Source organism: Ranitomeya variabilis, chromosome 6 (assembly GCF_051348905.1).
Source record: "Ranitomeya variabilis isolate aRanVar5 chromosome 6, aRanVar5.hap1, whole genome shotgun sequence".
NCBI lineage: Eukaryota > Metazoa > Chordata > Amphibia > Anura > Dendrobatidae > Ranitomeya > Ranitomeya variabilis.
Window position 1 is genome coordinate 363,583,702 of NC_135237.1, and position 144,179 is coordinate 363,727,880.

General features: G+C 44.7%; 1 long non-coding RNA gene across 1 annotated transcript; it reads left to right on the top strand.

Moving 5' to 3' along the window:
* Positions 1-118,019: 118,019 nt before the first annotated feature.
* On the top strand, positions 118,020-119,052 carry LOC143781180 (uncharacterized). Its single transcript, XR_013216606.1, has 4 exons — positions 118,020-118,146; positions 118,256-118,334; positions 118,658-118,738; positions 118,986-119,052. It is a non-coding gene; the product is annotated as an uncharacterized LOC143781180 (long non-coding RNA).
* The last annotated feature ends 25,127 nt before the right edge of the window (positions 119,053-144,179 follow it).

Here is a 144,179-nt window from a genome sequence, read left to right on the forward strand (position 1 = left end):
CTAAGATTGCTTACACCACTCCCTTACCAGTGTGCGTCTCATGATAAATGGTGTCCATGTGCATACTTTTCTAAAAAAAAAACCTGTCATCTGCAGTGAGAAATTATGACATTAGTAACAGGGAGCTCTTAGCTCCAGAGTGGCATAATTTTCTGGAGGGGGCAGTTTAATCTGGATGTGGTAATCATGGATCATAAGAATCTTATATATCTAGAGTCTGTGAAACATCTAACGCCTAGACAGGCAAGATGGGCATTGTTCTTCACCTGGTTTAACTTTTTTGTTACAAATAAGGCCGGAGAACAAGAACATTAAGGGGGATGCCTTATTTCGTTGTTTTCCTGAGGGTGGAGGAGATCATTGTGAACTGGTTCCTATACTACAAAAAGGGGTGGTTATTGTGCCTATATGTTCCAATCTTGAGAACGAGGTTGTTGAGGCTTGGGGGTGGCGACCCTGCTGTCTGTCTATCAGGTAAACTGTTTGTACCTATGAATCTCCATATTATCCGAATTCTTGTTGAACATCATGATTTGGTCTTGGCCAGACATCCTTGTAATAAAGCCACCACAGATCTTCTTACTTGGCGTTTTTTATGGTCAGGGGTACCTCAGGATGTCCAGGAGTATGTAGCCACCTCCAGTGTCTGTGGAAATCCATGGACTACGTCAGAAAATGCGTAGGAGTTTTTAATTTTTTTAAAATAAATTGATGAACCAGGGAAAGAGGTTTTTTTTTTCAAATAAAGACTTTTTTGTGTTTATTTCTTTTTACTACTGGGTTAGTAATAGGGGGTCTGATAGATGCCTCTCCATTACTTACACCTGGGCTTGATGCCAGCAGACATAACGCAGCTGACATTAACCCTAAAAAATATTATCGCCACTGCACCAGGGCAAATGGGAAGAGCCGCCCAAAGTGCCAGAATTGGCACATATGCTGGATATAAAAATTCTGGGGCAACTGCGGGCCGATATGATCAGGCTGGAAAGGGGCCAATATCCATGGACCTTCCCAGCCTAGTAATATCAGCACCTAGATCTCTGCTTTTCCTTAGCTGGTTATTAAAAATGGGAGACCCACGCATTTCTTTTTTCAATTATCTTATGTACAACATGGATCATATAGAGGGTACGGAAAGTATTCAAACCCCTTTGAATTTTTCTCTCTTTGTTTCATTGCAGCCATTTGGTAAATGCAAAACAGTTCATTGTTTTCTCATTAGTGTAAACTCTGCACCTCATCTTGATTGAAAAAAACAGAAATGTAGAAATTTTTGCAAATTTATTTAAAAAAAAAATATCACATGGTCATAAGTATTCAGACCCTTTGCTCAACACTCATATTTAAGTCACATGCTGTCAATTTCCTTGTAAACCTCTTTGAGACTGTTCTACTCCTTAATTGGAGTCCAGCTGTGTTTAATTAAACTGATAGGACTTGATTTGGAAAAGCACACACCTGTCTATATAAGACCTCACAGCTCACAGTGCATGTCAGACCAAATGAGAATCATGAGGTCAAAGGAACTGACCAAAGAGCTCAGAGACAGAATTGTGGCAAGACACAGATCTGCCCAAAGTTACAAAATAATTTCTGTGATACTCAAGGCTCCTAAGAGCACAGTGGCCTCCATAATTCTTAAATGGAAGAAGTTTGGGACCACCAGAAGTCTTCCTAGACCTGACCATCCTGCCAAACTGAGCAATCATTGGAGAAAGCCTTGGTGAGAGAGGTAAAGCACAACCCTAAGATCACTGTGACTGAGCTCCAGAGATGCAGTTGGGATATGGGAGAAAGTTCCACTTCGGGCCTTTATGGCAGAGTGGCCAGATGGAAGCCTCTCCTCAGTACAAGACATATGAAAACCCAGATAGAGTTTGCTTAGAAACACATGAAGGACTCACAGACTATGAGAAATAAGATTCTCTGGTCTGATGAGTCGAAGTAAGACCTTTTTGCTGATAATTCTAAGCAGTATGTGTGGAGAAAACCAGGCACTGTTCATCATCTGCCCAATACAAACTCAACAGTGAAACATGGTGGTGGCAGCATCATGCTATTTGGATGTTGTTGTTTTTTAATCAATAAATTTTTACTGAAAATTACAAATATGGTACAGAGAAAAAAAAACTGGTATATTCGTATGTTGCAGTATACAACAGAGAAAAGGGAAATATACCCAGTTAACATACTAACAAACAAACAAAAAACATAGTGGGGGACGGGGAAAAGGGGGGGGAGGAAAGACCCGAGAGAAATTGTATTGCATCCATTCCCAGTTGGATAGTTCAATGGGAGATCTGAGAATCAGAGTTTGTCATCTGAGATACCAGTATGGCGAAAGGGGTATAGTTTGCATATTCTGCCCATGGAACCCAAATAAGTTGAAATTTGCTCACTTTGTCTGTGAGTATGGCTGATAGTTTTTCGTTTATCATGTACCAAGAGAGATTTAACCCCAGATAGTTCTAAGTTTGTTTTTTTCCATGCCGATGCTATAGTTTGTTTAGCCGCTAAGAATATAAATGTGATGAGGGCTCGGGAATATTTAGGAATATTGGGGACACTCTTGTTTAATAGGGCTTCCCAAGGGTTTTTCTTGAGTTTGAAATTTGTTATAGAGAGGATAAGGTGGTATATCCTGGTACAAAACCTGCGTACAGTTGGGCATAGCCACCAGATATGAAGCATATTTCCTGTAGAGTTACATCCTCTATAACAATTTGGGGAGTAGTTAGCGACTGCCTTTGTTACTCTGGCTGGAGTCAAGTACCATCTAGTCAGCACTTTGTAATTAGTTTCCAACATGAGGGTATTTAGCATTCCTCTAGTGGAGGAGGACCAAATTTGGGTCCATTCTGAGTCTGTCAGGGTAGAACCAATATCAGACTGCCAGCGAGATGTATAGCCTAGGCATCGCCTGTGGAAGGGTGAGTTAATATGTGAATAAAGAAGAGTTATAATGCCCGGAGCATGTGGGTTTTGGCGGCATCTCTGTTCAAAGGGGGTGAAGGAATAAGGAGGGGTAGAGTTTTTTTAATAAAGATTGGACAAAATGTTTAAGTTGTAAATAGCGGAATATTTCTCCAGGAGGGAGATGATGTTTTTCGCTCAGGACTGAAAATGGAACAATTCCATCTATGTTGAAAAGGTGGTGAACTCTTGATATTCCCACTGCGACCCATAAGTGAAAGTTCCTGAGAGAATCTATGCCCGGGAGAAACTGGGTATTACCCCAGAGGGGGGCCAAGGGCAGAAATGGTGATATTAGCTGGGAACAATATTTCAATGAGTCCCAAATTTTATGTGAGTGAACTAGAATAGGATTTGGAATATTTCTACGTTGCGTTGGGAGAATCCACAATATTGTATCAAGAGTGTTCAAGTGGAACTCAGAGGCCTCTAGAGCAAGCCACAAAGGGGGTTCAGAATAAGCATGGTATAGGCTCAGTTGACCCAGTTGGGCTGCTTGATAATATTTAGAGAGGTTTGGGACCCCCAAACCTCCCTTTAGGCGGTGGCGGTAAAGGGTGGCTCTATTTACTCTGGGGAGGCCGCCCCTCCAAACAAAGGTATTAACTAGGGTTGAGCGACTTTTATTTTTATAGGATCGGGTCGGGTTTCACGAAACCCGACTTTCTCAAAAGTCGGGTCGAGTGAAATCGGCCGATCCTATAAAAAAGTCGGGGTCGGGGTCGGCCGAAACACGAAACCCAATGCAGTGCAATGGGATACTATGGTTCCCAGGGTCTGAAGGAGAGGAAACTCTCCTTCAGGCCCTGGGATCCATATTTAAGTGTAAAATAAAGAATTAAAATAAAAAATATTGATATACTCACCCTCTGACGCGCCCTGGTAGTAATTGGCATCTTCCGTTCCTAAGAATGGCGCTTGAAAGACCTTTCGATGACGTCACGGCTTGTGATTGGTCGCGGCGGCCCACGTGACCGCTCAGCGACCAATCACAAGCCGTGAAGTAATTCTCTCAGGTCCTGAATTCCTCATTCTAGGAATTTAGGCCATGAGAATTACGTCACGGCTTGTGATTGGTCGCTGAGCGGTCACGTGGGCCGCCGCGACCAATCAAAAGCCGTGACGTCATCGAAAGGTCCTTCACGCGCTCATTCTTAAGAAGGAAGGCTGCCGGAAAGAAGCCGAGGGTAAGTATATTCCTATTAGGTATATACTCACCCTCGGACGTGCCCTGCTTCTTTCCGGTAGCCTTCCTTCTTAAGAATGAGCGCATGAAGGACCTTTCGATGACGTCACGGCTTTTGATTGGTCACGGCGGCCCACGTGACCGCTCAGCGACCAATCACAAACCGTGATGTAATTCTCATGGCCTAAATTCCTAGAATGAGGAATTTAGGACCTGAGAGAATTACGTCACGGCTTGTGATTGGTCGCTGAGCGGTCACGTGGGCCGCCGCGACCAATCACAAGCCGTGATGTCATCAAAAGGTCTTTCAAGCGCCATTCTTAGGAACTGAAGATGCCGGTTACCAGCGGCGATGTCCAGGCTGCGTCGGAGAGGTGAGTATATCAATATTTTTTATTATAATTCTTTATTGTACACTTAAATGTGGATTCCGATACCGATTTCCGATATCGCAAACATATCGGAACTCGGTATCGGAATTCTGATCCCAGATTCAGAAGATCGCCAACCTCATGGCCGACCCCACACAGGGGTCGGGTCGGGTTTCATGAAACCCGACTTTGCCAAAAGTCGGCGACTTCTGAAAATGGCCGACCCGTTTCGCTCAACCCTAGTATTAACTACTCATTGAGCTATTTTAAGATATTGGGAAGGGACCGAGACTGGCAGAACTCGAAATAGGTAAAGCAGTTTAGGGAGGATGGTCATCTTTAATGCACGTACTCGGCCAAGCCAGGAGAGATGCAGTTTACCAAATGACTGAAGTATTAAATGGATTTTAAAAGCATGTGAGGGTAAGTAGCAGTATATAAGGAGTTATAGTCTGGGGTAAGTTTCACTCCCAAGTAGTCCAAATGATTGGTGGTCTATTGGAACGGAAAGTCGTGTTTTAGTTGTGCGATAGTAAAAGAGGGAAGAGATATATCCATAGCATAAGATTTAGAGGGATTGATTTGTAGGCCAGAAATATGTTCAAAGTTGTTAAGAGTTTGAAATAGGGCTGTCAGGGATGACTGGGGTGTCATTAGAAGAAGCAGTATATCGTTGGCGAACAAAAAAAGTTTATGGGGGACTGATGCTATATTGACTCCTTGTATGTTTGAGTTGAGTCGAAGATGTATCACTAGGGGCTCAAACGCCAGAAGAAACAATAGAGGTGATAAGGAACAGCCTTGGCGAGTGCCTCTATGAATGGAGAAGCGTGTAGAGGATAAGCCATTATATCGTACATATGCCGAAGGGGAACTATAGAGAGCATGATTCCAGGAGAGGAAGTGATCAGGGAATCCCCATCTTTGTAGGACCACAAACAGAAAAGACCAAGAAATAGAGTCGAAGGCTTTTTTGATGTCAAGCGATAATAACATGCTTGGTATATTACGTTGTTTGCAGTGGTGCAACAGATGAGAGACCCTTCTTATATTATCCGATGCTTGTCTATTAGGAACAAAACCCACCTGATCTCTATGTATCAAGGCTCCCAGGCCCGAATTTAGATGTTGAGATAAAATTTTAGCTAATATTTTAAGATCAACATTGATTAGGGATATTGGTCTATAGTTGGACCATAGTAATTGATCGGAATTGGGCTTTGGTATCATAGATACAGCTGCTATCAAAGAGGCTCCTCCTGGTTTATTACCATCTCTCAGGGAATTAAAATAGTTGGTAAGATGGGGGATTAAGAGTGAGGCATATTTTTTATAGTATAAGGCCGTAAATCCATCTGGACCAGGTTTTTTATTAACTTTCAATTGCTGGATGGCCAATTCTATGTCGTTAGGGGAGATAGCTTGGTTTAATAATTCAATCATATTCGAACCAAGAGCTGGGAGAGGAATAGAATCTAGGAAGGCGTCCAGTTCCTCTGAATTTACAGTGGTAGTGGCGCTATATAATTGTTTTAGCTTCTGCTGAAACAGTTGAATAATCTGTTGTGGGTAGGATGTAATTCCTGAAGTTGTATGTAAGCGTATTGGGGGGTGGGGTTGGGGTAGACATTTTAACCGACATGCTACATTGGAATTGTTTTTATTATTGAGGGCATAGAACCATTGTTGAGACCAGCGTATGGCTCGGTCTGCATTTTTGGATAGGCATAAATCGAGTTCTGTTCGAGCATGAGAGAGGTCTTTGCATGTGGAAAGTGAGGGTGAGCTCTTCATATGGGTCTCCAGCACTGATACCCTGTCCTCCAATTCAGCTATCCTCGCACCTCGGTCTTTTTTCTTACAAGAGGCCTCTTGAATACAGAAACCTCTCAACACTGCCTTATGAGCTTCCCATAAGGAAATTGGTGAAGAAGCCGATTGGAGGTTCAAATAGAAATATTCTTTGAGGTGGTTTTTGAGTTTTTGAGCGGTTTCAGGGTAGGAGAGCAGGGAATTATTCAAAGTCCAGTTAAATGAGCGAGGTTTAGGATGTAGTGTAGAACATGTGATTTGAATTGGGGAATGATCAGACCATGGGGTAGAGAGAATGGAAATTTTTGAGACATTTGGAATAAAGGATGGATGGACAAATATATGGTAGGTTTGAGCAAAACGGTCATTTTCATAAGTCTCTGACTTTTGGCAAAGTCGGGTTTCATGAAACCCGACCCAATCCCAGCGTGTGATCGGCCATGCGGTACACGATCTTCACTCCAAAGTCGCATTTTATATGATGCTTAAAGCGCCATTTCTCAGCCAATGAAGGTGCACGCAGAGTGTGGGCAGCGTGATGACATAGGTCCTGGTCCCCACCATCTTAGAGAAGGGCATGGCAGTGATTGGCTTGCTTTCTGCGGCGTCACAGGGGCTATAAAGGGGCGTTCCCGCTGACCACCATCTTACTGCTGCTGATCTGAGCATAGGGAGAGGATGCTGCCGCTTCGTCAGAAGCAGGGATAGCGTTAGGCAGGGTAAATTAACCCCCAAACTGCTTGTGCTGTAGCGATTTCCACTGTCCAACACCACCTTTTCTTTGCAGGGACAGTGCAGGCAAGATTTCTGTGCAACAGCTCTGGAGCTTATAAGGCTCCCTGATCGCTGCGTTGCTGTGTGTACGCCGCTGTGCAAACCAACTGCTCTTTTAAAAGCAAAAATCCTGTTGCTCCTTCCTTTCTGCACAGCTATCTTGTTTGTTTGTCCTCATTTTTTGTGTGCAGCAGTCCTTTTTATTGCTGCTTGCTAGTGTTGAGCGATACCTTCCGATACTCAAAGGTATCGGTATCGGATAGGATCGGCCGATATCCAAAAAATATCGGATATCGCCGATACCGATACCCAATACCAATGCAAGTCAATGGGACACAAGTATCGGAAGCTATCCTGGATGGTTCCCAGGGTCTGAAGGAGAGGAAACTCTCCTTCAGGCCCTGGGATCCATATTCATGTAAAAAAATAAAGAATTAAAATAAAAAATATGGATATACTCACCCCTCCGGCGGCCCCTGGACCTTACCGATGTAACCGGCAGCCTCCTTTCCTAAGAATGAGGAGTTTAGGACCTTCGATGATGTCGCGGCTTGTGATTGGTCACGTGACCGCTCATGTGACCGCTCACGCGACCAATCACAAGCCGCAACATCATCGCAGGTCCTAAACTCCTCATTCTTAGGAATGGAGGCTGCCGGTTACATCGGTAAGGTTCAGGGGCCGCCGGAGGGGTGAGTATATCCATATTTTTTATTTTAATTCTTTATTTTTTACATGAATATGGATCCCAGGGCCTGAAGGAGAGTCTCCTCTCCTCCAGACCCTGGGAACCATACACTGGGAACTTCCGATTCCGATTTCCGATATCACAAAAATATCGGAACTCGGTATTGCAATTCCGATACAGCAAATATCGGCCGATACCCGATACTTGCGGTATCGGAATGCTCAACACTACTGCCTGCCATACTTTTCAGAGACTATTGTAGGGAGATAGTAATTGTAGTACAGTCCCCTTTTTTTTTAATATCTTCCAGCCACTTCAAGCCCCTGAAACTGTGTAGTGTAACAGTGGGCCTGTATTTTTCTGCACTGTCCCACACCTAAGAAGGGAGATTTATATTGCCAATCAGTACATCTGTGCCAGTGCTGTCTGTGGTATCTGTCATTCATTTTGTGCCACAGAAACTATACTGTGATATAGTGGGCCTGATTAAATCACTTGTCTCCCATATCACAAAAAAAAAATTACAATAAAGGGAGAATAATATTTCCAAATCTGTGCATCTGTGCCAGTGCTGTCTGTGGTATCTGTCATTCATTTTGTGCCACAGAAAATATACTGTGATGTAGTGGGTCTGATTAAATCACTTGTCTCCCATATCACAAAAAAAAAATTAAAATAAAGGGAGAATAATATTTCCAAATCTGTGCATCTGTGCCAGTGCTGTCTGTGGTATCTGTCATTCATTTTGTGCCACAGAAAATATACTGTGATGTAGTGGGCCTGATTAAATCACTTGTCTCCCATATCACAAAAAAATAAATAAAATAAAGGGAGAATAATATTTCCAAATCTGTACATCTGTGCCAGTGCTGTCTGTGGTATCTGTCATTCATTTTGTGCCACAGAAAATATACTGTGATGTAGTGGGCCTGATTAAATCACTTGTCTCCCATATCACAAAAAAATAAATAAAATAAAGGGAGAATAATATTTCCAAATCTGTGCATCTGTGCCAGTGCTGTCTGTGGTATCTGTCATTAATTTTGTGCCACAGAAACTATACTGTGATATAGTGGGCCTGATTAAATCACTTGTCTCCCATAAAAAAAAAATAAAGGGAGAATAATCTTGCAAATCTGTGCATCTGTGACAGTGCTGTCTGTGGTATCTGTCATTCATTTTGTGCCACAGAAACTATACTAAAGAAGAACCTAGCACTCAACTTGATGCCTTTGAAGTGAGATTTATTGTAGTGGTACACAGTAAACGTTTCGGTCCTACACCTGGACCTTCGTCAGTAACTTGTAGCTTATAGCTGAACCATACAGGAGCTGAGCTGTAAAGACTGTGGCTGGTTGTGGCAGGAGCTGACGCGGAATCCACCGCTGGTCTGACCAGCGGTGGATTCCGCGTCAGCTCCTGCCACAACCAGCCACAGTCTTTACAGCTCAGCTCCTGTATGGTTCAGCTATAAGCTACAAGTTACTGACGAAGGTCCAGGTGTAGGACCGAAACGTTTACTGTGTACCACTACAATAAATCTCACTTCAAAGGCATCAAGTTGAGTGCTAGGTTCTTCTTTGTTATGGCTTAAAAAGGTGTGGGAACCTAACCTTAGCACCACCCCTTCCAGTAGTGCACACGGCTATTTTGTACAGAAACTATACTGTGATGTAGTGGGCCTGATTAATTCACTTGTCTCAAATATCACAAAAAAAATTAAAATAAAGGGAGAATAATCTTGCTAAATCTGTGCATCTGTGCCAGTGCTGTCTGTGGTATCTGGCAGTCATTTTGTGCCACAGAAACTATACTGTGATATAGTGGGCCTGACTTTTCCCTGCATTCTCCCACACATAAGGAGGGAGATTTCTATTGCCAGTGTGTGCATCTGCGTCACTCCTGTTAGTGGCATATCTGCCAGCCTCTTTCTGCCAATCAAACTGTGTAGTGTAATACAGTGTGCCTGATTTTTCCCTGCATTCTCCCACACATAAAGAGGGAGATTTCTATTGCCAGTGTGTGCATCTGCGTGCGTCCTGTTGTGAATTCCGCTCTTGGGCTCCCTCCGGTGGTTGTAAGTGGCACTTTTGTGAGTTCTGCTCTTGGGCTCCCTCCGGTGGTTTTAAGTGGAACTGCTGCTCCTTGGATTTAGTAGTCAGCAGCTGCTTCCACTGATCGTCTTTCTGGCTCGGCTATTTATCCTGGCTCTATCCTTCAGCCAGTGCCAGTTGTCAATGTTTCCTGGTTGGATTCACATCTCTCTTGGATTTCCCTGATATTCTGTCCAGTTCAGCAAAGATAAGTCCTTGCTTTGTTATTTTGCAGTCCACTTGTTGTGGACTTAATCTTTCTGCACTTTCTATATTTTTTCTAGTCCAGCTTGTCAGTATGGATTTATTCAGTTAAGCTGGAAGCTCTGGGAAGCAGATTTACCCTCCACACCTTTAGTCAGGTGTGGAGATTTTTGTAAACTCTGAGGTGGATTTTTCTAGTTTTTTAATACTGACCGCACAGTATTCTGTCCTGTTCTATCTATCTAGCTAGAGTGGCCTCCTTTTGCTACATCCTGGTTTCATTCTGTGTATGTCATTTCCCTCTCCACTCACAGTCAATATTTGTGGGGGGCTGTCTGTCCTTTGGGAATTTTCTCTGAGGCAAGATAGCTTTCCAGTTTCTATCTTTAGGGATAGTTAGTCCTCCGGCTGTGATGAGGTGTCTAGGGAGTGACAGGAACATCCCACGGCTACATCTAGTGTTGTGTTAAGCTCAGGAATTGCGGTCAGTACAGGTACCACCTCCTCCAGAGCACATCCCATGTTGCTCCTAAACCACCAGTTCCTAACAGCATCTGTCCTGTTAGTGGCATATCTGCCAGCCTCTTTCTGCCAATCAAACTGTGTAGTGTAATCCAGTGGGCCTGATTTTTCCCTGCATTCTCCCACACATAAAGAGGGAGATTTCTATTGCCAGTGTGTGCATCTGTGTGTGTCAGTCCTGTTAGTGGCATATCTGCCAGCCTCTTTCTGCTAATCAAACTGTGTAGTGTAATCCAGTGGGCCTGATTTTTCCCTGCATTCTCCCACACATAAAGAGGGAGATTTCTATTGCCATTGTGTGCATCTGCATGCGTCAGTCCTGTTCGTGGCATATCTGCCAGCCTCTTTCTGCCAATTAAGCTGTGTAGTGTAATCCAGTGGGCCTGATTTTTCCCTGCATTCTCCCACACATAAAGAGGGAGATTTCTATTGCCAGTGTGTGCATCTGCGTGCATCAGTCCTGTTCGTGGCATATCTGCCAGCCTCTTTCTGCCAATCAAACTGTGTAGTGTAATCCAGTGGGCCTGATTTTTCCCTGCATTCTCCCACACATAAAGAGGGAGATTTCTATTGCCAGTGAGTGCATCTGCGTCACTCCTGTTAGTGGCATATCTGCCAGCCTCTTTCTGCCAATCAAACTGTGTAGTGTAAAACAGTGTGCCTGATTTATCCCTGCATTCTCCCACACGTAAAGAAGGAGATTTCTATTGCCAGTGTGTGCATCTGCGTCAGTCCTGTTAGTGGCATATCTGCCAGCCTCTTTCTGCCAATCAAACTGTGTTAGTGTAATCCAGTGGGCCTGATTTTTCCCTGCATTCTCCCACACATAAAGAGGGAGATTTCTATTGCCAGTGTGTGCATCTGCGTGCGTCAGTCCTGTTCGTGGCATATCTGCCAGCCTCTTTCTGCCAATCAAACTGTGCAGTGTAATAAAGTGGGCCTGATTTTTCCCTGCATTCTCCCACACATAAAGAGGGAGATTTCTATTGCCAGTGTGTGCATCTGCGTCACTCCTGTTAGTGGCATATCTGCCAGCCTCTTTCTGCCAATCAAACTGTGTAGTGTAATCCAGTGGGCCTGATTTTTCCCTGCATTCTCCCACACATAAAGAGGGAGATTTCTATTGCTAGTGTGTGCATCTGCGTGCATCAGTCCTGTTCGTGGCATATCTGCCAGCCTCTTTCTGCCAATCAAACTGTGTAGTGTAATCCAGTGGGCCTGATTTTTTCCTGCATTCTCCCACACATAAAGAGGGAGATTTCTATTGACAGTGTGTGCATCTGCGTGCGTCAGTCCTGTTAGTGGCATATCTGCCAGCCTCTTTCTGCCAATCAAACTGTGTAGTGTAATACAATGGGCCTGATTTTTTCCTGCATTCTTCCACACATAAAAAAGGGAGATGTAAATTCCCAACAAGTTTACGTACACCTTCTACCTGGTTGTACAGGACCACATAACGGTTGTTAGTTTGGTTTCATTTTTCCAAGAATGAGGAAGTCTGGTGGAAGAGGTCGTGGCCGTGGGCGGTCATTGCCAGCTGGTAATGATGGTAGTGGTGGTGGTCGTGGAGCATCAGGTGGTCATGGGAAAAGCAATATAGACCCTAAGTCTCGAGTTGTTGAGCCCGCATCATTGTCTGGCTACACAAGGCCTCGAACGCTCCCTTTTCTGGGAGTAGGAAAACCGCTTTTAAAGCCGGAGCAGCAGGAACAAGTTTTGTCTTTCCTTGCTGACTCTGCCTCTAGCTCTTTCGCCTCCTCCTCGGAAAGTGCAAAATGTAAAAGCAGCGCGTCATCAGTGGATGTTCCCGGTCAGGGACAAGTCGCTTCCTTGTGTTCTTCACCCAGAGCAACAGAGAAGGATGCGTCAGGCGACACAACAGGTTACTCCATGGAGCTCTTTACACATACTGTTCCTGGGTTAGAAAGGGAAATTGTTAACAGGCCATGCCCATTACAAGATGAATCGGACATGGAGTGCACAGATGCACAGCCACAGCCAGATTATTTTGCTGTTTCTTTGACTCAGATCAGAACATTGCCCTCACAGTGTACTGATCCAGAATCTGACCCTGATGAGACTATTAAGCCCCGTCACGAACGCTATAGCATCGGCTTACACGGTGACCCAGAGGAAGGTGCAAAGGACATAGAAGAGGAGGTCATAGATGACACAGTTGTTGACCCCGATTGGCAGCCATTGGGGGAACAGGGTGCAGGCGGCAGTAGCTCTGAAGCGGAGGAGGAGGAGCCGTAGCAGGCATCAACATCGCAACAGGTTCCATCTGGCAGGCCCGTATCTGGTCAAAAACATGTGGCAAAACAAAACCAGTTGTAGGACAGCATGGCCATCCAGTTAAAGTAGCTCAGTGTGCAATGCCTGAAAAGGTATCCAATAGTATGAAGAGTGCAGTCTGGCATTTTTTTAACCAAGACCCAAATGATCAGTGCAAAGTCATCTGTAAGAAATGCTCAAGGACCTTCAGCAAAGGTCAGAATGTTAAAAATCTAAATACAAGTTGCATGCGTAGACATTTAACCACCATGCACTTGCAAGCCTGGACTAACTACCAAACCTCCCTTAACGTTGTAGCACCCTCTCACAATGAAGCTAGTCAGCAATGCTACATCCCTTCCCTCACTGTAAGCCCACCGTTTACCACACCACCTGCAGTAAATGTGGCGGTTTCGTCGCAAGGCCAAAACAGTCAGGGAATCACCAGGTTCGTGGTAGGAAACACTTTATGTAGGGCAACAGCAAGAATACCATCACCAACCCTCTCTCAGTCTGCCATGCCCACCGACACCCCCGCTAGTTCCACCCTATGCAGCTCTCCAGTCCAGCTCACCCTACATGAGACTCTTGTTAGGAAAAGGAATTACTCATCCTCGCATCCAGTTTGAACGCCCACATTGCTAGACTAATCTCGTTAGAGATGATGCCCTACCAGTTAGTTGAAACCAAAGCTTTCAAAGCCCTGATGGACAACGCTGTACCACGCTACGAGCTACCCAGTCAACACTTCTTTTCGAGAAAAGCCATCCCAGCCCTCCACCAGCATGTAAAAGACCGCTTTGTCCATGCTCTCAGGTAATCTGTGAGTAGAAAGGTGCACCTGACAACAGATGCATGGACCAGTAGGCATGGCCAGGGGCGTTACGTCTCCATCACGGCACACTGGGTTAATGTGGTGGATGCAGGGTCCACAGGGGACAGCAATATTGGGACAGTTCTTCCTAGCCCACGGTCTAGGAAACAGTTGGCTGTAGGTGTTCGTCCCCCATCCTCCTCCTCATCCTCCAGCAGAAGCGAGAGCTCATCCACAGACCGCAGTCGCACGACCACTCCATCCGCAGCTGGCACTGTTGCACATGAGGTGTCCCATTATGGAACAGCTAGTGGCAAGCGTCAGCAGGCTGTATTGGCAATGAAGTGTTTGGGCGACAACAGACACACCGCAGAAGTTCTGTCCGATTTCTTGCAGCAAGAAACTCAGTCATGGCTGGTCACTATACATCTTGAGGCAGGCAAGGTAGTGAGTGATAATGGAAGGAACTTTATGGCTGCCATAGCCCTTTCACAACTGAAACACATTCCTTGCCTGGCTCGCACCTGGTGGTGCAGTGCTTTCTGAAAAGTTATCCGGGGTTACAAGACCTGCACCTGAAAGTGCGCAGACTTTGCTCGCACATCCGTCATTCGCCCATACACTCCAGCTGTATGCAGAACCATCAGCGGTCTTTGAAACTTCCCCAGCATCGCCTAATCATTGACGTTGCAACAAGGTGGAACTCCACACTGCACATGCTTCAGAGACTGTGCGAACAGAGGCATGCTGTTATGTATTTGTGGGAGGATACACATACACGGGTAGGCAGTTGGATGGCAGACATGGAGTTGTCAGGAGTGCAGTGGTCGAAGCTACAAGACCTGTGTCAAGTCCTTCAGTGTTTTGAGGAATGCACACGGCTGGTTAGTGCAGACAACGCCATAATAAGCATGAGCATCCCCCTAATGCGCCTGCTGATGCAAAGTTTGACGCACATAAAGGAGCAGGCGTCTGCAGCCAAGGACGAGGGAAGCCTAGATGCCAGTCAGCCATTGTCAGCTCAGGGAAGTCTACAGGATGAGGTGGGGCGAAGAGGAGGAGGACGAGGAGGATGATGGGGATGAGTATTTTTTGGATGAGGAAGCTTCTCAGGGGCAATAGAAACTGCTGTCATTGCAAGGCCGGGTTCAGGTTTTTGAGGGAGACAAGTGACGTTGATTTGCCCGAAAGTGCTCCTCAACCCTGCACATGCACTGATTTGACAACTGGAACATTGGCCCACATGGCGGATTATGCCTTGCTTATCCTCAAAAGGGACCCACGCATTATAAAAATGATGACCGATGACGATTACTGGTTGGCCTGCCTCCTTGATCCTCGTTATAAAGGCAAATTGCAAAATATCATGCCACATGAGAACCTCGAACAAATATTGGCAACTAAACAAGCTACTCTTGTAGACCGTTTGATTCAGGCATTCCCAGCACACAGCGCCGGTGATGGTTCTCACACGAGCTGCAGGGGGCAACAGGGCAGAGGTGTTAGAGGTGCACAAATCAGAAGTGATGTTGGACAGAGGGGTTTTCTGACCAGGTTGTGGAGTGATTTTGCAATGACCGCAGACACGACAGGTACTGCAGCATCAATTCAAAGTGACAGGAGACAACATTTGTCCAGTATGGTTACTAACTATTTTTCCTCCATTTTCGACGTTCTCCCTCAACCGTCATTCCCCTTTGATTACTGGGCATCCAAAATAGACACCTGGCCTGAATTGGCCAAATATGCATTGCAGGAGCTTGCTTGCCCAGCAGCTAGTGTGCTATCAGAAAGAGTATTCAGTGCTGCTGGTTCACTACTGACCGAAAAAAGGACTTGTCTGGCGACCCAAAATGTTGATGATCTAACCTTCATTAAAATGAACCACTCATGGATTTCTAATTATTTTGCCCCACCTTTCCCGGCTGACACCTAGCTTTTCTGAAAAAAGGGCTTGCTTTGGTACTGGTGTTACTGACTGTTCCAATCTCTTAATTTGCAGCTGCTGTTTGTACAGCATATGACATGTTTACACCTTCCTAAATGGCCTAACTCCCCCCACGGGGCCGTGGTCTCGCCACTTGGCGCAAGCACCCATCAGAGTGCCGTTTGTCTGAAGAGGTGGGTGTGCCCATTTTTGGTCGACGGCACTGCCACTGGGTCCCTCATATTACAATGAAGTGTCTCTGGCGGTGGTGGCACGCACCCAACGTGAGACACACCGTTGTAACATGAGGGGCCCTGGGCCTGTACCGCCGGCCACGAGAAAGTGTCCCCCCCAGGTCAAACAGTGCTCTACCTCTTGCAAAATTATCTCTCGCTGCTCCACCACTGTTTAGTCTATGCGCTGAAATCCTTCAATGCCTGGCACTGACAATAACCATTTTTTTGACATGTATGATGCTATTTAAAATAGGCAGGGGCCCTGTCCTACATTTACACCAGTAAATACTTTGTGCCAAATTACAATGTCTGAAAGTCAGCATAGGAGCCCACCCCTGTACCTAAGTATGGCACTTTTTTTTTGCGAGACATTAACATCTATTTAGTTTTTTGGAGTACTTACTGTCTGAGGTCCCTCCTTCCAATTGTCCTCCGCCGAGCACACCAATGCTGCCTGTGTACCCCTGCCACATAATGGAAGCTGCATAGAGCCTATTTTGTTATTTTAGGCCTACTAAGTCTGTCTGCGGTCCCTCCTTCCAATTGTCCTCCACTCAGCACACCAATGCTGCCTGTGTACCCCTGCCACATAATGGAAGCTGCATAGAGCCTATTTTGTTATTTTAGGCCTACTAAGTCTGTCTGCGGTCCCTCCTTCCAATTGTCCTCCACTCAGCACACCAATGCTGCCTGTGTACCCCTGCCACATAATGGAAGCTGCATAGAGCCTATTTTGTTATTTTAGGCCTACTAAGTCTGTCTGCGGTCCCTCCTTCCAATTGTCCTCCACTCAGCACACCAATGCTGCATGTGTACCCCTGCCACATAATGGAAGCTGCATAGAGCCTATTTTGTTATTTTAGGCCTACTTAAGTCTGTCTGCGGTCCCTCCTTCCAATTGTCCTCCGCTGAGCACACCAATGCTGCCTGTGTACCCCTGTTGCCTAATTTAAACCGCATCAAGCCTGCTTTATTATTTTATGCCTAGGAAGTCTGTCTGCGGTCCCTCCTTGAAATCGTCCTCCGCTGACCTCAACAATGCTGCCTTTGTACCCCTGTAGCCTACTTTAAACTGCATAGAGCCTACTTTCTATTGTAGGCCTACTACCTGTGTCTGTCTCGGCCAGTCCACTCCTTGCAGTTGTCCTCCACTGAACAAAGCTATGCCGCCTGTGTACTCCTGTGACCAATTGTGAACTGCATGTATCCTACTTACTTTTTTGTGCCTAGTAACTGTGTAAGCCTGTCATAACAGTTGTCCTCCACCACAGAACCCAGCTATGCCACTTGTGTACTCCTTTTACCAATTTTGAACTTAATATAGCCTTCATTTTTATTTTAGGCCTACTTCCTGTGTCAGAGCCACTAATTACACATGCCCTCCTCCGCTGAACCACGCTATGCTGCAAGTGTACTCCACTTACCAATTTTGAACTGCATTTTGCCTAATTACTTATTTAGGCCTACTTATTGTGTCTGTCTCTCATTACAGTTGTCCTCCACTCTACAAAGCTGAGCTTCAATCTTCAGGCTCTCATTAAGTAGTTGTTGTTAAGATAACAGTGCAGTTGGCCTACTCTTTCGGTTGGGGCCTACTAACGGTGTCTGCCGCTGCCTGTTGTTGTCCTTCACTGTACACAGCTGAGCTTCAATCTTCAGGCTCTCATTAAGTAGTTGTTGTTAATATGTGTGATTGGGGCCTAATAACGGTGTCTGCCGCTCCCTTGTGTTGTCCTTCAATGTACAAAGCTGAGCTTCAATCTTCAGGCTCTCATTAAGTAGTTGTTGTTAATATGTGTGGTTGGGGCCTACTAACGGTGTCCACCGCTCCCTTGTGTTGTCCATCAATGTACAAAGCTGAGCTTTAATCTTCAGGCTCTCATTAAGTAGTTGTTGTTAATATGTGTGGTTGGGGCCTACTAACGGTGTCTGCCGCTCCCTGTTGTTGTCCTTCACTGTACACAGCTGAGCTTCAATCTTCAGGCTCTCATTAAGTAGTTGTTGTTAATATGTGTGATTGGGGCCTAATAACGGTGTCTGCCGCTCCATGGTGTTGTTCTCCACTGTACAAAGCTGAGCTTCAATCTTCAGGCTCTCATTAAGTAGTTGTTGTTAATATGTGTGGTTGGGGCCTACTAACAGTGTCTGCCGCTCCACCAAGGTATTCTCCAGGTTTACTTGCCTGAGCTTCAATCTTCAAGCTCTCATTAAGTAGTTGTTGTTAATATGTGTGGTTGGGGCCTACTAACGGTGTCTGCCGCTCCCTTGTGTTGTCCTTCACTGTACAACGCTGAGCTTTAATCTTCAGGCTCTCATTAAGTAGTTGTTGTTAATATGTGTTGTTGGGGCCTACTAATGGTGTCTTCCGCTCCCTTGTGTTGCCCTTCACTGTACAAAGCTGACCTTCAATCTTCAGGCTCTCATTAAGTAGTTGTTGTTAATATGTGTGGATGGGGCCTACTAACATTGTCTGCCACTCCCTGGTGTTGTCCTCCAATGTAGAAAGCTGAGCTTCGTTCTTCAGGCTCTCATTAAGTAGTTGTTGTTAATATGTGTGGTTGGGGCCTACTAACGGTGTCTGCCGCTCCCTGGTGTTGTTCTCCACTGTACTAAGCTGAGCTTCAATCTTCAGGCTCTCATTAAGTAGTTGTTGTTAATATGTGTTGTTCGGGCCTACTAACGGTGTCTGCCGTTCCCTGGTGTTGTTCTCCACTGTACAAAGCTGAGCTTCACTCTTCAGGCTCTCATTAAGTAGTTGTTGTTAATATGTGTGGTTGGGGCCTACTAACGGTGTCTGCCGCTCCAAGGTGTTCTCCAGGTTTACTTGCCTGAGCTTCAATCTTCAGGCTCTCATTAAGTAGTTGTTGTTAATATGTGTGGTTGGGGCCTACTAACGTTGTCTGCCGCTCCCTGGTGTTGTCCTCCAATGTACAAAGCTGAGCTTCGATCTTCAGGCTCTCATTAAGTAGTTGTTGTTAATATGTGTGGTTGGGGCCTACTAACGGTGTCTGCCGCTCCCTGGTGTTGTTCTCCACTGTACCAAGCTAAGCTTCAATCTTCAGGCTCTCATTAAGTAGTTGTTGTTGTTAAGATAACAGTGCAGTTGGCCTACTATTTTGTTTGGGGCCTACTAATGGTGTCTGCCGCTCCAAGGTGTTCTCCAGGTTTACTTGCCTGAGCTTCAATCTTCAGGCTCTCATTAAGTAGTTGTTGTTAATATAACACTGCAGTTGGCCTACTAGTGTGGTAGGGGCCTGCTAATGGTGTCTGCCACTGTTTTCTGTTCTCCACTGAACAGAGCTGAGCTTCAATCTTCAGGCTCTCATGAAGTTGTTGTTTATATAACACTGCAGTTAGCCTACTATTTTGGTTGGGCCTAGTAGCGGTGTCTGCCACACCTTGGTGTTGTCCTGTGTTATTTTCCAGAGCTTCAATCTTCAGGCTTTCGGGCTAGATTTGTAATATTAAACTGCATTGGGCCTACTAGTGTGGTTGGGCCCTTAAAACGGTGTCTGCCGCTTCTGGGTTTTCTCCTGTTTTGTTTTTCCGAGCTTCAATCTTCAGGCTTTCGGCCTTTATTTGTAATATTAAACTGCATTGGGCCTACTACTGTGGTTGGGCCCTTACAATGGTGTCTGCCGCTCCTGGGTTTTCTACTCCACTGAACAAAGCAATGCCGCCTGGTTAGTCCTGTTACCAATTTTGAACTGCATTTAGCCCACTTTATTATTTGGGCCTATATCTGTGTTTCCTCCTCATCCTGCCCATTGCCCAGCCAGTGCTAGATGAGACTTGTGGTACATGTGGTCACAATCTGACCCTGATGAAAGTCAGGTTCCCCTTCCCGCATACTATACCACTAGTGTTGAGCGATACCTTCCGATATTCGAAAGCATCGGTATCGGATTGGATCGGCCGATACCGGCAAAATATCGGATCTCGCCGATAACGATACCCGATACCAATACAAGTCAATGGGACACAAATATCGGAAGGTATCCTGGATGGTTCCCAGGGTCTGAAGGAGAGGAAACTCTCCTTCAGGCCCTGGGATCCATATTCATGTAAAAAATAAAGAATAAAAATAAAAAATATGGATATGCTCACCCTCGGACGAGCCCTGGACCTTAGCGATGTAACCGGCAGCCTCCGTTCCTAAGAATGCAGAGTGAAGGACCTTCGATGACGTCGCGGCTTGTGATTGGTCGCGTGACCGCTCATGTGACCGCTCATGCGACCAATCACAAGCCACGACTTCATTGCAGGTCCTACACTCACTGCATTCTTAGGAACGGAGGCTGACGGTTACATCGCTAAGGTCCAGAGTCCGCCGGAGGGGTGAGTATATCCATATTTTTTATTTTTATTCTTTATTTTTTACATGAATATGGATCCCAGGGCCTGAAGGAGAGTCTCCTCTCCTCCAGACCCTGGGAACCATACACTGGGAACTTCCAATTCCGATTTCCGATATCACAAAAATATTGGAACTCGGTATCGGAATTCCGATACAGCAAATATTGGCCGATACCCGATACTTGCGGTATCGGAATGCTCAACACTATATACCACCTTACACAGGGACAAAGAGGAAGGTGCAGATGAAAGTGCAGGTTCCTTCATCAGGTGGGGGGGCATACTCGTTGGCGACGTCACAGGCACAGGGCCCCTCAGAGTGCGCAGAAGTGTTGCTGCCGGTGGGAGACACCCCCGCCATGCAAACACACCGCCGTACTTTGAGGGGCCCTGTGCCAGTGCCAATGCGAACGAGTGGGCCCCCCCTGCTTGCTCAGGATCACAGCACTTGCAAAGTGGAAATACTTACGTCTCACTGCTCCACCGCCGTGACGTAGTCCACGTTTCCTGGGCCCACTAAAAACTTGAACCAGCCCTACCCCCCACAACTTTAGCCAAATGACCCCCACTTTCCAATGCCCAACTATTATTATAAAGTTAATTAAGATTGACAAGCTTCAGAAACAAGAATGGATGTTTTTGTCATTTAAATGGGCATTGTAGGTGTTTTCCTGGTCCCCACTCACTGCCGACTATGCTTCCCCATTGACTTGCATTGGGTTTCGTGTTTCGGTCAATCCCCGACTTTTCGCGATAATCGGCAGATTGCACTCGACTCGACTTTTGAGATAGTCGGGTTTTGCAAAACCCGACTCGACCCCCAAAAAGTAAAAGTCGCTCAACCCTAATATATGGTCTATTCTATTATAGACAAAATGACGTGGGGAAAAATACGTATAATCCTTATCTGAAGGATGCAAGTCCCTCCATAGGTCTACCCAGTGATATTGAGAAAGGAGTTTGTTGAGAGAGGTCGAGTCTACCAAGGGATATGACGGTGGGGGAGTATGAGATCGTGTACTGGTAGACCTATCAAGGCTAGATTTAAGTATGCAGTTGGAATCGCCACATAGTATCATGGTTCCTTGGGCATGTTCGGAGACTAATTTGCATATTCTAGAGAAAAAGCAGTTTGGTGGGTGTTTGGGGCATAGTATGAGACAATAGTTACTAGTTCGTCTGAAATGGAACCTGTTATCATTAAGTAACGACCTTCTTTGTCAGCAACTGATGATTTAAAGATGAAAGGGACAGACCTTTTAAAACAAATGACAACGCCTTTAGTTTTATTCAGAGCGTTTGCTAAGTAAAATAACGGGTAGGAGGCAGACAGAAATTTTGGATAGGAGATGGCTGAGAAGTGTGTCTCCTGGAGGCAGACCACATCGGCCTGTTGGGACCTATAATAACGAAAGGCCTTGGTACGTTTATGCAGGGAATTAAGGCCACGCACATTGTGAGAAATGATTGTTAGCGGCATGGTAAAAAAAACTTTAGGTTCGCTTATGATAACTATCAGTCATGGTTTGGGGCAGGAAATGAAAGAAACTTTTTGGCGTGGTAAGATAGAAGCTTTTCACTCGGGTGGATAATGGGGAAAAAATATTGGGTGGTTGAGGCTTCATATGTAGGGTGGGTCGGGTACAACAGGGATGTAGGGATAAAAAGGGTAACTTCAATATTGGCTAAGCATGATGTGCTGAGCAGCAGTGTGTAGAGACACTGTAGGGACATATGGATTTGTCAGGGACAACGCGGTTTAGAGTATAGCTAGTAGATTTGGGCATATAGGTAGAGTGGGGTGGGTTAGGGAGAGCTGGGTATGTGGAATGCTAGTATAGCTTAACATAGTACTGGATCAATATCAGAGCTGCGAACTGAGCTAACCTCATGTAGGTAGCCATAAGGAGAGATAATTCAACCATTATAAGAATACTATATTCATTGCATAACGTATATTCAACAGCGATAACGTGAGGTTAGGAATAAATCATTGATGCATAGTAGGGAAAATATACTTTGACAAATACTTGTGGTAAATATGGTAACCTATCAAGTCTTGATTTCGAATAAGAGTCTAATTGAGGTTGTGCGCTCTGGAAAGTCCTAAGAAATAGGAAAGTCAATCATAAATCATAGTATGTAAAGACAATAGTATGCATCAGTAATTTAGGCACGTACGTTCTGTCAAACTTTAAGACAATAGAAAGTAATAGGTTAACAGTTTCACCAAAGGCCCTTAAGACAACATGCAAAATAACCTAGGTACGGTTCCGAGCTCCAGGTAAAGCTAAAATAAATATGATGTCTCAAGGGGGGCCCACTGAGGCTTGTGGTTCAGGACGACTACCCCTAGACCATGACGATGAGATGATGATGGAGGTGAGGTGAGCGAGAGGGGATTCATGAGTTGCAATATGGTGAGTACTTACTTTGAGCGGTACTTAATATTTTTAGAGCAAAGAACTTCTACATAGGGCCTCATTGCTTGTCTTTTAGCGATAGTAGTAGGAGCCAAGTCTGGGAACAGTTCGTAGGGGTGGCCCTGGAAGACCAATGATGCTGATTTTCTTGCCGCCTGTGGAAGTTGGTCTTTAATTTTGTAATAGTGCAGCTTTAATATTGTGTCTCTCGGAGGGCAATCAGGTTTCCGTTTACTTAAGGCTCTGTGGATGCGGTCCATCTCAAGGCGTTCAATAGAAATGCCAGGTAGAAGTTCTTGGAACAGAGCTGTCGCCGTAGACTGGAGATCTGCAATGGACTCAGGCAAACCTCTGATTCTAATATTGCTTCTGCGGGCTCGATTTTCGAAGTCCTCTAGTTTGTTATTGAGGGTATAAATCTCGTCATGGAGCGACTCAATATCTTTTTCATGAGTGGCAAGATTTGCGTGAGTAGAGTCCATTTTGTCCTCTAAGTCAGAGGTATGAGGGCCCAGTTCCCTAATCTCTTTCGTTAAATCCTTAGTCAATTTATCGGACATTTTGGACAATTCCGTATGTAAAATAGACTGAAACTGTGAGAGTAGGGCAGCATGATCCTGGGTCGGAGTGTTTGGGATCCTGGTACTAGAAGCTGGAATCATTTCTGACTCTGTTCCATCTAGTATGGAGGAATTAGAGGATTCAGATTGGGAATGTGGCCCAGAAGACATATTGTCCTCTAGGTCTGTTAGTGCCTGGAACCTATTGCTAGCGTGCTTGGAATTGGTTCTGTGCTGTTTAGTCATGAGGGTGGTGGAATTAGATAGAGAAACACAGTATTTTAAGACCATCTTAAAGGGATAGAGTCAAGGGGATTGCATGCTGTATGTTGTCCCTTACAGGGATTTGGGAGGTGTTGGGTTTAAACCATTAGTAAAGTCTCGGCGTACAGCAGGGACTGGGGTCTAGCAGGCCGGACCGTGTAGATGTATAGCTATAAAGGTGATCTGGAAGCTAGCGATACAAGAGTAAATGGGCCCCTGGGGTTGCTTTATAGTCACAGGCACTCTGCTGTCCTTGCCTCTATTGCCTCCACAGAACACCTCCAAGGGACTCCCTCCTGACCGGAACCAGCCGCCGCCACACCGGAGGAGCTCAACCCCTCTTTCCCCTATGGCTGCACGGGTAGTGAAGGGACTGCGCACCCAAGCCACAGGCCAGGGGATCGAGTGGGAGCACCCTCACTCCGGTGGTCTCCTACTCACCGGGGACGTGGTGCCAATGAGCAACCCTCGGCAGCCATCTTGAGTCTGGATCGTGGAGCGGCCCCCGAGCATGCAGCGGCAGGCAAGATGCTCCTCGTGTCTCCTGCTGCATTCACCATCTCACTCCGAGGCCGGCGGCCACCCGGCGATGACGTCTCTCTCTGATAGAAGGGGAGGGCATCTCGCGATGTCAGAGGCATCCTCACCAAGATGGTCACGCCAGTCAGCACTCCAGCCGCCCGACGGCACTGCCCGGCCACACAGGCAGCGCCGGACAGACGGACCCCGACGGCAGTGAACAGGGTGAGGAGTAGAGCAGGGGACCAAGCCGGCAAAACCTCCACAGGGGCCTTCGGGTCCTCGTCCTCTCCAGCATGCAGTCCCAAGATGGCGGTCCGCGTTCACGCCTTCTTCTTCACCAGGCCAACTTCTAGGGCTAGGGTCAGTGCAACTGGGTGCTTTGCTCAGGGGAACTTTTTCCTGGGACCGGGGTCTCAGATGTGTCCTCTCGGCTTGATAAAATGCCTTCTGAGGGGTCTATTCTCTTGTACAGTCTGGGTGGTAAGCGGGAGCTCCCCGGCTACATGTCTGCTCTCCAGCTCAGTCAGGCCATGACCCCCCTATTGGGGTGTTTTTCAGCTGCAGGGACAGGATGACTGGTTGCCATTGAAGGAAACATGAATGCGGCCAAGCACAGAGATATCCTGTATGAAAACCTCTTCCAGAGCTCTGGACCTCAGACTTGGCTGAAGGTTCACCTTCCAACAAGACAATTACCCTAAGTACACAGCTAAAATAACAAAGCAGTGGCTTCAGGACAACTCTGTGACCATTCTTGGATGGCCAAGCCAGAACCCTGACCTAAACCCAATTGAGCATCTCTGGAGAGACCTGAAAATGGTTGTCCACTAACGTTCACCATCTGACCTGATGGAACTGGAGAGGATCTGCAAGGAAGAATGACAGAGGATCCCCAAATCCAGGTGTGAAAACCTTGTTGCATCATTCCCAAGAAGACTCATGCATCAAAAGGGTGCTTCTACTCAATACTGAGCAAATGGTCTGAATACGTATGACCATGTAATATGTAAGTTTTTCTTTTTTAATACACTTGCAAAAATGTCTACATTTCTCTTTTTTCAGTCAAGAGGGCATGCAGAGTGTACATTAATGAGAAAAAAAATGAACTTTTTGGAATTTACCAAATGGCTGCAATGAAATAAAGAGTGAGAAATTTAAAGGGGTCTGAATACTTTCCGTACTCACTGTACATATGTACAATGGATAGCAGAACAATGCTTATCTTTTTCATATGTACAATATGACAGTGGTTCAATCTTGATGGTTGCGGATGACTGCACATACCTTGTGCAGAACGTTTCAAATGAATAAAAGGTTACATTAAGAGCCTCCATCTTCACAGCACATGGCCACACAGGTTTATGTGTTGAACTGTGACCACTGCACCAAACTGCAGGCTGTGAAGTGTCTAAGGGATTCCTTCCAGCTACCACCTTTACAGACATGCCACAGGCTGACTGATCTTGTATTTATCCTAAAAGACCTCCAGGTCTGGATAACACTGAGTCTTGCTTAAAATTCACTTCCAGTAGGTGCTCTATTTTGCCTGCTATGAGGAAAGACTGCTGCCACTGTTACTTGCTTACTAAAAACATGCTACCTTGCAAGTCTGCTCTTCGCACATAACCGACTTAGGGTGTCCTTTTCTCTCTCAGGCTCAGCCAAGACTACCCATAAAAACAGGTATCAACCCCTAGTGTCCATCTACTACTTACCAACTATGAGCAGGCCTTACAATGAACTCTATCCACCCATCTAAAAGGAAACTGCAGCCTACAAAATGATTGAGCACACAATAACAAACAAGTCACATTTAATATGACAGGAGTTTTCAGAGATGGTTTTCAGCCATCTTATCCTCCTTTACATGCCATACCATTTAGCTTGCCTTAGCCTTAGCTGCACAGAACTCAGAAACTCCTGTTAACTGCCTGGCATAGGCATATTACACAAGTTTATTTCTAATTTTATGATTTACTATAGACTGTAGATTTAAGTTAATTCTTGGTCCTGAAAATAAAGACAGAGAAATACTTGCAGATATACAGGTTATATACTAAACGATGGCAAATTTAATAACTATACAGTGAACAATGTAAATTTCATTAATGTCTTTGAAAGGAGTTAGATTTTATGGCTGATCCAAAGAGGTTTTGTTTAAAGAATGCTTTTAAAGAACTGTTGTCAATTGCTCTGACAATAAAACATTATAACAAAGATCCTGTATGTCTATAAAATTACATCTTTCAAACTGTCTGAGTCGCGTGTCACTTGAACATAAAAGAACACTTAGATGAAAAATCAGTAGCTATACAATGGGTGTCATATTTGTTGGTAGTCAAAAATTGATTAGATTTAAAATGTCCTTTACTTATTATAATTAATTAAATAATATGGTATTATCCAAATGAAAAATTCTCTTGTTTTCATTTTACATAGAAGGAAACTACCGAATTTTCTGCTAACAATACTAATCATACTTTCAATGTCTAAAAAATTGGAGTATCGTTAATAAAAATAGTCATTCGGAATTTAGCTAAAATATCAAACATCATATCAAAGTATTACTATGACTTTAATTTCTAAATGTTCATTTGAATAAGAAATTAAAGGAAAATTACAATAAATGCAAATGAGTCTTACAATCGCATTCACATACAGACATATACCAATAATTTGTCTACATCCTTAAGCACCAAGTAAAAGCACTAATAGGAGGGTCAGACTGTCCCACCAGAGAACCACAGGACCCAGGTTCTGCCATAACAATGGACTCTTAGGACAATACGACACAAAGGACCAGCTTTAGAAAATCCATTAAGAGCTGACAATAGCCAAGCGCTTTAAGTCCACATTCACATGTTTAGTATTTGGTCAGTATTTTACATCCATTTTTCAAAGACAAAATGAGAAGTGGAAAAGTATAATTAAAACATGTGCAGCATTTCTGCATTTTTAACACACTCCTGGTTTGGCTTACAATCACTGATGTAAAATGCTGACCAAATACTGAACATATGAACGTGACCTAACAATTACTTTAACCCCTTCACCCTCATTAATCTTCATGACCAGGCCAAATTTTACAATTCTAACCAGTGTCACTTTATAATAACTCTTTAAGGCTTCAATGGATCCCACTGATTCTGAAACTGTTTTTTTCGCGACATATTGAACTTCATTATAGCGGTAAAATTTGTTTGCTTTGAATTGCATTTATTTGTGAAAAAATCTGAAATTGGCAAAAACTTTGAACATTTGGCAATTTTCAAAGTTGTAATTTTGTGCCCTTAAACCAGAGAGTTATGTCACACAAAATAGTTTATAAAATCAATTTCTGACCTCTACTGTACATCAGCACAATTTTTGAAACATAATTTTATTTAGGAAGTCAGAAGGGTTAAAGGTTGACCAGCGCTTCAAACAAAATTCACAAAACTCAGTGACTTCACAGCAGATCACCGTGAGAATTTCTCATCGTGATCTGCTGTGAAGTCACTGAGCTTGAACTGCGATGACCTCATGACTGACTTTTTCCCACGGTGCTGAGCTCACTGCAGTTCAGCCCAGCTGGGAATGCAGCCTCACTGACCAATAGTATCCTAGATGATGTCACCACTGGCCAATGATGCTGCGTTCACAGCAGCTCATTCACCAGTGGTTCTCAGTCTGGACAGTCGAATCTCGGCACCGTCCAGGTTGAAAACTATTCCGCAAACATGAATTACTGCGTGGGACAGAACGACGGACAGGTGAGGGATATAGTTGCTTTTTTTGGGGGGGTTTATTACAGGAGATGGGGGATTCAGTGGAATTAGGCATTAGGTGAGTATAACTGCGTTTGTTATTTTTAAATAAAAATGGGAAAGTGTGTTTTGTTTTATTTCTAATAAAGGCCTTTATATTTTCTGTGTCTTTATTTACAGTACCTTCTAAAGCCCCCGTCACACTAAGCGAGGTCGCTAGCGAGATCGCTGCTGAGTCACAAGTTTTGTGATGCAACAGCGACCTCAGTAGCGATCTCGCTATGTTTGACACGTAGCAACGACCAGGCCCCTGCTGTGAGATCGCTGGTCGTGTCGGAATGGCCTGGACCTTTTTTTGATCGTTTAGGTCCCGCTGGGTAGCACACATTGCTGTGTTTGACACCTTACCAACGACCTCGTTGACTACAACGTCACACAGGACGTCCCTCATCGAGGTCTGAATCGTCATAATAGCTGCCATGTGACAGGGTCACAACAACCAACGACATCGTTGTACAGGTCGCTACAGGTCGCCGCATCGCTGCTGCGTCATTGGGAAGATCTCACTGTTTGACATCTCACCAGCGACCACATAGCGACGCAGCAACAATCCCTGACAGGTCGTATCATTGTCGTTTCTTTAGCGTCGCTAAGTGTGACGGGGCCTTAACTCTAGTCCATGTGTAGGAGGATGTAAGAGGGTAAAGAAGTACCCACACATTTTTGCATAACATTCAAGCATTTGTGCAAAACACCTTCCTTATTTACACTGAATTGTGTTGTATTTTCTGCTAGCAGGAGATCTTATGCTTCTAAATAAGGAAAATATAGTCTATTGCACTATCAAGGGCATAGTTCACACACTGCACAAAAGGGAAGAGTGAATGCTTAGTTAGCATGCAGAAAGTTCTCAAAAGGGGGAGTTGTTTAGTATTTATATAGTTTGTTAGTTTGCAGTTTTAATTGTTGGCTGTATTTGAGAGACGGAAGAGATAGCAAGTTGCTCTAGAAAAAAAGAGGAACCCTGAGATGTGATATCAGAAACTGTTGAGAGGAAAATTGAAAGATCTGAAAAAGAGACCTGTAAAACCTCATAAAGAAGCAAGAGGAACAGATGAGTAGGGAGGATAAAGTATTGGTTTCTTCACTCCTGAGACTCAAAAGGAGCTTCTGGGGCAATGAGGCCTGAGGACGGCTGGTGTTGAAATCCTCTAAGCGACAATGACTGACTGAATATTCTGTCTCACCCTCCAACATGGTTCTGAGCATCTGACCACATCAATGCACTATTATGAACACAACTGTTCAGAGCGCCTTTGACGAGTTGCTTCTGGAAGACAAGTTGGATCAACAATGATGCATTTCTGCTCTCGTTCATACCATTGTTCCACAAGCTTCTCCCCTGAATCTCCACTTCATCTTCCTATAATGGACCAGGCTGCAATTCATGCTATTTCTCATTTTCACCTACCACAATAGGATGGCCTTCCACTGCAGTATACTATTTCCTGCATAGCAAGCAGGGCCAAAATATAGTGTAAGTTACTAGAAGGCTGAAAATTACCAAAACACTAATGATATAGACATTTGCATAAATGTAGAGGGCTTCCCCATATTCTTACTGTTTCACTGATGGCCAGTTACATTTGTAGGGAGTGGGCAGGCAGCTGGTTTGGGCCCTGCATTCCTGTGCATGCCTGCCTAATGAAACCGGGTACGTGTTATGTGTTTATTATAGCTGACAATGTTTTAATGTGAACTGATGTACCTGTGTTTATGTTTGTATATGTTAGGGACAGGAATAGGGACAGTCAGTGTTAGAGTTAGGTCACCATTGGTGGAGGGAATTACAGTGTAGTGCCGGGTTAGTGTTAAGAGGGGAACTATAGAGTTAAATGTAGATGTCAGATTAAGATAAGAATTGTTTTTAGCCAGAGTAGTAACAGTTAAACAGTTAAGCCAATAGGAGGACTAGTGGAAGGAGCTAGAGCAGTGTGAGGAGAATTGTTCTAGAAGGAGTTATAGTAGTCCAGTGTGAAATGCAGTTGAGAGAGACAGAAGAAGCACTGAAAGAAGCAGGTCTGGAGATGATAGATCTTGGAGCACATGGGAAGCGAGGCAGTCTGGATGGGTCAGAGGCTTGTCTGTGGGTTACCTCCCGTGACATCCTGGACTTACGATTCGAACTGGAATTGCAGAGGCAAACTGATTTTTCACCCAGGATGGGGAAAGTGGAGGGGGAGCACCTAGTATCAGAAAACTGGAATTCCCAGGAGACTGCGGGTCTGGAAACCACGGTGCTAGAAGATAAGCTGAAGGAAAAGACCAGGGAAATTTCAGGAGACAGAGTTCTCATGTCTTTTGGAAATAACTGGACTGTAACTGTTATGAAGGAGCAGGAGTTGAGTAAAGTTTTATTGGAAAAGAACAAGGACTCTGACTATATTTGTGTGTGTCTGAAAAGGACTGCAGCTCAGCTTGCTGAAGAGATCCCTGACCCACAGGTGGGTGAAATATGTGACACACACAGCACACCACAAAATGGACACGATATTTCTGTAGCAGAGTGTCGGGGTGTGATGAGGAAGCAGCAGCAATCTCTCGGTTTGGCTACCACCCTGGCCCCCGTTGCATATTCATGATGTAACTCTTGGAACACATTATTTTCAGAATAATATGGAGAGAATCAGGTTCTCATAAATAGCTTCCAACTTGAGCATAGATAACTGATTGACAGTTGCAGAGGGTGGTACAAGACTTAATAGGTGCAGTTCGGTTACATAGCACAATAGCTTTGGCACACACATCTTTCTTTTCTGTGCTTCAAAAATCCAGGTTCAGCAGCTTCTTCATTGCATCCCTGAAAGGCAAGCTCCGGATTTTTTTTTTTAACTACAGACTTCCTATAGTAGGTCAATGCTTTGCTACGGGGGTGTAACTGTTTAAGGTGACCAGTGACACAACTAGAGTTTTATGGGCCCCCAACCTGTAATAATGTCCTGCCAGCCTGTAAAAATGTCCCCACTCCATGTGATATTTACCCCCATCCTGTAATAATGTCCCCCGTCTTGGCTCCCGTCCAGTAATTATGTCCCTTATTTTGTACCCTTACTGTAATAATGTCCCCATCCTGTAATAATGTCCCCATTCTTACGTTGGTCCCATAATAATGTCCCCAATCTTGTAATACTATTTCCTATCTTGTCCTCAGTTTAAGAATGTCCCTTGTCCTGTTCTCCAACACATAAAAAAAAACATGATTCCTCTTACCTGTCCTCGCTGTCATGGCAGGCAGTATCCTCTTCATCATCCGTAGTCTCATGGCAGGCAGCATCCTCTTTATCATCCGTAGTCTCATGGCAGGCAGCATCCTATTCATCATCCCTAGTCTCATGGCAGGCACATCCTCTTCATCATCCATAGTCAGCACAAATTGGCGAGAAGTGCATGAAAGTGCCATCACGTTTCGCTGACAATAGGCATGGTGGCATTAGTTGCCAGCCTCTGATTAGTGGGTGGACTGTATAGTCATTGTTGTGCATGCAGCCAGTGTTTTTTTGCGCCACAGTACATTTCAGCTGAATGTACGTCTAAGGATGCATATTAAGTAGAAAACATTACTGGTCTCAAAAGAACTACAGGCCTGGTCACAGTCACAGATCATTACAACTCTGTCTTATTAATGCCCCCCTTTCTGTTCTTCAAAACATTTAAAAAAATAATTCAATCAGTTTTGCCTAAAAACATATCTGGCATTGGCAAGCCCCCTTACATTACAAGGCCGGTCATCGTTGCAGATTGTTACGCCCTTGTGGATCACATTATTACATCCCTATGAGTCACACACTGTTTGAGGAGACTCACACTGAACCCCCAGTGACTCCAGGACTCTCTCAGCTCTTCTAATAATCATCTCTTTAATAGTTTTTGCTTCCTGATTTCATTGTTCTTATTTCTTTCTGCAGTAACTAGTTATCTCTGCTGTCTCTCAACTATGTAAAGTAGCAAATTGCATATTAGATGCAAAATGGGTTAATGAACCCTTATATATCTATCCAAATTCCCATGAGTACCACTAAATCATACATTAAGCAGCAAGGTGAGAACAATTAAAATATAACTTTCAATTGTAACCACTTAATAAAACACCTACACACAAAATCTTAAAACACCAAACATTTCTTGGTGACAGTATTTGATGTCAAATATGTCAAAAACTGTAATAAACAAATGTTGGTGGTTCTAAATTTTTTAAATAGTTATAATTAAAAGTAATATTTTAGTAATAATGTAATAATTGTATTCACCTTGCTACTTAATGTCTCTCAACTATGATCAAAAACTAGAACAGCAAACTAATAAACTACAAATAGACTAAGCAGTTTATTATTGCAGCAAAGAAAGTTGGTACTCTGACAGCTGAGCCTTCATGGGTCAGGTTCAAGCATCTTAGCCTAAAACTTATTTTTTTTCTTTTAAATGGAAGGTTAATGTTCATGTTAGTTCCTGACTTCCTTTCTTAAACAATTAGTCCGGGGTCACACTTCTGAGTTCAATGCGAGAAACTTGCGCGAGTCTCTCACATCAATTCCCAGCATTGCCGCCGGCACTTGGGATCGGAGCGTTCAGCTGCATAGAAATACATGCAACCACACACTCTGGACCCGAGTGCCAGCTGAAGTGCCGGGACTTGATGTGAGAGACTCGCGCAAGTTTCTTGCATTGAACTTGCAAGTGTGACCCTGGCCCTAAAGAGAATGTGCCATAAGAAAATAATTTTGTATTGAATATATTTAATAAAAATGTGGCAATGTTTTTTTTTTCTTTACATGTCAAAACCTGTATTAAAAATTAAGAAAAAATAAATTGAATATGAGATCATTTACATAAATTGATAAAAGGGTATTTATCAAAAACAAGGCATGTGATATGAGGTATATAGGTAGGTCATTTTTCAGCAGTCTATAATCTGTCTGTCCATATTAATTGCTCAAATATGGTCAAAGATTTTCTTTAATGACTAGACCTAAAACAGCCTTAATAACTTGGCAATGCTTTTTTGCTTTTGCCTCTCCGCTTTTCAGCAGCCATAACTTATTTATTTTTTTCTGACACTGCAGAATGAGACTTTGTTTTATGCAGTACACATATTATTTTCACAACTGCTTTGGGGTACATACTGTATGAATAAATGTGTAAGATATATTATTTTTTTATACATGCATTGAAAAAAGTTACATTGAGTATTCTATAGCTAAACAAAAGTCTGGAAAACAATGTGTCATAATAGATAATGTAATATAAAAAATATGGAAGATCTACTTACAATATCAAATCTTATTTTTTACCATCATCACACCTCCATCAGAGGTGAAGCCTCTCTTCATTATGCCTGTTTAAGGTCATGAGACAACGAACTAATAAGGTCATCCCCATAATTGTTTTTTTGATTTTTCATATCTTATTGGCTGACTCTGTTAGGGCTAGTGGAACGCACCGAGTAAATAGATGAAGTTATTGGTGCATTCGCAGCCCGGGGTCCACCGTACAGGAGGAACCTGCTGCTAGCAAATGGCACTATATGGCGGTATAAGTGAGCTCTGTTACTTCACAGAGTCGCCGACAAAAGAAAGCATTATGCCCTGTTAGACTCACAGGAGTACACAACTAACTGCTGAGCTGATAGCAGTCAGTGGTCTTGCACAAACACAAACTCCTCACCGGAGGTGCCGGTATACTAGGGGCTTAATTCAGCCGGGGCCCTAAATACATACACACAAGACCACACTGGTGCAAAGCACATAACATAGATTGATACTAGCGCATGGCCATGCGGTCATGCAAACCTTTTATAGCTGCAGCAACTTCAGGACCTTCCCAGAAGGACCAATGGGAGGCTGCCACAGAGCTTGAGCAACTTCAGGACCTTCCTAGAGGACCAACGGGAGTTGCTGCTGTACCTGAGCATGTGACCTTTAATCTCCAATGAGAGATCTTACCCTGGGCATGCTAAGAAGGTGAAAAGTAGGACTTAGTCCTAAAGACATCTGCTCGCCGCTGACCAGTACTGGCTACAATGGCAGAAGCTGGAAAAGCAGCAGTAACCCTTTGCACAGTATCAGACTGAGCGAGTTGCTGGGACTGACACCTCCGCTGAGCAGGCTCCACTGCAGCAGGAGAAGAATGGTAGACCCCAGCAGAAATGGCTCGAGATTCCCCCTGTGCAGAGGCGGGAACTCGACCCCTAACAGACTCTGCCATACTTATGCCTACAAAACCTACAAGAAACAAAATGAGCAAAAACCCTGCTGTAACTAAATAAGTAAAAAGCAAAAGTGCATTTAAATAACACAGGGTTCTTAGTAATACTGTTTTTAATCAAAAATAGCATAAATGCCATCTCAACTCAACAAGCTGACTCTGATCGGGACAGTCCTACACTGTCTAATATTAAAATTCTTACCATGTTTCAGAGTTAACCTCAGTGTGTGAATAAGGGCAGACAAACAGACCGGGTCCTTTAAATGTAATTTCCAGCTCAGGAGAGGGAGGCCACACCACGGTTTGCACAGAATAAAAAATACAAAGAAGAAACATAAAATTGAGCTTGGTTTAAGTTGGTATACATGCAGCACATAAATGCATATTCACACTGGCCATAAAGCATACAGAACCTACAAGAAATAAAATGAGCAAACACTTATGTCTATTATATAGTATACACCTCTTCTAAGTGATACACAGGTACAGAAAGGTGATGATTCATTAATACAGAAAAAGTTAGCTACCCCATAGTTTGTTATTTATGATGGATTAATTTGAGGGCCTAGATGTAAAAATGATATCATGATGAGACACTTTAACATTTATGAGTACTTACTAGTATACAGTGCCTTGCAAAAGTATTTGGCTCCCTGGAACTTTTCAACCTTTTCCCACATATCATGCTTCAAACATAAAGATACCAAATGTAAATTCTTGGTGAAGAATCAACAACAAATGGAACACAAATGTGAAGTTGAACGAAATTTGTTGGTTATTTTAAATTTTTGTGGAAATTCAAAAACTGAAAAGTGGGGCGTGCAATATTATTCGGCCCCTTTAACTTATTTATTGCGCCACCTTTTGTTGCAATTACAGCTACAATTTGCTTGGGGTATGTCATTCACCGAGAGACTGAAATTCTTGCCCATTCTTCCTTGGCAAACAGCTCAAGCTCAGTGAAGTTTGATGGAGATCGTTTGTGAACAGCAGTTTTCAGCTCTTTCCACAGATTCTCGATTGGATTGAGGTCTGGACTTTGACTTGGCCATTCTAACACCTGGATCCGTTTATTTATGAACCATTCCATTGTGGATTTTGCTTTTTGCTTGGAATCATTGTCTTGTTGGAAGACAAATCTCCGTCCCAGTCTCAGGTCTTTTGCAGACTCCAACAGATTGAAAAGTGGTGGCAGCATCATGGTTTGGGCCTGCTTTTCTTCAGCAGGGACAGGGAAGATGGTTAAAATTGATGGAAAGATGGATGGAGCCAAATATAAGACCATTCCTGAAGAAAACCTGTTGGAGTCTGCAAAAGACCTGAGACTGGGACGGAGATTTGTCTTACAACAAGACAATGATCCCAAACATAAAACAAAATCTACAATGGAATGGTTCACAAATAAACGTATCCAGGTTTTAGAATGGCCAAGTCAAAGTCTAAACCTCAATCCAATTGAGAATCTGTGGAAAGATCACAAATGATGTCCATCAAACTTCACTGAGCTCAAGCTGTTTGGCAAGGAGGAATGGGCAAGAATTTCAGTCTCTCGATGTACAAAACTGATAGAGACATACCCCAAGCGAATTGCAACTGTAATCACAGCAAACGGTGGTGCAACAAAGTAACAAGTTAAAGGGGCCGAATAATATTGTGCGCCCCACTTTCCAGTTTTTTAATTTCCACAAAAATGTAAAATAACCAATACATTTTGTACAACTTCACAATTGTGTTCCACTTGTTGATTCTTCACCAAAAATTTACATTTGCTATCTTTATGTTTGAAGCATGATATGTGGTAAAAGGTTGAAAAGTTTCAGGGAGCCGAAAACTTTAGCAAGGCACTGTATGCCTTATAATGTTCATGTAAAAAATTCTTAATAGTAAATCTATGTGATAGCAAAATTATTATTTTTGATTGTCATTTTCACTTTAAGGATAGCTGAGCTAATAAGGGGCACAATTTCATAATATCTGCAAAAGCTGTCTGGTAAAGGTATAATGTAATATTTCCAGAATTGTGAGTAAGTTTGAGGTGTTTCTATCTGACTACTTATTTTTATGAACCATTCATACCACAAGTGCAGCTACATTTCCTTGCGGTTTACTGTATATTTTTTCCTCATAAAAATAAATTACGATAATAACACAATAAGACTTTACTATGACAGCAAACTACATGTTACCCACCATACAGCAGATTGCACTTTTTACCTTCAAAAAGACTTAACATCACATTTTTCAATACGTAAAGAAGTACCAGATGCTAAAATACAATGAAGCAATTAGGATTCAAAAATAAGAAGACTTACGCATTTCTGGATAAAAGTAGCCATTTAATGGCTGCAGGTGCTGATTTTCTACCCTTTACAATATCTTCTATTTTTCTGACTGATTGAACTGGTTATTGTAATTTCAACTGAATGCAACCTGAATTTACTGTTGGCTTTCAATCACTTTATGCAGGTCCAATATTATTATGCAAATGAAATTTAAACCAGGGAAAGAATCTGGAAAAAATACAATCCATTACTAGATATCTATACCATAGAGTTCAATTTTCTATTCTTGCTCCCTTTTATTCCTCTCTAGTGATTCTTTAAAGAAAGTTGACAGACATGTTGCAAATTTACATTTAAAATGATCAGATGTGTCACGTCCGTCAGGTAGGGGAGATGCTATGCAAGAAAGACAACCATGTCCTTAAGCTCATGTTTTAAATCCCTCTTGTTACCATCCACATCTAGTGAAGAACGCAGGGGGATATATCCAGGCATCTGACAGAGCAAGATATAAAATAAAGAACACATTGGCACTAGTTCATTAATATAGATCTGCTTAAATTGATAAGCTGACTATTGCAGGAAAATGTAACAAACAAATCAGCCGAGTAAATGTCAGTTCTCATTAATATTTTATAGCTTTAAGTCAGTTTTTGGAGGGGAAAATTTAGATCCCTGGTGTGAGCTGAAAATATTTTACATTTCATTGTAGCTGAGATTTGTTCGGAAAGGTGGATTTTATTACAGTGGTCTTGGCTTAGAGGAGTTATTATGTTGTCTTTTGTAACATATGTAATGTTACACAACAGATTCGAAAACTAGGAGCTTAATAATTGGGGTAAATATTAGCATATTGCATGGATAACAATTATACAGTTTACCATTGGGTCACTCATGCATAAATCATTCATAGCACAACAATAAATGAAAATTGTACTGCACCGTAGCACAGATTCCAATGGACCAGAGGTAATAACACATATATTAATATTAATTTAAATATATATAGATGAACTCCGGCACTCATGTGTTCTTTAGACAAAAACTATATTCCTCAGACAAAAGAAGTATTTTTGAGCCAAAAATAATTTATTTAAAGTTCCAAAATAATGTATTAATCAGAATAGGACGGTAAGTACAGACATCAATATTTACAACGTTTCGGCTAGCATGCCTTTCTCAAGTTAAGTCTGTTTCTGCAAGACAAAATGCAACTATTATCATAATATAGATAATTTGTCAAAGAAAATCAATCAGACCATCTGGTCAACATTTACTATAACACAATATATTGTGACAAGAGCATAGTGCAAGTGGCATGGAAGGAAGACATCCCTAATAGAAGGAAGTCTGAACAAAGCAAGAGGAACACCAGTATGGTATTGGACGTGTAATTAATGGGTTAATTAATGCAAAAGGAAAAAATATATATATAGAAAAATACGGAAAAATTAATAGAAAAAAAGGAAAAAGGAAAAAAAGAAAAAATGAAACAAAAGAAAAAAGGAAAAAAGCAAAAAATGGTACTTTACTGTGGTCTTCAAAAGGTAAGTAATCCCACTAAATCAAGGGAAGATATATTGCTGAGACAGAGAGCGCAATACAATGAGTAGTGTTGAGCGATACCTTCCGATATAGAAAAGTATCGGTATCGGATTGGATCGGCCGATATTCAAAAAATATCGGATATCGCCGATACCGATACCCGATACCAATGCAAGCCAATGGGACAAAAATATCGGAATTAAAATAAACCCTTTCTTTCCTTGTAGGTTTATTCTACATGAAGGAAAACAACTAAGAATAATGTAGGATGTATTGGGGGATGTGGAGGAGACATTAATGGCATAGAGGTTTAAAAGCCCAATCAAATGGAATAGCAGGAATTCATTTTTTTTTTTTAAGACGTTCGGAGTTACAAAGATATTGACTATGTTAAGATTTTTTATATTTTGTCAGATATTGATGTTTCACTAATTCCATGCTCTTCACCTTCTTTTTTACTTCTCCGACACTTTCTTCTTCATCATCCTCAGCAGCAGCATCTTTTACATCAACTTCTTCTTCACCTTATTCATCTTCTTCTTCACCTTCTTCCTATTATTATTTTTTGTTACATTCATCATATTCTTTTTATTAAACTATTATTCTTCTTCATATTCTACTTCTTCATCATATTCTTATTTGTGACAGGCATTCCTGTAGTTGTTATCTATAAAAGTTTATAGATTACACCTTCCATTCTGCCTGTCACAAAAGAGTTACAACAGGATTTGTCCGCATTCAGTTTGGCCTGCTGCAGCAGGCTTTTTCCAGGGGCAAGGGGCACCACGAGGAGGAATGGACTCACCCCCATACACTGCTTAGTCTTCTTCTGCTTATAATTTAGATAATATCTTTTGCTCTGATTTTTAGTCTTATGCTTAATGTTCTTCTGCTCTTTGTTCTGCAGCTTCTTGCTCTTCTGCTTCTCGGTCTTCAGGGTCGTCATCTCCAGGGTTGTCGTCTCCGGGGTCGTCGTCGTCATCTTCGGAGTGGTCTTCAGGGTTGTCATCTCCAGGGTCGTCATCTCAGGGGTCGTCGTCTCTGGGGTCATCATCGTCTTAGGGGTGGTCTTCAAGGTCGTCGTCTTTAGGGTCTTGAACTTGTAAATGTAGCAGAAGGTACAAGAAGGCTGAGGAAATGCCGAGAACCAGCTGACGGTACTGGAACCCAGATGGCTACCCAAAGGTCCAAGAGCCAATGGAACTACCGAGGACCAGCTGACGGTACTGGAACCCGGTTACTAAGCAGGAGGTACCCGTGCCAGAAAGCACTACCAAGGACCACCTGACATTGGTGGAACTCAGATACCCAGTAGAAGGCACCTAAGCCAAAGGCTCTGCCCGGAACCAGCTGACGGTACTGGAACCAGGATGGAGAGCAGAAGGTACAAGAGTAAAAGACACTGTTGAGAACCAGCTGATGGTACTGGAACCCGGATGGGTAGCAGAAGGTACAAGAGCCAATGGAACAACCTAGGACCAGCTGACGTTACTGGAACCCGGTTACTAAGCAGGAGGTACCCGTGCCAGAAAACACTACCAAGGACCACCTGACATTGGTGGAACTCGGATACCCAGAAGGAGGCACCTAAGCCAAAGGCTCTGCCCAGAACCAGCTGACGGTACTGGAACCAGGGGGACCTATTTAATATTGTCTTCCTAAGAACCAACTAATGGTGCTGGAACTCTGATAGGCAGCAGAACGTCCACAGTAAAAACAAAAGTTGCTAGGCTGCGAGCCGGCCATAGTTCCCGAAAATCCACAGTCCTACAGAGGGAGCTTGTGCTATTGGCACTACGGAACCAGCCTTGATTGCCAGTTCCCGCAGCCCACATAGGAAGCACCTAAACTGCAGGCACCATAGAGTTGGCTAACCCGACCGCAACACAACAGGACAATGTATTGGAGGCAAAGTGACCTTGACAAACTACCCGGAAACAGCTGGCATGCTGGAACCGGGCTGGGCAGGAGGGAGTACCCGTGCCAAAGACACTTCTAAGCAGCAACTGATGGTGTTAGAGCCCAGGGAATAAAGGAGAAGCAGAGTGTAGGCTGAGGCCTAATTGGAGCAAGTTGAAAGGGAACCTTTAACCCCCCCCCAGGCGTTAGCAACTAGAAGAGCCACCTTGTGCAGCAGTAATGCTGTACAAGGAAAAGGTGGCTCTTTTTTTTATGCTCCTTGCACACGATGAAATAAACACTTAGAAAATTAGGCCCCTCATACCGTGAAACTATCCCGGAGGCAGGACTTTTTTTCTTAATGAGATGCAGCACAGCTGTCATTCATACCCCCTTGGCGCGGGGCGCAGCCTCCTGAGCATTGTTTGTGTACCGTTATCCATTGGCCATGCGCAGTTAGCGCTGCCCGTCTTCTGACATCATTTGATGTCAGCCTGACTGTGCCTGTACGGTCGTGCTGCCCGAGATCATGCCCCGCAGTGTCTTCTGATTTATTCACACTGCGTGGCTGGGATTCATGGCCTTGTGCAGTGCATATCTTCGCCTCTCTAATTCATCTCCTTCTGCCTTCTTCAGACTGTGTGGCGTCAGCTGATCCCTAATCACATGCCACTGCCGTGACGCCGCACAGTCTGAAGAAGGCAGAAGGAGATGAGTGAGAGGCGAAGATATGCACTGCGCATGCCCATAAATCCAAGCCCCACAGTGTGAATACATAAGACACTGTGGGGCGTGATCTCGTGCAGGGCGGCCTCACAGGCGCAGCCAGCCTGACACCAAATGATGTCAGAAGATGGGCAGCGCTAACTGCGCATGGCCAAGGGATAACATAACAGCGCAGGCTCCAGGACAGATTCAAACAACGCTGAGGAGGCGGCTCATGGCACCAAGGGGGTAGGAATGATGGCTGTGTTGCGTCTCTTTACGAAGGAAAGTCCCACCTCTGGGACGGTTTAACGGTATGAGGGGACACATTTTATAAGTTTTAAGTTCAGCGGGTGCAAGGAGTATAACTAAAAGAGCCAGCTTTTCCTTGTGCAGCATTACTAAGGTTCCCTTAAATTTCTGTTGTAGTGTCAGCGTGGAGGTAACAGGACACATTGCCGGATACACAGCTGGGGATCAGCTGACGTTACTGAAACCCAGTAACACTGGGTCATGTGTTGACTGTGCAGATGGCACTTCTGAGCAGCAACTGGCGGTGTTGCAGCCCAGGGATTACAGTTCAGGTGGTTGAAACATGAACACAACAGGAGACCTGGATACAGTAGCCAACCAATTATTTAATCTGGAAGAGGACTGGCAAGTTCCTTCGAGATCCAGGCCTTGTTCATTTTCAGAAAAATGAGCCGGTCAACGTTATTGGAGGATAGTCGCATGCGACAGTCTGTTAGTACACCACCTGCGGCACTAAAGATGCGTTCCGATAATTCACTAGCAGCAGGGCAAGCCAGCACCTCCAATGCATACTGGCTAAGCTCTGGCCATGTATCCAGCTTAGAGACCAAAAACTTGAAGGGGGAAGAGCCGTCTGTGAGTACACTGAGAGGGCAAGACATGTAGTCTGTCACCATCTGATGGAAACATTGCCTCCTGCTGACTGGAGCCATCTGTGATGGTGTAGACATTTGTGGCGGGCACACAAAACTGTGACACAGTTGGGCCATACTGGTCTTGCCTTGTGCTGAGGCACTGCTTCTGCTCCCTCTTTGTGCAGAGCTTCCTCCACTGCCTCGACACACTGAGCTGCTTTGTAAAACACTAGCAGCACTGCTCTCAGTTGGACTGGAGAAGATGATGAAATTCACTAGTGTGTCTTGGTACTCCCGCATTTTACGCTCCTGGTTCAACGGTGGTATGAGGCTTTGTAAGTTGTCCCGGTAGCGAGGATCTAGGAGGGTGTACACCCAATAATCAGCCGTGTTGAGAATGTGGGCACTGTGGCAGTCGTTTCTCAGGCACTGCAGCATGAAATCAACCATGTGCTGCAGACTGCCAACTGGCCAAGAAACAATGTCCCCTGCTTGAGGCATGATCTCTGCCTGCTCTGCATCACCCCACCCTTGCTCTACACACTGACTACTGGAGAATTGTGTAACTCCCTCCTCTGGACAAATGTCATCCTCCTCCATTGACAACTCCTCATCCTCCTCATAAAGTGTCCCCTGCCTAGGCCTTTGTGAGGAACCACGTTGCGCTGACTGTCCAGAAGCAGATGGAATTGGTGACTCTTCATCCTCCACCTCTTCCACAACATCATCCCTTAGCGCTTACAGTGTTCTTTAAAGCAGGCAGATAAGGAGGACTGTCACGCTGACTAGTGCATCATCTGCACTCGCCATCCATGTGGAATCATCGAAGGCACGCAAAACCTGGCAGACGTCCTTCATAGTGGCAAACTCAGTGGTTGTGAAGTCTGAATGGCGCGGTGTGCGACTTCTTTGCGCCTGATGCAGCTGGTACTCCATTACTGCTGGCTGCTGCTCACACAACCGCTCCAACATATGTAAAGTGGAATTCCACCTGGTGGGTAGGTCACATATGATGCGATGTTCCGGAAGGCGGTATTGGCGCTGGAGAGCTGCAATGCGCGATCTTGCCATGCTGGAGTGACGCAAGTGAGCACACTCTAGGCGGACCTTATGCAGCAGTGCGTCAAGGTCCGGATAGTCCCTCAAAAAACTCTGAACGACCAAGTTGAGCACATGTGCCAGACATGGGATGGGAGTGAGTTTGCCTAGGGCCAGAGCTGCCACCAGAATTCGGCCATTGTCACACACTACCATGCCTGGCTGGAGATTCGCTGGAACAAACCACACGTCGCTCTCCTGCTTGATGGCATTCCAGAGCTCCTGCGCTGTGTGGCTTCGATTCCCCAAAGAAATTAATTTCAATATGGCCTGTTGACATTTGGATACAGCTGTGCTCATATCGGTCGTAACAGGTAAGCGTTCACGGGTCCGTGTGGAGGTGGACTGTGACGGCTCCTGCAGCGCTGATTCTGAGCAACTGGAGTATAAGGAGGAGTCAATGTGTACAGACTGGATTCCTGCAATCCTTGGAGTTGGCAGAACATGTACAGTGCCACTCTCACGATCTGTACCCGGCTCCACAACATTTACCCAATGGGCATTGAGGGAAAGTTATCGTCCCTGTCCATGGTGACTGGTCCACGCATCGGTGGTGAGGTGGACCTTGCTACTGATGGTGTTTAGTAGCGTATGTTTAATGTTTTCCTCCACATGCTTTTGCAGGGCAGGGACGGCTTGCCTGCTGAAATAAAAGTGGCTGGGCACGTTGTATTGTGGGACTGCCAAAGCCATCAAGTTACAGAAGCTGTCAGTCTCCACCAGCCTGAATGACAGCATTTCAAGGGACAGTAGTTTTGCAATGCCAGCATTAAGAGCCTGTGCTCGGGGGTGGTTTTCTGAGAATGGCCTCCTTTTCTCCCATGCCTGTGCTACCGATGGCTGTAGACTGGGCTGGGAGTGTGAGGATGACTGGGAATGTGGTGCTGTGGGTGGAATTACAGTGGGTCTCTGGACAACAGTGCCAGAGGTTCTTCCATGGCGATCCTGTGAGGAAACCGAACCAGCTGTGTGTGAGCTGGAGGAAGAGGCAACAACACGAGCTGAAGAGGTGGTAGGTGCCACTGTAGGTTGGCCTAGGTCTTCAGTGTGTTTTTGTAACTCCATCGCGTGCTTGGTCCGCACATGTTTCCACATATTTGTGGTATTGAGGTTGCTGACACTTTTCCCTCTTTTGACTTTCTGATGACACACCTTGCATTTGACAAAGCAAATTTCATCTACAACTGTGTCAAAAAAGGACCAGGCACTGCAAGTCTTGGGAGCACCCATTTTGGCTTTTGGAAGAGGCATGCTCCTAACGGGTGCCGAAGTGGAGGCTACAGGCACCGCAGTCTTCCCCCTCCCTCTCCCTCTTTGGCCCGTTCAGGGAATCTCTTCCTCAGAGCTGCTCCCACCATCTTCCTGTACCTCATGCCATGATGGGTCAAGGACCTCATCATCTACACTACCCTCTTCTACCAACTGCTTCTCCTGGGTAGTCTCGGCAGAACAGTACACACCGGAAAGTGGCACCTGAGTCTCATCATCAGATGCGTACTGAGGTGTGCTGACCGGAGGCACTGGCCCACCCGTCTCTTCAGAGTCAGAGAGAAAAAGCTGTTGGGCATCACTGCATACTGCCTCTTCTTCCATTTCTCCAATGCTGCTTGGCTGGCCCCCTCTTTCCAAGCCAAGAGATTCAGAGAACAGAAGTAGAGATGACTCCTGTCCTGGGCTATCTGACTGCCTGGGCAATTTGGCAGGTGGTGAAGAGACAGATGGGTGCTCTTCAGTGCTCTGTGCCTGAGAGGATGTGGCACTAATTGAAGTCGATGTGTTAGCTGCCATCTATCCAATAACAGCTTCAATTTGCTCGTCCCACAGCAGCGGGGCACGGTGAGCTCCTACAAAGCTGCGCATGAAGGACTGTTCCCTGCTAAAACTGGGGGATGATGAGTCACCTTTGCCCGCAGCAGCCACAGAATCCCCACATCCTCTCCCTGATCCACCTCCACACCCACATGCCTTACTCCCTGCCTTCTTCATCTTGGTAGACTGATAAATATAGGCAGAAAAGTACTAAGGGCTTAGTGTGCTTATTCCTGAACAGCTGCTAACAGGTATAAGGAACACTAATTTTATCAAGACTTTAATATGAGCTAATGTGGCCTACACAACTCTAAAGTGGAGTGTTTGGTGAACTTCATAAACTGTTTTTTTTTTTCCACAGAACAAACTACAGAGTGAGCTGCACTCACTCAGAGACCGTGCAGACAGCCGTAAACGTCGCTGCAAGGGCAAAAAAAGCTCCTCTATGTAATCCTATATAGTGTTTTCCCACAACCTAGCAGGATATGGATGGAAAGCCACTAATAGGATAAATTTGAAAAAATGTGCAGCAGGCTGCACTAATTGAGAAACGTACAATGCAACGGTATGAGGCAGTGGCGCACCCTGAGCTGACTACAACCGCCTGTGGCGGCAGAACAGACTACAGAGTGAGCTGCACTCACACAGAGACCGTGCAGACAGCCGTAAACGGCGCTGCAAGGCCAAAAAAACCTCCTCTATGTAATCCTATATAGTGTTTTTCCACAATCTAGCAGGATACGGATGGAAAGCTACTAATAGGATAAATTTGAAAAAATGTGCAGCAGGCTGCACTATTTGAAAAACGGACAATGGAACGGTATGAGGCAGTGACGCACCGTGAGCTGACTACATCCAGCGGTGGCTGCAGACCAGACTACAGAGTGATCTGCACTCACATGGACACCTTGCAGACAGCCGTGAATGGCGCTGCAAGGCAAAAAAAAGGTTCTCACACAGCGGTTGCTATATTACCCTGGGTAAAGCACAATGAAGCAAATCGCTATCTCTAAACTGGCCCTCAGTCAGAACACAGCATCCTGTCCCTAACTGAATTCACAGCAGAGTGAACCCAAAATGGTGGCGGCGACTTTTATAGTGCATCATGACATCATTTCAGCAGCCAATCACAGCCATGCCAGTAGTTACATGCCTACCATGCAGAACAGGATGTGCCCACACTTCTAATTAGTCCTCATTGGCTGAATTCTGGCTCTGTGAATTATGGGAACTTCCAATTCCGGTATCCGATATACTGAAAGTATCGGAACTCGGTATCGGAATTCCGATACCGCAAATATCGGCCGATACCCAATACTTGCGGTATCGGAATGCTCAACACTAACAATGAGCATAATACATGTAGCTGCAGCCTTAGTGTGCCAGATAGAAAAGCCATAAGATACCTATAATAGTCCAGGTAAGGTTGTCCGGCAAGGAGCCTCCGGGCGGCGATACCCAAAGCATGATGCGGATAGCAGTGCTGGTCGGTGCTCACAGGTAAAGCAAATGGAGCGCGCGTGCTCTTTATGTGCATGGTGGCCGTGTTAAGCGAAGGACTTCTGTGTTATGGTCCATCAGGAAAAGGGAGATGTGTGCTTGCGTGAGCCGACGGCAGCCGAATACTGTCGGAAAAAGCAGACTAGAGGTAAAAGAAAAGTGCGCCTGCGTCATGGCTCTGTGAAGATAGATAGGCTTTTATCTCGCTTCTGCACCTGTGTGCTGCTGAAAAAGAGAGAAACACATTATGAATGAGGAAAAAAAGTGTGGGAGACCATAATAGTATATATAAGAGAAGTGCCAAGAAGAATAAAATGTATGAAGCTATATAATGTAATAATAATAATAATAGTGATAATCATTATCGGCAGAACCATTTAGACATAGAGACAAAAAGACAAATCTCTATGTGCTTGCATATATCCATAGACACAAAATTTACCAATATACTCCTGTAGTTGGAACCCAAGGAAAGAGGTATTATGGAATATCAGAATTTTTAATATAAGCTTTTAATATGACATTTTAATATAAAACCTTTAATACAAAATTTTTAATATGAAATTTCATACTCCCTATTAAGACCTAGTGGGGTGAGGGTCTGGAGGGTGTAGATCCAAAAGGACTCCCGTTTCTTTAGTCTATTGACCCGATCTCCACCTCTTCTCATGACTGGCACGTATTCAATAACTTGATTTTTTAATTGGTCAATATTATGATTATTCTGTTGAAAATGTGGTGGAATGGGGAGAAAAGTGCGTCCACATCTAATGGTGGATTTGTGTAGAGAAATGCGATCTCGGATATGCTGGGTGGTCTCACCCACATATCCGAAACTGCATGGACACTTTATGAGATAAATCACGTAGGAATAGTCACACGTGAAATGTCCTTTGATTGGATACCTACGTCCTGAGCGGGATGTGTAAACGAATCACCCTATAAAATATTTGAACATTGTAGGCAATTCATGCATGGGAAAATCCCATTACGGGGAGTAGACAGAAACTTTTGTTGTAGTTCCTTATTGGACAGGCCCACATCTGCTCTCACCAAGTGATTTCTGATATTTTGACACCTTTTATTGCAAAGAATTTGTTTGTTATGAAATTCCGGAACTGAAGGATATGCACTCTATAGGATATTCCAGTGTCTCAAAATGCATTGTTTAATCTGGAAATTAAAAGGATGAAACGTATTGACAAAAGCCAACCGAGGTACTTTTTTTCTAGATGTATCCTGTGTTTGACTTCTAGAGCACAAAACCTTATTTGGGTATGCCCTATTGCGGAATTTAGTGTCCATCTCAGCATGCCTTTTATGGTGGGTGTCAAAGTCAGAGACAATTCGGTTAATTCTATCATGTTGTGATTTTGGGAGCGCTTTTTTATATGCTGTGGATGACAGCTGGTATATAACATAAAGCTGTTTCTGTCCGTAGGTTTGGTGTATATATCAGTCTCAATGTTGCCATTTTTAATCATAATGGTGGTATCAAAAAAATTGATGGAATGATAATCATGTTGGATTGAAAATGAAAATCCAGGTATATAGGAATTGAGATAATTAAAGAAGGGTAGGAGATTCTCATCATTCCCTGTCCGGATGAAAAAGACATCGTCAATATAACGCCTCCAGTACATAACATGCGAGATAAACATGGGATGTGGATATAAATATGAGGTTTCAAAATGATCCATGTAGATGTTGGCATATGGGGGTGCTACATTGGACCACATAGCCGTAACTTTGATCGGTAAAAAGAACTTATCCTCAAAAAGAAAAACATTTTTGGTCAATATCAGTGTAAGTAGGTCTCTACAGAAATTTAGTTGATCGATAGAGAAACTGGTTTGTTTAGAGAGAAACAAAATCACTGATTCGAGTCCTTCCTGGTGTCCAATGCTCGTGTAAAGTCTGTTTACATCAATAGTCACTAGTTTACAACCAATTGGAAGGACCCCAATGATCAACTAAATATCTGTAGAGACCTACTTACACTGATATTGACCAAATTTATCAAGCACAAACTTGATATACTGTGAGCAACCCATAATTTATTGTTAATATTAATTTAAAGCATAACTACATTGCTGGGAGGTTTTTAATGTAGAAAGTAAACTATTTTTATGTTGCTCATTATGTAGGACTACTGCCTGCTGAGCACTACTGTTTTATTGGGATGGCCTAGAGATCCTCTGCAGGAGGTTTGTGATATGTGGTGGATGTTGGCCGATATGCAAAAGATACAGACATATTTGTGTGCAGGCGGAGTTTACACTTTTTTTGACAGTAGATGGTGAAGTTGTTACTGTTATTTGCTTTGTTGAAGGTAACGCATATACTTGTTGTACTTTGGTCTCACTTTCTCTCTGGTAAAAGGTCCTTTAGAGTTCTTGTTATGCTGTATTAAGAAGCTGATGTATGTACCTCATGTTCTGTGTAGATAAAAGTTGAATAACCCCATACAATGTACTCTGACAAGTTTCTTCTGTGACCAAACTATGCATTAGGTTATGGGCCCAGCATAGAAGACAAAAACGATTTTGTGATTGCATAAGAATACTTCAGAGCAATTCTCTCCAAACAAGTAAGAGAAATAAGTTAAAGATGAGCAGCAGTTCAGACCTGAGACTCACAGTGGCTAAGCTGAACAATGAGAACTATCAGTTATGGAAGTTCAAAGTGGAGATGTTATTGTCTAAAGATGATTTGTGGGAGGTAATCACTACAGACAGACCCAGTGATAATGATTAGACATGGGATAAGAAAAACAGAGAAGCAAGAGCTACTATCAGCTTATTAGTGGAGGATGATGAGAATACAGCAAAGGGAATGTGAGAAGCATTGAGAAAGTTACATGAAAGATCCAGCTTAAATCACAAACTATTCCTGCTAAGAAAACTTTACAAGATGAGATTAAATGCAAAGAAAGACATGCAGGAGCATATAAACTCCATGATGGAGGTGGTAACACAGCTGAGATCAGACGGTGAAGACATTAAGGAAAGCCATATAGCAGCAATATTATTGTGCAGTATACCAGATTCATACACTGCTCTGATAAATGCACTTAAGACAAGACCTGAAGCAAACATTACACTAGAGTTTGTAAAGACCAGACTTATATGAATGTCATAGAAGTAAAGCGCAAACAAACAATTCCACTGAAAGGAATAGTGAAAATGCTCTTAAAGCGACTGTCAAGAAGCCCCATAATACAGAGACAAGAGAATGTTTCAGATGTAAGAAAAAGGGACGTTTAAAGGAAGACTGTACTATATGGAAAGCAGAACAATAGAAATTATACCAAAAGGAGAATAAACAAAGGAAAAAGCACAATTTCTAACCCACATGCAGATCACTGGAATGGTACATGTAACCCCTTTCTGTCATTGGACGTACTATTCCGTCCATGTGGGGTGGGCCCTACTTCCCAAGGACGGAATAGTACGTCCAGCGCGCGATCAGCCACGCTCACGGGGGGAGCGTGGCCGATTGCGGCCGGGTGTCAGCTGACTATCGCAGCTGACATCCGGCACTATGTGCCAGGAGCGGTCACGGACCGCCCCCGGCACATTAACCCCTGGCACACTGCGATCAAACATGATTGCAGTGTTACGGAGGTATAGGGAAGCATCGCGCTGGAAGGGGGCTCCCTGCGTGCTTCCCTGAGACGATCGGTACAAGGCGATGTGCTCACCTTGTACCGAGCATCTCCTCCTTTCCAAAATGGCCATTGGGCTGCATCCTGGTCCTGCAGGGAGGTGGCTTCACAGTGCTTGCTCAGAGCAGGAGCTGTGCACGTCAGATCGCCGATCTGTCACTTTACTGTGATGCCCCCCCCCCCCCCCCCGGGCAAAGTGAAAAGGTAAAAAAAAATAATTTACATGTGTAAAAAAAAAAAAATCCTAAATAAATAATAATAATAAAAAATATATTGTTCCAATAAATACATTCCCTTAGCTAAATAAAAAAAAACAATAAAAGTACACATATTTAGTATCGCCGCATCCGTAACGACCAGACCTATAAAACTGTCCCACTAGTTAACCTCTTCAGTGAACACCGTAAAAAAAAAAAAAAATGAGGCAAAAAACAATGCTTTATTATCATAACGCCGAACAAAAAGTGGAATAACATGCGATCAAAAAGACAGAAATTAATAACCATGGTACCGCTGAAAACGTCATCTTGTCCCGCAAAAAACAAGCCGCCATACAGTGTCATCAGCAAAAATATAAGAAAAGTTTTAGTCCTCAGAATAAAGCGATGCAAAAATAATTATTTTTTCTATAAAATAGTTTTTATCGTATAAAAGCGCCAAAACATAAAAAATGATATAAATGAGGTATCGCTGTAATCATACTGACCCGAAGAATAAAACTGTTTTATCCATTTTACCAAATGCAGAACGGTATAAACGCCCCCCCCCCCCAAAAGAAATTCATGAATAGCTGGTTTTTGGTCATTCTGCCTCACAAAATTCGGAATAAAAAGCGATCAAAAAATGTCACGTGCCCGAAAATGGTAACAATAAAAACGTAAACTCGTCCCGCAAAAAACAAGACCTCAGACTCTGTGGACCAAAATCTGGAAAAATTATAGCACTCAAAATGTGTAACGCAAAAAACATTTTTTGCAATAAAAAGCGTATTTTAGTGTGTGACGGCTGCCAATCAAAAGTCCGCTAGAAAACTATAAATAGTAAATCAACCCCCTTAGTTACAAAAAATTAAAAAATTAAACAAATGTATTTATTTCCATTTTCCCATTAGGGTTAGGGTTAGGGTTAGGGCTAGGGTTAGGGCTAAGGTTAGGGCTAGGGCTAGGGTTAGGGCTAGGGTTAGGGCTAGGGTTAGGGTTAGGGCTAGGGTTATGGTTAGGATTAGGGCTAGGGCTAGGGTTAGGGTTAGGGCTAGGGTTAAGGATAGGGCTAGGGTTAGGGCTACAGTTAGGTTTAGGGTTGGGGCTAAAGTTAGGGTTGGGGCTAAAGTTAGGGTTAGGGTTTGGATTACATTTACGGTTGGGATTAGGGGTAGGGGTGTGTCAGGGTTAGGGGTGGGGTTAGGGTTACAGTAGAGATTAGGGTTAGGGGTGTGTTTGGATTAGGGTTTCAGTTATAATTGGGGGGTTTCCACTGTTTAGGCACATCAGGGGCTCTCCAAATGCGACCTTGCATCCAATCTTAATTCCAGCCAATTCTGCGTTGAAAAAGTAAAACAGTGCTCCTTTCCTTCCGAGCTCTCCCGTGCACACAAACAGAGGTTTACCCCAACATATGGTGTATCAGCGTACTCAGGACACATTGGACAACAACTTTTGGGGTCCAATTTCTCCTCTTACCCTTGGGAAAATACAAAACTGGGGGCTAAAAAATAATTTTTGTGTAAAAAAAAATATTTTTTATTTTCACGGCTCTGCATTATAAACTGTAGTGAAACACTTGGGGTTCAAAGTTCTCACAACACATCTAGATAAGTTCCTTGGGGGGTCTAGTTTCCAATATGGGGTCACTTATGGGGGGTATCTACTGTTTAGTTACATCAGGGGCTCTGCAAATGCAACATGACGCCTGCAGACCAATCCACCTAAGTCTGCATTCCAAATGGCGCTCCTTCCCTTCCAAGCTCTGCCATGTGCCCAAACGGTGGTTCCCCCCCACATATTGGGTATCAGCGTACTCAGGACAAATTGGCCAACAACCTTTGGGGTTCAATTTACACTGTTTCCCTTGGAAAAATACAAAACTAGGGGCTAAATAATAATTTTTGTGGAAAAAAAAGGATTTTTTATTTTCACGGCTCTGCATTATAAACTGTAGTGAAACACTTGGGGGTTCAAAGTTCTCACAACACATCTAGATACCTTGGGGGGTCTAGTTCCCAATATGGGGTCACTTGTGGGGGGTTTCTATGGTTTAGGTACATTAGGGGCTCTGCAAATGCAATGTGACGCCTGCAGACCATTCCATCTAATTCTGCATTCCAAATGGCGCTCCTTCCCTTCCGAGCTCTCCCATGCACCCAAATGGTGGTTCCTCCCACATATGGGGTATCAGAGTACTCAGGACAAATTGCACAACAACTTTTGGGGTCCAATTTGTCCTGTTACCCTTGGGAAAATACAAAACTTGGGGCTAAAAATAATTTTTGTGGGGAAAAAAAATAATTTTTATTTTCACGGCTCTGCATTATAAACTGTAGTGAAACATTTGGGGGTTCAAAGCTCTCACAACACATCTAGATGAGTTCCTTAGGGGGTCTACATTCCAAAATGGTGTCACTTGTGGGGGGTTTCAATGTTTAGGCACATCAGTGGCTCTCCAAATGCAACATGGCATCCCATCTCAATTCCAGTCAATTTTGCATTGAAAAGTCAAATGGCGCTCCTTCCTTTCCGAGCTCTGCCATGCACCCAAACAGTGGTTTACCCTGACATATGAGGTATCAGCGTACTCAGGACAAATTGGACAACAACTTTTGGGGTCCAATTTCTTCTTTTACCCTTGGGAAAACAAAAAATTGGGGGCGAAAAGTTCATTTTTGTGAAAAAATATGATTTTTTATTTTTACGGCTCTGCATTATAAACTTCTGTGAATCACTTAATGGGTCAAAGTGCTCACCACACATCTAGATAAGTTCCTTAGGGGGTCTACATTCCAAAATTGTGTCACTTGTGGGGGGTTTCAATGTTTAGGCACATCAGGGGCTCTCCAAACGCAACATGGCGTCCCATCTGAATTCCAGTCAATTTTGCATTGAAAAGTCAAATGGCGCTCCTTCAATTGCAAAACTCTGCCATGCGCCCAAACAGTGGTTTACTCCCACATATGGGGTATCAGCGTACTCAGGACAAATTGTACAATGACTTTTGGCGTCCATTTTCTCCTGTTACCCTTGGTAAAACAAAACAAATTGGAGCTGAAGTAAATTTTTTGTGTAAAAAAGTTAAATGTTCATTTTTATTTAAACATTCCAAAAATTCCTGTGAAACACCTGAAGGGTTAATAAACTTCTTGAATGTGGTTTTGAGCACCTTGAGGTGTGCAGTTTTTAGAATGGTGTCACACTTGGGTATTTTCCATCATATAGACCACTCAAAATGACTTCAAATGAGATTGCTGGTCAACTTTTAACCCTTATAACTCCCTAACAAAAAAAAATTTGGTTCCAAAATTGGGCTGATGTAAATTAGACATGTGGTAAATGTTACTTATTAAGTATTTTGTGTGACATATCTCTGTGATTTAATTGTATAAAAATTCAAATTTGGAAAATTGCGAAATTTTCAAAATTTTCGCCAAATTTCCATTTTTTTCACAAATAAACGCAGGTAATATCAAAGAAATTTTACCACTATCATGAAGTACAATATGTCACAAGAAAACATTGTCAGAATCACCAGGATCTGTTGAAGCGTTCCAGAGTTATAACCTCATAAAGGTACAGTGGTCAGAATTGTAAAAATTGGCCCGGTCATTAACGTGCAAACCACCCTTGGGGGTAAAGGGGTTAAAGTAACTGATAAAGAGTCATCGCCAGGCTGGTTTATTGACTCAGGAGCAACAAGTCACATGACTAGTGATAAAAGTTTTTTTATTAAACTTGATGAAAATAAGAAGGAAGCAATTTATCTTGCAGATGGGAGTAAAATAACCGCAGAAGGTATTGGACAAGGAATGCTAATCTGTACTGATAGATTTGGGCATAATTCAAAATTACTAGTAAAGGATGTGTTATATGTTCCAGGACTAGAAGAAGGATTGTTATCCGTAAAGTGTCTGACAACCAAAGGACTTACTGTAAAATTCAAAGATGATAATTGTACAATTCTAGTGAGAGATAAGGTAATAATTAATGTCAAAGCATGTGAATAATTGTATAATCTAGACACATTAAAGGAACAGATGAAGTTATGTACACATGATCAAAACAATTGTATTCACATGTGGCATAGACGTCTAGGACACAGACATCCTGAGAGTATAATGGCATTACAAAAGAAGAATTTGACAAAAGACCTATTGATATCTGATTGCTCAATTACCGTAAAATGTGTATGCTGTATAAAATCTTAAGCTACAAGTGTATATATACCTAAAGAGAATGAGACAAAAAGCACAAGACTTGGTACACAGGGATGTATGTGGACCCATGAAAGTGACCACATCAGGTGGTAATAGATATATGGTGACCTTATTAGATGACTACTCAAGATACAGTCACGTACTTGCTAAAGAACAAAAGTGAAGTGTTTGAAAAAAGTAGAAGACTATGTGACAAAGTCAAATAACAAATTTCAGAGGAAGCCAATCATCATCAGAAGTGATAAAGGAGGTGAATTTACAGGACACCAAATAGAAGACTACTTAGGGCAGAATGGAATAGAGCATCAAAAGACTGTCCAATACACACCTGAACAGAATGGGGTAGCAGAAAGTAAAAACAGAACTCTGACTGAAATGCCTCTGACTGTGGCAAGGTAAGAAACCAAGTGTGAATCATTTAAGAGTTTTTGGTTGCAAAGTTTTTGTGTTTATTCCAGAAGAAAAGCGTGCCAAACTTCAAAACAGAGCCATTGAAGGAATATTTGTCGGATATAGTGACAATTGCAAAGGATACAGAATCCTAGATATTAGACAGACATAATCACAGTGAGTAACAGTGTAACATTCATTGAAGATCTAAATGATGACATAATGACATCACTGGAAACGAAAAATGAGAGAAACGACAGTGATATAACTGCAAGAACATCTGATGAGAAAGAAGTGGAAATCGATGAAAATCAAAAAACTGAAAGTCAAGAGAAACAGCTCCATACAGACACAGAACCAAGATGTTCAATAAGAGAAAACAAGGGAAGACCACCTCAACGTCTTTCATACAAGGCAAGTAAAAATAACATTTATGAACCTACATCTTGGGAAGACATATCTCAACTTTCAAAAGAAGAGGCCAACAAATGGATAAAGGCTGCAGAAACAGAAAGAAAATCCATGCATGATTCAAAGACATGGACACTGACAGAACTACCAAAAGAAAAAAAGGCTATAGGTTCTAAATGTTTTTTTAAAGTAAAAACCAAGCAAACTGCATAGCTATTCGATACTGAGCAAGACTAAAGGCTTTTCTCAGAAATATGGAGAAGACTATGATGAGACATTTGCAACAGTTGTCAAACACACCACAGTCAGAAATTTGTTTGGAGTTGCAGCAATGAAAGAAATGCAGTTGAAACATCTAGATTTAAAGGCAGCATTTCTGAATGGAGAATTAACAGAAGACATTTACATGGAACAGCCCCCAGGATTCAAGGATAAAAGGAAACAAAACATGGTTTGTAAGCTACAGAAAAGTATCTATGGTTTAAAACAAGCCACTAAAGCATGAAATGATAAAATCACAGAAGTACTCTTAAATGAACATATTCAAAGAAGCAAAGCGGATCCTTGTCTATATACAAAGAGACTGACAGACAGATGGATCTATGTGCTGATATATGTGGATGATATCTTAGTTTGTTTTGAAAACGAAAGGGATAAAATGGAGATAGTGAAAACTTTGGATCAACACTTCGAGATCAAAGATCTGGGAAATGTGAAACAGTACCTAGGAACACAGGTAGAAAGAGAAGATGACGGGCGTTTCCTTCTTAATCAAAATTACATGATTCAAGACATAATCGAAACATTTAGATTGAAAGATGCAAAACCAGTAAAGTGTCCAATGGAAACCAACTATCTGAAGGAAATAAATAGTGAACAGAATCTGTTACTAAACAATGAACAATACAGAAAGGCAATGGAAAAATTATTATAATTTATGACTGTTACAAGGCCAGACACTGCAGCAGCAGTGGGAATTTTGAGCAGGAAGGTGTCAAAGCCAAACAAAATGGATTGTAATGCAGTGAAGATAGTAATCCGTTATTTGAAAGGAACTAGCAGGGTTAAACTGAAACTACCTGCAAGTGAGAAATGCATTTTAACCAGCTACATTGATGAAGACTGGGCTGGAGATCCAATTGACAGGAAATCTACCAGTGGCTATCTTTTCTTGCTCTCAGGCAGACCAATTAGTTGGATTAGTAAGAAACAATCTATAGTAAGACCGCCGCCGACAGTAGCAGAATATGAGGTCAATCAAGGATGTCTAGTTCTTGCTCAGATGGAATGAGTTGATCCAAGAACTAAACACATTGATGTAAAGTTTCACTTCTTGAGAGATCACCAGGAACAAGTAATCCTAAATTTAGAGTACTGCCCAACTGAAGATATGGCAGCAGATATTTTCACAAAGGCATTGAATGCTGAAAGATATCAGAGAGTGATGAAGAAATTAGGCTTAACTGAATAAGTCTTTACTGTTGAGAAAGAGGTTGGCAGATATGCAACAGATACATACTTATTTGTTTGCAGGAGGAGTTTACACTTTTCTGACAGTAGATGGCGATGTTGTTACTGTTATATTCTTAGTTGAATGTAATGCATATACTTGTACTTTGGTTTCACTTTCTCTCTGGTAAAAGGTCCTTTAGACATCCTGTTATGCTGTATTAAGAAGCTGATGCAAGTAGCTCATGTTCTGTGTAGATAAAAGTTGAATTACCCCATATAAACTACTCTCACAAGTTTCTTCTGCAACCAAACTATGAAACATGGAAAGCTCCACATGATTGTCTCCTAACTTACCTTATGTTAGGGGTCGAGTTCCCACCTCTGCACAGGGGGAATCTCGGGCCATCTCCACTGCGGTCTCCAATTCTTCTCCTGCCGCAGTGGAGCCTGCTCAGTGGAGACGTCAGTCCAAGCATCTCGCTCAGTCTGACTCTGTGCAAAGGATACCTGCTGCTTTTCCAGCTTCTGCCATTGAAGCCAGTGCTGAGCAGCGGCAAGCAGATGCTTTTGGGACTAAGTCCTGCTTTTCCCCTTCTGAGCATGCCCAAGGTAAGATCTCTCATTGGAGATCGAGGGTCACATGCTTAGATACTGCAGCAAAATCCATTGGTTCTCCAGGTAGGTCCTGAAGGTGCTCAGGCTCTGTGGCAGCCTCTCATTGGTCCTTCTAGGAAGGTCCTGTACTGTATCTGCTGAGCAGTCGCTGTGTACTCCTGTGAGGTTAACAGGACACAGTGGTTTCTTTAGGCAACTCTGTGAAGTAACAGAGTTTGCTTCTACCGCCATATAGCGCCGCCATTTGCCAGCAGCAGGTTCTCTCCTGCACGGTGGACCCAGGGCTGCAAACACACCAAATAACATCTCTCTATTTACTCGGTGCGTTCCGCCAGCCCTAACAGAATACTAGCGCCAGGGTCTGGCTAGTAAATGGTGGACGATCAGGACTGGGGTCTACGGGGTAGTGTTTCTCCTTATGGAGAGTGACATACCAGCTGGCTTGTTGTGACTTGTAGGATCGCTACTTCCAACAGGTGGCGCTATAGAGTTTAAGTCCTCTTTTTCTCAGAAGAGGCAATTTGAATATTTAATTTCCCAGAGGAGCATTGCACGGCGAATAAGCCTCCTTACCTTGACAAGCCAGATGGTATGTCACTCTACATAAGGAGAAACGCTACCCCTTAGACGCCAGTCCAGAGCCTCTCACCTAGCCAAATCAGGTCTCATGCTTCGCACTGATGAGGGCCAACAGCCCGAAACACCGTGTCTGCGAATAGAGATACTGATTTGGCTTTTATCCTTAGTCATATTGCACGACTCGTTAAAGGGTTGATTGTGACTTGTAGGATCGCTACTTCCAGCAGGTGGCGCTATAGAGTTTAAGTCCTCTTTTTCTCAGAAGAGGCAATTTGAATATTTAATTTCCCAGAGGAGCATTGCATGGCGAATAAGCCTCCTTACCTTGACAAGCCAGCTGGTATGTTACTCTCCATAAGGAGAAACGCTACCCCTTAGACCCCAGTCCAGAGCCTCTCACCTAGCCAAATCAGTTCTCATGCTTCGCACTGATGAGGGCCAACAGCCAGAAACACCGTGTCTGCGAATAGAGATACTGATTTGGCTTTTATCCTTAGTCATATTGCACGACTCGTTAAAGGGTTGATTGTGACTTGTAGGATCGCTACTTCCAACAGGTGGCGCTATAGAGTTTAAGTCCTCTTTTTCTCAGAAGAGGCAATTTGAATATTTAATTTCCCAGAGGAGCATTGCACGGCGAATAAGCCTCCTTACCTTGACAAGCCAGCTGGTATGTCACTCTCCATAGGGAGAAACACTACCACTTAGACCCCAGTCCAGAGCCTCTCACCTAGCCAAATCAGTTCTCATGCTTTGCACTGATGAGGGCCAATGTTATGAGCCTTAGTGGCTGAGGATCACAGAATGGACTAGCTAAGTCACTGAACATAGAACAAGCTCTAGGGAGGTGGTAACTGGACTGACCGCAACCTCATCCTAACAAACACACTAAAGGTAGCCGGTGAACGTGCCTAAATTCCTGGACGTCTCGACGCAGCCTGAGAAACTTGCTACCCCTATAGAGAAAATAAGGCCTCACTTGCCTCAGAGAAATGACCCCAAAGATATAGGAAGCCCCCAACAAATAATAACGGTGAGGTAAGGGGAAAATACAAAACGTAGAAATGAAAACAGATTCAGCAAATGAGGCCCACTAATACTAGATAGCAGAAGACAGGCAGGGAACTGTGCGGTCAGTAAAAAACCCTATACAAAATATCCACGCTGAGAATTCAAGAACCCCCACACCAACTAACGGTGTGAGGGGAGAAACTCAGCCCCCTAGAGCTACCAGCAAGCAAGGAAATCACATATTAGCAAGCTGGACAAGGACAAGTAAATAACCAAAAAACATATTGAACACTGATGAGCAAAAAATAACCAAACAGAAAACTTAGCTTCTCTTGGAGAGACTGATAGCAAAGGAATTCAGGAGAGATCAAAATAGCACTGAATACATCGACAGCAGGCAAACACTGAAAGTCCAGGTGAGCTAAATAGGAAACCAGCTAACAGATAACGAGACAGCTGATCCAGCCTCAGACCTGCAGAATGACACAAAGAGCCACCAGAGGGAGCCCAAAGACAGCACTCACACAGTACCACTTGTGACCACAAGAGGGAGCCCAAAAACAGAGTTCACAACAGTACCCCCCCTTGAGGAGGGGTCACTGAACCCTCATCAAAACCCCCAGGGCGATCAGGATGAGCCACATGGAAGGCATGAACCAAATCGGCCGCATGAACATCAGAGGCGACAACCCAGGAATTATCCTCCTGACCATAGCCCTTCCACTTAACCAAATACTGAAGCCTCCATCTAGAAATATGAGAATCCAAGATCTTCTCCACCACGTACTCCAATTCGCCCTCAACCAGCACCGGGGCAGGGGGCTCAACAGAAGGAACCACAGGCACCACATACCTCCGCAACAAAGACCTATGGAACACATTATGAATGGCAAACGATGCTGGGAGGTCCAAACGAAATGACACCGGGTTAAGGATTTCCAAAATCTTATAAGGACCGATGAAGCGAGGCTTGAATTTAGGAGAGGAGACCTTCATAGGAACATACCGAGAAGACAGCCATACCAAATCCCCAACACGAAGTCGAGGACCCACACCGCGACGGCGGTTGGCAAAGCGCTGAGCCTTCTCCTGTGACAACTTAAAATTGTCCACCACATGGTTCCAAATCTGCTGCAACCTATCCACCACAGAATCCACCCCAGGACAGTCAGAAGGCTCAACCTGACCCGAGGAAAAACGAGGATGAAAACCAGAATTGCAGAAAAACGGCGAAACCAAAGTAGCAGAACTAGCCCGATTATTAAGGGCAAACTCAGCCAATGGCAAAAAAGTCATCCAATCATCCTGATCAGCAGAAACAAAACATCTTAAATAAGTTTCCAAGGTCTGATTAGTTCGCTCGGTTTGGCCATTCGTCTGAGGATGGAAGGCTGACGAAAAAGACGAATCAATGCCCATCTTAGCACAAAAGATCCGCCAAAATCTGGACACAAACTGGGATCCTCTGGGAAGGCAACTTAGGCAAGGGCACCAAATGGACCATTTTGGAAAAACGATCACACACCACCCAGATGACAGACATTCTCTGAGAGACTGGAAGATCCGAAATAAAATCCATGGAAATGTGCGTCCAAGGCCTCTTCGGGACAGGCAAAGGCAAAAGCAAACCGCTGGCACGAGAACAGCAAGGCTTAGCCCGAGCACAAATCCCACAGGACTGCACAAAGGAACGCACATCCCGCGACAAGGAAGGCCACCAGAAGGACCTAGCCACCAAATCTCTGGTACCAAAAATCCCAGGATGGCCTGCCAACACCGAAGAATGAACCTCGGAAATAACTCTGCTGGTCCATCTATCTGGGACAAACAGTCTCTCTGGTGGGCAACGGTCGGGTCTATCCGCCTGAAATTTCTGCAGCACTTGTCGCAAATCTGGGGAAATGGCAGACAAAATCACTCCCTCTCTGAGGATATCAGCCGGCTCTGAAACTCCCGGAGAGTCAGGCACAAAACTCCTAGAAAGAGCATCAGCCTTCACGTTCTTCGAACCAGGCAGGTACGAGACCACGAAATCGAAACGGGAGAAAAACAACGACCAACGAGCCTGTCTAGGATTTAGACGCTTGGCAGACTCGAGATAAATCAGATTTTTGTGATCAGTCAAGACCACCACACGATGCTTATCTCCCTCGAGCCAATGTCGCCACTCCTCAAATGCCCACTTCATAGCCAACAACTCCCGATTACCAACATCATAATTCCGCTCGGCAGACGAGAACTTTCTTGAAAAGAAAGCACAAGGTTTCATCACAGAGCAATCAGAGCTTCTCTGCAACAAAACAGCCCCTGCTCCAATCTCAGAAGCATCAACCTCGACCTGAAAAGGAAGAGAGACATCAGGCTGACACAAAACTGGAGCCGAAGAAAACCGGCGCTTCAGCTCCCGAAAGGCTTCCACGGCGGCAGGAGACCAATAAGTCACATCAGAACCCTTCTTCGTCAAATCCGTCAAGGGTTTAACCACGCCAGAAAAATTAGCAATGAAGCGACGGTAAAAATTAGCAAAACCCAAGAACTTCTGAAGACTCTGAACAGATGTAGGCTGAGTCCAGTCATGAATAGCCTGGACCTTGACTGGGTCCATCTCAATAGTAGAAGGAGAAAAAATAAAACCCAAAAAGGAAACCTGTACTCCGAAGAGACATTTTGAGCCCTTCACAAATAAGGCATTAGCACGCAGGACCTGAAATACCATCCTGACCTGCTTCAAATGGGACTCCCAGTCCTCAGAAAAGACCAAAATGTCATCCAGATAAACAATCATAAATTTATCCAGATATTCTCGGAAGATGTCATGCATGAAGGACTGGAACAAAGAAGGAGCATTAGAGAGTCCAAAAGGCATCACCAAGTACTCAAAATGGCATTCGGGCGTATTAAATGCTGTTTTCCATTCATCCCCCTGCTTAATATGCACAAGGCTATACGCACCACGAAGATCTATCTTGGTGAACCAACTGGACCCCTTAATCCGAGCAAACAGATCAGATAATAATGGCAAAGGATACTGAAATTTGACCGTGATTTTATTTAGAAGACGATAATCTATACAAGGTCTCAGAGAACCATCCAATTTGGCCACAAAAAAGAATCCTGCACCAAGAGGGGAGGAGGACGGGCGAATATGTCCCTTCTCCAAAGACTCCTTTATATAACTCCGCATCGCGGCATGTTCTGGTACAGACAAATTAAAAAGTCGTCCCTTAGGGAACTTACTACCAGGAATCAAATTTATAGCACAATCACAATCCCTGTGAGGAGGCAGGGCACCGGATCTGGGCTCATCAAATACATCCTGGTAGTCTGACAGAAACTCAGGGACCTCAGAAGGAGTGGAAGAAGCAATTGACACCAAAGGAGCATCGCCATGAATCCCCTGGCAACCCCAACTTGAAACAGACATAGCTTTCCAATCCAGAACTGGATTATGGGCCTGCAGCCATGGCAGACCCAAAACGACAACATCATGCAAATTATGCAGCACAAGAAAGCGAATCACCTCCTGATGTACAGGAGTCATGCACATGGTCACTTGAGTCCAATACTGAGGCTTATTCTCAGCCAATGGTGTAGCATCAATTCCCCTCAGTGGAATAGGGAATTCCAAAGGCTCCAGAACAAAACCACAGCGCCTGGCAAACGACAAATCCATCAGGTTCAGGGCAGCACCTGAATCCACAAAAGCCATAACCGAGTAGGATGACAAAGAACAAATTAAAGTAACAGACAAAATGAATTTAGGCTGTATAGTACCAACGGTGACAGATTTAGCGATTTTTTTTACGCGCTTAGAGCATGCTGAGATAACATGAGTTGAATCACCACTAGGGTTGAGCGACCTTTACTTTTATAGGATCGGGTCGGGTTTCACCAAACCCGACTTTTTCAAAAGTCGGGTCGAGTGAAATCGGCCGATCCTATAAAAAAGTCGGGGTCGGGGTCGGCCGAAACTCGAAACCCAATGCAGTGCATTGGGTTTCCAATGGTTCCCAGGGTCTGAAGGAGCGGAAACTCTCCTTCAGGCCCTGGGATCCATATTTAAGTGTAAAATAAAGAATTAAAATAAAAAATATCGCTATACTTATCCTCTGACGGGCCCTGGTACTAACCGGGAACCTTCCTTCCTTAGAATCAGCCTTCCAGGACCTTGCGGTGACGTCGCGGTGACGTCGCGGCTTGTGATTGGTGCGCGGCCGCCCATGTGACCGCTCGCGCGACCAATCACAAGCCGCGACGTCACCGTGACGTCACCGAAGGTCCTGGAAGGGCTGATTCTTAGGAAGGAAGGCTGCCGGAAAGAAGCAGGGCATGTCCGAGAGTGAGTATATACCTAATAGGAATATACTCACCCTCGGCTTCGTTCCGGCAGCCTTCCTTCCTAAGAATCAGCCCTTCCAGGACCTTCGGTGATGTCACGGTGACGTCGCGGCTTGTGATTGGTCGCGCGAGCGGTCACATGGGCGGCCGCGCACCAATCACAAGCCGCGATGTCACCGCGACGTCACCGCAAGGTCCTGGAAGGCTGATTCTAAGGAAGGAAGGTTCCCGGTTAGTACCAGGGCCCGTCAGAGGATAAGTATAGCGATATTTTTTATTTTAATTCTTTATTTTACACTTAAATCTGAATTCCGATACCAATTCCCGATATCTTAAACATATCGGGAATCGGTATCGGAATTCCGATTCCAGATTCAGAAGATCGCCGACTTCATGGCCGACCCCACACAGGGGTCGGGTCGGGTTTCATGAAACCCGACTTTGCCAAAAGTCGGCGACTTCTGAAAATTGCCGACCCGTTTCTCTCAACCCTAATCACCACAGTAAAAGCACAACCCATTTTGACATCTATGATTTTGCCGCTCAATTCTGGTCAGAATTCGGTCACATTGCATAGACTCAGGTCTCTGTTCAGAAAACACCGCCAGATGGTGCGCAGATTTGCGCTCCCGCAAACGCCGATCAATCTGAATGGCCAAAGCCATTGAGTCATTCAGACTTGCAGGCGTGGGGAACCATAACATTCTTAATGGCTTCAGAAAGACCTCTGAAATTTGCAGCCAGGGCACACTCATTCCATTGAGTAAGCACCGACCATTTCCGAAATTTTTGACAATACACCTCAGCTTCATCCTGGCCCTGAGAGAGAGCCATCAAGGTCTTTTCTGCCTGGTTCTCAAGATTAGGTTCCTCATAAAGCAATCCAAGCGCCAGAAAAAACGCATCCACATTCAGCAATGCAGGATCTCCTGGCGCCAGGGAGAAAGCCCAATCTTGAGGGTCGCCACGTAACAGGGAGATAACAATTCTAACTTGCTGAGCGGAATCACCAGAGGAACGAGGTCTCAATGAAAGAAATAATTTACAATTATTCTTAAAATTCAGAAACCTAGATCTATCTCCAGAAAACAACTCAGGAATAGGTACTTTTGGTTCAGACATAGGACTGTGAACAACAAAATCCTGAATGCTTTGCACCCTTGCAGCAAGATGATCCACACTAGAAGTCAGACTCTGAATATCCATGTCTGCAGCTGAACTCAAAGCCACCCAGAGATTAAGGGGATGAGAGAAGCTGGACAGACTGCAGCAAAGGGAGAGGAAAAAAAAAATTGTACTCAGGACTTCTCTTATCCCACTTCTGTGATGCATTAAACACTTTTTTGCCTGCTGTACTGTTATGATCCTTAGTGGCTGAGGATCACAGAATGGACTAGCTAAGTTACTGAACATAGAACAAGCTCTAGGGAGGTGGTAACTGGACTGACCGCAGCCTGATCCTAACAAACACACTAAAGGTAGCCGGTGAACGTGCCTAAATTCCTGGACGTCTCGACGCAGCCTGAGAAACTTGCTACCCCTATAGAGAAAATAAGACCTCACTTGCCTCAGAGAAATGACCCCAAAGATATAGGAAGCCCCTAACAAATAATAACGGTGAGGTAAGGGGAAAATACAAAACATAGAAATGAAAACAGATTCAGCAAATGAGGCCCACTAATACTAGATAGCAGAAGACAGGCAGGGAACTGTGCGGTCAGTAAAAAACCCTATACAAAATATCCACGCTGAGAATTCAAGAACCCCCACACCAACTAACGGTGTGAGGGGAGAAACTCAGCCCCCTAGAGCTACCAGCAAGCAAGGAAATCACATATTAGCAACCTGGACAAGGACAAGTAAATAACCAAAAAACATATTGAACACTGATGAGCAAAAAATAACCAAACAGAAAACTTAGCTTCTCTTGGAGAGACTGATAGCGAAGGAATTCAGGAGAGATCAAAATAGCACTGAATATATCGACAGCAGGCAAACACTGAAAGTCCAGGTGAGCTAAATAGGAAACCAGCTAACAGATAATGAGACAGCTGATCCAGCCTCAGACCTGCAGAATGACACAAAGAGCCACCAGAGGGAGCCCAAAGACAGCACTCACACAGTACCACTTGTGACCATAAGAGGGAGCCCAAAAACAGAGTTCACAACAGGCCAACAGCCCAAAACACCGTGTCTGCAAATTGAGATACTGATTTGGCTTTTATCCTAAGTCATATTGCATGACTCGTTAAAGGGTTGATTGTGACTTGTAGGATCGCTTCTTCCAACAGGTGGCGCTATAGAGTTTAAGTCCTCTTTTTCTCAGAAGAGGCAACTTGAATATTTAATTTCCTAGAGGAGCATTGCACGGCGAATAAGCCTCCTTACCTTGACAAGCCAGCTGGTATGTCACTCTCCATAAGGAGAAATGCTACCCCTTAGACCCCAGTCCAGAGCCTCTCACCTAGCCAAATCAGTTCTCATGCTTCGCACTGACGAGGGCCAACAGCCCGAAACACCGTGTCTGCGAATTGAGATACTGATTTGGCTTTTATCCTAAGTCATATTGCACGACTCGTTAAAGGGTTGATTGTGACTTGTAGGATCGCTACTTCCAACAGGTGGCGCTGTAGAGTTTAAGTCCTCTTTTTCTCAGAAGAGGCAATTTGCACGTCTCATCCTGGACGCTCTGAAACAGGTCTTTTTGGGACCTCGTGTCACACACGATACCGAGCTCCAATTGTTTGCAATAACTCAGGGTTCGTCCATGATCAGCCAGTTCGCCGTCCAATTCCGCACTCTGGTCTCTGAGCTGGAGTGGCTGGATAAAGTCCTTGTTCTGGTGTTCTGGAAAGGACCGGCAGACCATGTGAAGGACGCCTTGGCCACCAGGGAGATTCCCGCCACACTGGAGGAGGTCATTTCTAAATCTACCTGCATTGACCTCCATTTTAACGAGCGGAGGTTAGAGCAGACCCAGTGTAGGCAGAGGTTTCGGCTGGCTCCCACCTTCGCCAGACCTCTAGAATCTTCCGTTCAGGCATCTGACTCCCATGAGGCCATGGAGGTTTCTCGAGCGGGACCTAAGTCCCGGGCTGCTCGAGTACCCGTGGTTTGGTATATTTGTCAACAGTTAGGACATTATGCTAATAAATGTCCACAGCGGTCGGGAAAACGATTGCGTCTAGTAACCATTGGAGGTGGTTCACTAGACACAGCGGCGTTTTCCTCCAAGCTGTCCTTCAAAGGGACAATCATGATAGGCTCATCCTCTCTAACAGTTGAGCTTTGTGCTGATTCTGGAGCAGAGGGGAATTTCATGTCCTCTGCTTTTGCTCTGTGCCATGCAATACCTCTGGTGATGCTCCCCAAACCGGTGACTGTTAGAGTAGTGAATGGGTCGACACTTCCTTCACAAATCACACACCAGACTTTCCATTTCACGTTATCCATGTCCCCTTCCCACCAGGAGATTACTTCCCTTCTTGTCCTTCCCGAGGGAATGGGCGAGATTCTGCTGGGAATACCCTGGCTCCGTTTCCACTCCCCACATATTGAGTGGACCTCTGGGAGGATATTGGGTTGGAGTGAATCATGTAAGGGCAGATGCGTGAGAGAGTGCGTTCAGGTTTCCACCACCGAGATACCTGCAGATCTTTCTTCCCTTCCCAAATGCTATTGGTCCTATGCAGACGTCTTCTCCAAAAAGGCTGCAGAGACCCTTCCGCCTCACTGTCCCTATGACTGTCCTATTGATCTCATGCCTGGAGCAGAACCTCCTAGGGGACAGGTCTATCCCCTCTCTCTCCCGGAAATGGAGGCTATGTCCCAATACATCCAGGAGAGTTTGGCAAGAGGGTTCAATAGGAAGTCAGTGTCACCTGCAGGGGTGGGGTTCTTTTTCGTGCAGAAGAAAAACGGAGAATTACATCCATGCATAGATTACAGGGGTCTTAACGCCATCACCGTTAAGAATAAGTACCCGCTGCCCCTGATTTCTGAGCTCTTTGATAGGCTACGGGAAGCAAGGGTATTTACCAAATTAGATCTGCGGGGTGCTTATAACCCAATATGCATCCGTGAGGGGGACAAAAGGAAGATGGCTTTTAATACCAGGGATGAGCACTATGAATATCTGGTGATACGCTTCGGGCTCTGAAATGCCCCAGCCATTTTCCAAGACTTTGTTAACAATATTTTCTGGGATATGCTCTCCACCTTGGTCGAAGTCTTTCTGGATGATATTCTCATCTTCTCTCCAGATACTGACTCCCACCGGAGAGATGTTTGCAGAGTCTTCGACCTCTTACGGGCAAATTCCCTCTATGCAAAGTTGGAGAAATGTGAGTTTGAGCAGGACTATTTACCTTTCCTGGGCTATATCATCTCCGCCCAGGGATTGGCTATGGATCCTGCCAAACTACTGGTTGTGATGGACTGGCAAGAACCCCATTCTCTTAAAGTGGTGCAGCGCTTTATGGGGATAATTAATTACTATCTCCAGTTCATCCCCCACTTCTAAACTTTGGTAGCTCCCTTGGTAGCCCTCACCAAGAAGGGAGCAAATCCCAAATTGTGGTCTGAAGAAGTCTCCAAGGCTTTCACTTTTATTAAGTCTTATTTTGCTAGCGCTCTGTTGTGAATTCCGCTCTTGGGCTCCCTCCGGTGGTTATAAGTAGCATTTTTGTGAGTTCTGCTCTTGGGCTCCCTCCTGTGGTTTTGAGTGGTATGGCTGCTTCTTGGATTTAGCATCAGCAGCTGTTTTCACTGATAGTCTTTCTGGCTCTGGTATATTATTCTGGCCTTTTCCCGAATTCAATGCCAGTTGTCAATTGTTGAGCTTGGAGTCATGGCTCTCTGAGGATTTCCCTGTCACTCTGACCATTTCAGCAAAGCAAAGTCCTTGCTTGTCTTTTTGCAGTTCACTTGTTGTGGACTTTGTTGTTTAGCACTTTCTATGTTTTGCTAATTTGTCCAGCTTATCAGTATGTATCTAGTCAGCTAAGCTGGAAGCTCTGGGCAGCAGAGTTTGCCCTCCACACCTTTAGTCAGGTGTGGAGATTTTTGCATTTCTCTGCGGTGGACTTTTTCTAGTTTTTATTACTGACCGCACAGTGTTCTGTCCTGTACTAATTCTTTCTAGCTAATAGTGGCCTCCTTTGCTAAATCTTGTTTCATACTACGTATGTCATTTCCTTCTCCTCTCACAGTCATTATTTGTGGGGGGCTGTCCTATCCATTGGGGATTTTCTCTGAGGCAAGATAGCTTTCCTGCTTCTACCTTTAGGAGTAGCTAGATCTCCGGCTGTGACGAGGTGTCCAGAGAGTGACAGGAACATCCCACGGCTACTGCTAGTGTTTGTGTTAAGATCAGGAACTGCGGTCGGTATAGTTACCACCTGCCCAGAGCTAGTCACATATCGCTCCTTAATCACCAGACCATAACAGCGCTCCCATCATACATTGTCCCAATGTTGATAAGCTGTTTATATTGGAGGTGGATGCATCATCCGTTGGTGCTGGAGCTGTCCTCTTCCAAAAGAATGCTCAAGGTCGGAAGCATCCTTGCTTCTTCTTCCCCAAGACCTTTACACCAGCAGAGAGGAATTATTCCATTGGGGCCAGGGAGTTGCTAGCAATGAAGTTGGCCTTCTCGGAGTGGAGACACCTTCTGGAAGCAGCTCGCTTTCCCTTCCAAGTCTTCACTGACCACAAAAATTTGGTGTACTTACAAACAGCCCAGCGGATAAATTCTCGTCAGGCCAGATGGTTCTTGTTCTTCTCCCAGTTCCACTTCACCCTCCATTATCTCGCTGGGGAGAACAACATTCGTGCTGACGCCCTCTCTTGCTCCATTGTGTCATCTGAGGAGGAGGAAGGGGAGCCTCGGCTTATTGTCCCTTCTGAGAGCCTGAGAACCGTAGCTCTGGTTTCGCTAGAGTCAGTGCCTCCGGGGAAGACTTTTGACTAATTTGCAACTGAAGGTTCTCTCTTGGGCTCATTCGTCCAGGGTGGGTGGACACGTTGGGACAAAGAGCTCATCTGAGCTGCTGGCGAGGACATACTGGTGGCCACATATGGTCCGTAACATCAGAGATTATATTTGGGCGTGTGTCTCCTGTGCAGAAAATAAGTCTCCTCGACAACGGCCAGCTGGGTTACTCTATCCCTTGCTGGTGGCAGACAGGCCCTGGGAGATGGTCACGATGGACTTTGTGGTGGGTTTGCCCAAGTCTCGTGGCTGTACCATCATTTGGGTTATCACTGATAATTTTTTTAAATGGTGCATTTGGTGCCGCTTCCACAGCTACCTTCTGCACGAACCTTGGCAGCGTTGTTCATAAAACACATCTTCCGCCTACACGGTATGCCGGACAAAATTTTCATGGACCGGGGTCCCCAGTTTGCATCTTGGTTCTGGAGAGAGCTTTGTCATCTTCTCAGCATTGAGTTGAATCTCTCTTCTGTAAGGTTGAGCGACTTTCATTTTTTTAAGATCGAGTCGGGTTTTGCGAAACCTGACTTTGTCCAGAGTCGAGTCGAGTGCAGTCGGCCGATTATCGCTAAAAGTCGGGGATCGACCGAAACACGAAACCCAATGCAAGTCAATGGGGAAGCATAGTCGGCAGTGAGTGGAGGCCAGGAAAACACCTACATTGCCCATTTTAATGCCAAAAACATCCATTCTTGTTTCTGAAGCTTGTCAATCTTAATTAACTTTATAATAATAGTTGGGCATTGGAAATTGGGGGTCATTTGGCAAAAGTTGTGGGGGGTAGGGCTGGTTCAAGGTTTTAGTGGGCCCAGGAAACGTGGACTACGTCACGGCGGTGGGCAGTGAGAGGTAAGTATGTCAAGTTTGCAAGTGCTGTGATCCTAAGCAAGCAGGGGTGCCCACTCGTTGGCATTGGCACTGGCACAGGGCCCCTCAAAGTACAGCGGTGTGTTTGCACGGCGGGGGCGCCTCCCACCAGCAGCAACACTTTTGCGTACTCTGAGGGGCCCTGTGCCAGTGACGTCGCCAACGAGTATGCCCCCCCACCTGATGAAGGAACCTGCACTTTCATCTGCACCTTCCTCTTTGTCCCTGTGTAAGGTGGTATAACATGCGGGAAGGGGAACCTTACTTTCAGCAGGGTCAGATTCTGGATGTGTAGAGTGCAAGGGGAATGTAGTGGTCTAGGTCAATGTACCAGCAGACTCATCTAGCAGTGGCTGGGCAATGGGCAGGATGAGGAGGAAACATAGATATAGGGCCAAAGAATAAAGCAGGCTAAATGCAGTTCAAAATTGGTAACAGGACTAAACAGGCGGCATTGCTTTGTTCAGTGGAGTAGCAAACCCAGGAGCAGCCGACACTGTTTTAAGGGCCCAACCACACTAGTAGGCCAAATGCAGTTTAATATCTGCTACTATAGGCCAAAAGCCTAAAGACTGAAGCTCAGCTTTATACAGTTGAGGACAAACACCAGGGAGCGGCAGACAGAGTTATCAGGCCCCAACCACCAATTTTTTTTAAAAAAGCACTTAATGAGAGCCAGAAGGTTGAAGCTCAGATTTATTCAGTTGAGGACAAACACCAGGGAGGGGCAGACACCGTTAGTAGGCCCTAACCAAAGTTGAAGGCCAAATGCAGTTTAATATCTGATACTATAGGCCGAAAGCCAGAAGGTTGAAGCTCAGCTTTATTCAGTTGAGGACAGACACCAGGGAGGGGCAGACACCGTTAGTAGGCCCTAACCACCAAATTTTTTAAAAAACAGCACTTAATGAGAGCCAGAAGGTTGAAGCTCAGATATATTCAGTTGAGGACAAACACCAGGGAGGGGCAGACACCGTTAGTAGGCCGCAACCAAAGTTGAAGGCCAAATGCAGTTTAATATCTGATACTATAGGCCGAAAGCCAGAAGGTTGAAGCTCAGCTTTATACAGTTGAGGACAAACACCAGGGAGGGGCAGACACTGTTAGTAGGCCATAACCACCAAATTTTTTAAAAAACAGCACTTAATGAGAGCCAGAAGGTTGAAGCTCAGATTTATTCAGTTGAGGACAAACACCAGGGAGCGGCAAACAGAGGTATTAGGCCACAAACACCAATTTTTTAAAAAAAAGCACTTAAGGAGAGCCAGAAGGTTGAAGCTCTGATTTAGACAGTGGAGGACAATTTGAATTAGGGATTGTAGACAGACTTAGTAGGCTGTCCCCTGTGGACCATGCATCCACTACATTAACCCATTGCGCCGTAATGGACACGTAACCTTCCGTGGCCATGCCTACAGGTCGATGCGTCTGTTGTCAGGTGCAGCTTTGAACTCACAGATTGCCAGAGTGCATGGACAATGCGGTCTTTTACATGCTGGTGGAGGGTTTGGGATGGCTTTTCTCACAAAAGAAGTGTCGACTGGTTAGCTTGTAGCGTGGTACAGCGTAGTCCATCATGGCTTTATTAGTATTAAATAAAATATATAAATAGGCTCTATGAACTTTTAAATAGGTTCCAGGGGTACAAGGGCAGCATTGGTGTGGTCAGCGGAGGAGGATTGCAAGGAGGGACCGCAGACAGGCTAACGAAGGCCTAAAATAACAAAAGATAGGCTCATGGCAGTTTTAAATCGGTTACATGGATACACAGGCAGCATTGTGGTCAGTGGAGGAGTATTGCAAGGAGGGACCGCAGACAGGCTAACGAAGGCCTAAAATAACAAAAGATAGGCTCATGGCAGTTTTAAATCGGTTACATGGATACACAGGCAGCATTGTGGTCAGTGGAGGAGTATTGCAAGGAGGGACCGCATACAGGCTAACAAAGGCCTAAAATAACAAAAGATAGGCTCATGGCAGTTTTAAATCGGTTACATGGATACACAGGCAGCATTGTGGTCAGTGGCGGAGTATTGCAAGGAGGGACCGCAGACAGGCTAATGAAGGCCCGCAGTGTTATGAACTATACTTTTGGGCTCCCTCTTGTGGTCACTCGCGGTATGGTTCTTGGATTCCCTTTCCTCAGGTTTGTAGTCACCTGTTCGTTAAGACTCTGGGTGTTTCTATTTAAACTTCCTGGAGTCTTAGTCCATTGCCTGGCATCCATGTAATCAGTCCTTGTCTGGTTGCTCTTGTCTACTGGTCCTGATTTTTGCAACATAAGCTAAGTCCTTCTTTCTTGTTTTTTGTTTATTTGTATTATTCTGTTTTTTGTCCAGCTTGTTCATAATGTGATTCCTGATTTTGCTGGAAGCTCTTAGGGGGCTGATATTCTCCCCCCATACCGTTAGTCGGTACAGGGGTTCTTGGATATTCAGCGTGGATATTATAGTAGGGTTTTTCGCTGACCACATAAGTCCGCTTTCTATATTTCTGCTATTATTTAGTGGGCCTCTCTTTGCTGAATCTAGTTCATACTTACGTTTGTCCTTTCCTCTTACCTCACCGTTATTATTTGTTGGGGGCCTGTATCTACGTTGGGGTATCTTTCTCTGGAGGCAAGTGAGGTCTGTATTTTCTCTGAAAAGGTTAGTTAGATTTCAAGACGTCTAGAACCAACGTAGGCACGTTCCCCGGCTGCTATTATTTGTGGGCTAGGATTAGGTATGTGGTCAGCTCAGTTACCACCTCCCTAAGAGCTAGTTTTTATGTTTGCAGACTTTGCTGAAGACCCTGAGATCCTCTGCCATTAGGATCACAACAGTATGCCAGGCCACTGAATAGTTAATGCACTGCAGAAGTGGGATTAAAAGAAAAAAGAAGTTCTGAGTTTTTTTTTTTTTTCTTCCCCTTTACCTCTGAATGGCTTGAAACTCTGCTGCAGACATGAATGTGCAAACTCTTATTACTAGTGTGGATCAGCTTGCTGCTCGTGTGCAGAGCATTCAGGATTTTGTTATTGGCAGTCCTATGTCAGAGCCTAAGATTCCTATTCCTGAGCTGTTCTCTGGAGATCGATTTAAATTTGGGAATTTTAGGAATAATTGTAAATTGTTTCTTTCTTTGAGACCTCGTTCGTCTGGAGACTCAGCTCAGCAAGTTAAAATTGTTATCTCCTTGCGGGGCGACCCTCAGGATTGGGCTTTCTCATTGGCGCCAGGAGATCCGGCATTGGCGAATATTGATGCGTTTTTTCTGGCGCTCGGATTGCTTTATGAGGAGCCCAATCTTGAAATTCAGGCAGAGAAGGCTTTGCTGGCTATTTCTCAGGGCCAGGATGAAGCCGAAGTGTATTGCCAAAAATTTCGGAAATGGTCCGTGCTTACTCAGTGGAATGAGTGTGCTCTGGCCGCAAATTTCAGAAATGGCCTTTCTGAAACTATTAAGAATGTGATGGTGGGCTTTCCCATTCCTACAAGTCTGAATGATTCTATGACGCTGGCCATTCAGATTGATCGGCGTTTGCGGGAGCGCAAATCCGCTAATCCTTTGGCGGTGTTGTCTGAACAGACGCCTGATTTAATGCAATGTGATAGAATTCAGACTAGAACTGAACGGCAAAATCATAGACGTCAGAATGGGTTGTGTTTTTACTGCGGTGATTCTACACATGTTATATCAGCATGCTCTAAACGCCTAACAAAGTTTGTTAGTCCTGTCGCCGTTGGTAACTTACAGCCTAAATTTATTTTGTCTGTGACTTTAATTTGCTCATTGTCTTCCTACCCTGTTATGGCATTTGTGGATTCAGGCGCTGCCCTGAGTTTTATGGACTTGTCGTTTGCCAGGCGCTGTGGTTTTGTCCTGGAGCCTTTAGAAAATCCTATTCCTCTTAGAGGAATTGATGCTACGCCATTGGCGGAGAATAAACCGCAGTATTGGACACAAGTGACCATGTGCATGACTCCTGAACATCGGGAGGTGATTCGTTTTCTTGTTCTTCATAAGATGCATGATTTGGTCGTTTTGGGTCTGCCATGGTTACAGGCTCATAATCCAGTTTTGGATTGGAGGGCTATGTCTGTGTCAAGTTGGGGTTGTCAGGGAATTCATTGCGATTCCCCGTCGGTGTCTATTGCTTCCTCCACTCCTTCAGAAGTTCCTGAGTATTTGTTTGACTATCAGGATGTGTTCAGTGAGTCCAGGTCCAGTGCTCTTCCTCCTCATAGGGACTGTGACTGCGCTATAGATTTGATTCATGGTAGCAAGTTTCCTAAGGGATGATTATTTAATCTGTCGGTACCTGAGCATGCCGCGATGCGTTCTTATATAAAGGAGTCTTTGGAGAAAGGACATATTCGTCCATCCTCTTCCCCTCTTGGTGCGGGATTCTTTTTTGTGGCCAAGAAAGACGGATCTTTGAGACCTTGTATAGACTATCGGCTTCTGAATAAAATCACGGTTAAATTTCAGTACCCTCTGCCACTATTGTCGGACTTGTTTGCTCGGATTAAGGGTGCCTGTTGGTTCACCAAGATAGATCTTCGTGGTGCGTACAACCTTGTGCCCATTAGGCAGGGAGATGAATGGAAAACTGCATTTAATACGCCCGAAGGTCATTTTGAGTACTTGGTGATGCCTTTTGGGCTCTCTAATGCTCCTTCAGTGTTTCAATCCTTTATGCATGACATCTTCCGGAAGTATCTAGATAAATTTGTGATTGTTTATCTGGATGACATTTTAGTTTTTTCTGATGATTGGGATTCTCATGTAAAGCAGGTCAGGATGGTGTTTCAGGTTTTGCGTGATAATGCTTTGTTTGTGAAGGGCTCAAAGTGTCTCTTTGGAGTGCAGAAGGTTTCCTTTTTGGGTTTTATCTTTTCCCCTTCTGCTGTGGAGATGGACCCAGTCAAGGTCCGAGCTATTCATGATTGGACTCAACCCACGTCTGTTAAGAGTCTTCAGAAGTTTTTGGGTTTTGCTAATTTCTACCGTCGTTTTATTGCTAACTTTTCTAGCATTGTTAAACCTCTGACGGATATGACCAAGAAAGGTTCTGATGTCACTAATTGGGCTCCTGCGGCCATTGAGGCCTTCCGGGAGCTGAAGCGCCGGTTTACTTCGGCGCCTGTTTTGTGCCAGCCTGATGTCTCACTTCCCTTTCAGGTTGAAGTGGATGCTTCTGAGATTGGTGCAGGAGCTGTTTTGTCGCAGAGAGGCTCTGGTTGCTCTATGATGAAACCATGTGCTTTCTTTTCCAGGAAGTTTTCGCCGGCTGAGCGGAACTATGATGTTGGTAATCGGGAGTTGTTGGCCATGAAGTGGGCATTTGAGGAGTGGCGTCATTGGCTCGAGGGAGCTAAGCATCGTGTGGTGGTCTTGACTGATCACAAGAACCTGATGTACCTCGAGTCTGCTAAACGCCTGAATCCTAGACAGGCTCGTTGGTCATTGTTTTTCTCCCATTTTGACTTTGTGGTCTCATACCTGCCTGGTTCGAAAAATGTGAAGGCTGATGCTCTTTCCAGGAGCTTTGTGCCTGATTCTCCTGGAGTCTCAGAGCCGGCTGGTATTCTTAAAGAGGGAGTGATTTTGTCGGCCATTTCTCCTGATTTGCGACGTGTGTTGCAGAGATTTCAGGCTGGTAGACCTGACTCTTGTCCACCTGATAGACTGTTTGTTCCTGATAAATGGACCAGCAGAGTTATTTCCGAGGTTCATTCCTCGGTGTTGGCAGGGCATCCTGGGATTTTTGGTACCAGAGATTTGGTGGCTAGGTCCTTTTGGTGGCCTTCCTTGTCACGGGATGTGCGTGCTTTTGTGCAGTCCTGTGGGACTTGTGCTCGGGCTAAGCCTTGCTGTTCTCATGCCAGCGGGTTGCTTTTGCCCTTGCCCGTCCCGAAGAGGCCTTGGACACACATTTCCATGGATTTCATTTCAGATCTTCCGGTGTCTCAGGGAATGTCTGTCATCTGGGTGGTGTGTGATCGTTTTTCCAAGATGGTCCATTTGGTGCCCTTGCCTAAGTTGCCTTCCTCTTCCGATCTGGTTCCTTTGTTTTTCAGAATGTGGTTCGTTTGCACGGCATTCCTGAGAATATCGTGTCTGATAGAGGATCCCAGTTTGTGTCCAGATTCTGGCGATCTTTTTGTGCTAAGATGGGCATTGTCGTTCTCGTCTGCCTTTCATCCTCAGACTAATGGCCAAACGGAGCGAACTAATCAGACGCTGGAGGCTTATTTGAGATGTTTTGTTTCTGCGGATCAGGATGATTGGGTGACCTTCTTGCCATTGGCTGAGTTTGCCCTCAATAATCGGGCTAGTTCCGCTACTTTGGTTTCGCCATTTTTCTGCAACTCTGGTTTTCATCCTCGTTTCTCCTCGGGTCATGTTGAGCCTTCTGACTGTCCTGGGGTGGATTCTGTGGTTGATAGGTTGCAGCGGACTTGGAATCATGTGGTGGACAACTTGAAGTTGTCACAGGAGAAGGCTCAGCGTTTTGCCAACCGCCGCCGCGGTGTGGGTCCCCGACTTCGTGTTGGGGATTTGGTTTGGTTGTCTTCTCGGTTTGTCCCTCTGAAGGTTTCCTCTCCTAAGTTTAAGCCTCACTTTATTGGTCCTTATAGAATTTTGGAGGTCCTTAATCCGGTGTCTTTTCGTTTGGATCTTCCTGTGTCGTTTGCCATTCACAATGTGTTCCATAGGTCTTTGTTGCGGCGGTACATTGTGCCTGTGGTTCCTGCTGTTGACCCTCCTGCTCCGGTCTTGGTTGAGGGCGAGTTGGAGTATGTAGTGGAGAAGATCTTAGATTCTCGTCTCTCTAGATGGAGGCTTCAGTATCTGGTCAAATGGAAGGGCTATGGACAGGAGGATAATTCCTGGGTGGTGGCCTCTGATGTTCATGCGGCCGATTTGGTTCGTGCTTTTCACGCTGCCCATCCTGATCGCCCTGGTGGTCGTAGTGAGGGTTCGGTGACCCCTCCTTAAAGGGGGGGTACTGTTATGAACTATACTTTTGGGCTCCCTCTTGTGGTCACTCGCGGTATGGTTCTTGGATTCTCTTTCCTCAGGTTTGTAGTCACCTGTTCGTTAAGACTCTGGGTGTTTCTATTTAAACTTCCTGGAGTCTTAGTCCATTGCCTGGCATCCATGTAATCAGTCCTTGTCTGGTTGCTCTTGTCTACTGGTCCTGATTTTTGCAACATAAGCTAAGTCCAGCTTTCTTGTTTTTTGTTTATTTGTATTATTCTGTTTTGTGTCCAGCTTGTTCATAATGTGATTCCTGATTTTGCTGGAAGCTCTTAGGGGGCTGATATTCTCCCCCCATACCATTAGTCGGTACGGGGGTTCTTGGATATTCAGCGTGGATATTTTAGTAGGGTTTTTCGCTGACCACATAAGTCCGCTTTCTATATTTCTGCTATTATTTAGTGGGCCTCTCTTTGCTGAATCTAGTTCATACTTACGTTTGTCCTTTCCTCTTACCTCACCGTTATTATTTGTTGGGGGCCTGTATCTACTTTGGGGTATCTTTCTCTGGAGGCAAGTGAGGTCTGTATTTTCTCTTAAAGGGTTAGTTAGATCTCCGGCTGGCGCGAGACGTCTAGAACCAACGTAGGCACGTTCCCCGGCTGCTATTATTTGTGGGCTAGGATCAGGTATGTGGTCAGCTCAGTTACCACCTCCCTAAGAGCTAGTTTTTATGTTTGCAGACTTTGCTGAAGACCCTGAGATCCTCTGCCATTAGGATCACAACACCGCAGACAGGCTAACGAAGGCCTAAAATAACAAAAGATAGGCTCATGGCAGTTTTAAATCGGTTACATGGATACACAGGCTGCATTGTGGTCAGTGGAGGAGTATTGCAAGGAGGGACCGCAGACAGGCTAACGAAGGCCTAAAATAACAAAAGATAGGTTCATGGCAGTTTTAAATCGGTTACATGGATACACAGGCAGCATTGTGGTCAGTGGAGGAGTATTGCAAGGAGGGACCGCAGACAGGCTAACGAAGGCCTAAAATAACAAAAGATAGGCTCATGGCAGTTTTAAATCGGTTACATGGATACACAGGCAGCATTGTGGTCAGTGGCGGAGTATTGCAAGGAGGGACCGCAGACAGGCTAATGAAGGCCCGCAGACAGGCTAACGAAGGCCTAAAATAACAAAAGATAGGCTCATGGCAGTTTTAAATCGGTTACATGGATACACAGGCAGCATTGTGGTCAGTGGAGGAGTATTGCAAGGAGGGACCGCAGACAGGCTAACGAAGGCCTAAAATAACAAAAGATAGGCTCATGGCAGTTTTAAATCGGTTACATGGATACACAGGCAGCATTGTGGTCAGTGGCGGAGTATTGCAAGGAGGGACCGCAGACAGGCTAATGAAGGCCCGCAGACAGGCTAACGAAGGCCTAAAATAACAAAAGATAGGCTCATGGCAGTTTTAAATCGGTTACATGGATACACAGGCAGCATTGTGGTCAGTGGCGGAGTATTGCAAGGAGGGACCGCAGACAGGCTAATGAAGGCCCGCAGACAGGCTAACGAAGGCCTAAAATAACAAAAGATAGGCTCATGGCAGTTTTAAATCGGTTACATGGATACACAGGCAGCATTGTGGTCAGTGGAGGAGTATTGCAAGGAGGGACCGCAGACAGGCTAACGAAGGCCTAAAATAACAAAAGATAGGCTCATGGCAGTTTTAAATCGGTTACATGGATACACAGGCAGCATTGTGGTCAGTGGCGGAGTATTGCAAGGAGGGACCGCAGACAGGCTAATGAAGGCCCGCAGACAGGCTAACGAAGGCCTAAAATAACAAAAGATAGGCTCATGGCAGTTTTAAATCGGTTACATGGATACACAGGCAGCATTGTGGTCAGTGGCGGAGTATTGCAAGGAGGGACCGCAGACAGGCTAATGAAGGCCCGCAGACAGGCTAACGAAGGCCTAAAATAACAAAAGATAGGCTCATGGCAGTTTTAAATCGGTTACATGGATACACAGGCAGCATTGTGGTCAGTGGAGGAGTATTGCAAGGAGGGACCGCAGACAGGCTAACGAAGGCCTAAAATAACAAAAGATAGGCTCATGGCAGTTTTAAATCGGTTACATGGATACACAGGCAGCATTGTGGTCAGTGGAGGAGTATTGCAAGGAGGGACCGCAGACAGGCTAACGAAGGCCTAAAATAACAAAAGATAGGCTCATGGCAGTTTTAAATCAGTTACATGGATACACAGGCAGCATTGTGGTCAGTGGAGGAGTTTTGCAAGGAGGGACTGCAGACAGGCTAACGAAAGCCTAAAATAACAAAAGATAGGCTCATGGCAGTTTTAAATCGGTTACATGGATACACAGGCAGCATTGCGGTCAGCGGAGGAGGATTGCAAGGAGTGTCTGACACAGTACTCACTCACAAAAAATAAATAGATGTTAATGTCTCGCAAAACAACAAAAAAAAAAGTGTGGCATACTTAGGTACAGGGGTGGGCTCATCTGCTGAGTTTCTGACAAAGTAATTTGGCAGTAAGTATTTACTGGTGTCAATATAGGACACTGACCCAGACTACTTTAACTAGCATCATAGATGTCAACAAATTGGTATTGTCAGTGCCAGGCATTGAATGATGTCAGCGCATAGACTAAACATTGGTGGAGCTGTGCGAGATAATTTTGCACGTGTTAGAGCACAGTTTGAGCTGGGGGGGGAACTCTCTTGTGGCCGGCGGTACCGTCCCAGGGCCCCTCATGTTACAATGGTGTGTCTGACGTTGGGTGCGCAGCACCACCGCTAGACACACTTCATTGTACTATGAGGGACCCAGTGCCAGTGCCGTCGACCAAAAGCGGGCACACCCACCTCTTCAGACAAACAGCACTGTAAAGGGTGCTTGGGCCAAGTGGTGAGACCACGGCCCCGTGGGGGGAAATTTCCCATTGAGGGAGGTGTAAACATGTTGTATGCTGGACAAACAGCTGCTGCAAATTAAGACATTGGAACACTCAGTAAGACCAGTCCACAAGCAAGACCTTTTTATAGGAAAGCTAGGTGTCAGCCGGGAAAGGTGGGGCAAAATAATTTGAAATCCAGGAGTGGTTCATTTTAATAAAGGTGAGATCATCCACATTTTGGGTAGCCAGACGAGTCCTTTTTTCGGTTAATATTGAACCAGCAGCACTGAATACTCTTTCTGATAGCACACTAGCTGCTGGGCAAGCAAGCTCCTGCAATGCATATTCTGCCAATTCAGGCCAGGTCTCTAATTTGGATGCCCAGTAATCAAATGGGAATGACGGTTGAGGGAGAACATCGATAAGGGATGAAAAATAGTTAGTAACCATACTGGACAAATGTTGTCTCCTGTCACTTTGAATAGATGCTGCAGTACCTGTCCTGTCTGCGGTCATTGCGAAATCACTCCACAACCTGGTCAGAAAACCCCTCTGTCCAACGCCACTTCTGATCTGTGCACCTCTAACACCTCTGCCCTGTAGCCCCCTGCAGCTCGTGTGAGAACCATCACCGGCACTGTGTGCTGGGAATGCCTGAATCAAACGGTCTACAAGAGTTGCTTGTTTGGTTGCTAATATTTGTTCGAGGTTCTCATGTGGCATAATATTTTGCAATTTGCCTTTATAGCGAGGGTCAAGGATGCAGGCCAACCAGTAATCGTCATCGGTCATCATTTTAATAATGCGTGGGTCCCTTTTGAGGATACGTAAGGCATAATCCGCCATGTGGGCCAAAGTTCCAGTTGTCAAATCTGCGGTTGTGCTGGTTTGAGGGGCAGTTACAGGCAAATCTACGTCACTTGTCTCCCTTAAAAAAACAGAACCCGGCCTTGCAACGCCATTAATTTCTGTTGGCCCAGGAGAAGCTTCCTCATTAAAAAAGTACTCATCCCCATCATCATCCTCATCCTCCTCATCCTCTTCGCCCGCTACCGCATCCTCTACACGGCCCTGACCAGACAATGGCTGACTGTCATCAAGGCCTTCCTCTTCCTCGGCTGCAGATGCCTGCTCCTTTATGTGTGTCAAACTTTGCATCAGCAGACGCATTAGGGGGATGCTCATGCTTATTATGGAGTTGTCTGCACTAACCAGCCATGTGCATTCCTCAAAACACTGAAGGACTTGACACAGGTCTTGTAGCTTCGACCACTGCACACCTGACAACTCCATGTCTGCCATCCAACTGCCTGCCCGTGTATCTCCCACAAATACATAACAGCATGCCTCTGTTCGCACACTCTCTGAAGCATGTGCAGTGTGGAGTTCCACCTTGTTGCAACGTCGATGATTAGGCGATGCTGAGGAAGGTTCAAAGAACGCTGATAGTTCTGCATACGGCTGGAGTGTACGGGCGAACGGCGATTATGCGAGCAAAGTCTGCGCACTTTGAGGAGCAGGTCGGGTAACCCCAGATAACTTTTCAGGAAGCACTGCACCACCAGGTTTAAGGTGTGAGCCAGGCAAGGAATGTGTTTCAGTTGGGAAAGGGCTATGGCAGCCATGAAATTCCTTCCGTTATCACTCACTACCTTGCCTGCCTCAAGATGTACAGTGCCTAGCCATGACTGAGTTTCTTGCTGCAAGAACTCGGACAGAACTTCCGCTGTGTGTCTGTTGTCGCCCAAACACTTCATTGCCAATACAGCCTGCTGACGCTTGCCACTAGCTGTCCCATAATGGCACACCTGGTGTGCAACAGTGGCAGCTGTGGATGGAGTGGATGTGCGACTGCGGTCTGTGCACGAGCTCTCGCTTCTGCAGGAGGAGGAGGAAGAGGAGGAGGGGGGGCGAACGCCTACAGCCAACTCTTTCCTTGACTGTGGGCTAGGCAGAACTGTCCCAATATTGCTGTCCCCTGTGGACCCTGCATCCACCACATTCACCCAGTGTGCCGTGATGGACACGTAACGTCCCTGGCCATGCCTACTGGTCCATGCATCTGTTGTCAGGTGCACCTTTGTAGTCACAGACTGCCTGAGTGCATGGACGATGCGATCTTTAACATGCTGTTGGAGGGCTGGGATGGCTTTTCTAGAAAAGAAGTGTCGACTGGGTAGCTCGTAGCGTGGTACAGCGTAGTCCATCAGCGCTTTGAAAGCTTTGCTTTCAACTAACCGGTAGGGCATCATCTCTAATGAGATTAGTCTAGCAATGTCGGTGTTCAAACCCTGTGTACGCGGATGCGAGGATGAGTACTTCCTTTTCCTAACAAGAGTCTCATGTAGGGTGAGCTGGACTGGAGAGCTGGAGATTGTGGAACTAGCGGTGGTGCCGGTGGACATGGGTGACTGAGAGAGGGTTGGAGATGGTATTCTTGCCGGTGCCCTACATGCAGTGTTTCCTACTGCAAACCTGGTGATTCCCTGACTGCTTTGGCCTGGCGATGAAAGCTGCACAGATACTGCAGGTGGTGCGGGAAATGGTGGGTTTACAGTGAGGGAAGGGATGTAGCGTTGCTGACTATCTTCATTGGCCGAGGGTGCTGCAACCTTTAGGTAGTTAGTCCAGGCTTGCAAATGCATGGTGGATAAGTGTCTATGCATGCAACTTGTATTTAGACTTTTAAGATTCTGACTTCTGCTTAAGGTAGTTGAACATTTTTGACAGATGACTTTGCGCTGATCATTTGGATGTTGTTTAAAAAAATGCCAGACTGCACTCTTTCTACTATCGGATACCTTTTCAGGCATTGCAGACTGAGCTTCTTTAACCGGATGGCCACGCTGTCCTCCAACTGGTTTTGGTTTTGCCACGCGTTTTTGGCCAGATACGGGCCCGGCAGATGGAACCTGTTGTGATGTTGTTGCCTGCTGTGGCTCCTCCTCCTCCGCTTCAGAACTACTGCCGCCTGCACCCTGTTCCCTTAATGGCTGCCAATCGGGGTCAACAACTGGGTCATCTATGACCTCTTCTTCTATGTCGTGTGCAACTTCGTCTGTGTCACCGTGTAAGCCGGTGGTATTGCGTTCGTGACGGGGCACCATAGTCTCCGCTGGGTTTGATTCTGCCTCAGTACACTGCGAGGGCAATGTTCTGGTCTGAGTCAAAGGAACAGCATAGTAATCTGGCTGTGGCTGTGCATCTGTGCACTCCATGTCCGATTCAACTTCGAATGGGCATGGCCTGTTAACTGGTTCACTGTCTAACCCAGGAACCGTATGTGTAAAGAGCTCCATGGAGTAACCTGTTCTGTCGACTGACGCATCCTTCACTGTTGTTCTGGGTGAAGGACACAAGGAAGCGACTTGCTCCTGACCGGGAGCATCCACTGACGGTGCACTGCTCTGACATTTGGCACTTTCCGAGGAGGAGGCGAAAGAGCTAGAGGCAGAGGCAGCAATGAAAGCCAATACTTGTTACTCCTGCTCCGGCTTCAAAAGTGGTTTTCCTACTCCCAGAAAAGAGAGCGTTCGAGGCCTTGTGTAGCCAGACAACGAACCTGGTTCAACAACTCGAGACTTAGGTGCTGTACTGCTTTTACCATTACCACCTGATGCTCCACCACCACTACTATCATTACCAGCTGAAAATGACCGCCCACGGCCACGACCTCTTCCACTAGACTTCCTCATTGTTTGCAAAACGTAACCAAAGTAACGGTATTTGTTACTGTAAAACAACTTATAAGGTGAACTCAAACTTCTGTTGGATTTATATATACCTTTATAGGTGCCTGACACTGAAAGGAAAATCAGGCCCAATGTTACACACTAGGTTTTCTGTGCCCCAATAATTGGAGACAGATGGCACACACAGGACCAGCACTCAAGCAGAAATGCCAATCTTAATCTCCCACTATTTTTTTTTTATGGGAGAATTTAAAAAAAACAAAAAACAATATTACACACTAGGTTTTCGGTGGCACACAATGAGAGACAGATGCCACACACAGGACTGGCACAGCGGCAGACTTGCCAATCTTTATCTCCCACTAATTATTTTTTTTTTTACAGGGAGAATTTAGAAAAAAAAAAAAAGGGCCAAGTATTACACAGTGGTTTTCGGTGGCACACAATGAGAGACAGATGCCACACACAGCAATGGCACAGAGGCAGACTTGCCAATCTTTATCTCCCACTAATTATTTTTTTTTTTACAGGGAGAATATACCCCCAAAAAATAAATGGCCAAGTATTACACAGTGGTTTTCGGTGGCACACAATGAGAGAAAGATGCCACACACAGGACTGGCACAGAGGCAGACTTGCCAATCTTTATCTCCCACTAATTATTATTTTTTTTACAGGGAGAATTTACCCCCCAAAAATAAATGGCCAAGTATTACACAGTGGTTTTCGGTGGCACACAATGAGAGACAGATGCCACACACAGGACTGGCACAGTGGCAGACTTGCCAATCTTTATCTCCCACTAATTATTTTTTTTTTACAGGGAGAATTTACCCCCCCCAAAAAAATGGCCCACTATTACACAGTGGTTTTCGGTGGCACACAATGAGAGACAGATGCCACCCACAGGACTGGCACAGCGGCAGACTTGCCAATCTTTATCTCCCACTAATTATTTTTTTTTACAAGGAGAATTTACCCCCCCCCCAAAAAAATTGCCCACTATTACACAGTGGTTTTCGGTGGCACACAATGAGAGACAGATGCCACACACAGCAATGGCACAGAGGCAGACTTGCCAATCTTTATCTCCCACTAATTATTTTTTTTTTTACAGGGAGAATTAAAAAAAATATATATATATTACACACTGGGTTTTCTGTGTCACACAATGAGAGACAGATGCCACACACAGGACTGGCACAGCGGCAGATTTGCCAATCTTTATCTCCCACTAATATTTTTTTTTTACAGGGAGAATTTACCCCCCCCAAAAAAAAAATGGCCCACTATTACACAGTGGTTTTCGGTGGCACACAATGAGAGACAGATGCCACACACAGGACTGGCACAGCGGCAGACTTGCCAATCTTTATCTCCCACTAATAATTTTTTTTTTACAGGGAGAATTTACCCCCCCAAAAAAAAATGGCCCACTATTACACAGTGGTTTTCGGTGGCACACAATGAGAGACAGATGCCACACACAGGACTGGCACAGCGGCAGACTTGCCAATCTTTATCTCCCACTAATTATTTTTTTTTTACAGGGAGAATTTACCCCCCCCAAAAAAATGGCCCACTATTACACAGTGGTTTTCGGTGGCACACAATGAGAGACAGATGCCACACACAGGACTGGCACAGAGGCAGACTTGCCAATCTTTATCTCCCACTAATTAATTTTTTTTACAGGGAGAATTTAACCCAAAAAAATAATTGGCCAAGTATTACACAGTGGTTTTCGGTGGCACACAATGAGAGACAGATGCCACACACAGCAATGGCACAGAGGCAGACTTGCCAATCTTTATCTCCCACTAATTATTTTTTTTTTACAGGGAGAATTAAAAAAAAAAAAAAAATATTACACACTGGGTTTTCTGTGTCACACAATGAGAGACAGATGCCACACACAGGACTGGCACAGCGGCAGATTTGCCAATCTTTATCTCCCACTAATATTTTTTTTTTTACAGGGAGAATTTACCCCACCCCAAAAAAAATGGCCCACTATTACACAGTGGTTTTCGGTGGCACACAATGAGAGACAGATGCCACACACAGGACTGGCACAGCGGCAGACTTGCCAATCTTTATCTCCCACTAATAATTTTTTTTTTACAGGGAGAATTTACCCCCCCCAAAAAAATGGCCCACTATTACACAGTGGTTTTCGGTGGCACACAATGAGAGACAGATGCCACACACAGGACTGGCACAGCGGCAGACTTGCCAATCTTTATCTCCCACTAATTATTTTTTTTTTACAGGGAGAATTTACCCCCCCCCCAAAAAAATGGCCCACTATTACACAGTGGTTTTCGGTGGCACACAATGAGAGACAGATGCCACACACAGCAATGGCACAGAGGCAGACTTGCCAATCTTTATCTCCCACTAATTATTTTTTTTTTACAGGGAGAATTTAAAAAAAAAAAATATTACACACTAGGTTTTCTGTGGCACACAATGAGAGACAGATGCCACACACAGGACTGGCACAGAGGCAGACTTGCCAATCTTTATCTCCCACTAATAATTTTTTTTTTTACAGGGAGAATTTACCCCCCCCAAAAAAAAATGGCCCACTATTACACAGTGGTTTTCAGTGGCACACAATGAGAGACAGATGCCACACACAGGACTGGCACAGCGGCAGACTTGCCAATCTTTATCTCCCTGCAGTAATCTCAGGAAAGTATGGCAGGCAGCTATAAAAAGGACTGCTGCACACAAAAGTGGGGACAAACACACAAGATAGCTGTGCAGAAAGGAAGGAACAACAGGATTTGTGCTTTGAAAAAAGCAGTTGGTTTGCACAGCGGCGTACACACAAAGCAACGCAGCTATCAGGGAGCCTTCTAGGGCAGCCCAATGAGCTAAAGCGCTGAGGAAAAAAAATGTAGCTTCCACTGTCCCTGCAAACAAAAGGTGGTGTTGGACAGTGGAAATCGCTACAGCACAAGCGGTTTGTGGCTTTATGTACCCTGCCTAATGCTCTCCCTGCTTCTGAAGAAGCGGAAGCAACCTCTCCCTACGCTCAGATCAGCAGCAGTAAGATGGCGGTCGGCGGGAATGCCCCTTTATAGCCCCTGTGACGCGGCAGAAAGCAAGCCAATCACTGCAATGCCCTTCTCTAAGATGGTGGGGACTGAGATCTATGTCATCACGCTGCCCACACTCTGCGTCCACCTTCATTGGCTGAGAAATGGCGCTTTTAGCGTCATTGAAACGTGACTTTGGCGCAAAAGTCGCGTACCGCATGGCAGACCCCACACAGGGATCGGGTCGGTTTCATGAGACGCCGACTTTGCCAAAAGTCGGCGACTTATGAAAATGAATGATCCATTTCGCTCAACCCTACTCTTCTGTATACCATCCCAAGACAAATGGGTTGGTAGAGAGGGCCAACCAGACCTTGGTCACATATCTGCGACATTTTGTCTCAGCCAGGCAGGATGACTGGACATCCTTGCTATCGTGGGCGGAGTTTGCGCTGAACAACGCCATAGCCGACTCCACTGGACAAACCCCATTCCTCCTTAACTATGGTCTGCATCCACGGGTACCTGTGCCTATGCCTGTGTCTTCCGCCAACTCCAGGGTGGCAGACTGGGCTGTGGAGGCATGGGATATTTGGGACCGCACTCAGGATGCTATTCAGGCCTCCAAGGAGAGAATGAGGTCTTCCGCCGATGCACATCGGCGCCCTGCTCCGACCTTTGCTCCTTGCGACTTGGTGTGGCTCTGCACCCGTAACATCAAGCTGCGAGTTGAGTCCACTAAGTTTGCACCTCACTACTTGGGCCCTTTCAAGGTCCTCGAACAGGTTAACCCTGTGGTCTACTGTTTAGCCCTTCTGCCACGCCTGGGTATCACCGACACCTTTCATGTGTCCCTCTTGAAACCCGTATACATGTCCCGGTTTTCCGAGTCATCTGCCGGGACATCAGGTTCGTCTATAGATGATTACGAGGTGAACGCTATTTGGGGTGCAAGGTGGTACATGGCAAAAAATTTGATTTGGTGGACTGGAAGGGTTATGTTCCTGAGGACAGGTCCTGGGAGCCTGCTGAGGGCATTCAGGCTCCGCAGTTCATTGCTGAGTGAGGTCCAAGGAGGGGGGCCTTAAGAGGGGGATAATGTTAGGGGTCGAGTTCCCGCCTCTGCACAGGGGGAATCTTGGGCCATCTCCGCTGCTGTCTCCCATTCTTCTTCTGCCACAGTGGAGCCTGCTCAGAGGAGATGTCAGTCCCAGTGTCTCGCTCTGTCTGACTCTGTGAAAAGGGTTACTGCTGCTTTTCCAGCTTCTGCCATTGAAGCCAGTGCTGTGCAGCGGTGAGCATACGCTTTTGGGACTAAGTCCTGCTTTTCCCCTTCTGAGCATGCCCAGGGTAAGATCTCTCATTGGAGATTGAGGGTCACATGCTTAGATACTGCAGCAAAACCCATTGTTTCTCCAGGAAGGTCCTGAAGGTGCTCAGACTCTGTGGCAGCCTCTCATTGGTCCTTTTAGGAAGGTCCTGTACTTGCTGCAGCTATAAAAGGTTCACATGTCCGCACAGCAATGCGCTAGTATCAAATCTAAGTTATGTGCTTTGCGTCAGTGGGGTTACGTTTGTATGTGTTCAGGGACCCGGCTGAAATAAGCCCCTAGAATACCGGCTCCTCCGGTGAGGAGATTGTGTGTATGGATTCAGGGCCTTGGCTGAAATAAGCCCCTAGAATACCGGCTCCTATGGTGAGGAGATTGTATGATTGCATAACCACCAACTGCTATCTTCTACCGCCATATAGGGCCGCCATTTGCCAGCAGCAGGTTCCCTCCTGCACGGTGGACCCCGGGCTGCGAATGCACCAAATAACATCTCTCTATTTACTCGGTGCGTTCCTCCAGCCCTAACACCTTAATGCTGAGTTTCCATAAGTTAAAAAAGTAAGGCTTATGGAGTATGTAGCACTTTTGTCAATCAGTAGTATTTTATATATATATATATATATATATATATATATATATATATATATATGTACATATAAATATTATATGTGTGTGCTCTACCTTCTTAGTATATCTACTATCGTTGATCATTTAATTATGGTAGAATTAAACACATTTCCATGTACAAAGTGTAGATATTAGAATTAAGCAGAATCCTTTGTACTCTGTGGCAGCCAGAAGAGAACCCAATTAACTTTGTTTCAACTGCTGGCATCACTCTTCTTCTTATATACCTGATGCAACTTTATGTACGCTGCAATGATGACAACGTGCCATACCTAATAATCAGAAGAGATTTTGGGGAAGCCGGATGCTAATAGAAAGCTGGCAGGTACAGCAGATGTGGACTACCGATGTAGCCACTTGACTAGTCCTGCAAATTCTTTTTTACTCAACTCTAATACTGACACTTTTAGACAGCAATTAGTTTAGGCATTTTAATGCTCTTGTTGGGTAGGGGACAATAACAAAGTAATCTTCAAAATTCTTCTACCACATACTGATAAGCAATGACTTACAGTTTATTATATTACTCAAGCTATTTGTCACAAGAGCAATTTATTATGATGGTCATTCTGTACTAGAAAGAATATTTATGTCCAGTAGATGATCAAACCTTTATAAATCTCAGATGAAAATTAAGAACCATATATATTTTTAACTGAACTATTAGTAGCACGGGTCACATTGAGGAAAGGACTTTTATGTTGCTTGTGTGATGATTTACTTTCCGATCACTTGAATAGGTTAATCAGTTATAACGGAGAGCAAAAGAACTTCTTCATACATGTTCCTGTGACAGTATCATCAATCAATTAAATCATATCATCAATCAATTATCAGTTTATTGTTTAATTATCTAGCTAAAGGATATAACTGATTGAGAGCCTTAAATTACTTGAATTCTAGATGGAAATATAATATTATGTCTGCAGTTTTTCCCATGTAAATGGTAGAGATCATCATACAGTATATTATTTTTATATTTATTTTATTTAGAGTGTAGAATATATAAAATAAATTCAATAAATACATAATTTAAATATATACATGATAGAAGACATAAAGAAAAGATACAAAACAGGAAAATACTATGAAAAGACAAATAAAATGAATTTATCTTGAAAAAGAGACTTCCTGATATGTCCTATGGGTTTGTGCACACAAATTATGCCCCAGTACACCTTAGCTAAAAGTCTTCAGAACCTGCTGTTTTCGATGAGTTCAGCCAACCATCGAATGTGTATGGGATCTGACAACTGTCCCCTGATGTGGAAAGATCACTAAAGATCCGATTTATAGACAAATATAAACAATAATTCATTTTTAAGTATCATTTTGTTGGAAAAGACTTGGAAGTGTCTGATTTCTGTGAGAATTCAGTTAAGGAAATAATTGTTTGCTCCTTTGATTTTGTAAGTTTGCCCACTGACAAAGACATGAATAGTCTATAATTTTAAGGGTAGGTTAATTTTAACATTGAAAGATAAAATATCAAAAATCCAGAAAATCACTTTGTATAAATTATATAAATTTATTTGCATTTTGCAGTGAGAAAGTATTTGATCCCTCTGGCAAACAAGACTTAATACTTGGTGGCAAAACCCTTGTTGACAAGCACAACAGTCAGACGTTTTTTGTAGTTGAAGATGAGGTTTGTACACATGTCAGGAGGAATTTTGGAGATCATCTCTAAATCATTAAGATTTTTGGGCTGTCGTTTGGCAACTCGGAGCTTCAACTCCCTCCATAAGATTTCTATGTAATTAAGGTCTGGAGACTAGCTAGGCCACTCCATGACTTTAATGTGCTTCTTTTTGAGCCACTTCTTTGTTGCCTTAGCTGTATGTTTTGGGTCATTGTCTTGCTGGAAGACCCAGCGACAACAATTTTTTAATGTCCTGGTGGAGGGAAGGAGGTTGTCACTCAGGATTTTATGGTACATGGCTCCATCCATTCTCCCATTGATGTGATGAAGTAGTCCTATGCCCTTAGCAGAGAAACATCACCAAAACATAATGTTTCCATCTCCATGCTTGACAGTGGGGACTGTGTTCTTTGAGTGATAGGCAGTATTTCTCTTCCTCCAAACATGGCAAGTTGAGTTAATACCAAAGACCTCAATTTTTGTTTCATCTGACCACAGCACCTACTCCCAATCACTCACAGAATTATCCAGGTGTTCATTGGCAAACTTCAGATGGGCCTGAACATGTGCCTTCTTGAGTGAGGGTACCTTTTGGTGCACTGCATGAATTTAAACCTTTACAGCATAATGTGTTAGCAATGTTTTCTTGGTGACTGTGGTCCCAGCTGCCTTGAGATAATTAACCAGTTCCCCGTGTAGTTTTAGGCTGACCTCTCACCTTCCTCATGATCAAGGATACCCCACAAGGTGAGATTTTGCATGGTGCCCCAGATCGAGGTCCATTGACAGTCATTTTGTAATTTTTCCATTTTCTTACTATTGCACCAATAGTTGTCTCCTCACCCAGCGTCTTACTTATGGTTTTGTAGCCCATCCCAGCTTTGTGCAGGTCTATGATCTTGTCCCTTACATCCTTATAAAGCTCTTTGGTGTTGCCCATGACTGGTCTTGGTTAGGCTGTTTCCACATGGTAATTGTTTTTTTTATTTTTTTTATGTTTAGGTATTTAGAGTAAGACTTGCAAGCATGAGGACCCTTGATGTTGGGTGGCGAGCTTCTTTATTTTGGCCAAAATATCAACCAACACCTAATTTGATGTAAGTATCATATGCATTATTATCTTTTCATCTTTTTTGCACTTTTTACTATCTTTTTGCAGGATGCGGCCAGGCCTCTTTTTGATGGCTGGCTATACTGGGGCATCATTCCTAATGTGTTGCATTTTTTTTGGTGCTGGGAAGCCTGCCTATTATAATATTTTGGGCATCATCAATTGGCTGCAAACCAGATACCTTGCATCATGCATATCCATGTGAATGGTGTCCCATGCAATCCCTATTAGTATGCATGTTTTGTTACTAGGCAGCCATCCCCTCCATAATTTTGTTAGGTCTGTGAGTGACGGCTATTATCAGTAGTTTGCACCTCTGCTGCCCCAGCCTACATAATGGAGTCTGGTTGCATCCTGCTAGTGCATTCATCTGACTGGCCTTGGTTAGGATGTTTCCTCATGGTAAGTAGAATGGAGAAATAGCCCAAGTGTGGCTGTACAGCATTGCTTAGCCATATGGAGAGACTCAGGAGGGACAAAGCATGCTTTGCCTCCTGGAGTGCAGAATTTCCTAGAATAGTTTGCGATCTCCATACACAGAGCCCCAAAGTGCTAGAAGAGCAGAATCCCTCCTCAAATTACCCTAATTTTGAAATTATACCCCTAGCAAACATGTGGGTGCTAAAGGTGATTTATGCACACTGTGGCTCACAAGGGAGGGGAGCAGTGTAGAATTCGTTTGAGGGACGAATAGCCATGTCGCTTTTCCAGAGACTTTGTGTTACCAGTAATGTGGAACCTCCCTATATTTCCGTTAACAGGTGATGGATGTGAGTGGAGACATTTTTTTGTGAATTGAGTTAAAGCTTTTATTGAGAACATTTTACATAACATTTTGGATCATATATATCCGGCGCTCTATGATGAGCACTTACATCAGTAGTGTTGAGCATTCCGATACCGCAAGTATCGGGTATCGGCCAATATTTGCTGTATCGGAATTCCAATACCGAGTTCCGATATTTTTGTGATATCGGAAATCGGAATCGGAAGTTCCCAGTGTATGGTTCCCAGGGTCTGGAGGAGAGGAGACTCTCCTTCAGGCCCTGGGATCCATATTCATGTAAAAAATAAAGAATTAAAATAAAAAATATGGATATACTCACCCCTCCGGCGGCCCCTGGACCTTACCGATGTAACCGGCAGCCTCCGTTCCTAAGAATGCAGTGAGTTTAGGACCTGCGATGACGTCGCGGCTTGTGATTGGTCGCGTGAGCGGTCACATGAGTGGTCACGCGACCAATCACAAGCCGCGACATCATCGAAGGTCCTTCACTGCTCATTCTTAGGAACGGAGGGTGCTGGTTACATCGGTAAGGTCCAGGGGCCGCCGGAGAGGTGAGTATATCCATATTTTTTATTTTAATTCTTTATTTTTTACATGAATATGGATCCCAGGGCCTGAAGGAGAGTTTCCTCTCCTTCAGACCCTGGGAACCATCCAGGATACCTTCCGATACTTGTGTCCCATTGACTTGCATTGGTATCGGGTATCGGTATCGGCGATATCCGATATTTTTTGAATATCGGCCAATATCATCCGATACCGATACCTTTGAGTATCGGAAGGTATCGCTCAACACTATACATCAGGGTTTTGATCAAAATCTCTGAGTGATGTGATTCAGATGAAACCACAGAGGGATCCAATCACTATAATGAGGCAGCAGAGTTACTCTAAACTCCATCTTGATTATATTCAGCGGAGCCCTTCTTTTCAAAAGTGCATAAAACTGTAGTGGACCGTGCTTTTATGCAAGCCTACAAAGACAGCCCCCTGCCGGATCATAGGCAGTCAGATGGTGTCCACAGTGCCTCCATCCTTGTCATTACAGAGAATCTTCTGCCAGGGGTTCCGTCTGAATCAAGCATTTCAGAGGTTTACATGGAAACCCTGGTGTAAGCACTCAGCACAAAGCACAGGATAAATATGAGCCGAGCCTTACTGCAATCTTTGGAGGCAGAATAAACAAATCAGCAAGAGGTGAGGAATTATTTATTTTTTACAGAATTCGTCATGCGGTGTAAATGATTAGACAACTTTATTCTTCAGGTCAGTGAGATTACAGCTATGGCAGATTTATATTGGGTTTTTATGTTTGGCTACAGTCACACACTAAAAGATGCTTTTTAGTGCAAAATCTAGTTATTGCATCACCATTAGTGTTGAGCATTCCGATACCGCAAGTATCGGGTATCGGCCGATAATTGCGGGTATCGGAATTCCGATACCGAGATCCGATACTTTTGTGGTATCGGGTATCGGTATCGAAACAACATTAATGTGTAAAATACAACATTAATGTGTAAAATAAAGAATTAAAATAAAAAATATTGCTATACTCACCTCTCCGACGCAGCCTGGACCTCACCGAGGGAACCGGCAGCGTTCTGTGCTTAAAATGCGCGCGTTTCCTTCCTTCCATGACGTCACGGCTTCTGATTGGTCGCGTGCCACCCATGTGGCCGCGACGCGACCAATCACAGCAAGCCGTGACGTAATTTTGAGGTCCTGGAAGCCTAATTCTAGGCATTCAGGATTTTAAAATTACGTTCCGGCTTGTGATTGGCCGCGTCGCGGTCACATGGGCGACGCGACCAATCACAAGCCGTGACGTCACGGGAGGCAGGACACGCGCGCATTTTAAAATTACGTCACGGCTTGTGATTGGTTGCGTGCCGCCCATGTGGCCCCGACGCGACCAATCACAGCAAGCCGTGACGTAATTTCAGGTCCTGAATGCAGAAATAGGCATTCAGGACTGATTATTAGATCCGATACTTTGCCGGTATCGGCCGATACTTTCCGATACCTATACTTTCAAGTATCGGACGGTATTGCTCAACACTAATCACTATATTTTGAGAGCTGTTTATGGGAAGGCATTGGTACGCATGGACATGTGTACACATGCGTTCAATGCAGATGCATACTTTGGACTGAGCATGTCCAGAAAATGATTTCACCACCTCCAAATTCCCAGCTGTATAAAAAAGGGGATGTGGACACTGGAAGTCCAGTACTCTCAAGACTCTGGATGTGAACGTATGCACATAAACAACGCAAACGCATGCCAAAATGCATAAAAATGCATGGACATGCAGTGTGTTTTTGGGCGTCATGCATAAGCTGATGCGGTTAAAAAAACCGCAGCGTAACCATGCTTTTGCATGCATTTTGGCATGCGTTTGCGCATGCAGATGATACGCTGCACACAGATACGCTAATTTGTACTTAGCCTTATATACTTTTTTGTGTTTTGGAGCTTTTATACAATAGAAACAATTTTTTTTTTGCATCGCTTTATTCTGAGAGCTATAGCTTTTTTATTTTTCTGTTAATGGAGCTGTATGACAGATTTTATTTCACTTTTTTCCCACGATATGATGGTGCAGCATAGTTTGCTTCATTTTTTTGTGTATTTTTTTATGTTGCTCACTGAAGGGATTAACTAGTGTGACACTTTTCTAGATTGAGTTTTTCTGAATGCAACAATACCAAATATGTGTACTTTTTTTGTTTATTTGACCCCTTCATAACCGGAGGTATTTTTGGGTTTCCATTTTTGTTTTTCGCTCCCCTTCTTCTCAGGACCATAGCTTTTTTATTTTTCTGTCAATATGGCCATGTGAGGACTTGTTTTTTTATTGAATGAGTTATGATTTGAAAGAAACCATTGGTTTTAACATATTGTGTCCTGGAAAACAGGAAAAAAATACCAAGTGCGGTGGAATTGCAAAATAAGTGTAGTCATACAGTTGTTTTTTGATTAGCTTTTTACTAGGTTGGCTAAATGCTAAAACTGACCAGCCATTATGATTTTCCAGGTCTTTACGAGTTCATAGCCACTAAACATGTATAGGTTCTTTTTTATCTAAGTGGCGAAAAAAAATTGTAAAAAAAAAGCACCATATTACGATACCCTTAGTGTCTCCATTTTTCATGATCTTGGGTCGGATGAGGGCTTATTTTTTGAGCACCGAGCTGTCATTTTTATTGATACCATTAAGGTGCAGATATGATCTTTTTACCGCCTGTTATTGCAGTTTTATGCAATGTCATGGTGACAGCGATCACGTATTCTGTTACATACAGGTGATCTGATCATCGCCTATATGTAGCAGAGCTGATCGGGTTATGGTAGCTTCTAGTATCCCATGGAGATTATTGAAGCATGCCAAAAGTAAAAAAAAGTTTTTAAAAATATAAAAAGTATATATTGTGAGGTAGTGACCCCTGTTACAGCTAGGGGGCGCTGTTTGTACTCTACAAAATGCGCACAGAGGCGTAGTGAGGCCATGAGGGCACATGGCAGTCACAGGTGTAGCTGTGATTAGAATGGTGAAGCAGTGAGTGACTGATTAAAAGCCCTGTAGTAGAGAGGGAGGTGTGTCAGTGTTGAGCTTGGAAGCAGACAGAGCAGTTGTCTGCAGAGCTCTTTCTGTGTGGAGCAACACAAGGGAAAAAGTAACCAAAGGGACTGACACCCCTGCGCCTTGGGCTGTCTTATGTTTATCTGGCTGCAATCCGGAGGATAAAGAGTGCAGTGCACTGTGTGAGTACAGAGACTTGGTGCCAGCGTGCAGTCACCAAGGGAATCTGGACAGAGGGATGTCCGGCCTGTTTTTTGACTGCAAACTTAAACCGTGTGTTTCTAATTCACTGTATGAAGAAGCCGTATATTGTGTAGACTGTGTGAAGTAATACAATAAAGGAACGTTTTGTTTTGAACTTGCTTGGGTCACTGCCGTTTCACTGCGTATGGTCCTACTGCTGCATTACATATGGTGGAGAATGCGGACATGTGAACTAAGGCATACTCCAGAGAGTGCTGCAGATCGCTGTGCAAGTCTGCTGGAGAAATGGAGGAACTTTTGGAGCAGGTTGTGCTCAATCAGCAAAGTCTTCAGCAAGAGATGCTGCAGTTTCAGCGTTCGCAGCAAGAAGTTTTGCAGCATCTGGAGCTGCAGTTTCAGCAGCAGCGGCAGCAGGTGACGCTGCAGTGGAAGCTAGCAGAGCTTCAGCAAGTTAAAAAGGAGATCCCTAAAGTGAGGGGAGAACAGCAGAGTCCTGAAGAGACCCCAAAGGTAAGGGGTCATATGTAGAGACTCGGCCTGCCAGGTCTCAAGCAAATGACTTATTGCAATTGGTAGAGGAGTGGCTCCAGCCTGAGTTCTGTTCCCCGTATGAGATGATGTAGAGAATCGTGGCTGACCAGATGGTGAGGGCTCTGATGGCCGCCATGCAGCGTTGGGTCAGGCTAAGGGACCTAGGCACCCTGGAACTGTTGATAGAATGGATTAAGCGGTATAAATCCACTCAGGATGTGGCACCAGAGCCCGGGCATGGGGCTAGTAACTGTTCGGTGACATCTAAGCCCATGGACTGTGGGAACACCGGTCAGGAGTCTATGTGTGCCCAGCCAGTATCTGTCACCACTACGGGCACAGCCGGCAGTGAACCAGAATTGAGCCAGGTACTTGTGAATGGGTGCCAAACAGAGGCTCTTCTGGACATGGGGAGTAAAGTGACTCTGGTCCATCGGTCCCTTGTTGCCGGGGACAACCCCAAAGGACAGAAAGTGGAGGTGATGTGTATCCACGGGGAAATCCAGGAGTACCCGAACACAGAGGTTAATTTTTCCACACTATGTGGGGACATTAAGCATGTGGTGGGAGTGGCAAAGACCCTTCCATATGGGGCTGTGTTGGGGAGAGGTTTGCTCCTCTTTTGGTCCCTGTGGGAAACCAGGGTCAACCCTCTAATGGAAAGTGTTGTACTGGGTGCAGAACCTAAAGATATTGAGATACCTGCCATAGGGGTCGCCAACCTAGGGACAGAGTGTAATCCCGATATGCTCCCTCTAGAAGTAATGGCAGGAGAAGCTAAAGATGTTGTTTTGAGTGTAGAACCCGAAGATCCTAAGATGTATGCCACAGGGGTCGCCAATTTAGGGTTAGAGTGTAACCCCGATAGGCTTCCCCTAGAGGTTGTGGCAGTAGAGGTCGTGGGGGGCCCCATTGAACCCTGAGCTGGGGGTGCTCCCTGGTAGGGTCGGGACAGCTCAGATCCAGGGTCCCACATGGAGACGCAGGTATAAAAGATGCAGGTATGAGAAGAGCCGGGAGTGTGTGGTCGCGGAGGAGACTGGGGATGTGCGCACGAAGAACCCACTGGCACCGGTCAAGGATAGGGCCGGGTGTCAGGGTAAATTACATAGAGCGCTTGCTAGACAGCAGTGTCGGGAGGCTAAGATTCGGGTGCGACATAATACAGATATATGCTCGGACTTGCCGGCGTGGTCCATGGCGTTTCAGCATGATATAGTCACTGAGGCACGGGCAAGGGTACAGAGGAAATGGTACCAGGGAAAGGAAATCAGATACTTAGGTGACTAGATGACCCGCGGGGTTAGTGTACCCAAAATAAACAAAGTTGAGACCACCCAAAACTGGCCCAAATCTATGGTTAAACAGAAAAGAGGGCTTGGCTTCTGCAATGGAGAATGGGGTGAGTGGTCCCGTAATGGAGTGTGGAGGAGAAATGCAAAGGGGAGGGATGTATGCCCCGATCGATGGTTCCAGTCCCTACTTTGGTTTCTTAGTGTAGTGTCGGGCGGGGATATCCCAGGGGCATGCAGATGTCCTGCCTCGCACCCATACTGGGTAACAAATGTTCAACCCCACAGGTATGAATGGGGGGAGGATATGGGAGGTAGTGACCCCTGTTACAGCTAGGGGGCGCTTTTTGTGCTCTCCAGAATGTGCATGGAGGCGTAGTGAGGCCATGAGAGTGTATGGCAGTCACAGGTGTGGCTGTGATTAGAATGGTGAAGCAGTGACTGATTAAAAGCCCTGTAGTAGAGGGGGAGGTGTGTCAGTGTTGAGCTTGGAAGCAGACAGAGCAGTTATCTGCAGAGCTCTTTCTGTGTGGAGCAACACAGGGGAAAAAGTAAGCAAAGGAACAGACACCCTGCATCTTGCGCTGTCTTATGTTTATCCGGCTGCAATCCAGAGGATAAAGAGTGCAATGCACTGTGTGAGTACAGAGACTTGGTTCAGGCGTGCGGTCGCCCAGGGAAACTGGACAGAGGGAAGCCCGGCCTGTTTACTGACTGCAAACTAAAGCCGTGGGTTTTTAATGGACTGTATGAAGAAACCATGTATTGTATAGACTGTGTGAAGTAACACAATAAAGGAACGTTTTGTTTAACTTACTTGGGTCACTGCCATTTCACTGCGTATGGTCCTACCGCTGCATTACATTAAATAAAAAAGTTGAAATCACATACACATATTTTCTATTACCATGTTCAGAATTGCCTGATTTTTCAATAGAAAAGGATTAACCTGATCGCTAAATGGCGTAGCGAGAAAAAAGTCAAAACAACAGAATTACGTTTTTTTGGTTGCCAGAACATTGCATTAAAATACAATAATGAGCGATCAAAAGATTGTATCTGAACCAAAATGGTATAATTAAAAACAACAGATTGGTATGCAAAAAACAAGCCATCATCCAACCCAAGATCACAAAAAATGGAGACTCTACTGATATCGGAAAATGGCGCATTTTTTTAACAAAGTTTGGATTTTTTTTTCACCGCTTAGATAAAAAATATTCTGTGCATATTTGGTGTCTATGAACTCGTAATGACCTGGAGAATCATAACAGCAGGTCAGATTTAGCATTTAGTGAACATAGTAAAAAAGCAAAACAAAAACAACAGTGGAATTGCACTTTTTTTTGCAATTTCACTGCACTCGGAATTTTTTTTCCTGTTTTCCAGTACATGATATGTTAAAATCAATGATGTCTTTCAAAAGTACAACTCATTCCACAAAAAAAAAACAAGCCCTCACATGGCCATATTGACTGAGTTATGGCTCTGGGAAGAAGATGAGCAAAAAATGAATACGCAAAAACAAAAATACCTCCGGTCATGAAGGGGTTAAAGCTGCTATTGTGTCTGCCATTACTACCTCTTGTAGTAGGGCATTCCATATTATGACTGCTCTAATTGTGAATGACCCTTTCCTATTTAGCTGCTGGAATAACCTTTCTTCCACCTGTAGTGAGTACCCCTTAGGCCTCTTTCACACGTCCGTGTCTCCGGTTCAAGTACTGACAGTTTTCTCACGTACCGGAGACACAGACACTGACACATATAGACCCATTCAAATGAATGGGTCTGTACACATGTCTCTGTGTATTCACAGACCGTGTGTCCGTGTTGAAAACACGGAGACAAGTCCGTTTATCTCTGGCAGCACGGTCCGCAAAGCGTCCCGCACACGTGCACATGGAGAACAGTGTGCAATCTCCTCCATGTGCACGTACTGCCTGCAGGAGTGACAGCGCTACAGTAAGCGCTGTCCCCCCTGCATGTGGTGCTGAAGGCGGCATTCATCTCTTCTCCCCTGCAGGAGAGAAGAGATGAAAAATCAAGTTTTTGGGGCTTTTTTGTTAAAAATAAAGTTTGGGGGTCACCTCTCGCCTCCCATCCCCCGTGCACCCGCCCGCTTGCAGAGAAATACTCACCCAGCTCCCGCAATGTCTCCTCTTAGCGTCAGCAGCTTGTCCTGTGTGAGCGGTCACATGGTACCGCTCATTACAGTGACAAATATGCACAAATTCATCACTGTAATGAGCGGTACCACGTGACCGCTCACACAGGACAAGCTGCCGGCGCTGAGAGGAGACATCGCGGGAGCTTGGTGAGTATTTCTCTGCAAGCAGGCGGGCGGGGGGGTGGGACGCGGGAGGTGACCCCGAACTTTATTTTAAACAAAAAAAAACTTGATCTTTCATCCCTTTTCTCCTGCAAGCGCTGCTTTCAGCCGAGCAGGACAGAAGGGATGAATGCTGGCTTCAGCACCACAAGCAGGGGATAGCGCTTACTGTAGCGCTGTCTCTCCTGCACGGTCCATGTGGTCCTCAGGCGGCACACGGCTGCCGCACGTGTGCTACACTGATGTGCCACGTGAGCACACGGACACGGATAACTCCGGCACCGTTGTCTCCGGTATCGGAATTATCTGGACGTGTGAAACCGGCCTTAAGTATAGTTTTTAGAAGAAATATATCATGTTCCAGTCCTCTGTACTGTCCACACATACATTTATACACAAGCTAAAGAAATCCAACTTTTCCAACCTCTCATCATATTCCTTGTAATAAACTAGTTCCCTGCCTTTGAACTGACTCTCACGTCTGTAAATAAAGAAGAAATCTCACGGTGCTAGCAGGGATCTCACTGAGGTCACCGCACCTCAGCACAGTTGGGAACAGAGCCTCAGCGACTGGACATAACCTCAATGACATCACCACTGGTCAATGAGGCTGCGCTCGCAGCAGTTCAGTCACCAATGGTTCTCAGCCTGGACGGTCACATTTTGGCACCACCCAGGTTGAAAACTGTTTATCCCCCAGACATGGATTACTGCGTGGGACAGAACGACAGACAGGCATGGTATATTGTTGTTTTTTGTTGTTGTAGTCTTATTACAGGAGATTGAGGGCTTCAGTGGAATTAGGCGAGGTCGTAATTATGGTTTAATTAAGATTATTAAAGGAGTCTGTGTTTTTCTTTCAATTAAAGGACTTTATTCTGGCTGTGTATTTATTTACCATATAACTATAGGATTAGTAATGGATAGGTGTCTTATAGATGCCTCTCCATTACTTAGCCATGGGCTTGATGTCACCTGACAATACAAAGGTGAAATCAACCCAACAAATATTAACCCCACTTGCCACCGCTACAGGGCAAGTGAGAAGAGCCAGGCAAAGCACCAGAATTGGCGCATCTAATAGATGTGCCTTTTCTGGGCAGCTGCGGGCTGCTATTTTTAGGCTGGGTGGGACCAATATCCATGGCCCCTTACCAGCCTGAGAATACCAGCCCCCAGCTGTCTGCTTTAACAAGGCTGGTTGTCAAAAATGGGGAGAACCCCAAGCCATTTTTTTAAAGTATTTATTTAAATAATTAAAAAAATAGCGTGGGGACCCCTCTATTCTTGATAACTAGCCTTGCTGAAGCTGACAGCTGAGGGTTGCAGTCCCAAACTGTGAATTTTGCCTTGCTGGTTTGCACAAATACAGGGGAACCCACGCCGCTTTTTTAAATTATTTACAGTGCAGGAGTGGCTGATGAATACTCCCATCCGCCGCTCCTGCTCTCACTGTTATTAGCAGCAGCAATTGTCGGATGATGGGATCAGTAGTCCCATCACCTGACACCAGTGACCGGAGGTAAACTTTATGCCTCCGATCACAGCTGAGCGCTCACGCTGTCTTTTCTATATATATACAGTACAAACTAATACCGGGGCCGCAGTTTACAGCATCAAAATGAGGTGACAGATTCCCTTTAAACTGAAACACGGTACTGGAAACAGATGTGGAAATGTGAGAGAACAAAAATCACCATACTACAGCAAAAGTTGTAGGAGCACCACTGGCTCTTCTGGCCTCAGCCTTAAAGATAATAGTAATACCAAACAGGTCACACTGGTCCTAGGGAGCTAAGAAGGATCCTATACCAGAACAAATTCTGCATTTAGTTTATCGAAAGAGATTAAGTCAGCCTTTGTACGAGAATGTAGATTGTTACTTCAATTCAATTGCCAAACTGTGATGCTCGTCACTTCTCATGGCCAAGCCGTAAGTCAGAATTGTCAAGGAGTCAAGGTCAGAAGCCAGAAGAGTATGTCATAAACAGAAGGAAGAGACAAAAGCGTGGTCAGGTAACGTTCCGTGGTCAGAAAACCAGGAGTATAACGGATCAGAGCAGAAGGGGTTAAAAAGTCGGATGGCCAGAACAAAGTCCAAGCTCAGACAGCAAATGATCAAGCATACAGAACTCAAGGCACAGGGAGCACAAACCTCACAAGCTTCCAGAGGTCTGGGAGAATCAGCTCAGTTAAGTAGCATCCGTGATAGTCAACACAGCCGATGCCTCTCAGTTGCAGATTGGATAATCGAGCTGTCAATCAATACACTTACAGCTCAGCACTCCCCTGTACCAGATTGGATGGCCAAGCTGTCAATCAAAGTACTGACAGTTTCAGCATGCCCCTGTACCAGATCAGACAGACAAGCTGTCAGTAGCTGCATCCCAGACATACTGAGGAGTGGAACCGTGACACAAACTATGTTGCTGGCTCTGTGAGATGTTGCGTAGGGGTACTATTAGTGATACAGTAGAATCAATCTCAGCCAAAGAAAATCTCAATGTGGGAATCAGAAAATGGGGGAAACTAGGCAAGCAACTCAAGTGATTTCTCACTAAAAAAAAGTCACCTGACACACGAATTAGTGGCGGTGGACAAGAATTGGGAACCAGACAGCTGAGGAGGTACTGTCATGAGGGGAAAGGAGTTGGTTTCATTTATAAACAATGCAGGCAATGAGTGGCTAAAAGATCCTGTGAGGGAAAACCTGCTTGTTCTGTGGTCAGCTCTGGAGCAGGTGATGCTGCATGTGCTCTTGGTATTGGAGGATCAACAGTGCCAAAAAAGTCATCAAGTCCTATGTGCTGACATCTCGTGTGCTGGAGTTCTAGTGCACGTTGCTGCCAGATAGTCCTATCCAGAATAGCCAGTTGTCCAAGTCCTCACTATTTCATGTGTCTTCTAGCCTGCCATATGAATGCCTTTAGTGTTTGTCCACGTCCACTATCTGCAGTTTTCTGAATCTACCTTACCATTACCATGTGAAGCAAACTGCTTCATTAAGCAAAGAAAAAAGCTCTTGATACTCCCCAAACTGATCTTTGCACCCTGTGTGAAAAGGCCTTGGCATAGTCCATTTGCACCACCTGTTTTTAAGCATCAGCAAGTGAAACATCTGTTCCCAAAAAGCTATAATTTTGGACTTACACAATTTAGGTAGCCTAAAAGTCTAATACTGCAGTATATTGATAAATAGGCTCTTAGTTACCACCAGTCATTATCTGTTTTTCCTAGCCAAGTAAGTTAAAGTTGTTTGGACATTAATAAGGCTGTACTTTCATTAACCCCTTAATGACAAGAGGTATTTTTGATTTTGCATTTTCATCTTTTGCTCCCCTTCTTCCCAAAGTAATCACTTTTTTATTTTCTGGTGAAAATGGCCATGTGAGGGATTGTTTTTGCAGGATGAGTTGTACTTTTGAACGGCACCATTGGTTTTACCATGTTGTGTACTCCAAAACAGGAAATAAATTCCAAGTGCGGTGAAGTTGCAAAAAACAGGGCACCATGTTCACTAAATGTTCAAACTAACCTGACATTATGATTCTATAGGCTATTGCAAGTTCATAGACTGCAAACATGTCTAGGTTCCTTTTTATTTAACCCCTTTCTGTCATCTGATGTACTATTCCGTCCGTGTGACCCGGGACTTAATCCCCATGGACAGAATAGTATGTCGCATGTTATCAGCTGCGCTCTCGGGGGGAGCACGGCTGAACGCAGCCAGGTGTCAGCTGATTATCACAGCTAACACCCAGCCCTAAGTGCCAGGTGCGGTCACGGACCTTTCCAGGCACTTTAAACCCTGGAACACTGCAATCAAACATGATTGCAGTGTTCTGGGCCCAGCAGAGGGGCTGACAGCCCCTCTGCCTTTGGATTGGAGACCCTGTGGCATGACGCGGAGTCCCGATCGCTTCCATGGTAACCCGATGTCGTCATGATGACATCCGGGTTACCAGAGCTGAGAGACTTCCTGTCATGTGCAGTGCATGTCAGGAAGTCTCTGAGGTCTGTGTGCACAGAGTGCAGTGCTGACAGCTTATATGGCATGCAGGTCTGCTTATAAGCGATCAGCCTGCACAAAATGAGTGTCCCATAGTGGGACACAGTATAAAAGTTAGAATGAATTAAAAAAAAATAATAATAATTGTAAAAATATATAAAAAGTAAAAAATAATAATAAAAAAATCAATATTTATTCTATCAATAAATAAATATTTGAATAAAAAAAATTTCTAAACAATAAAAGTAAACATACTTAGTATTGCTGTGTCTGTAATGACGCGACTTATAAAACTGTCCCACGAGTTAACCCTTTTAGAAAACACCATTAAAAAAAAAAAGGCTAAAAAACAATGCTTTATTGTCATACCGCCGAACAAAAAGTGGAATACCACGTGATCAAAAAGACGGATATAAATTGTGGTACTGCTGAAAAAGACATCTTGTCCCACAAAAAATAAGCCACCATATAGCTCCATCACCAGAAAAATAAAAAAAGTTAAAGCTTTCAGAATAAAGCGATTCAAAAATAATTATTTTTTATATAAAATAGTTTTTATTGTATAAAAGCGCCAAAACATAAAAAAATATAAATGTGGTATCACTGTCATCGTACTGACGTGAAGAATAAAACTGCTTTATCAATTTTACCACACGTGGAATGGTATAAACGCCCCTCCCAAATGAAATTCATGAATTGCTGGTTTTTGTTCATTCTGCCTCACAAAAATCAGAAAAAAAAGTGATCAAAAAATGTCATGTGCCCAAAAATGGTATCTATAAAAACGTCAACTCGTCCCACAAAGAGCAAGACCTCACATGACTCTGTGGACCAAAATATGGAAAAATTATAGGTCTCAAAATGTGGTGATGCAAAAACTATTTTTTGCAATTAAAAGCATATTTTAGTGTGTGACAGCAGCCAAACATAAAAACCCGCTATAAAAACACACTATATTTACTAAATCAAACCCCCCTTTATCACCCCCTTAGTTAGGGAAAAATAAAATAATAAAAAAAGGTATTTATTTCCATTTTCCCATTAGGGTTATGGGTAAAGTTAGGGTTAGGGTTAGGGCTAATGTTAGGATTAGGGTTGGGGCTAGACTTGGGGTTAGGGTTTGTATTACACTTACGGTTGAGTTGTGTGTGGGGTTATGGGTGTGTTGGGGTTAGTGGTGTGGCTAGGGTTGGGATTAGGGTTAGGGGTGTGTTCAGGTTAGGGGTGTAGTTAGGGTTATGGTTAGGGGTGGGATTAGGGTTAGGGGTGTGTTGGGGTTTGGGTTGCAGTTTAAATTAAGGGGATGGTGTCCAATCTCAATTCCAGCCAATTCTGTGTTGAAAAAATAAAACAGTACTCCTTCCCCTCCGAGCTTTGTTTTGCGCCCAAACAGTGGTTTATCCCCACATATGGAGTATTAGTGTACTCAGGACAAATTGAACAACAACTTTTGGGTTCCAATTTCTCCTGTTACCCTTGGTAACATGCAAAATTGGGGGCTAAAAAACATTTTTGTGGGGAAAAATGATTTTTTACTTTCATGGCTCAGTGTTATAAACTTTAGTGAAACACTTGGGGGTTCAAAGTGTTCACCTTACATCCAGATAAGTTCCTTGGGGAATCTAGTTTCCAATATGGGGACACTTGTGGAGGGTTTATACTGTTTAGGTACATCAGGGGCTCTGCAAAAGCAACGTGATGCCCGCAGACCGTTCCATAAAAGTCTGCATTCCTAAACTGCGCTCCTTCCCTTCCGAGCTCTGCCATGCGCCCAAACGGTGGTTCCCCCCAACATATTGGATATCATCATACTCAGGACGAATTGCGCAATAAATTTTGGGGTCCAATTTCTCCTTTTAACCTTGGGAAAATAAAAATTTGGGGGCAAAAAGATCAGTTTTGTGAAAAAATATGATTTGTTTTACGGCTCTACATTATAAACTTCTGTGAAGCACTTGGGGGTTAAAAGTGCTTACCACACATCTAGATAAGTTCCTAAGGGGGTCTTCTCTCCAAAATGCTGTCACTTGTGGGGGGTTGCCACTGTTTAGGCACATCAGGGGCTCTCCAAACGCGACATGGTGTCCTATCTCAATTCCAGCTAATTATGCATTGAACAGTCAAACGGCGCTCCTTCCCTTCCGAGCTCTGCCATGTGCCCAAACAGTGGTTTACCCCCACATGTGGGATATTGGTGTACTCAGGACAAATTTTACAACTTTTGGGGTCCAATTTCTCCTGTTACCCTTGGTAAAATAAAACAAATTGGATCTGAAGTACATTTTTTGTGAAAAAAAAGTTAAATGTTCATTTTTTAAACATTCAAAAAATTCCTGTGAAGCACCTGAAGGGTTAATAAACTTCTTGAATGTGGTTTTGAGCACCTTGAGGGGTGCAGTTTTTAGAATGGTGTCACTTTGGTGTGTTTTCTATCACATAGACCCCCCAAAGTGACTTCAAATGTGATGTGGTCCCTAAAAAAAAAGGTGTTTTAAAAATAAGAAATCGCTGATCATAAGAAATCGCTGATCAACTTTTAACCCTTATAACTTCATAACAAAAAAAATGTGGTTCCATAATTGTGCTGATGCAAAGTAGACATTAAATGTTAAATGTTACTTTATTAAGTATTTTGTGTAACATATCTGTGTGATTTAAGGGCATGAAAATTCAAAGCTGAAAAATTGCGACATTTTCAAAATTTGTGCCAAAATTCTGTTTTTTTCACATATAAATGCAAGTCATATCAAATAATTTTTACAACTACGATGAAGTACAATATGTCACAAGAAAACAATGCTGGAATCACCGGGATCCGTTTTGAAGTGTTCCAGAGTTTTAACCTCATAAAGCGACAGTGGTCAGAATTGTAAAATTACCCTTTGGGTAAAGGGGTTAGATGGTGAAAAAAATTTCAAATGTTTGATAAAAAAAATTGTGCTATTTTCTAATGCCCATAGCGTCTCCATTTTTTATGATCTTGGGTTGGAAGAGGGCTTATTTTTTGCAAGCCGAGTCATTTTTAATGATACCATTTTGGTACAGATGCGTTCTTTTGATCGCCCATTATTGCATTTTATGCAATGTCATAGCGACAAATAATTCTGGCATTTTTACTTTTTTCTCGCTAGGCCATTTAGCGATTAGGTTAATCCTTTTTATAAATAGTTATACAGTAGCGCTAGTCTACTAATGTGTGCTAGACAGACAGCCTCCACAACTACTTATGCTATTTGGACATTAACTGGAACTAAAATATGACTGTGTGCTACTAATTTTTGTCAGACAGACAGCGCATATCTCAGCAGGCACTAGTGCACTTTATAGGTGAACTCTTTATATTTACTTATGTCATATGGATATTAATTGGTATGAACAACTGTTTAATTCCAATGTCTGTTTGCCACTGACATGTACCTCATAAAAACTTGATATTCTAAATATTTATGGTGAATTGAGTTAACATGACTCTCATCCTGCTTCTATGATCTATTGATTTAACCCTCCGAGTATTGTGCCATTAGGGTTCCAAGAGTGTACATCATTATTTTTATTTTTTCCCATTAGGATAAGAGGTCTAAACATGAATATATTTTCGGTTTTAATCCTTTTTTTATTGAAAGATCGAGCGATTCTGAACACGGCTATACGAAATATGTGTATGTTTGATTGTTTTTTATTGTTTTATTTTGAAAGGGAGGTGATTTGAACTTTTATATATATATATATATATATATATATATATATTTATGTTTTTAAAACTTTCCTTTACTTTGGCATGCTTCAGTAGTCTCCATGGAAGACTAGAAGCTAGACTAGAAGCTACACTTGTCCGATCGGCTCTGCTACATACAGGCGATGATCAGATTGCCTCTGTGTAGCAGAATTGCTGACTTGCTATGAACGCCGACCACTGGCGGATTTATGGTGCGATTGCCGGAAGCGTATGTTAAAGTTAGAGCTTGACAGTGTTACGGCTAGCGGAATGCACCGAATAAATAGAGATGTTTTTATTGATATTGGTGCATTCGCAGCCCGGGGTCCACCGTGCAGGAGTACCTGCTGCTAGCAACGTCGGCGTGGAATGGACTAACTCAGTTATTTCACCGAGTAGTCGTGAAAGAAAAGCACTGTGCCCTGTTAGGCTTCACAGAGGCACAGGTTAACTGCCCACACAGAGAGCAGTCAGTGGTCACGCATGCACACAAAACTCCTCGCCGGAGGTGCCAGCATTCTAGGGGCTTATTTCAGCCGGGTCCCTGAACACATTCAAACACAAACTCCTCGCCGGAGGTGCCAGCATTCTAGGGGCTTATTTCAGCCGGGTCCCTGAACACATACTCTCGTGACCACACTGGCGCAAAGCACTTAACAAAGAACAATACTAGCGCATGGCCGTGCGGTCATGCAAACCTTAAATAGCTGCAGCACGTACAGGACCTTCCTAGAAGGACCAATGAGAAGCTACACCAGAGCGTGAGCACCTACAGGACCATCCTGAAGGAGCCAATGACCTTAGCTGCAGTATCAGATCATGTGACCCTCAATCTCCACTGAGAGATCTTACTCTGGGCATGCTCAGAACGAGCAAAGCAGGGCTTAGACCCAGAAGCGTCTGCTCACCGCTGCCCAGCACCGACTTCAATGGCAGAAGCAGGAAAGGCAGCAGTAACTCTTAGCACAGAGTCAGACTGAGCGAGACGCTGGGACCGACAGCTCCACTGCTGCAGGAGAAGAATGGGAGACCGCAGCGGAGATGGACCGAGATTCCCCCTGTGCAGAGGAGGGAAATCGACCCCTAACAGACAGTGGCATTTAATGGGTTAATAGCTGCGGGTGGATTGCGATTCTACCAACGGCTGTTCCGGGCACATGTCAGCTGTTTAAAACAGCTAACATGTGCCGGGAAAGATGTGGGCTCACAGAGTGAGTAAAATAAACCACTAAATACGAAATAAATTATAAAGTACATACAGTCAGATAATACACCACTTATTTTCCAAAAAGAAACAGAAAATAGGTGCAGAGAAAGTAAACAGAAAAAGCAAAGACATAAACCATAGCTTAAATTTCACTGACTTGCTTTAAATAGCAGCAGAACGCCTGAACATCCAAATGAGACTATCACTAGCAGGAAATGCCAGCAGGGGAAAGAATATAAAGCTGTACCCAAAAGGTGGTAGTGCACACAAATTAAAACAACTGTGTTATGCTAAACAGACTGCAACCAAGAAAACCGAACCTAAACACCCAAAGCAAAGGTGTGTCTGCTGAGGCTCAGTGGACAGAGAAGCCAACCGCAAAACATAGGCTCAAGTTTACAAACCCAGAACCATGAAACCTCCATCACTTGCCATTTTCTGAACAGGAAAGCTGTTTAGTTTATAGGAAGACTTTAGTAAAAAGTACCCTGTAGCCTATGTAAAACCAGCTATGTTTCAAGATTTTATATATAATTGATAGCAAAAACATTTATAAAAAATAAGAAAAAAAATGTTTAACTTAACTACTTACTAACAAGGAGGTCATTTGTTGATGTTCAAATCTCATGCTCCTCCACGAGCAGCCATTTTATGGACAGGAGAGCTTTGTAGTATATGATGAAGATTGCCAATATGTGAAGGAGGGAGACATACCTGTCTCACCTCTATCATAGTAATTGAACACAAAACATGTCCACAACATGTCTGTTAAAATAAACATAAAGTGGCCAACCTATTTTAAGATTTTTTCAGCATTTTAATTGTAAATTATTTTAAATTGTGTAGCTTGTTTATTCTTCCTACTGATGCAATGCTACTGTCATATATCATTTTCTCTATGCTGCATGATACATAAGATAGAGAAGGTAAGACTGATATTGTTGCTCTGTCCATTTTTTTAGTGTAAAAAGCAATGATCCTTCATAACGGGGCAGTTGAGTTCACATCTTGTGCTTTTGTGAAAAGAACCCTACTATTTATCCATTGTAACCTAGATTGTGCGCTTTGGCAAATGGATAAGAGTAAAAGACTATTCTTCCTTCATGAGATATATATTTGACCTTGCTCTGTCCTTAAGTTTGTTACAGTAGGATTAAAGGAGTGTCTACTAGTGAAAAGGAGCTGTGGAATAAAGTATTTTTCTTTGTAAGGGGAGGTTGACAAATGAAGTGTTCTCAGCAATTAATGACCAGCTTCAAAACAACTTTAAGATGAGGTGGTCCTGGGGCATTCACAAAAACTGCTGACTACAGCACTTTGGTAATTAGATGTAACCTGGTCATAGATCACAACGGGCCAGCAGACTAAGAAAAAAAGATATCTTTAGCAAACTGGCATCCCAGTGTTTGATCAGTATATTTTTTGCTTATAGTGTTATTTCCATGTTACTGCCTTTTCAACTCTAACACTTAGATCAATAAATATACGCATATTTCTAGTCAGCATTGGTTTCAAAGGAGCCTTACTCCCCGCTGGCTTTCTTAGAGTTCTTAGGGTGCATCAAATACTATCTGCATTTTTCACTTTCTTCTCAGCAGGTTGTTTTCACATAAAGATTGTTTACCTGTAGCAGAATAACATTTTCAATTTATTTATAGAGTAATGGTAATTGGAAATAAAAAATGTGCTTATTATTGTCATGAATCCAAATGAAACAAAAAATAGCTTTGAATCCGTCTTTTCCAATCATTGCCTAAATTATATATCAAAAAAGTTTACCAATCCAAATGGTTAATAGTAGCAGCAAGGTAGTAGTGTTAAATAAAAAATAACTTTTAATAAATATCTTAAAAGAGGACTATAGTCCCAATCAACACCAAAAGGCAAAATGACACAAACAGGTCCTGACGTCCTCCGGTGTGAAGTGCGATGATCGGCACACACACATATTTCTTCTACACTGGGCATCTCCCCTGATGACAGAGCCCAAGGAAACGCGTCGGGAGATTGAATAACAAGGAGGCTTCCCATAGGGTCCGTTGACATCAGAGAGAAAAGGGGTTGCAAGTAGGATCTGTGGAAAATCCTCCCCCGGTTTTTTATGCATCGGACGCATGGAATGACGCTGTAAGGAAGGTCCCTGAAGTTTGGTGAGACCATTCCTGTTTATACCCTTGATTGCTAAAAAACATGCTGTTTTTTGCGCACAAATGGTATGTTAGGCACTAACAACTGTGCAAGATTGTGATAGGGTATTGTTATTATGGTGTAATAAGTAAATGCTGGTCACCATGCTATAAGGACTACAGCGCTAGACAGGAGCGTCTGGCTTTATATGTGTTACTTGGTTTGGTTTTTTGTTTGTGTCATTTTGCCTTTTGGTGTTGATTGGGACTATAGTCCTCTTTTAAGATATTTATTAAAAGTTATTTTTTATTTAACACTACTACCTTGCTGCTACCATTGCCTAAATTAATTGTTCACACTGGTGAATATCAACTGCATAAATGCATGCAAGTGTGGGTGAATGTGTGAGTAAGTAATATATTTACCATTACATGGCACAGAAATGAATACAAGGCATGATGGATACATTAGGAGTAAGAAAGAAAGAGAGAGAGACAGAGAAAGAAGAAAGGGAAAGGAGAGGAAATGGAAGGAAGGAAGGAAAAGGGGAAGGAAAAGAAGGAAGGGAAAGAAAGAAGGAAGGGAAAGACAAAAAAAGGAAGGGAAAGAAAGAAGGAAAGAAAGAAATAGAGAGAAAGAAAAAAGAAATAGAGAAAGAAGAAAGAAAAAAGGGAAAGGAGAGGAAAGGAAAGGAAGGAAAAGGAGAGGAATAGAAGGAAAGGAAAGAAAGAATTAAGGAAGGAAAAGAAAGAAAGGAAGAAAGAAAGAAAGTATGAGAAAGAAAGAAAAAAGAGAGACAAAGAGAAAGAAGAAAAGGAAAGGAGAGGAAAGGTAAGAAAGGAAGGAAAAGGAGAGGAGAAGAAGGAAGGGAAAGCAAAAAGAAAATAAGAAAGAAAGGGACAATGTAGTGCAATATGGGAACAACCACCAGGGTAAGCGGAAGGGAGGTAACAGGAGATCATCTGAAGCAAAGATCTGAAGAGCTGGGCAAAACTCAGCTAGGGGGCAATAGGGAGATCGGATAAGTCAAAACAGCAACAGCTGGGAATGCAGTGTCAGAGGACAAGACAGAAGCAAGGTCTGAACTAAGCCAGGGGTCAGAAACCAGTCAGGAGCGCGGTACCAAGAAGATGAGAGGAAAACACAGCCAGACACACACCAAAGATCAGAGCCAGAAGGACAATCCAAAACTGGAACGCAAGACGTTAGGGCAGGTCAGAAATCAAACCAGGTCATACACAGAGGGGAAAAGACACACACGATGCACCAAGTCAGAGGTCAGTATGGGGCAAATATGAACACGGGCAGATGGGTAGCAAAGGACACACTCAGGTTATGCAAGATCAGCTGCTATAGCCAAAGACATGAACTATCACTGACATCAGCTGCCAGAAACAGGGAAATAGCCACCCATACACCAGAGAGAGGTAGGAAAGGTTAACCCGCGCATGACCAGGTCAGGAAAGAGACAACCTGAAGTAAAACCTGACCTGGATCATGACAGACAGTGCAAGAGACAAAGTGAGAGAAAGAAGAAGAAGACGGAAGGGAAAGGAAGGAAAAGGAAAGATAAGATGTTTCATATCCCAGCTTTGAGCAGAGGCATGAGCATTCATATATCGTGGGTGTAGATTAAATTGTTTACCGTATTTTTTTCGCTTTGTAAGACGCTCCGGATTATAAGACGCACCCCAAATTTTGAGGAGAAAAATAGGAAAAAACTTTTTTTAATAAATTGGTGGGGCGTCTTATAATCCATGCGTCTTATTACTTACCAGGGGTTGTTGCTGCAGTGGATCAGGGTCCCAGGGTCGTTGCTGGAGGCAGGAGTGTATCATTGCTGCAGGCTGGGATGAGGAGGTCTGCAGGGGGGCTCCTATGCAGCAGGCTGGGATGAGGGGGTCTGCAGGGGGGCTCCTGTGCTGCAGGGGGGCTCCTGTGCTGCAGGCTGGGATGAGGCAGTCTGCAGGGGGGCTCCTGTGCTGCAGGCTGGGATGAGGCGGTCTGCGGGGGGCTCCTGTGCTGCTTGGGGGCTTCGGGGCTTCAGGGCTGTTTCCAGTGCTGCGGGGGCTCTGCCGACATATTGTGAAAGGCCAGAGCCCCCTGGCAGTTCGTCCATGTATTCCTGTATGACTGACTCCGGGAAAATGGCCGCCGGAATCTCGAGAGATGAGATCTCAGCCCTGAAATCTCATCTCCCGAGATTTCGGCGGCCATTTTCCCGGAGTCAGTCATACAGGAAGGAACGCATGGACGAAATGCCTGGGGGCTCTGGTCTTTCACAAAATGTCACCAGAGTCCCCGCAGCACCGGAGTAGCAGCGGGCGACAGCGGTGGCGGGCGGCAGCAGCAGTGGTGGCAGGCGGCAGCAGCAGCGGTGGCGGGCGGCAGCAGCAGCAGCGGTGGTGGGCGGCAGCAGCAGCGGGCGGCAGCGGACACCCCCTCATCCCAGCCTGTAACGGTAAGCGGTATATCTGCTTTGTAAGACGCACCCCCATTTCCCCCCCAAATTTGGGGGAAATAAAGTGCGTCTAACAAAGCGGAAAATACGGTAATTGTTTTAACTGGGACAGGCAGCTGCCACTACCTTTGTGGTGAGCAACTGATATAAAAATAAACCCAGAAAGAACATATACCAGTTAAATTTGTCATTAATGATTAGGTTTGTAATGTTAAGTACAATATCTTGTTTCCACCTGTTGCTTCATTGGCCTGCCTGCTATCCTTCATTTTTGTATGCCTAATTTTGAATAGAAGTCGTGGCTCCCCATACATGTCAATGCCAAATCACTTTGGAGCTGGGTTCCCACATCTTTCATGCTGCCATGTAGCCCTTGATTGACAAAGATGCTGAGAAACAACTTGCCCAGCTGCTCCTTACCAGACAGCATCTGGAAAACAGCATGAACTTTCTATGCTATTTTTGCTGAAGCATATTCTGGAGTGGGATCTGAGAATGAAAAATGTGCTGCTACAAAACATTTTAAAAATGGAGAAGCATAAGTTTTCAGTTATATGACTAAAGAGAATAAATATAAGATTGCATTTCCAAGGTGCTTACAAGTGACCTCTTCTAGCTGTAATTACTAAGGTATTTCAGCATTCTGTCATGATTTTTAGGCAATTGTGCCAAAATGCTATAATTTTTTAAGCAACTTTTCAAAAAAGTAAAATTTTGCCACAATTTTTTTGTGATAAAACTTGCAAGCAAGAAGCAACTTTTGAATGTGCTGAGGACAAAGCTGGTGAGGCAGCGAATAAATGGAAGGAGCAAGGAGAAGAAGCTGGGAGGAATGGAGAACTATGGATTATTAACTCTGTAGAGTACAGGAAGTTAAGGATACTGGAAAACACTAACCTCCAGTTTATACAGTGAATTATGAAGTCAGTCAAAGTGTCATTTGATGCAGCTGTCAGTATAAGAATGGAAATGAAGGAAATTTAAAAAAGAGAAAAAAAAGATATTACTACGTCCCTGTACTGGGATACTCAAAAGGGCAAAAGGGGGCTGGCTAGTCAAGAGGTTGACTAGGCCCATAACTGGGGGATGTCACAATCCTGCTGAGGGGACCTCTATGACTGGGATGAAGCATGTGGTCTGCTGTCGGTGTCACAATCCTGGGCATAATACCCCTGAACCTATGGACTGCAGTCTCGTCAGATGGAGCTCATACTATGCTTACCCGGCCTGGGCTGTGGACTGTAAACCTGGTGACAGTCCCCAGGCTCTTGGACTCTGGAAATCTGGTGACACTAATCAGCGCTGCACTGCCCCAACAGTTAATCTCCAATAAGTGGGTGGGTGTCTGCTGTATACATGGAGATGCCAAGGACTACCCTTTAGCTAGAGTAACCATAGGGACATACTGTGGTGATAAGACCCATGAGGTTGGGGTAGTGAGAGACTTGATCCATCCCATCATACTGGGTCTTGATTTTTCTCTGTTCTGGGACTTGTGGCAGAAGGGGGCTGTACTGAGTGTCCCAATTAAAGCCAGGGCCAGTGAAGGAAACTCCTTCAGGAGCAGAGGTGAAGGAGTTTCCCCTTTGTGTCCCCACTGGAGAGGAAGATGAGACTGTACCTGAGGAGCCCAGCTTCCCTGATTTAGAGGTGCTCAGAGAGAATTTTTGGACTGCTCAGCTTAGAGATCTCACATTGAAATATGCCTTTGAAAATGTCACTGTATGTAATGGGGTTGCTCAAGAGCCGGGGATTGACACCAAATTCCCTCATTTTACAGTGACTAGCGAGCTGCTGTATCGGGTGATCAAATTGAGGGGTGGAGAAATTGTGGAACAGCTGTTAGTTCTGACTTCGTACTGGCGGAGGGTTCTAGAGATGGCCCATGCTCATATACTGAGGGGTCATCTAAGGGTAGAGGAAACACCAGCCCGGTTGCAGGAAACCGTACCAGGTGTACCATGTGAATCTGCTCAAACCCTGGTGGGACCATGAACCGCTCAGAGCTGCTTGGCTGTTCACCCATCCTGAAGCCAAGGTCGAGGAGGTCATAATTGTAGAGGCGTTGATGCAAGCCCAGAAGCAGCAATGTCAGGAACTGCTTCAGCAGAACCATGATCTGTTCTCAGAATTGCCAGGGCGCACACAGGTCGTGGAACACGACATACTAACAAAGCCTCATGTAAGGGTGAACCTGAAGCCCTACAGAATCCACAAATCACATTGGGAGATAATCTCACAAGAGATGAAGAGGATGCTGGAACTTGGGGTAATAAAGGAATCAAGAAGTGGCTGGTCAAGTCCCATTGTCCTCATAATGAAGCCAAGTGACGAGTGGCAGTTTTGTAATGGTTACCGCAAGTTCAATGAGGTGTCCAGGATTGACGAGTTCCCAATTTGGATGAACTTATTGAATGACTGAGGCCCGCAAAGTATTTCACAACCCTCACCCTAACAAAGGATTACTGGCAGATCCCTGTGTCGCAGTGCGCCAAAGAGAAGATGGCCTTCTCAATGCCAGATGGCTGGTTCCATTACAGCAGGATGCCTTTCGGTCTGCAGGGGGGCCCCGCTACCTTCAAGAGGGCAGTGGACCGGATCTTGGTGCTGCACAGGAAGTAGGCATTTCAGGAACTCAAGTGGGCTCTATGTAGGCATCCGGTTCTGGTTGCACCAGACTTTAAAAAATAATTTGTGTTACAGACCGATGCTTCAGAGGCTGGATAAGGAGTGGTACTCTCACAGGAAATAAATAGAGAGGAGCATCTCATCCTTTATTTGAACCGAAAACTCTCTTCTTGCGACATGAATTATGCAATTGAAGAGAAGGAATGCTTGGCCATAGACTAAAGTACTAACTTCTGGGCCGTAGATTCATTTCCTATGACGCTTAAAGCGCCATTTCTCAGCCAATGAAGGTGCACGCAGAGTGTGGGCAGCGTGATGACATAGGCCTTGGTCCCCACCATCTTAGAGAAGGGCATGGCAGTGATTGGCTTGCTTTCTGCGGTGTCACAGGGGCTATAAAGGGGCGTTCCTGCTGACCACCATCTTACTGCTGCTGATCTGAGCGTAGGGAGAGGATGCTGTCTCTTCGTCAGAAGCAGGGATAGCGTTAGGCAGGGTAAATTGACCCCAAAACCGCTTGTGCTGTAGCGATTTCCACTGTCCAACACCACCTTTTCTTTGCAGGGACAGTGGAGGCTAGATTATTATATTATTGTAGGTTATAAGGCTCCCTGATAGCTGCGTTGCTGTGTGTACGCCACTGTGCAAACCAACTGCTTTTTTCAAAGCACAAATCCTGTTGCTCCTTCCTTTCTGCACAGCTATCTTGTTTGTTTGTCCACACTTTTGACTTTTGTGTGCAGCAGTCCTTTTTATTGCTGCCTGCCACACTTTTCTGAGATTACTATAGGGAGATAGTAATTGTAGTACAGTCCCTTTTTTTTTTTTTGGTATATCTCTTCAAGCCACTTTCTGCCACAGAAAATATACTGTAATACAGTGGCCCAGATTTATTCACTAGTCTCCCTGAAAAAAAAAAAAGGGGCAGATTAAAATTGGCAAATCTGCATTAGTGCCAGTCCTGTGTGTGGCATCTGTCTTTCTTTTTCTGCCACAGAAAACCTACTGTATAACTGTGGGCCTGATTTTTTCCTAATTCTCCCATAAAAAAAAAAAAAATTGGGAGATTAAGATTGGCAAATCTGCATTAGTGCCAGTCCTGTGTGTGGCATCTGTCTTTCTTTTTCTGCAACAGAAAACCTACTGTATAATTGTGGGCCTGATTTTTTCCTAATACTCCCATAAACAACAACAAAAATTGTGAGATTAAGATTGGCAAATCTGCATTAGTGCCAGTCCTGTATGTGGCATCTGTCTTTCTTTTTCTGCCACAGAAAACCTACTGTATAACAGTGTGCCTGATTTTTTCCTCATTCTCCCATAAAAAAAAAAAAATTGGGAGATTAAGATTGGCAAATCTGCATTAGTGCCAGTCCTGTGTGTGGCATCTGTCTTTCTTTTTCTGCCACAGAAAACCTACTATATAACTGTGGGCCTGATTTTTTCCTAATTCTCCCATAAAAAAAAAAAAATTGTGAGATTAAGATTGGCAAATCTGCATTAGTGCCAGTCCTGTGTGTGGCATCTGTCTTTGTTTTTCTGCCACAGAAAACCTACTGTATAACTGTGGGCATGATTTTTCCTAATTCTCCCATTAAAAAAAAAAAAATTGGGAGATTAAGATTGGCAAATCTGCATTAGTGCCAGTCCTGTGTGTTGAGCCTACTCTCCACTAGGTGCATATGGATATATATTTTTTCGGTATCGCTGCTACAATTTTCCTTATTTTCCAAATTATTATTTTTTATTTTTTATTTTTTATTTTATTTTTATATTTTTTTAATTTTTTTATTTTTTCATTTTATATACAATTTTCTTTGACTTTTATTTTATTCCAGTTTTTATTTTTAGTTTCCATTAATTTTTATTTTCATTTTTCCACTATCAGGATACTCATTTCCCCTTGTCAGGGTTTTTCTTTCTTGCTTGGTCCACTATTTCCTTTTTCGTTTTTTCATTTTTTTCCCTTTTTTTCATTAATCACTATTTATTTTAATATTTTTTATTTTCAATCTTTTTATTTTCATTTTTGTTTTTATTGTTTACATTTTATTTGCGATTTTCATTTTCATCATTTTATTTCTATTCATATTTTCATTTTCTCAACCATCAATTCTATCAATATATCCCCAAATCGCCCCAGCTATATACATTGTCATGATACTCCTTTGGCACCTATATACAGCCTCCGCAAGTGGTTTTCCACTAGCACTTCTTACAGTGCTGCTACACTCCTACCTCTGGGCAAAGTTTTGCCCTTACATACACTCAGGGCTTAGTGAGCATGTGCAGTGACGTCACTTCCGGTCCGGGACTTCCGGTCCGGCGATATTTCAGGGCAGCAGTTCCACCCACCCCCACACTGCAAGCCTCAGTCCAGGACAGCACAGCAAGGCGCAGGATGCGCCGCTGACTCCACAGGAGACCCCTAACAGGTACATATGTGGCGCCACCTCTCCTCCTCCGGCCGGTCGTTTCTGACCGCTTCTACCTGGTAACCTTGGTTACCACCCATTTACCCTTGTGTCTCCACCTACTCTACAGGCCCACCATGTATGACACGGCCCTTCTATAATAAGCTACATATCTCTGGGACAGCAGCCCTTACTGACCTCATTATAAGGTAAATTGACTTTTCATGTAAAGACTTATCTTAATGAGGGTTCCCTTGTTCTACATCAGCGTGGGCACTTCTAATGGGACACTTTTCTGTAGCACTTAATATCAGTTTTAGTGCTATCCATATATTGCCTGTACACACAGAGGCAACACATTATATGTACCATCTTACACTATGCCCGGATTAACACCTTATTACTGGCTCGGCCATTCATAATATTTAATTAACATTACACGTGTCTGGTACCCATCCTTTATTGTTAGGATCTGTATTCTGTACTCTCATGTGATTTATGTACTAACACTGTGATCTTGTCACTGTGACAGGTTATGCCCTTTTAAAAAAGAGAGATCGTTTGTTTTCCTCCACTACTGCCACCTTTATGCATATATATCATTGGACTAGAGGTAAAACCTTGGATAGTCTATTTACAATATCATTGCATTCTATGACAGAATTGTTTCGCCGCTCCTGATTGTGTGACCACTGTCATCCTTGGAGTTGTTTTGTATATATATTTTTTTGTATATATTAATCTTGCTTGCTTTTCCTTTGGTGATTTATTTTATTTTGTTTATCTGCTTTATAGTTATGTGTCCTTATCCAATTTATGTCAAACCATTGTTTATATATAATTTTTGTTTGTCTCTCCAGTAACCCCATGAATAAGGCCCGGGAGGGTCGAAACGTCGGGTTTTGTTCTATCAATGTGGCAAACCATTACTGTGTTTTTTCTTAAATAAAATTGGCATAAACCATTTTTTCTGCAATACTTCAGTATCGAGTGTGCGGTAATTTTTCTTTATGATAGACTTGACCTAATGGTCAGTTTACCAGCACCTCACTGTCCTTCGACCTGAGTGCACACCATTTCCCCTATACTTAGTCCTGTGTGTGGCATCTGTCTTTCTTTTTCTGCCACAGAAAACCTACTGTATAACAGTGTGCCAGATTTTTTCCTCATTCTCCCATAAAAAACAAAAAAAATTGTGAGATTAAGATTGGCAAATCTGCATTAGTGCCAGTCATGTGTGTGACATCTGTCTTTGTTTTTCTGCCACTGAAAACCTACTGTATAACTGTGGGCCTGATTTTTTCCTAATTCTCCCATAAAAAAAAAAATTGTGAGATTAAGATTGGCAAATCTGCATTAGTGCCAGTCCTGTGTGTGGCATCTGTCTTTCCTTTTCTGCCACAGAAAACCTACTGTATAACAGTGTGCCTGATTTTTCACTGCATTCTGCCACACATAAAAAAGGGAGATTTACATTCACAACAAGTTCACGTACACCTTCTACCTGGTTTTACAGGACCACCTAACAGTTGTTAGTTAGGTTACATTTTTCAAATAATGAGGAAGTCTGGTGGAAGAGGTCGTTGCCGTGGGCGTTCATTGCCAGCTGGTAGTGATGGTAGTGGTGGTGGTCATGGAGCATCAGGTGGTCGTGGGAAAAGCAATATAGCCCCTAAGTCTCGAGTTGTTGAGCCTGCGTCATCGTCAGGCTCCACAAGGCTTCAAAGGCATTTCTGGGAGTAGGAAAACCGCTTTTGAAGCCGGAGCAGCAGGAACAAGTATTGGCTTTAATTGCTGACTCTGCTCTTTCGCCTCCTCCTCGGAAAGTGCCAAATGTCAGAGCAGTGCGTCATCAGTGGATGCTCCCGGTCAGGAACAAGTCGCTTCCTTGTGTCCTTCACCAAGAACAACAGTGAAGGATGCGTCAGGCGACACAACTGGTTACTCCATGGAGCTCTTTACACATACCGTGCCTGGGTTAGAAAGGGAAATTGTTAACAGGCCATTCCCATTACAAGATGAATCGGACATGGAGTGCACAGATGCACAGCCACAGCCAAATTATTATGCTGTTCCTTTGACTCAGATCAGAACATTGCCCTCGCAGTGTACTGATCCAGAATCTGACCCCGATGAGACTATGGAGCCCCGTCACGAACGCTATAGCACCGGCTTACACGGTGACCCAGAGGAAGGTGCACAGAACATAGAAGAGGAGGTCATAGATGACACAGTTGTTGACCCCGATTGGCAGCCATTGTGGGAACAGGGTGCAGGCGGCATTAGCTCTGAAGCGGAGGAGGAGGAGGAGCCGCAGCAGGCATCAACATCACAACAGGTTCCATCTGGCAGGCCCGTATCTGGCCAAAAACGTGTGGCAAAACCAAAACCAGTTGTAGGACAGCGTGGCCATCAGGTTAAAGTAGCTCAGTGTGCAATGCCTGAAAAGGTATCCGATAGGAAGAGTGCAGTCTGGAATTTTTTTAACCAAGATCCCAATGATCAGCGCAAAGTCATCTGTAAGAAATGCTCAAGGACCTTCAGAAGAGGTCAGAATGTTAAAAATTTAAAAACAAGTTGCATGCATAGACATTTACCCACCATGCACTTGCAAGCCTGGACAAACTACCAAACGTCCCTTAACGTTGTAGCACCCTCTCACAATGAAGCTAGTCAGCAATGCGACATCCCTTCCCTCACTGTAAGCCCACCGTTTACCACACCACCTGCAGGTAATGTGGCAGTTTCGTTGCAAGGCCAAAGCAGTCAGGGAATCACCAGGTTCGTGGTCGGAAAAACTGTATGTAGGGCAACATCAAGAATACCATCACCAACCCTCTCTCAGTCACCCATGTCCACCGGCACCCCCGCTAGTTCCACCGTGTGCAGCTCTCCAGTCCAGCTCACCCTACATGAGACTCTCGTTAGGAAAAGGAAGTACTCATCCTCGCATCCGCGTACACAGGGTTTGAACACTCACATTGCTAGACTAATCTCGTTAGAGATGATGCCCTACCGAAACCGAAGCTTTCAAAGCCCTGATGGACTACGCTGTACCACGCTACGAGCTACACAGTCGACACTTCTTTTTGAGAAAAGCCATCCCAGCCCTCCACCAGCATGTAAAAGACCGCATTGTACATGCCCTCAGGTGATCTGTGAGTAGAAACGTGCACCTGACAGCAGATGCATGGACCAGTAGGCATGGCCAGGGGCATTACGTCTCCATCACGGCACACTGGGTTAATGTGGTGGATGCAGGGTCCACAGGGGAGAGTAATATTGGGACAGTTCTGCCTAGCCCACGATGTAGGAAACAGTTGGCTGTAGGCGTTCGTCCCCCTCCTCCTCCTCGTCCTCCGGCAGAAGCGAGAGCTCGTCCACAGACCGCAGTCGCACGACCACTCCATCCGCAGCTGCCACTGTTGCACACGAGGTGTCCAATTATGGAACAGCTTGTGGCAAGCGTCAGCAGGCTGTATTGGCAATGAAGTGTTTGGGCGACAACAGACACACCGTGGAAGTTCTGTCCGAGTTCTTGCAGCAAGAAACTCAGTCATGGCTAGGCACTGTACATCTTGAGGCAGGCAAGGTAGTGAGTGACAACGGAAGGAATTTTATGGCTGCCATAGCCCTTTCACAACTGAAACACATTCCTTGCCTGGCTCACACCTTAAACCTGGTGGTGCAGTGCTTCCTGAAAAGTTATCCGGGGTTACCCGACCTGCTGCTGAAAGTGCGCAGACTTTGCTCTCACATCCGTCGTTCGCCCGTACACTCCATCCGTATGCAGAACCATCAGCGGTCTTTGAACCTTCCCCAGCATCGCCTAATCATCGATGTTGCAACAAGGAACTCCACACTGCACATGCTTCATAGACTGTGCGAACAGAGGTGTGCTGTTATGTATTTGTGGGAGGATACACATACACTGGCAGGCAGGTGGATGGCAGACATGGAGTTGTCAGCTGTGCAGTGGTCGAAGCTCCAAGACGTGTGTCAAGTCCTTCAGTGTTTTGAGGAATGCACATGGCTGGTTAGTGCAGACAACGCTGTAATAAGCATGAGCATCCCCCTAATGCGTCTGCTGATGCAAAGTTTGACGCACATAAAGGAGCAGGCGTCTGCAGCCGAGGACGAGGGAAGCCTTGATGACAGTCACCCATTGTCTGCTCAGGGAAGTGTACAGGACGAGGTGGCGGGCGAAGAGGAGGAGGACAAGGAGGATGATGGGGATGAGTATTTTTTGGATGAGGAAGCTTCTCAGTGGGCAATAGAAAGTGCTGGCGGTGCAAGGCCGGGTTCAGGGTTTTTGAGGGAGACAAGTGATGTTGATTTTCCCGAAAGTGCTCCTCAACCCAGCATATGCACTGACTTGACAACTGGAACATTGGCCCACATGGCGGATTATGCCTTGCGTATCCTCAAAAGGGACCCACGCATTATAAAAATGATGACCGATGACGATTACTGGTTGGCCTGCCTCCTTGATCCTCGCTATAAAGGCAAATTGTAAAATATCATGCCACATGAGAACCTCGAACAAATATTGGCAACCAAACAAGCTACTCTTGTAGACCGTTTGATTCAGGCATTCCCAGCACACTGCGCCGTTGATGGTTCTCACACGAGCTGCAGGGGGCAACAGGGCAGAGGTGTTAGAGGTGCACAAATCAGAAGTGGTGTAGGACAGCGGGGTTTTCTGACCAGGTTGTGGAGTGATTTCGCAATGACCGCAGACACGACAGGTACTGCAGCATCAATTCAAAGTGACAGGAGACAGCATTTGTCCAGTATGGTTACTAACTATTTTTCCTCCATTACCGATGTTCTCCCTCAACCGTCATTCCCCTTTGAATACTGGGCATCCAAAATAGATACCTGGCCTGAATTGGCCGAATATGCATTGCAGGAGCTTGCTTGCCCAGCAGCTAGTGTGCTATCAGAAAGAATATTCAGTGCTGCTGGTTCTATACTGACCGAAAAAAGGACTCATCTGGCTACCCAAAATGTTGATGATCTAACCTTCATTAAAATGAACCACTCATGGATTTCTAATTATTTTGCCCCACCTTTCCCAGCTGACACCTAGCTTTTCTCTAAAAAGGTCTCGCTTTGGGACTGGTATTACTGACTGTTCCAATCTCTTAATTTGCTGCTGCTGTTTGTCCAGCATACGACATGTTTACACCTCCCTAAATGGCCTAACTCCCCCCACGGGGCCGTGGTCTTGCCACTTGGCGCAAGCACCCGTCAGAGTGCCGTTTGTCTGAAGAGGTGGGTGTGCCCACTTTTGGTCGACGGCACTGGCACTGGGTCCCTCATAGTAAAATGAAGTGTCTCTGGCGGTGGTGGCGCGCACCCAACGTCAGACACACCGTTGTAACATGAGGGGCCCTGGGCTTGTACCGCCGTCCAGGAGAGAGTTTCCCCCTCCCAGGTCAAACTGTGCTCTACCACTTGCAAAATTATCTCTCGATGCTCCACCACCGTTTAGTCTATGCGCTGAAATCCTTCAATGGCTGGCACAGACAATAACAATTTGTTGACATGTATGATGCTAGTTAAAATAGTCAGGGGCCCTGTCCTACATTTACACCAGTAAATACTTTGCGCCAAATTACAATGTCAGAAAGTCAGCATAGGAGCACACCCTTGTACCTAAGTATACCACCCTTTTTTTTTTTGGGGGGGGGTTGCTTTATTGGGGAGACATTAACATTTATTTTGTTTTTGGGAGACCTAGTGTGTCAGACACTCCTTCCAATTGTCCTCCGCTGACCACACCAATGCTGCCTGTGTACCCCTGCCACCTAATGGAAGCTGCATAGAGCCTATTTTATTATTTTAGGCCTAGGAAGTCTGTCTGCGGGCCCTCCTTCAAATTGTCCTCCGCTGACCACAACAGTGCTGCCTGTTTACCCCTGCCACCTAATGGAAGCTGCATAGAGCCTATTTTATTATTTTAGGCCTAGGAAGTCTGTCTGCAGTCCCTCCTTCCAATTGTCGTCCACTGACCACACCAATGCTGCCTGTGTACCCCTGCCACCTAATGGAAGCTGCATAGAGCCTATTTTATTATTTTAGGCTTAGGAAGTCTGTCTGCGGTCCCTCCTTCAAATTGTCCTCCACTGACCACACCAATGCTGCCTGTGTACCCCTGTCACCTAATGGAAGCTGCATAGAGCCTATTTTATTATTTTAGGCCTAGGAAGTCTGTCTGCGGTCCCTCCTTCAAATTGTCCTCCACTGACCACACCAATGCTGCCTGTGTACCCCTGCCACCTAATGGAAGCTGCATAGAGCCTATTTTATTATTTTAGGCCTAGGAAGACTGTCTGCGGTCCCTCCTTCAAATTGTCCTCCACTGACCACACCAATGCTGCCTGTGTACCCCTGCCACCTAATGGAAGCTGCATAGAGCCTATTTTATTATTTAAGGCCTAGGAAGTCTGTCTGCGGTCCCTCCTTCCAATTTCAACCACTGACCACACCAATGCTGCCTGTGTACCCCTGCCACCTAATGGATGCTGCATAGAGCCTATTTTATTATTTTAGGCCTAGGAAGTCTGTCTGCGGTCCCTCCTTCAAATTGTCCTCCACTGACCATACCAATGCTGCCTGTGTACCCCTGCCACCTAATGGAAGCTGCATAGAGCCTATTTTATTATTTTAGGCCTAGGAAGTCTGTCTGCGGTCCCTCCTTCCAATTGTCCTCCGCTGACCACACCAATGCTGCCTGTGTACCCCTGCCACCTAATGGAAGCTGCATAGAGCCTATTTTATTATTTTAGGCCTAGGAAGTCTGTCTGCGGTCCCTCCTTCAAATTGTCCTCCACTGACCACACCAATGCTGCCTGTGTACCCCTGCCACCTAATGGAAGCTGCATAGAGCCTATTTTATTATTTTAGGCCTAGGAAGTCTGTCTGCGGTCCCTCCTTCAAATTGTCCTCCACTGACCACACCAATGCTGCCTGTGTACCCCTGCCACCTAATGGAAGCTGCATAGAGCCTATTTTATTGTTTTAGGCCTAGGAAGTCTGTCTGCGGTCCCTCCTTCAAATTGTCCTCCGCTGACCACACCAATGCTGCCTGTGTACCCCTGCCACCTAATGGAAGCTGAATAGAGCCTATTTTATTATTTTAGGCCTAGGAAGTCTGTCTGCGGTCCCTCCTTCCAATTGTCGTCCACTGACCACACCAATGCTGCCTGTGTACCCCTGCCACCTAATGGAAGCTGCATAGAGCCTATTTTATTATTTTAGGCCTAGGAAGTCTGTTTGCGGTCCCTCCTTCCAATTGTCCTCCGCTGACCACACCAATGCTGCCTGTGTACCCCTGCCACCTAATGGAAGCTGCATAGAGCCTATTTTATTATTTTAGGCCTAGGAAGTCTGTCTGCGGTCCCTCCTTCCAATTGTCCTCCACTGACCACACCAATGCTGCCTGTGTACCCCTGTAACTAATGTAAAAATGCATAGAGCCAACTTTTTTAGTTAACACATACTACCTTTGTCAGTCTGCGGCGCCACTCAATCACGCTGTTCTCCACTGGAAAAGCTGAACTTCAACCTTCAGGCTCTCATTAAGTAGTTGTTTATATAAGGCAGCAGTTGCCCTACTACTTTGGTTGGGGCCTAGTAATGGTGTCTGCCGCTCCTTGGTGTTCTCCTCCAGGTTTCCTTTTCTGAGCTTCAACCTTCAGGCTCTCATTCAGTATTTTTTAATGTCACACTGCAGTTGCCCTACTACTTTGGTTGGGGCCTAATAACAGTGTCTGCCGCTCCTTGGTGTTCTCCTCCTCCTTGGTGTTCTCCTCCCGGTTTCCTTGTCTGAGCTTCAACCTTCTGGCTCTCATTGAGTATTTTTTAATGTCACACTGCAGTTGCCCTACTACTTTGATTGGGGCCTAGTAACGCTGTCTGCCGCTCCTTGGTTTTCTCCTCCAGGTTTCCTTGTCTGAGCTTCAACCTTCAGGCTCTCATTGAGTATGTTTTAATGTCACACTGCAGTTGCCCTACTACTTTGGTTGGGGCCTAGTAACGGTGTCTGCCGCTCCTTGGTGTTGTCCTCCAGGTTTCCTTGTCTGAGCTTCAACATTCAGGCTCTCATTGAGTATTTTTTAATGTCACACTGCAGTTGCCCTACTACTTTGGTTGGGGCCTAGTAACGGTGTCTGCCGCTCCTTGGTGTTCTCCTCCTCTTTGGTGTTCTCCTCCCAGTTTCCTTGTCTGAGCTTCAACCTTCAGGCTCTCATTGAGTATTTTTTAATGTCACACTGCAGTTTCCCTACTACTTTGTTTGGGGCCTAGTAACGGTGTCTGCCGCTCCTTGGTGTTCTCCTCCTCCTTGGTGTTCTCCTCCCAGTTTCCTTGTCTGAGCTCCACTCTTTGGTGTTCTCCTCCTCCTTGGTGTTCTCCTCCAGGTTTCCTTGTCTGAGCTTCAACCTTCAGGCTCTCATTGAGTATTTTTTAATGTCACACTGCAGTTGCCCTACTACTTTGGTTGGGGCCTAGTAACGGTGTCTGCCGCTCCTTGGTGTTCTCCTCCAGGTTTCCTTGTCTGAGCTTCAACCTTCAGGCTCTCATTGAGTATTTTTTAATGTCACACTGCAGTTGCCCTACTACTTTGGTTGGGGCCTAGTAACGGTGTCTGCCGCTCCTTGGTGTTCTCCTCCTCCTTGGTGTTCTCCTCCAGGTTTCCTTGTCTGAGCTTCAACCTTCAGGCTCTCATTAAGTATTTTTTAATGTCACACTGCAGTTGCCCTACTACTTTGGTTGGGGCCTAGTAAAGGTGTCTGCCGCTCCTTGGTGTTCTCCTCCAGGTTTCCTTGTCTGAGCTTCAACCTTCAGGCTCTCATTAAGTATTTTTTAATGTCACACTGCAGTTGCCCTACTACTTTTGTTGGGGCCTAGTAACGGTGTCTGCCGCTCCTTGGTGTTCTCCTCCACTGAACAAAGCAGTGCCGCCTGTTTACTCCTTTTACCAATTTTGAACTTCATTTGGCCCACTTTATTACTTGGGCCTACTAACTGTGTCAGCCTCTCATTACAGTTGTCCTCCACTGAACAAAGCAATGCCGCCTGGTTAGTCCTGTTACCAATTTTGAACTGCATTTAGCCTACTTTATTCTTTGGCCCTATATCTGTGTTTCCTCCTCATCCTGCCCATTGCCCAGCCACTGCTAGATGAGTCTGCTGGTACATTGACACAGACCACTACATTCCCCTTGCACTCTACACAGCCAGAATCTGACCCTGCTGAAAGTAAGGTTCCCCTTCCCGCATGCTATACCACCTTACACAGGGACAAAGAGGAAGGTGCAGATGAAAGTGCAGGTTCCTTCATCAGGTGGGGGGGCATACTCATTGGCGACGTCACTGGCACAGGGCCCCTCAGAGTACGCAAAAGTGACGCTGCCGGTGGGAGGCGCCCCCTCCGTGCAAACACACCGCTGTACTTTGAGGGGCCCTGTGCCAGTGCCAATGCCAACTAGTGGGCCCCCCTTGCTTGCTCAGGATCACAGCACTTGCAAACTTGACATACTTACCTCTCACTGCTCCACCGCCGTGACATAGTCCACGTTTCCTGGGCCCACTAAAAACTTGAACCAGCCCTACCCCCAACAACTTTAGCCAAATGACTCCCAATTTCCAATGCCTATCTATTATTATAATGTAAATTAAGATTGACAAGCTTCAGTAACAAGAATGGATGTTTTTGCCATTATATTGGGCACTGTAGGTGTTTTCCTGGCCTCCACTTACTGCCGACTATGCTTCCCCATTGACTTGCATTGGGTTTCATGTTTCGGTCGATCCCCGACTTTTCACGATAATCGGCCGATTTCACTCTACTCGACTTTTGACAAAGTCGGGTTTCGCAAAACCCGACTCGACCCCAAAAAAGGAAATGTCGCTCAACCCTACTCCTGAGTCTACCTGAAGGTTTATACCGAGCGTAGCAACACCTCACAACGGATATATCACATGTATGGGCTTTTCACAGTAGAAATATATTTGTTTAAAAAAAAAGCAAGAAATAAATTATCAAAACACAAGCGACGGTAGTCCACATCGTGGTCCCCATTTGTTGAAGAGACCATCAGTGAAAAACATAGAAAACGGGAGTGATAATGTCAGTCTGTGAGTAGTCATACAAAGATTCAAGTGAAAAATGGGGAGGTGTTGTTCCTGCAAAGTCAGTGTAAATGTAAATTGATGTATCTGTGATATACTGCAGCAGCAAAGTACCTCAATAACACAATTTTTAAGATTCTTGACACACTGCAAACAAGGAAAGCAGTTTGATACCTCTCTTTTCCAATTTTGCTACTAAAAAAACTCCTAAAACCAAGGCTTGTGTGTTAGAAAAAAAAATATGCTTCCTGACTTGGGAGAAAGACAAGCCATAGCTTGTAAGCTTGCTAGCATGGCCCTCGCTCCTCTTGGTATCTGTTGATTTATGTGATTATTCTTCATTCTGTAATGTCTTTCATTTTCTGCACAAGTCCCCTCTAAAACGTTAAGTGCTGCAGAATATGTTGGCGCCAAAGAAATATAATTATTAAAATTATTATTATTATTATTAAGCTATAAGCTTTGCCTTTTTGGCAGTTACATTATTTTGCCATGTTTTTAAACACAAAAGAAAAATCCCTACATTCCAGAAACAGCTCAAAAAGGGTTCAATATAGCTCTAAGAGACCTTAGTGTTATATATATCTTTTTCTGGGTTATTAGAGGATTTTCAGTAGTGAGTAGGGTTGAGCGACTTTTACTTTCTTGGGGTCGAGTCGGGTTTTGCGAAACCCGACTATCTCAAAAGTCAAGTCGAGTGCAATCGGCCGATTATCGCGAAAAGTCGGGGATCGACCGAAACACGAAACCCAATGCAAGTCAATGGGGAAGAATAGTGAGCAGTGAGTGGGGGCCAGGAAAACACCTACAGTGCCCATTTTAATGGCAAAAACATCCATTCTTGTTTCTGAAGCTTGTCAATCTTAATTAACTTTATAATAATAGTTAGGCATTGGAAATTGGGGGTCATTTGGCTAAAGTTGTGGGGGGTAGGGCTGGTTCAAGTTTTTAGTGGGCCCAGGAAACGTGGACTACGTCACGGCGGTGGAGCAGTGAGAGGTAAGTATTTAAAGTTTGCAAGTGCTGTGATCCTGAGCAAGCAGGGGGGGCCCACTCGTTCGCATTGGCACTGGCACAGGGCCCCTCAAAGTACGGCGGTGTGTTTGCACGGCGGGGGCGCCTCCCACCGGCAGCGACACTTCTGCTTACTCTGAGGGGCCCTGTGCCTGTGACGTCGCCAACGAGTATGCCCCCCCACCTGATGAAGGAACCTGCACTTTCATCTGCACCTTCCTCTTTGTCCCTGTGTAAGGTGGTATAGTATGCGGGAAGGGGAACCTGATTTTCAGCAGGGTCAGATTGTGGCTGTGTAGCGTGCAAGGGGAATGTAGTGGTCTGGGTCAATGTACCACAAGACTCATCTAGCACTGGCTGGGCAATGGGCAGGATGAGGATGAAACACAGATATAGGCCCAAATAATAAAGTGGGCTAAATGCAGTTCAAAATTGGTAACAGGACTAACCAGGCGGCATTGGTTTGTTCACTGGAGTAGAAAACCCAGGAGCGGCAGACACCGTTTTAAGGGCCCAACCACAGTAGTAGGCCCAATGCAGTTTAATATTACAAATAAAGGCCAAAAGCCTGAAGATGGAAGCTCGGGAAAACAAAACAGGAGAAAACCCAGGAGCGGCAGACACCGTTTTAAGGGCCCAACCACACTAGTAGGCCCAATGCAGTTTAATATTACAAATCTAGCCCGAAAGCCTGAAGATTGAAGCTCTGGAAAATAACACAGGACAACACCAAGGTGCGGCAGACACCGTTACTAGGCCCAACCAAAATAGTAGGCCCACTGCAGTGTTATATAAACAACAACTTAATGAGAGCCTGAAGATTGAAGCTCAGCTCTGTACAGTGGAGAACAGAAAGCAGCGGCAGACACCGTTAGTAGGCCCCAACCACACTAGTAGGCCAACAGCAGTGTTGTATTAACAACAACTGCTTAACGAGAGCCTGAAGATTGAAGCTCAGGCAAGTAAACCTGGAGAACACCTTGGAGCGGCAGACACCGCTAGTAGGCCCCAACCACACTAGTAGGCCAACAGCAGTGTTATATTAACAACAACTACTTAATGAGAGCCTGAAGACTGAAGCTCAGCTCTGTACAGTGGAGGACAACACCAGGGAGCAGCAGACACCGTTAGTAGGCCCCAACCGAAATAGGACAACTGCACTGTTATCTTAACAACAACTACTTAATGAGAGCCTGAAGATTGAAGCTCAAGAAAACCAAACAGGAGAAAACCCAGGAGCGGCAGCCACCGTTAGTAGGCCCCAACCACACATATTAACAACAACTACTTAATGAGAGCCTGTAGATTGAAGCTCAGCTTTGTGCAGTGGAGGACAACTGTAATGGGAGATAGACACAATAAGTAGGCCTAAATAAGTAATTAGGCAAAATGCTGTTCAAAATTGGTAAGTGGAGTACACTTGCAGCATAGCGTGGTTCAGCGGAGGAGGGCATGTGTAATTAGTGGCTCTGACACACAAAGTAGGCTGTTATGATCTGGTGACCTTGGAGCTGCATGAAACTTTCTCTGGAGTCAGTGGAACCTGTACTGACCGCAAATCCTGAACTAACACCGCAACTAGAAGTAGCCGTGGGGTGTGCCTAACATACCCTAGACACCTCGACACAGCCGGAGGACTAAATACCCCTATAGATGGAAATAGGAATGCTATCTTGCCTCAGAGCAGACCCCCAAAGGATAGGCAGCCCCCCACGAATAATGACTGTGAGTAGGAGAAGAATAGACACACGCAGGTAGAAAACAGGATTTAGCAAAAGAGGCCACTCTAGCTAAATAGGAAAGGATAGGACAGATTACTAAGCGGTCAGTATTAAAACCCTTCCAAAAATATCCACAGCAGATAATACAAAAAAGTTCCACAATCTAACTAATGACATGGAATGTATATCTGCCAATCCAGAGAATCCAACAAGACTGAGAAAATACTGACACAATCTAAGCTGGACAAGAAAACACAGAGAATAGCACTGAATTGTGAAGCACACGTGTGCCACAGGAAAAAAAAACCAGACACTTATCTTTGCTGATTTGGCAGAAAGGCAGGAGGAACCAGGCAGAGGTCCTACACCTCCCAACAACAATTGACAACTGGCAAGGACTAATGAATCCTGCACGCCTAAATACCGCAGTCAGAACTGCAATCAGCAGATACACCTGACCAGGACTGCAACTCAGGGGCAACTGCATTACCACCTACAACCACCGGAGGGAGCCCAAAAGCAGAATTCACAACAGTACCCCCCCCCCTTGAGGAGGGGTCACCGAACCCTCACCAGAGCCCCCAGGCCGATCAGGACGAGCCAGATGAAAAGCATGAACCAAATCAGCAGCATGGACATCAGAAGCGAAAACCCAAGAATTATCCTCCTGGCCATAACCCTTCCATTTAACAAGGTACTGAAGCCTCCACCTCGAAAAACGAGAATCCAAAATCTTCTCAACCACATACTCCAACTCCCCATCAACCAAAACAGGGTCGGAGGATCAACAGAGCGAACAACGGGCACCACATACAGTGGGGCAAAAAAGTATTTAGTCAGTCAGCAATAGTGCAAGTTCCACCACTTAAAAAGATGAGAGGCGTCTGTAATTTACATCATAGGTAGACCTCAACTATGGGAGACAAACTGAGAAAAAAAAAATCCAGAAAATCACATTGTCTGTTTTTTTATCATTTTATTTGCATATTATGGTGGAAAATAAGTATTTGGTCAGAAACAAAATTTCATCTCAATACTTTGTAAAATATCCTTTGTTGGCAATGACAGAGGTCAAACGTTTTCTGATCATCCTGATCGGCAGACACAAAGCATCTCAAATAAGTCTCCAAAGTCTGATTAGTTCGCTCGGTCTGGCCATTTGTCTGAGGATGAAATGCAGAAGAAAAAGACAAATCAATGCCCAGCCTAGCACAAAAGGCCCACCAAAACCTAGAAACAAACTGGGAACCTCTGTCGGACACAATATTCTCCGGAGTACCATGCAAACGAACCACATGCTGAAAAAACAACGGAACCAACTCTGAAGAGGAAGGCAATTTAGGCAAAGGCACCAAATGAACCATCTTAGAAAACCGGTCACAAACAACCCAGATAACCGACATCCTCTGGGAAACCGGAAGATCAGAAATAAAATCCATAGAAATATGCTTTCAGGGCCTCTCAGGGCCCTGCAATGGCAAAAGTAACCCACTAGCATGGGAACAACAAGGCTTGGCCCGCGCACAAGTCCCACAGGACTGCACAAAAGAACGCACATCACGTGACAACGAAGGCCACCAAAAAGACCTACCAACCAAATCTCTAGTACCAAAAATACCAGGATGACCAGCCAACACAGAAGAGTGAACCTCAGAAATCACTCTACTAGTCCATCTGTCAGGAACAAACAATTTCCCCACAGGACAGCGGTCAGGTCTATCAGCCTGAAATTCCTGAAGAACCTGCCGTAAATCAGGGGAAATGGCAGAAATGACCACCCCTTCTTTCAAAATGCCGACCGGTTCAAGGACCTCAGGAGAATCAGGCAAAAAACTCCTAGAAAGGGCATCAGCCTTAATATTCTTAGAACCCGGAAGATACGAAACCACGAAATCAAAATGGGAAAAAAACAAGGACCATCGAGCCTGTCTAGGACTCAGCCGTTTGGCAGACTCGAGGTAAATCAAATTCTTATGATCGGTTAGGACCACAATACGGTGCTTAGCTCCCTCAAGCCAATGTCGCCACTCCTCAAACGCCCACTTCATAGCCAACAACTCCCGATTGCCGACATCATAATTGCGTTCAGCAGGCGAAAACTTGCGGGAGAAGAAGGCACATGGTTTCATCAAAGAACCAACAGAATCCCTCTGAGACAAAACGGCCCCTGCCCCAATCTCAGAAGCATCAATCTCAACCTGAAACGGAAGAGAAACATCTGGTTGGCGCAACACCGGAGCAGAAGTAAATCGGCGTTTAAGCTCCTGAAAGGCAGAGACAGCCGCAGAGGACCAATTCGCCACATCAGCGCCTTTTTTCGTCAAATCAGTCAAGGGTTTAACCCCGCTGGAGAAGTTCGCAATGAAATGGCGATAAAAATTAGCAAAACCCAAAAATTTCTGAAGGCTCTTCATGGATGTGGGTTGAATCCAATCATGAATGGCCTGAACCTTAACCGGATCCATCTCCATAGATGAGGGAGAAAAAATAAAGCCCAAAAAAGAAACCTTCTGCACCCCAAAGAGACACTTAGACCCCTTCACAAACAAAGCATTGTCACGAAGGATCTGAAATACCATCCTGACCTGTTCCACATGAGACTTCCAATCATCGGAAAAAATCAAAATATCGTCCAAATATACAATCAAGAATTTATCAATATAAGTCCGGAAGATATCATGCATGAAGGATTGAAAAACAGATGGAGCGTTAGTAAGCCCGAATGGCATCCCAAGGTATTCAAAATGGCCTTCGGGCGTATTAAATGCAGTTTTCCATTCATCACCCTGTTTAATACGAACAAGATTATATGCCCCCCAAAGGTCAATCTTCGTAAACCAACTAGCCCCCTTAATCCTAGCAAACAAATTGGAAAGCAAAGGTAAAGGGTATTGAAACTTGACCGTGATCTTATTCAAGAGGCGATAATCAATACAAGGTCTCAAGGAGCCATCCTTCCTAGCAACAAAAAAACCCCTGCTCCCAACGGTGAAGAAGATGGCCGAATATGCCCTTTCTCCAAAGACTCCTTAACATAACTCCGCATGGCGGTATGTTCAGGCACAGACAGGTTGAAATGTCGGCCCTTAGGAAACTTACTGCCTGTAATCAAGTCAATCGCACAATCACAGTCCCTGTGCGGTGGAAGGGAACTGGACTTGGGCTTATCGAATACATCCTGAAAATCAGACAAAAACTCTGGAATTTCAGAAGAGGAAGAAGAGGAGATTGACATCAAAGGAACATCATTATGAACCCCCTGACAACCCCAACTAGTCACAGACATAGATTTCCAATCCAACACAGGATTATGTACCTGCAACCACAGGAAACCCAGCACGATAACATCATGCAAATTATGCAACACCAGAAATCGACAATCTTCCTGATGGGCTGGCGCCATGTGCATGGTCACCGTGTCCAAAACTGGGGCTTATTTTTAGCCAAAGGTGGAGCATCAATCCCCCTTAAAGGAATAGGGTTCTGCAAAGGCTGCAAGGGAAAACCACAATGCCTGGCAAACTCAAAATCCATTAAGTTCAAGGCGGCGCCTGAATCCACAAACGCCATGACAGAAAATGATGACAATGAGCAGATCAAGGACACCGATAACAGAAATTTAGGTTGTACAGCACTGATAGTAAATGAACTAGCGATCCTTTTTGTCCGCTTAGGGCAGACTGAAATGACATGAGAAGCGTCGCCACAATGACTTTGCTCTAAGGACGACGCCACAGCGTGCACAGTTTGATGCTCTCGCAAGCGCCGATCAATCTGAATGGCCAGAGACATTGAATCACTCAGACCGGAAGGCGAGGGAAACCCCACCATAACATCTTTAATGAATTCAGAAAGACCCTTTCTGAAAATTGCCGCCAAAGCATCATCATTCCATTTAGTCAACACAGACCATTTTCTAAATTTCTGACAAAACAATTCTGCCGCCTCTTGACCCTGAGACAGGGCCAACAAGGTTTTCTCCGCTTGATCCACAGAATTCGGTTCATCATATAATAATCCTAAAGCCTGAAAAAAGGAATCTACATTAAGCAAGGCCGGATTCCCAGATTCCAGGGAAAATGCCCAATCCTGTGGATCGCCAACCAGCAGGGAGATGACAATTTTAACCTGCTGAATGGAATCACCGGAGGATCGCGGTCTCAGAGCAAAAAACAGTTTACAATTGTTTTTAAAACCCAAAAATTTGGACCTATCACCAAAAAACAAATCAGGAGTAGGAATCTTCGGCTCTAAAGCAGGAGTCTGAACAATATAATCAGAAATACCCTGTACCCTAGCAGCAAGCTGGTCTACATGAGAAGCTAATTCCTGAACATCCATGCTGGCACAAGACTCCTCAGCCACCCATAAATAAAGAGGGAAAAAAAGACAAAACAGACTGCAGAAAAAAAAATGGCTCAACACTAGTGTTGAGCGATACCGTCCGATACTTGAAAGTATCGGTATCGGATAGTATCGGCCGATACCCGATACCAATACAAGTCAATGGGACACCAAGTATCGGAAGGTATCCTGTATGGTTCCCAGGGTCTGAAGGAGAGGAAACTCTCCTTCAGGCCCTGGGATCCATATAAATGTGTAAAATAAAGAATTAAAAAAAAATATATTGATATACTCACCTCTCCGACGCAGCCTGGACCTTAGCGCTGTAACCGGCAGCTTCCGTTCCTAAGAATTCTGCCGGTTACATCGGTAAGGTCCAGGCTGCGTCGGAGAGGTGAGTATATCAATATTTTTTATTTTTATTCTTTATTTTACACATTGATATCGATCCCGATACCGATTCCCGATATCACAAAAGTATCGGATCTCGGTATCGGAATTCCGATACAGCAAATATCGGCCGATACCCGATACTTGCGGTATCGGAATGCTCAACACTACTCAACACCTTTCTTCCCTTCTTCTGAGATGCATTTAACTCATTATGGGCCAGTTGTACTGTTATGATCTGGTGACCTTGGAGCTGCATGAAACTTTCTCTGGAGTCGGTGGAACCTGTACTGACCGCAAATCCTGAACTAACACCGCAACTAGAAGTAGCCGTGGGGTGTGCCTAACATACCCTAGACACCTCGACACAGCCGGAGGACTAAATACCCCTATAGATGGAAATAGGAATGCTATCTTGCCTCAGAGCAGACCCCCAAAGGATAGGCAGCCCCCCACGAATAATGACTGTGAGTAGGAGAAGAATAGACACACGCAGGTAGAAAACAGGATTTAGCAAAAGAGGCCACTCTAGCTAAATAGGAAAGGATAGGACAGATTACTAAGCGGTCAGAATTAGAACCCTTCCAAAAATATCCACAGCAGATAATGCAAAAAAGTTCCACAATCTAACTAAAGACATGGAATGTATATCTGCCACTCCAGAGAATCCAACAAGACTGAGAAAATACTGACACAATCTAAGCTGGACAAGAAAACACAGAGAATAGCACTGAATTGTGAAGCACACAACATGTGTGCCACAGGAAAAAAAAACAGACACTTATCTTTGCTGATTTGGCAGAAAGGCAGGAGGAACCAGGCAGAGGTTCTACACCTCCCAACAACAATTGACAGCTGGCAAGGACTAATGAATCCTGCACGCCTAAATACCCCAGTCAGAACTGCAATCAGCAGATACACCTGACCAGGACTGCAACTCAGGGGCAACTGCATTACCACCTACAACCACCGGAGGGAGCCCAAAAGCAGAATTCACAACAGTAGGCCTAAAATAAAAATGAAGGCTATGTTAAGTTCAAAATTGGTAAAAGGAGTACACATGTGGCATAGCTGGGTTCTGTGGTGGAGGACAACTGTTATGACAGGCTTACACAGTTACTAGGCACAAATAAGTTAGTAGGATAAATGCAGTTCACAATTGGTAACAGGAGTACACAGGCGGCATAGCTTTGTTCAGTGGAGGACAACTGCAAGGAGTGGACTGGCCGAGACACACACAGGTAGTAGGCCTACAATGGAAAGTAGGCTCTATGCAGTTTACAGTAGGTTACAGGGGTACACAGGCAGGATTGGTGTGCTCAGCGGAGGACAATTCGAAGGAGGGACTGCAGACAGACTTAGAAGGCCTAAAAAAACAAAATAGGCTCTATGCAGCTTCCATTATGTGGCAGGGGTACACAGGCAGCATTGGTGTGCTCAGCGGAGGACAATTCGAAGGAGGGACCGCAGACAGACTTAGTAGGCCTAAAATGACAAAATAGGCTCTTTGCAGCTTCCATTATGTAGCAGGGGTACACAGGCAGCATTGATGTGCTCAGCGGAGGACAATTCAAAGGAGGGACCGCAGACAGACTTAGTATGCCTAAAATAACAAAATAGGCTCTATGCAGCTTCCATTATATGGCAGGGGTACACAGGCAGCATTGGTGTGCTCAGCGGAGGACAATTTGAAGGAGGGACCGCAGACAGACTTAGTAGGCCTAAAATAAGAAAATAGGCTCTATGCAGCTTCCATTATGTGGCAGGGGTACACAGGCAGCATTGGCGTGCTCAGCAGAGGAAAATTCGAAGGAGGGACCGCAGACAGACTTAGTATGCCTAAAATAAGAAAATAGGCTCTATGCAGCTTCCATTATGTGGCAGGGGTACACAGGCAGCATTGGTGTGCTCAGCGGAGGACAATTCGAAGGAGGGACCGCAGACAGACTTAGTATGCCTAAAATAAGAAAATAGGCTCTAAGCAGCTTCCATTATGTGGCAGGGGTACACAGGCAGCATTGGTGTGCTCAACGGAGGACAATTCGAAGGAGGGACCGCAGACAGACTTAGTAGGCCCAAAATAACAAAATAGGCTCTATGCAGCTTCCATTATGTGGCAGGGGTACACAGGCAACATTGGTGTGCTCAGCGGAGGACAATTCGAAGGAGGGACTGCAGACAGACTTAGTAGGCCTAAAATAACAAAATAGGCTCTATGCAGATTCCATTATGTGGCAGGGGTACACAGGTAGCTTTGGTGTGCTTAGCGGAGGACAATTTGAAGGAGGGACCGCAGACAGTAAGTACTCCAAAAAACTAAATAGATGTCAATGTCTCGCCAAACAGAAAAAAAAGGGGGGGCATACTTCGGTACAGGGGTGGGCTCCTATGCTGACTTTCAGAAATTGTAATTTGGCGCAAAGTATTTACTGTTGTAAAAGTAGGACAGGGCCCCTGCCTATTTTAAATAGCATCATACATGTCAACAAATTGTTATTGTCAGTGCCAGGCATTGAAGGATTTCAGCGCATAGACTAAACAGTGGTGGAGCAGCGAGAGATAATTTTGCAAGGGGTAGAGCACTGTTTGAGCTGGGGGGGGCACTCTCTTGTGGCCGGTGGTACAGGCCCAGGGCCCCTCATGTTACAACGGTGTGTCTGACGTTGGGTGCGCGCCACCACCACCACCAGAGACACTTCATTGTACTATAAGGGACCAATTGGCATTGCCGTCGACCAAAAGTGGGCACACCCACCTCTTCAGACAAACGGCACTCTGACGGATGCTTTCACCAAGTGGCAAGACCACAGCCCCGTGGGGGGAGTTAGGCCATTTAGGGAGGTGTAAACATGTCGTATGCTGTACAAACAGCAGCTGCAAATTTAGAGATTGGAACAGTCAGTAACACCAGTCCCAAAGCAAGACCTTTTTTCAGGAAAGCTAGGTGTCAGCCGGGAAAGGTGGGGCAAAATAATTAGAAATCCATGAGTGGTTCATTTTAATGAAGGTTAGATCATCAATATTTTGGGTCGCCAGACGAGTCCTTTTTTCGGTCAGTATTGAACCAGCAGCACTGAATATTCTTTCTGATAGCACACTAGCTGCTGGGCAAGCAAGCTCCTGCAATGCATATTCGGCCAATTCAGGCCAGGTATCTATTTTGGATGCCCAGTATTCAAAGGGGAATGACGGTTGAGGGAGAACATCGGTAATGGAGGAAAAATAGTTAGTAACCATACTGGACAAATGCTGTCTCCTGTCACTTTGAATTGATGCTGCAGTACCTGTCGTGTCTGCGGTCATTGCGAAATCACTCCACAACCTGGTCAGAAAACCCCTCTGTCCAACGCCACTTCTGATTTGTGAACCTCTAACACCTCTGCCCTGTTGCCCCCTGCAGCTCGTGTGAGAACCATCACCGGCGCTGTGTGCTGGGAATGCCTGAATCAAACGGTCTACAAGAGTAGCTTGTTTGGTTGTCAATATTTGTTCAAGGTTCTCATGTGGCATGATATTTTGCAATTTGCTTTTATAGCGAGGATCAAGGAGGCAGGCCAACCAGTAATCGTCATCGGTCATCATTTTTATAATGCGTGGGTCCCTTTTGAGGATACGCAAGGCATAATCCGCCATGTGTGCCAATGTTCCAGTTGTCAAATCTGTGCATGTGCTGGGTTGAGGAGCACTTTCGGGCAAATCAACATCACTTGTCTTCCTCAAAAAAACAGAACCCAGCCTTGCAAAGCCAGCAGTTTCTGTTGCCCCCTGAGAAGCTTCCTCATCCAAAAAATACTCTTCCCCATCATCCTCCTCGTCCTCTTCCTCATCGCCCGCCACCTCGTCCTGTTGACTTCCCTGAGCAGACAATGGCTGACTGTCATCTAGGCTTCCCTCATCCTCGGCTGCAGACGCCTGCTCCTTTATGTGCGTCAAACTTTTCATCAGCAGATGCATTAGGGGGATGCTCATGCTTATTATGGCGTTGTCTGCACTAACGAGCAGTGCGCATTCCTCCAAACACTGAAGGACTTGACACAGGTCTTCTAGCTTCGAACACTGCACACCTGACAACTCCATGTCTGCCATCCAACTGCCTACCCGTGTATGTGTATCCTCCCACAAATACATTATTATTGTTATTATTATTATTATTTATTGTTATAGCGCCATTTATTCCATGGCGCTTTACAAGTGAGGAGGGGTATACATAATAAAAACAAGTACAATAATCTTGAACAATACAAGTCATAACTGGTACAATAGGAGAGAGGACCCTGCCCGCGAAGGCTCACAATCTACAAGGGATGGATGAGAATACAGTAGGTGAGGGTAGAGCTGGTCATGCAGCGGTTTGGTCGATTGGTGGTTACTGCAGGTTGTAGGCTTGTCGGAAGAGGTGGGTCTTCAGATTCTTTTTGAAGGTTTTGATGGTGGGCAAGAGTCTGATGTGTTGTGGTAGAGGGTTCCAGAGTAGGGGTGATACGCGAGAGAAATCTTGTATACGATTGTGGGAAGAGGAGATAAGAGGGGAGTAGAGAACGAGATCTTGTGAGGATCGGAGGTTGCGTGTAGGAAAGTACCGGGAGATGAGGTCACAGATGTAAGGAGGAGACAGGTTGTGGATGGCTTTGTACATCATGGTTAGAGTTTTGTACTGGAGTCTCTGGGCAATGGGGAGCCAGTGAAGGGATTGACAGAGGGGAGAGGCCGGAGAATAGCGGGGGGACAGGTGGATTAGTCGGGCAGCAGAGTTTAGAATAGATTGGAGGGGTGCGAGAGTGTTTGAGGGGAGGCCACAGAGCAGGAGGTTGCAGTCGTCAAGGCGAGAGATGATGAGGGCATAGACTAGGGTTTTTGCAGATTCTTGGTTGAGGAATGAACGGATTCGTGCAATATTTTTGAGTTGAAGTCGGCAGGAAGTGGAAAGGGCTTGGATATGTGGTTTGAAGGAGAGATCAGCATCAAGGATAACCCCGAGGCAGCAAGCTTGTGGGACTGGGGAGAGTGGGCAGCCATTTACTGTAATGGATAGGTTCGTTGGGGGGGTCACGTGAGATGGGGGAAAGATGATGAATTCTGTTTTGTCCATGTTAAGTTTCAGAAATCTAGCGGAGAAGAATGATGAAATAGTGGACAGACATTGAGGGATTCTGGTTAGTAGGGAGGTGATATCTGGTCCAGAGATGTAGATCTGTGTGTCATCAGCATAGAGGTGATACTGAAAGCCATGAGATTCTATGAGCTGTCCCAGGCCAAAGGTGTAAATGGAGAAGAGCAGGGGCCCAAGGACTGAATCTTGTGGGACTCCGACAGATAGGGGGCGAGGTGAGGAGGTGGTGTGTGAGTGGGAGACGCTGAATGTCCGGTCTGTTAGGTATGATGAGATCCAGGATAGGGCCAAGTCTGTGATGCCAAGGGATGAGAGGGTCTGTAATAATAGGGAATGGTCCACTGTGTCAAAGGCAGCCGACAGGTCGAGGAGGAGGAGAACAGAGTAGTGTCGCTTGCTCTTGGCGGTTAAGAGGTCATTGTTGACCTTAGTTAGGGCAGTTTCAGTGGAATGGTGTGACCGGAAGCCAGATTGTAAGCGGTCAAAGAGGGAGCAAGAAGAGAGATGGGAGGACAGTTCAAGGTAGACGTGTTGTTCCAGTAGTTGAGGCATAGGGAAGAAGTGATATAGGGCGATAGCTAGATACAGAGGATGGGTCAAGAGAGGGCTTTTTGAGGATAGGTGTGATGGAGGCATGTTTAAAGCTTGAGGGGAAAACACCAGTTGTTAGTGATAGGTTGAAGAGATGGGTGTCATGATCTCTGCAGGCAGAGATCATAGCAAGCCTATAGAGGGACAAGCTCTCGGAAGATGGAACTATACTGACCATGAACTAAGCCTGCCGCGCAACTAGAAATAGCCAGGTAGCATTTCCTATTTATCGCTAGATGCCCAGCTCTGGCCTAAGACCTAAATAGCTAGCAGAGGGAAATATAAGACCTGGCTCACCTCTAGAGAAATATTCCAAAGAAGACAGTAGCCCCCCACATATAATGACGGTGAGTTCAGATGAAACAACAAACGCAGCAGGAAAATAGTCTTAGCAAATTTGAGGTCCGCTTACTAGATAGCAGAAGACAGATAGTATACTTTCATGGTCAGCAGAAAAACACTAACAAAACACCATCCAGAGATTACCTTAAACTCTGGCATTAACTCATAACGCCAGAGTAGCAATCCCTGATCAACGAGAGCTTTCCAGACACAGTAACAAAACTTCAGCTGTGAACTGGAACAAATAGGCAAAACAAAACATGGACAAAAGTCCAACTTATCTAGTAGTAGTCTAGAAGCAGGAACAAGCACTGAGAGGCATCAGATAACATTGTTGACCGGCAAGAAACCACCAGAGAAATGAGCTTAAATAGCGACACCCACTACTGATGGAATCAGGTGAAACAGGAAAGAGGATGACAAGTCCAATTCCACAAGCGGCCACCGGGGGAGCCCAGAATCCAAATTCACAACAGTACCCCCCCCTCAAGGAGGGGGCACCGAACCCTCACCAGATCCACCAGGGCGACCAGGATGAGCCCTATGGAAGGCACGAACAAGATCAGAAGCATGAACATCAGATGCATTGACCCAAGAATTATCCTCCTGGCCGTAACCCTTCCAGTTGACCAGATACTGGAGTTTCCGTCTGGAAACACGAGAGTCCAAAATTTTCTCCACAACGTACTCCAACTCACCCTCAACCAACACCGGAGCAGGAGGCTCAACTGAAGGTACAACAGGTACCTCATACCTGCGCAATAACGACCGATGAAAAACGTTATGAATGGAAAAGGACGCAGGGAGGTCCAAACGGAAAGAAACAGGATTAAGAATCTCCAATATTCTATAAGGGCCGATGAACCGAGGTTTAAACTTAGGAGAAGAGACCCTCATAGGGACAAAACGAGAAGACAACCACACTAAATCTCCAACACAAAGCCGAGAACCAACACGACGATGACGGTTGGCAAAACGCTGAGTCTTCTCCTGGGACAACTTCAAATTGTCCATAACCTGCCCCCAAATGTGATGCAATCTCTCTACCACCGCATCCACTCCAGGACAATCCGAGGATTCCACCTGACCGGAGGAAAATCGAGGGTGAAACCCCGAATTACAGAAAAACGGGGACACCAAGGTGGAAGAACTGGCCCGATTATTGAGGGCGAACTCTGCCAATGGCAAAAAGGCAACCCAATCATCCTGGTCAGCAGAGACAAAACACCTCAGATATGTCTCAAGGGTCTGATTAGTCCGCTCGGTCTGGCCATTAGTCTGAGGGTGAAAAGCAGACGAAAAAGACAAATCTATGCCCATCCTAGCACAGAATGCCCGCCAAAATCTAGACACAAATTGGGTACCTCTGTCAGAAACAATATTCTCAGGAATACCGTGCAATCGGACAACATTCTGAAAAAACAGAGGAACCAACTCAGAAGAAGAAGGCAACTTGGGCAGAGGAACCAAATGGACCATTTTAGAGAAACGGTCACAGACCACCCAGATGACAGACATCTTCTGGGAAACAGGCAGATCTGAAATAAAATCCATCGAGATGTGTGTCCAAGGCCTCTTAGGAATAGGCAAGGGCAACAGCAGTCCGCTAGCCCGAGAACTACAAGACTTGGCCCGAGCACAAACGTCACATGACTGCACAAAGACTCGCACATCTCGTGACAGAGAAGGCCACCAGAAGGATCTTGCCACCAAATCCCTGGTACCAAAAATTCCGGGATGACCTGCCAATGCAGAAGAATGTACCTCAGAGATGACTCTGCTGGTCCAATCATCCGGAACAAACAGTCTATCAGGCGGACAACGATCCGGTCTATCCGCCTGAAACTCTTGCAAGGACCGCCGCAGATCAGGAGAAACGGCCGACAAAATTACTCCCTCCCTAAGGATACCTGTGGGTTCAGAATTACCAGGAGAGTCCGGGTCAAAACTCCTAGAAAGGGCATCTGCCTTAACATTCTTAGAACCCGGTAGGTATGACACCACAAAATTAAAGCGAGAAAAAAATAAAGACCAGCGCGCCTGTCTAGGATTCAGGCGTCTGGCAGTCTCAAGATAAATCAAATTTTTGTGGTCAGTCAATACCACCACCTGATGTCTAGCCCCCTCGAGCCAATGGCGCCACTCCTCAAACGCCCACTTCATGGCCAAAAGCTCCCGATTCCCAACATCATAATTCCGCTCTGCGGGCGAAAATTTGCGAGAAAAGAAGGCACAAGGCCTAATGACGGAGCAGTCGGAACCTTTCTGCGACAACACTGCCCCAGCTCCGATCTCCGAAGCGTCAACCTCAACCTGAAAAGGCAGATTCACATCAGGCTGACGCAACACAGGGGCAGAGGCAAAACGGCGCTTAAGCTCCTGAAAGGCCTCTACAGCATGAG